General features: G+C 43.4%; 1 protein-coding gene across 1 annotated transcript; it reads right to left on the reverse strand.

Moving 5' to 3' along the window:
• Nucleotides 1-12,134: 12,134 nt before the first annotated feature.
• On the reverse strand, nucleotides 12,135-121,162 carry NEK8 (NIMA related kinase 8). The gene is made up of 15 exons (XM_069761217.1): nucleotides 121,049-121,162; nucleotides 117,067-117,272; nucleotides 114,587-114,819; nucleotides 96,304-96,435; nucleotides 81,454-81,659; nucleotides 75,882-75,961; nucleotides 73,789-73,976; nucleotides 71,295-71,442; nucleotides 70,854-70,930; nucleotides 52,402-52,519; nucleotides 46,882-47,032; nucleotides 20,460-20,623; nucleotides 20,053-20,211; nucleotides 17,140-17,298; nucleotides 12,135-12,764 (listed from the first exon to the last, which is right to left on the reverse strand). Exons 1-15 carry the CDS (start codon nucleotides 121,111-121,113, stop codon nucleotides 12,739-12,741), a joined length of 2,112 nt encoding a protein of 703 aa, XP_069617318.1. The 5' UTR covers nucleotides 121,114-121,162; the 3' UTR covers nucleotides 12,135-12,738.
• Between the last annotated feature and the right edge of the window lie 23,017 nt (nucleotides 121,163-144,179).

Raw genomic sequence — 144,179 nt, forward strand, 5'->3', positions numbered from 1 at the left:
GTTGCTGCGAGGGTCTCACCTCCCTCCCTGCTCCCTCCAGCCCCGGATCCAAGATGGCCACGGATCCGGGTCCTGCAGGGAGGGAGGTGGCTTCACAGAGCCTGCATGTCAGAACAGTGATCTGACAGAGTGCTGTGCAAACTGTCAGATCACTGATCTGTGATGTCCCCCCCTGGCACAAAGTAAAAAAGTTAAAAAAAAAAATTTCAAATGTGTAAAAAAAAAAAAATAAAAAAAAATATTCCAAAATAATGAAAAAAAAAAAAAATATTATTCCCATAAATACATTTCTTTATCTAAATAATAAAAAAAAACAATAAAAGTACACATATTTAGTATCACCGCGTCCGTAACGGCCCGACCTATAAAACTGGCCCACTAGTTAACCCCTTCAGTAAACACCGTAAGAAAAAAAAAAAAACCGAGGCAAAAAACAACGCTTTATTATCATACCGCCGAACAAAAAGTGGAATAACACGCGATCAAAAAGACAGATATAAATAACCATGGTACCGCTGAAAACGTCATCTTGTCCCGCAAAAAACGAGCCGCCATACAGCATCATCAGCAAAAAAAAAAAAAGTTATAGTCCTGAGAATAAAGCGATGCCAAAATAATTATTTTTTCTATAAAATAGTTTTTATCGTATAAAAGCGCCAAAACATAAAAAATTGATATAAATGAGGTGTCGCTGTAATCGTACTGACCCGAAGAATAAAACTGATTTATCAATTTTACCAAAGGCGGAACGGTATAAACGCCTCCCCCAAAAGAAATTCATGAATAGCTGGTTTTTGGTCATTCTGCCTCACAAAAATCGGAATAAAAAGCGATGAAAAAATGTCACGTGCCCGAAAATGTTACCAATAAAAACGTCAACTCGTCCCGCAAAAAACAAGACCTCACATGACTCTGTGGACCAAAATATAGAAAAATTATAGCTCTCAAAATGTGGTAACGTAAAAAATATTTTTTGCAATAAAAAGCGTCTTTGAGTGTGTGACGGCTGCCAATCATAAAAATCCGCTAAGAAACCCGCTATAAAAGTAAATCAAACCCCCCTTCATCACCCCCTTAGTTAGGGAAAACGCAATGTGACGTCTGCAGACCATTCCATCTAAGTCTGCATTCCAAATGGCGCTCCTTCCCTTCCGAGCTCTGCCATGCGCTCAAACGGTGGTTTCCCCCAACATACGGGGTATCAGCGTACTCAGGACAAATTGGACAACAACTTTTGGGGTCGAATTTCTCCTCTTACCCTCGGGAAAATACAAAACTGGGGGCTAAAAAATAATTTTTGTGGGAAAAAATTTTTGTTTTATTTTTACGGCTCTCCATTATAAACTTCTGTGAAGCCCTTGGTGGGTCAAAGCGCTCAGCACACATCTAGATAAGTTCCTAAGGGGGTCTACTTTCCATAATGGTGTCACTTGTGGGGGGTTTCTACTGTTTAGGTACATTAGGGGCTCTGCAAACGCAATGTGACACCTGCAGACCATTCCATCTAAGTCTGCATTCAAATGGCACTCCTTCCCTTCTGAGCCCTCCCATGTGCCCAAACAGTGGTTCCCCCCACATATGGTGTATCATCGCACTCAGAACAAATTGGGCAACAAATTTTGGGGTCCAATTTCTCCTGTTACCCTCAGGAAAATACAAAACTGGGGGCTAAAAAAATAATTTTTGTGGGAAAAAAATTTTGTTTTATGTTTACGGCTCTGCATTATAAACTTCTGTGAAGCACTTGTTGGGTCAAAGTGCTCACCACACCTCTAGATAAGTTCCTTAGGGGGTCTACTTTCCAAAATGGTGTCACTTGTGGGGGGTTTCAATGTTTAGCCACATCAGGGGCTCTCCAAACGAAACATGGCGTCCCATCTCAATTCCAGTCAATTTTGCATTGAAAAGTCAAATGGCACTCCTTCGCTTCCGAGCTCTGCCATGCGCCCAAACAGTGGTTTACCCCCACATGTGGGGTATTGGCATACTCAGGACAAATTGTACAACAATGTTTGGGGTCCATTTTCTCCTGTTACCCTTGGTAAAATAAAACAAATTGGAGCTGAATTAAATTTTTTGTGAAAAAAAGTTAAATGTTCATTTTTATTTAAACATTCAAAAAATTCCTGTGAAGCACCACAAGGGTTAATAAACTTCTTGAATATGGTTTTGAGCACCTTGAGGGGTGTAGTTTTTAGAATGGTGTCACACTTGGGTATTTTCTATCATATAGACCCCTCAAAATGACTTCAAATGAGATGTGGTCCCTAAAATAAAATGGTGTTGTAGAAATGAGAAATTGCTGGTCAACTTTTAACCCTTATAACTCCCTAACAAAAAAAAATTTTGGTTCCAAAATTGTGCTGATGTAAAGTAGACATGTGGGAAATGTTACTTATTAAGTATTTTGTGTGACATATCTCTGTGATTTAATTGCATAAAAATTCAAAGTTGGAAAATTGCGAAATTTTCATAATTTTCGCCAAATTTCCGTTTTTTTCACAAATAAACGCAGGTACTATCAAAGAATTTTTACCATTGTCATGAAGTACAATATGTCACGAGAAAACAATGTCAGAATCACCAGGATCCATTGAAGCGTTCCAGAGTTATAACCTCAAAGGGACAGTGGTCAGAATTGTAAAAATTGGCCCGGTCATTAACGTGCAAACCACCCTTGGGGGTAAAGGGGTTAATAATCGGGCCAGCTCGGCTACTTTGGTTTCGCCGTTTTTCTGCAATTCTGGTTTCCATCCTCGTTTCTCTTCAGGGCAGGTTGAGTCTTCAGACTGTCCTGGTGTGGATACTGTGGTGGATAGGTTGCAGCAGATTTGGACTCATGTAGTGGACAATTTGACATTGTCCCAAGAGAAGGCTCAACGTTTCGCTAACCGCAGGCGCTGTGTGGGTCCCCGACTTCGTGTTGGGGATTTGGTTTGGTTGTCGTCTCGTTATATTCCTATGAAAGTTTCCTCTCCTAAGTTTAAGCCTCGTTTCATTGGTCCGTATAGGATTTCTGAGGTTCTTAATCCTGTGTCTTTTCGCTTGACCCTTCCAGCTTCTTTTTCCATCCATAATGTATTCTATAGGTCATTGTTGCGGAGATACGTGGCACCTGTGGTTCCATCCGTTGATCCTCCTGCCCCGGTTTTGGTTGAGGGGGAGTTGGAGTATATAGTGGAGAAGATTTTGGATTCTCGTATTTCGAGACGGAAACTCCAGTACCTGGTTAAGTGGAAGGGTTATGGTCAGGAAGATAATTCCTGGGTCTTTGCCTCTGATGTTCATGCTGCCGATCTGGTTTGTGTCTTTCATTTGGCTCATCCTGGTCGGCCTGGGGACTCTGGTGAGGGTTCGGCGACCCCTCCTCAAGGGGGGGTACTGTTGTGAATTCTGTGGTCAAGCTCCCTCCTGTGGCCATGAGTGGTACTGCGGCTGGTTCTGTCTATGAGCTTCCTTTGGTGGATGTGAGTGGGGCTGCGGCTTCTGAGTTTCCTTCCTCAGGTGACGAGGTTAAGTCGTTAGGTGCTCCTCTATTTAACTCCACCTAGTTCTTTGTTCCTGGCCTCCAATGTTCCAGTATTGGTCTTGCTCTCTCCTGGATCGTTCTTGTGGCCTGTCTTCACTGCATAAGCTAAGTTCTGCTTGTGTTACTTTTGTTTGCTATTTTTTCTGTCCAGCTTGCTATATTGGTTTTTCTTGCTTGCTGGAAGCTCTGGGACGCAGAGGGAGCACCTCCGTACCGTTAGTCGGTGCGGAGGGTCTTTTTGCGCCCTCTGCGTGGTTGTTTGTAGGTTTTTGTGCTGACCGCAAAGCTATCTTTCCTATCTTCGGTCTATTCAGTAAGTCGGGCCTCACTTTGCTAAAATCTATTTCATCCCTGTTTGTATTTTCATCTTTACTCACAGTCATTATATGTGGGGGGCTGCCTTTTCCTTTGGGGAATTTCTCTGAGGCAAGGTAGGCTTATTTTTCTATCTTCAGGGCTAGCTAGTTTCTCAGGCTGTGCCCGAGGCGCCTAGGTCTGGTCAGGAGCGCTCCACGGCTACCTCTAGTGTTGTGTGATAGGATTAGGGATTGCGGTCAGCAGAGTTCCCACGTCTCAGAGCTCGTCCTATGTTATTAGTAACTATCAGGTCACTTTGTGTGCTCTTAACCACCAGGTCTATTGTGGTTCTGAATCACCAGTTCATAACACACTGCATAAAATCTGAAGCCATATATTCAATTGCAAACAATATTAATCATTCCCCTGGAAATTAATCGACGGATGCCATCATGTACCTGAGGAGGCTGGTGGTCAAAAACCCTCAAGTGACCGCAAAAATAAGATTTGGTGGCAACAGGTACTGAAGATCTCCATGCCCGAACGCTAAGATGTACTGATACAAAAGTACCAATATACTAAAAAAATAGAATTAGAAAAAATAAATAAAATACATTTTGATATTCTGATGGATTGATAAAATGAAATGGGAACTTTTAGGGCCTATGGATTAGGAGTATGTCTGGAGGCACATAAGTTGAAAATAACACCCTACCTACAGTGAAGCATAGTAGTGACTCGGTGATGTTCTGGGGGCTGCTTTGCTTCCTCCACCCCTGGAAACCTGCAGCGTGTGTAATGCAAATTGGATTCAATCAAGTATCTTGAAATTTTAGGAGAAACCGTCACGCCTTCTGTGAGGAAGCTGAAGCTTGGTTGTCATTGGACCTCCCAACAGAACAATAACCACCATGGCTTTGTTTTAGAAGAAGTCTTGGAAGATTCTGGAGTGGCTGTCACAGTCATCTGACTTGAACCCCATAGAAAATATTTGATGGGATTTGGATAAGGCAATTGAAGCATACAAACCCAATAGTATCAGTGACCTGGAGGTCACTGCCCATGATGAATGGGCTAAGATTTCTATAGAAAACTGCCTGAAATTGATGTCTGGCTATGAATCCTATGCAGCTGGTCATAACAGCCAAAGAGTGCTCTACAAAGTACTAAACACACTTGTCCTGAAGGGATTCAAAAACTCGGAGACTGCAGAAGTGGTATTTTGTGATGAAGTTTGAGAAACTACTTGTTAGGTCGGCTTCACACTTGCGAGTTTTACGGACGTAAGAGCGCAGAAACTACGTCCGTAAAACTCGCAAAACAAACGGCACAATTATTCTCTATGCCCCTGCTCCTATCTGCCGTATTAAACTGATCAGTATTATACGGCTTTCTACGGCCGTAGAAAATCGCAGCATGCTGCGTTTGTCACCGTATTGCGCAAATAAAACGTCAATGAAAGTCTATGGAAGCCCCAAAAATACGGATAACACATGGACCAGCAGTGTGACTTGCGAGAAATACGCAGCGGTGTTAGCGAGAAAAGCCGGTAATTCATTGCGGTGTACAGTAAAATCACACTGACAGCTTACAGTAGAATAGGTAGAATAAATGTGTACATATATATATATATATATATATTAATATTTCTCCAGCAAAAGAAAAAAATGAAGTGCACTTACCCGTATATGCTGGTCACAATACTTTATTCGGACATGGTACAAAAAGTGCAGGGAGGGATGTGAAAAAAGCGGACAACGATCGTTTCGTGCCTCAGCACTTCAACGGGTCCAAACGGCTCAGCTCCCTGGCTCGAGATCATAAGAGGCGCCCTCTGCTGGTTGTCCTCATATGAACTCGAACCAGGGAGCTTTCTAGGAAAGTTCCCACGATCTAGGAACAGCCAGCAGAGGGCGCCTCACCGCAAATGCAGGTAAGTATAGGTCAATGACCTACTTTACCTACATTCTACGGGGTTTTGCAGGCATGAGCAACGTTGCATTAGCAAAGCTCGTGGCTGCAAAATATTTTAACCCCTTCAGATGGATTTACATCGTTGGACTTTACAGATCTGAGGAAGGTAAGGATATTGTTGGTTTATTATGTTTTTTTTTTGTTACAGAACGAGGGTCTTCAGTCATTGGATTGGGCGTTCAATAAAATATTACAACAACCTTTGTTTTTATTTCATTAAAAGAATTTTTAATAATGTGTTTGTGTATTTTTTTAACCCTTTACTAGTATTGGATTAATAATGGATAGGTGTCATAATTGACGCCTCTCCATTATTAATTTGGCTTAATGTCACCTTACAATAGCAAGGTGGCATTAACCCTTCATTACCCCATATCCCATCGCTACCCGGGAATGGGAAGAGAGTGGCCAAGTGCCAGAATAGTCGCATCTTCCAGATGTGCCTTTTCTGGGGTGGCTGGGGGCAGATGTTTTTAGCCAGGGGGGGGGGCAATAACCGTGGACCCTCTCTAGGCTATTAATATCTGCCCTCAGTCACTGGCTTTACTACTCTGGCGGAGAAAATTGTGCGGGAGCCCACGCCAATTTTTTCCGCCATTTAACCCCTTAATTTACTAGCTAGAACGGCCAAATTTTGCATAGACACACTACTAACATTAGTAGTGTGGAATATGCAAAAAAAATGGGGATATGAGATGGTTTACTGTATGTAAACCAGGTCTCATATCATGTCGGGTTTTAGGAAGGAGAAAGCAAAAGCCGGTAATTGAATTACCGGCTTTCTGCTACATCGCGCTGGATGAAATATTTATATATATATACATATATGTGTCTACTGATATATATATATATATATATATACATACATACAGTAGATATGTTTTTTTTTTTTTTTTACACATGGAACCCTTGTATAGCCGTATGTCGGTTTTGCAAGCCTGCGAGATAAACACGCAGTACGGATGACATACGGATTACATACGGAGGATGCCATGTGCAAAATACGCTGAAACACCCTGCCTACGGAGGAGCTACGGACCACTATTTTCAGGACTTTTCAGCGTATTACGGCCGTAATATACGGACCATATTTTCATACGCTGAATGTGAAGCCGGCCTTAGAGTAGTTATTGTTGAACGAGTTGTTTGGTGTATTGCAAAGAGTAGAAAGTTTGCAAATTTTACTAATAAATCTTATTTGTCATTGGGGTTGAATAATTTTGATTGCAAGTTTAGACCTAATACATAATATCATAAAAATATTTGGAGTGACCATGGTAATAACATGTGTCACTATGTTATATCTGTCATGGCCACTCCTTCCGCTCATACTTACCCACTGCGGCACGCTCCTCCTGCAGGCGCGCGTCCTCTCCTTCATTCTTCTCCGCTCCCTGGTTCTCAATGGGTGCACGTGCGCACCGCCCACTCCAGCACTTCCTCTTTCTGATTTACAGGCGCTCTGTATCTCCTCTCTGTGATCCTGGAGGACCGTGACCCGGAAGTCCTCCAGCACTCCATGTATATAAGGTGATTCCTTCCTCTGCTCCTTGCCTGTCATTAGTGTTTCTGTGACTCAGGTCCACCTTTGTCTTTGCACTGCCTGTTGTGAGTCCCCACTCTGTCCAGCCAGTTCAGCTTCTCTGTCTCTCCCAGGCTTCCTTGTCTCCTCGTCCAGTCCAGTCCTCCCAGTGTCCTCTCCGTACTCTGTTAATCTGGTGTCTCTGTCCTGTCCTGCTTCCTTTGTGTCTTCCCTTTCGCAGTGCTCCTTTGGTCTCGCCTGTACCCAGCTCTTACCTAACTGTACTTCATCTTTCCCCGCTCTGTCCGTCCTACGCCTAGCTTTTCTATTTTGTACCTCCTACTACCTGTCTCCGGGTTCCAGCTTCTGCGGCAATAGTCTACCTTGGGTCTGCCCCTAACGCTCCCTGTACAGGGTGTGGCCTACCTGGTCAGTTCACCCTTGGCAGTTTCGTTGTCGTGGATCTGCAGGTCCACCCCAGGTATTCCAAAAGATCTCACAATAGGACTGTACTCGGATGACATTTGAGTGCAGTCTGATTGTCACAATATCATCTGCAGCGAACACTTTAACCCATCATTCTAGATCTCTTACCACGCTCCACACAGCGTTTAGGATAGGATGCCATGAATTACATGTATGTGTTGAATATTCTATGTATATTATGAAGTGGACACAAATATCAGGGATATGTAGTCATCACATCAGGAAGACATTTGTTGTGAATTCTGTGGCAGAGCTCCCTCCTGTGGTCACAAGTGGTACTTCGGCTGATTCTCTCTGGGAGCTTCCGTTTGTGGAGGAAACTGGTACTGCTGCTTCTGAGTTTCCTCCCTCAGGTGATCTGGTGAGGTCGTTAGGTGCTTCTCTACTTAACCCCACCTAATGCTTTGATTCATGCTTCCTGTCAATGTTCCACTGTTGGACTTGGGTTTCTCTGGATCATTCCTGTGGCCTGCTGCTCTGCATAGCTAAGTGCTTCTTTGCTATTTGTTGCTATTTTTTCTGTCCAGCTTGTCTATTTGTTTTGCTGGAAGCTCTGGGACGCAAGGGGTGTACCTCCGTGCCGTTAGTTCGGTACGGAGGGTCTTTTTGCCCCTTTGCGTGGTTTTCTTTAGGGTTTTGTGTAGACCGCAAAGTTATCTTTCCTATCCTCGTTCTGTCTAGAATATCGGGCCTCACTTTGCTGAATCTATTTCATCCCTAAGTTTGTCTTTTCATCTTACTCACAGTCATTATATGTGGGGGGCTGCCTTTTCCTTTGGGGTATTTCTCTGAGGCAAGGTAGCCTTATTTTTTCTATCTTCAGGCTAGTTAGTTTCTCAGGCTGTGCCGAGTTGCATAGGTAGCGTTAGGCGCAATCCACGGCTGCCTCTAGTTGTGTTTGGAGAGGATCAGGGATTGCGGTCTGCAGAGTTCCCACGTCTCAGAGCTCGTTCTATTATTTTGGGTTATTGTCAGATCACTGTATGTGCTCTGACCTCCATGTCCATTGTGATACTGAATTGCCTCTCATAACAGACATTTTCTAACTGAATCTACTCATTGAAAGTTCAATTGTGGTTCCCCCTACAAGAGATAGAGGGTTAACCCTCTGTTAGTATCGTACCCACCCTTCCCCAGAGGGCAGATCCTTCAACTAAACATTGCGTTCATCTGCCAAAATTCACTGACCTACTTTTTTTCTATTATTTGCTTCTTTCATCTTGGGATTATAAAACAATTCAATTTTATAATTAAATTATAATTTTATTTATGCTGCGTGATGACCTTTTCTAAAATAAAAGCCTTTTCTATATTTCTCCATAGTTCCTCTGGGCTGCGTCTTAGAATGCTGGCACTGCGACTTCCCTCTCCCTCCGTCCTCTGCTGTCTCTGATGGGAGTTCGGATCAGGCATCATCCAGAGAAATGTCATGTGCATTTATACTGAGGAAACTAGTGAGGAGGCAGCTTATATAACCTTGGGCATGGAGAAGGAGCAAAAACTGCAAAGCCTGTATACTGTTAAATAGTAAGGATTGACGGTGAAGGACCAATCATTATTTATATCCATCCTCTACCCAGCAAGCAGAATCGTTCTGGTTACATGCCAAGGACATTTGCTAGCCAGAAGAATATTTTTTAAACCATGCTAGGACAACGGACCACAGTGCCGGCAACCATGTTATGATGTTTTGGTGGATGTACAGTACAGACCAAAAGTTTGGACACACCTTCTCATTTAAAGATTTTTCTGTATTTTCATGACTATGAAAATTGTAAATTCACACTGAAGGCATCAAAACTATGAATTATCACATGTGGAATTATATACTTAACAAAAAAGTGTGAAACAACTGAAATTATGTCTTCTATATTCTAGGTTCTTCAAAGTAGCCACCTTTTGCTTTGATGACTGCTTTGCACACTCTTGGCATTCTCTTGATAAGGGGTCCAGCATTGGACAGTATTCAGGTCAGTACAACTACCCCTTAGGGCTCATTCAGACATCAGGTTTTTTTCACTTACACAAAAAAAAATAGTCTGATCGTCAGTGTTTGATCCGTTTTTACAAACTATGATTTTCATGTATGGAAAAATACATACATATATTGTAAAGATTCTCCTTTTCATTGTCATCCGTGTGCTGTCAGTGATTTTCACAGACCCATAGACTTGTATGCGTAATTTCCATCCATGACACTAATAAAAAACAGTTACCGTATGTCTGTTGTTTTTTTTCCGGACACATAGTCCACAAAGAAGCAAGGCTACGTGAACAGCCCTATAAACTATAATGGGTATGTATTCTATTCTTGAAAAACACTGATCGAACAGGGACATGAAAAACATACGTCTGAAAGAGGCCTAAAGGTATCTATACAAACTGACAGCCCCAAAAATCATTGAAAAAAGTCAACAAGCCTTTTTTTGTCAAACTTTCACCTAAAAGTTTAATTCAGTTCCTATAATGTTTTCCTGCATCAGATGGCTGCACAATGCTCGAACTAAAGAGAACACTTTCCAGAAAGAAAATTGCAAGAGCAAATGTTCTATTCAGATCTTGAATAAGCAAGAAATGTTGTAAGATTTCTGCTCTGAAGCCGGCGTCATTCAGAATGCAGGTCCTGGACTCTAGCACTGGATCAGTACAAGATACCAAATATTTGCAAAACTATTTTTTTTTATGTACATTTATTTTTATATGTAAGGTTAGACGTAAAGAGCTTACCCAGCAATACAAAAAATGAATGAAAACAGCAAATGCTGGAAAACGATGAAAATCAATAATACTCACATAATGCCCCCTTCCCCATCCAGTTCAGAAACTGTGGCAGTTCTCCAGGCCTTTGTTTACAAATAGCCAACATGTGACTGCTGCAGCCAATCATTGGTCTCAGTGCTCACATGCCATACTACTGGCTTAAGGATATCAACACCCTTTATCAAGGTGTGCAGAATTATTAGGCAACTTGATTTCTTTAGGCAAAATGGGCCAAAAAATTGTATTTATCGGACTTTGAAAAGTCAAACATTGTTATAAGTCTTACAAAGGGATGCAGCATTCTTGAAAATCATCTCCCTCCGTCTCTTTCCTCCAGCGTCATAGGACTCGTCTGCAGCGTCAGCTTGTGATCACTCTGACGCTGCAGTGCAGATGAGTCGTATAACGCTGGAGGAAACAGGTGGAGGGAGATGGGGACAGTCGCAGAGACTAACTGCACATGTGCCAGATTCCCGGCCCTGCAGTGTGAATACATCAGCACACACTGCGGGCGGGATCACTAGATCAGCTGATGGGACTTGCAGAGCAGCGCGCACGGCGCATGCCAGAAATATGAGAGCACAGCGCAGGCGCCGGGTACGTGAATACAAACAGAAGAGGCGGCGCACTGAGGGGACAATTGACGGCTGGGAGGTGGTTGAGTCCAGGGGAAAAACGTGCAGAATACAGGTATGGCGCGCAATTTGTAAAACTTAATATTTCAGCATTATTAGGGAGCACAAACATAAGAGCCACCTTCACAGAATGCAGCCTTAGTGCTGCTAAAGGTGGCTCTTTTACTTAAAAAAACGCCTGGGGGGGGTTACAGGTTCCCTTAAAGGCTTTAGAATTATTAACCTTATAGATTTACTGAGAGTGCTGTAGTTATTCAATAATAAAATTAATCATGAGAAATGCAAATTGCCTAAAAATTGCGCACAGTGTAATGTGTATGGCGGCCTTTACTCTCCCCCCTTATTTAGGTACCACAAAAGAGCTGTTATCAAGCCCTTCACCCTCTGCGCCATGTGTCCTTGTTTACATAACAAAGGTAACAAGTGAAATGCAGAAAAATGGGAACATCTGCCTCTTCTGTGCTGCTGTGGCCAACGTGAAGCTGATATTTTTCTTTCTAGTTCCCATCTGGTTTTGACTTCATCCCATCATTGATCTTCCCTGATATTTTGTCCCAACTCTGATCACCTTCCTTACGACGTTGTATATTCTGACCTGAATTACTGTTTTATTGCCATATCCCTGGCCGGCTTCTTCAGCAACGCATGGCCACCAGTGACTTCTGCAGGGGTCAAATTCTGCAATGTGCATTACATAACCTATAGGGAGGTGCATATTGCACAATGCAGAGATCTCAGCTGCAATGTACAGAGCTTCCCACTCATTTTATGCCACTTCAGTGCCCCTCCGCGTCGTGGCCTGACACCGGCTCCCCCTAAATTGTACATTGCATATACAGTTGTGCTCAAAAGTTTACATACCCTGGCAGAATTTTTGCTTTCTTGGCCTTTTTTCAAAGAATATGAATGATAACACCAAAACTTTCTCCACTCATGGTTAGTGGTTGGGTGAAGCCATTTATTGTCAAACTACTGTGCTTTCTCTTTTTAAATCACAATGACAACCCAAAACATCCAAATGACCCTGATCAGAAGTTCACATACCCTGATGATTTTGGCCTGATAACATGCACAGAAGTTGACACAAATGGGTTTGAATGGCTCCTAAAGGTAACATCCTCACCTGTGACCTCTTTCAGTGTAATCAGTGTGTGCATAACAGCTGAGTGAGTTTCTGGGATCCAGGCAGACTCTTCCATACAACCAGAGGGTAGGGTCTTTCATAAAATCATATCCACTTTGCATTAACTGTTAATGATAGAGGAGTTTCTGTGCAAAAAATGCCATAAAAAACGCACTGTTTAGTTTACGTGAGAACACGGCTTTATAGTTGGTTGAACCTCTTTTCAAAGTGCACGACGCAACCAGGCTCCTAACCGCTGGTTATTATATGGCAGTCTTGAGAATTTTCAGTATCTTGGCCTGCCTGTTTGTTGCAGCCATAGATTTTGGTTGCATCGTTGTGTAACAAATAATTGGGATATACAGAATTTCACTCGTGGACAAATGATCTGATCTCTCTTGTCGTTCTTCTCTCACACAGAAACATCTTCAATGCCGGCTGTAGGAATAATGGAAACAAGCTGTTACTTGATGAGGACACGAGGAGGAGATATTTCCCACTGTGGCTTTAAGTCGTGGGACACTGATATCACTAACAAGTAGACTGAGAGGTTCATGATTCCGTGCATCGACCGCTTGTCTCTGGGAGAGATAAACCACCGCTGATTCTATACAAGACGGATTATTATTTAATGTGTCGCCCCCAAAACAAAGCAAAAAAGGAAGTAATAGGAATAGAGCTCTTCACTGGATGTATTAGTACCTGAATGCATCAAATTATGTATTCACTTCAGAATTTATCCTTAAAAAACTTAAAATATGTCCTCAAAATTAGCGCCTACGATTTGAGATGCAGAAATGACTGCTAAGGCCCATCTTATAAGGGTAGAGCCGCTAAATAAGTCTGCCTGTCCAGGCTTCTATAATACGTTCGGGTCACTGGTATAGTGTGACCATTTCCTACTCAGCTTGAGAAAATCTGGAGTTTATGTATAATAAATTCAATAATCCTCCCTTAAAATAAAAAAAATAAAAAAATCAATATGCAGTAGTCAATATGCAAGCATTTTTTCTTTGTACTGAATATTTTCCTTAAAAATATGCTAAATATTACCGACAAAAGATGTCACTGCTTAAATATGACTGTCACTCTGACTGTCAGTGGTGGTGCGGTACTTTTTAGATTCCAATACGATCCCATTCACTTTCATGATGCGGTGATCTTTGGCTGAGTGACTTGGGCCCTTTCACACATTATTTCTGTCCACTTTCACTAGTCCCGTCGAGCTTACATCCAAACCCCCGGTAAAACAGGATTCGGACGTATGTGCCAACGGTGCCATAGACAATAATGGTGCTGACAGGGTCAACGTGTGCTGTGTTGTGCATCATTTTCGAGTGTATACGCCTACTGGAGGCGGACACATAGACATAGTAGACTGCATCTGGGTGTCTGCCTCCAGTAGGCGTATACACCCAAAAATGATGTGCGGCAAAGCGCACGTTGGCTCTATCGGCACCATTGTAACCTATGGCCCTGTCAGTGCATACATCCGAACCCCGGATTGCGGGAGGGAGACAGAACCAACAAAAGTGTACAAAAACACCGTGGGAAAGGGTCCTTATCTCATGGCCAAAGTCGTCATGTAGCCTCAGCCTTACACTGTCATAATGAATGCTTCTCTCCCACCACCACCGCAGCCCCTGTGGGCTTGTACGCACCTGGGTGTCTATACAGGTTAATAGTTACATAGGTTGCAAGAAGACCTAGGTCCATCACGTTCTCCACCAGTTACACATTATTTATCACTGGATTATTTATATACTACAATGCCATTTGTTGTAAAGAAATCATCCAGCCCGTTTATTAATGCTGTTATAGGCTATGTGCACACGTCAGGATTTCTGACAGAATTTTTCCTGACAAAAACCTGACATTTCTGCCAGAAATCCGCATGCATTTTTTTTCCGCATTTTTTTGCGCGTTTTTGATGCGTTTTTTTTCTTGCATTTTCCCAAATGCATAGAATAGCGGGGAAAACGCGAAAAAAACGCAAAATTAATGAACATGCTGCTTTTATTTACCGCGATGCGTTTTTTTCACGAAAAAAACGCATCATGTGCAGAAAAATTGCAGAATGCATTCTAAATAATAGGATGCATATGTCTGCAGTTTCTAATGCGGTTTTATCGCATTTTTATTGTGAAAAAATTTTGAAAAAACCTGAACGTGTGCACATACCCATAGGGTCTTCCATTACTACATCTTGTTGCAGTTGGGCATTCCACAGCATGGCTGCTCTATCTGTAAAGAATCCTTTTCTATTTAGCTGCTGGAATCAGCTTTCCTCCACGCGTAATGAATGTTCCCTGTCCTTTGCAGGGTCCTTGGAAGGAATAAGTCATGTACCAGTCGTTTGTATTGATCACACACGAAATCTCTTCTGAGGCATCTTTTTTTCTAAGCTAGACAAGCCCAACCCTTCCAAACTCTCATTATTACATGGATGGAAGGCCTCTTCTATAATCTAGCTGCTCAGCTTTGGACTGACTCTGACCTCCAAACAAACTTTTTAATGTGGATTCCAAAAGTGGATCCCATATTCTAGATGTGGCCTTACAAGCGATTTATAGACTGCCATTAACACATTGGTGTCAGAGGATTTTATTTATATTTTAGTACACTAAAATATAAAGATTATAGTATTGAGGGGCAATCTAAAAACCATGTATAAGTATATAAGGGGACAATACAAATATCTCTCCGAGGATCTGTTTATACCAAGGAAGGTGACGGTCACAAGGGGGCATTCTCTGCGTCTGGGGGAGAGAAGGTTTTTCCAGCAACATGGACGAGGATTCTTTACTGTTAGGGCAGTGAGAATCTGGAATTGCTTGCCTGAGGAGGTGGTGATGGCGAACTCAGTCAAGAGGTTCTAGAGAGGCCTGGATGTCTTCCTGGAGCGTTACAATATTGTATCTTACAGTTATTAGGTTCTTTAGAAGGACGTAGATCTGGGGATTTATTCTGACAGAATATAGGCTGAACTGGATGGACCAATGTCTTTTTTCGGCCTTGCTAACTATTTTACTATGTTACTACACCCTAAAATCTTGCTTGCTTTAAAGCTGCTGACGGACCCTGAATTCTGCTGCTCATCTGCTTCTCCTACTCCTTAGTATATTTCTATTTAATGTATATGCAGCAATAGGATTACTAGCACGGAGGTGCATTACTCTACATTGATCAACATTAAACCTCATCTTACATGTGATTGTACATGCAGACATCTTTTCCAGATTGTTTCGTAATATTGTACTGTCATGCTCAGCTTTTATTATCTTACATAGTTGGGTGTCATCAGCAAAGACTGACACTTTACTCTCAATCCCATCCACAAATTCATTAATAACAAGATTAAAAAGACTTGGGCCTAATACAGATCCTTGTGGTTCCCACTGCTCCCAGTACAGATCCTTGTGGTTCCCACTGCTCCCAGTACAGATCATTGTGCTCCCCACTGTTCCCAGTATAGATCCTTGTGGTTCCCACTGCTCCCAGTACAGATCCTTGTGCTTCCCACTGCTCCCAGTACAGATCCTTGTGCTCCCCACTGTTCCCAGTACAGATTCTTGTGGTTCCCACTGCTCCCAGTACAGATCCTTGTGCTTCCCACTGCTCCCAGTACAGATCCTTGTGCTTTCCACTACTCCCTATACAGATCCTTGTGCTTCCCACTGTTCCCAGTACAGATCTTGGTGTTTTCCATGGCACCCAGTACAGATCCTTGTGGTGTCCATTGCTCCAAGTACAGATCCTTGTAGTCCCCACTGCTCCCAGCAAAGATCATTGTGGTCCCCACTGTTCCCAGTACAGATCCTTGTGGTCCCCACTGCTCCCAGTACAGATCCTTGTGGTCTCCACTGCTTGCAGTACAGATCCTTGTGGTCTCCACTGCTCCCAGTACAGATCCTTGTGGTGTCCATTGCTCCAAGTACAGATCCTTGTAGTCCCCACTGCTCCCAGTACAGATCCTTGTGCTTCACACTGCTCCCAATACAGATCCTTGTGGTCCCCACTGCTCCCAGTACAGATCCTTGTGGTCCCCACTGCTCCCTGTACAGATCCTTGTGGTTCCCATTGCTGAATTTATCCTATTTAGAGAATATACCAAGAAAACAAGAAAAAACTCCTTTAATAGGAATTATTAACATGATTGAGACCAGAAGGTCTATGAGCCTTATACCTCGATTGGTGACTGTAGATATTGTATGATCTACCTTGGATGTCTGTACTGAAGGCCAACAAACTAAAAAAAGAACTCAATTAGCTGCTCACAAATAATTAACCATAGAAACGTGTCAATAGAATAGGATGAAAAACAGACGGTCAGGAGGGGGCAGCGATGGGAATGTTTAGTCTTGGACATATGTGCTAAATTGGCATGGCTTGTGAGAATCAATGCACCTTTCAAGACTCAAACAGGGACTATAAATCACAGCCTGAGAGGACCTTGTGTAAGGAACGAGGACTGATGTCTCACACAATCTAAAATACCCCGAGGTACACGCTCCTACCAGAGGCTCCAGAGTGCTCGAATAGTTGAAATGTCAGTGGAAAAGCCCTCCATTCTTCACATAGTTTTTAACATCCTTGCTTGGACTTTTGCCAGCACTTCTATTCACAGCCGGCTTCCTACTCAGAGAATGGCACCGGATTATGACTACAGGATTTGAGGCGGAATCCATATGTAATGGTTTTCATGGCTCCTTGCAATCAGCGTCACTGACAGGAAGCCTGGCACAGCAGAACGTCCCTGCTGGACTGAGCTCGTGCATACTGATACCAGCTTAGGCACTTATGGCATACTTACGTTTTACAGCTAAGAGCGTGTTACCATGGCAACAGGCCACAGATGTCACAGTGTAGGGGTGACTCTCTTCAAGTTGGACCATTTTGGGGACCCCAATTCCCTCATCCCTGCGTCCTAATCGTCCTCTGGCTCCTTTCCCCCAGGTGAGGACTTGACCATCTGCAAAGAAAACATCTGCTTGTGTTATTCAGGGATTACGGTACGGCTTAGTTTCCTTCTTTCCCGGACGTCTCGCAGCTGAAAACAACAAGCTCTCCTATATATACATATATATTATACATGTATGCAGTATACTTCTTTGTAGAGGGCATTATTTCTGTACATATTTATTATACACCCAGTGCCTGTCCTTAAAGGGGGATTCCGGTGTCACCTATCCACAGGTCAGGTAATAACTTGGGAATTCGGACTGCTGGGACCCTCATCAGGACAGGGCACTTTTATCCCCACTAGGATGGAGCGGTAGTGCCCATGTGCTCCTCTAGTCACGCTCTATGAGACTGGAGAACCCATTGTACTCCACGTGGGGCACAAGCTATAACGGGAATAAAAGTGCCCCGTACTGACGAATGGTGGAGGTCCCAATGGTCAGACACCCAAAGATAGGGTCAGGGCCGTGTCTACCATTGTGTAGCATCCCTGCTTCTTTTTACACCAGTCTGTATATGTCTGGGAAATATGGAGATCATTGGTCCCACCACTTGGTCCTGCACCAAGCTCAAGAAAGATGCAGGTCCTATCAATGGTATTACACTCTTGATATTTCTTGTGTTTCCCTTTTCCAGCTTGGCTAAACATAATTATAAAACAGTTTATATAGTAATTTCATTAGACTGTCCTCTATAAAGTCAGGGAGAAAACTTTTCTGATGATGACAATTTAGTAACAATCCTAGGTGTTAGCTTCTCTCCGATTTAGATAAGATATGAACTAATGCGACATATCCTTCCAATTTGTTCCTTAGCCCCTGGCTTTGTTGGAAAGTATCCTTCCAATTTGTTCCCTCACTAACTTGCATCGGGCTGTAATGCCGTTCCATGTGTGTAACAGAGAAGAGGACAATGCTACACCAGCACGTCTTCTCTTCTTTCTCAAAATAAATGTGGGTCCCAGAGGTCAGAGCCCAATGATCATTAAATGAGGTCAGATTCTATTGATATGTATTTGCTTCATGAGAAAAAAATAGCAATAAATAGGTGAAAACTCTTTAGAATTTTGTTTACAACTCCCTATAAAAAAGTGATCAGAATATATTCCATATATTCCAGACTCCACCATGATTTACTGATGGGAGGACGATCCACAAGCAAGTCGTATGTTATTCTGGTGAGTAATACGAGTGTGTTGGTACACAGCAGTGAACGTCATCGGCTACTACATGAAATGCGAATGCATCTGAAGTTGAATAATTGTCTTTATTTACAGAGGTGAGCAATACAGAAAATCGAAACACTACTGTGTATTGACGTCTCCACAGGATTGAAAAGTTATTTCTTATAAAATCTTTTTAATGTTATTGTAAAATTTGTGATACCAAAAATACAAAAGTAGGATATGTTCACACACTGCGTTTATGCCACATTTTTCACTTGCATATTTTTAGACATTTCAAATCAGCAACACAACAATTCTTTCAGCATTTTGCAGTGTTTTTTACTCATTCAAATGGATGGGGAAAAAATGCATTAAAAACACATGCAAAAACATGGCAAACAACGTGTATTTGGGGTAGCGTTTCTCCTGCCCACACTTCATTATTTACAGGAGATTTTTCTTCTGCAAATACTGAATGTGTGCACATACCCTAACAGCAACTTAGTCCTCATCAGGACACTTTTGTGTCACGGTCCTCGGCTTTGAACAATACCTACTTATTACTTTCTACTGACAAAATGCCATTGGGACCTCAAACAATTAAATGTAATTTGTAGGAAAACATGATAGTAAGTGTTCAATTTCACTGCAGTGCCCCCACAGGGTAAAATAAGCATCACACAATGTCCATTTAAATGTATAGGATCAAATGAAAAAAAAGGTCTTCCACGTTTACCCTGAAGCCAAGCCACGTCCACTATTGGGCTGCTGCTCTTACTTCTGCTCATGTGAGGTTCACCCGAGGGAAGTGAGCCCTGCTGATTGTTATGCTACGTGAGCCCCGTAGCCAATGTCATTCGAGCCATGCTCCGTAAAGGGAGTATATGGTGTTTCTTTAAACAAAAGTGACTACTTTAGGCCCCTTTCACACATCATTTTTTTGCCGTTAATCACAATCCGTTGACTCGACGGATCCGTCGCAGATTGTGAAAAACTGATGCGACGGATTTGTTTTTTCGACAGATCCGACTAGCGGATCTGGCTAGTTGCATCCTAAATAAATCGGAGCATGCTCAGTTAAAAAAGCAGAATCCGTCGCCGGATTCAGTCATTTGACGGATCCGGCGCCCATTAGATTACATTCGAGCAAGCGACGGACGACGATGTACACAAAAAACTTTACTTTGTTCATTGTCTCCTGACAAACAATTTTCGACGGATCCGGGGAACGATGGATGAAACGAGAGGCCATCCGTCGCTAATACAAGTCTATGAGAAAAAAAACGGATCCGGCGGCATCAGTGGCCGGATTCGTTTTATTCAAAATTCGACGGATTGCGACTGATAGCAAAAAACTGATGTGTGAAAGGGGCCTTAGTGTACCAGTTAGTGGGCATGACCTGCAAACCCAAAAACAGGAACTCCGGGAGGAGATTTTTAAATAAAAGCTAAACCACGTAATGTACTCTGCTAGGTGATGGAAAATAACCAAGTATAACAGGAGAAAAGCTGTGGGGATAACCGTATCATGGACATGTAGGTCTATGCAGGAAAATTCCTATAGTAAGGTTAATTGAGTTAATAAACTAATAAGTTCACCTGTACATACAGCTACAGTGAAGGCATCGCCGCATGCCACCATTGTGACCTTTATTTCCTGTGGCGCACTCACAAGATAGGGCACTCTGCTATACCGGTAGGAGCTAGTGCCCAGCTGTCCATGCTGATTGCTACCAAAGGTGTAACAGAGACCCAAAGCTGAAAGACAGAAAAAGAAGAGCCGCTAAATAAGAGGGATTTTCACAAATTCCCCCCACATCTCACATGTCTCTGTGTGTTTGCTTATACAATAGTAAGTCAACACTAATGTTAGCTTTGGAAAAACTTTCCTTGCATTCACCAAAGAAGAAGTGTTGGTCATTTGAGTGAGTATACACACTAAATCCCCCTGTAAACATGCGTCGCTCTCACTTTCCTACACACTCAGTAATATAAATGTTACGTACCAGTTACTACCGCAGAGTGGGAAGTGCCCACATCAGCATACACGATGGCTTCTTGTTTCAGAGGTGCTGACTGTACAGCAGTGAAGGTGTAGGCCTCGTCCACTTGACCCTCTGGAGGGGGTTCATCGCTAGATACGATTTGATCTAAGCCCAGCTTGTTAAACCTGGCAAAACCAAGCAATCCATGTCAACAGTTTGTAGAAAGCCATCAATCACAGCGTCCAACTTGTCATTTGTCTCTAGGCACTTCATCCTGCCTCTGTTTGATAGCAGATCTCCTCCAAACCTGACTGTCTGTGATTATCAATTTGTGACACTTCCAGGAGATTTGAAGGGTCGTCAACATATATAGAGTGACAAATGCTGAGTCGGTTCCAAATTAGAAGTCAAAGGGGGTCAATGAGGTGAAATGCTTAGTTAGATTCATTTAGGGGGTTAAATCTGGGAAATAGGTAGTTTAAATAGGAAAATTAGAAAATAAAGGCTTGTCAAAGAGAGAAATTATAATCCATAGTCATCTCCGAGGAGGAAACATATCACTCTCACACTGAACACATGGGATTAATTATAACTGGGGAAGTGAAAGAGCTGACATTTAAACCTCCATTGATGTAGGTAACCACTGCAGTGACCAAGTAATTACATAATAGATCTGATCTGAGAGTCAGACACTAAACCTGGGATTCATGTATTCAGTGGTGGAGAAGTACACTTTCAAGGCAAACACTTCCTCTATTCAAAGGGCTTGTATGTGACAGTTTGAAGCCAGTGGTCAGTGATGAATATTGGGGTTTGCGCATCAATTCCGATATTTATGGGAGATATATTTTTGGCGTCAGCAAAGGGATGAACATAACGCATTCGTAAACATCACTGTAAGGTCATTCTAACTCCTTCAACTTAATATTGGTCAGATGGATGATGCTATCCATGCCATGTTTCATCTGTATAGGAAGGTAAAATTGCGATAGGAAACATGACGATAATATTTACTACCTGGGACCTCCAGGGGCAAAGATATCCTGAAAGTTAGGGATCTAATAAAATTCTAATAGACTTAGCACATCCCACAACCAGTCGCCATATACCCAAGCGGCCATATACCCAAGCGGGGTATGTGGGTGTAACCTTGATCTAATAGAAAGCAGAATTTGGATTTTTGGATTTTGTCAGTCATGGAAGGTACAAGTGTCTGTGGGTTCTGTCCCTTTTCCTAAGGAGTACCTCCCTCCACTAAGCTCTGAGTCATTTCTGTGATAAAAATTTAGTTATTATAGACTGTATATATATCGTATTGTTTTGTTCCCATTTTGTAATATCTTTTGTGTATTTTTTTTTTTATAAACAACGCCTACCTTTCCGGATTCAATATATATAATATCTAATAGCTCTGTTCCTCTTGCTCTGTAAGCCACACATCTAAAGCCATACCCTACCTGTAACTGGTGTCCAATCAGCATGTAAAAATGATTGGTCGTGGTAGGTAGTAGCCCTTTTTGTTATTGTGGAGTTGTCAGTGACTGTACTGGGGTGTGTATATATAATAGAAAAAATGGAACAGCACAAATCCTATACTTATCTTCGGGTGCAAAGCCCAGACAACCCGTCCACCGGTTGTTACCAGTCCATACGTATTCAAAAAAGAGGGCAGCACTCCATATTCTGTGAGATAACGTGTAGGTGTTTATTCAAGCCCACATCTCCTTGCAACGTTTCGGCTCCAAATGAGCCTTTCTCAAGCAATGTGTAACCCTCAATACAGCATATATAGGGACACAACCCTAACATCCTCTAAATACAACCAATCAATGAACCCCATAAATATCAGGTAATTAGAATACATTATAATGTGAATTAGTGCCAGCTGTGTACAATTAAAACTGCATAAATCATTTCCATCATACATTAACCGTCTATATAATCGTACAGCCTACCTTTGGAGCGACATAACGATAATGGAGGACACTTCATGTAGTCGGCGTGCAAGACCGGCTACTGCGCATGTCAGACCACTTCCGTACGCATCATAGTCACATGATCGGCTGGAGGCCAATGAGACCCGCTCATCCCCATAAACGTCACGCACAGGTGCACTAGCGTCCAGAGATGGAACCAGAACTCCTTAGCGTTACACGCATGCGCAATACCGAAAAAACTCTCCATCTTGGGAACGCTAAAGATCTCCCCAGTGTCACTATAAATACAGCATCCATACAAATGCACCTAAAGATGCCTTTCTGACGGTGGCACATCCTGGTCCTACATATACCATTTATTGTGGCATGTTTTCTAATGAGCTCCTAAAATCGATACATAATTAATTTATCAGATTATAATAATAACTCCACTATTACTTCTTCATATATAAAATAACCAGGTATGACTCAGTTTAAATCACCTTAGGGGACTTTTAGCAAAATTCCCCTTTTCTTTTGCCATATGGACATATATACATTATGCCTAATCCCGCTTTGATCCACCAGATAAGGACTTAATTCAGACTCTCATCTAGCAATCATACAGTGTCTAGAGGGTGCGCCTCACCCCTCCAGGTAGGGCGCCACCACTCATGACCCCTGTACAGCAGTAGCACATTAGTCCTGGCATTATAAACCAACGTGGTATATTTTTACTGTAGTCCACCAATAAATATATTGCAACTAGCCCTTCCTGACCACAATAAAGAAAAAATACTAAAAAAAGGGGATGTGTTTAAATTCTTTATTAATTGGCCTCCAACCCATCCACATGAGTGATGCAAAAACTTGATATGTTTAGACACACCATACATAATTTTAAACACCAATAATCAAATAACTTCCAAAAAGTCCACAGAAAAAGTTAATTTATTCCTCCAACATCGTATGTCACTCCAGATAGGATCCTCAATAACATTTAACAGCAGAAGTACCTGGACAGAAACACAGAATAAAATTAGGAACATACTTATAACAAAAAGCACTCCCAAATATAACAAAAAACAAAAAAACAAACAAACAACAGAGTTATTAACTATAAAGTTTCGATGAGGAAGCACTTCAAATTACTGCATGCAATTTAAAATCTGCATTAAGGCCCATGGGCCTAAGTGTATTCAATTTATAAATCCACCTAAATTCTCTTTTCCTGAGGACCAGCTCCCTGTCACCCTCCCTCCTATCCACAGGTATTCTGTCTATTATTTTAAATTTTAAATCCTTCTCCGAATAATTACTCTCTACGAAATGCTTGGGAACTGGGAGATCAGTCCTCCTTTTTCTAATGGAATATCGATGCTGGTTCATTCTTACTTTAAACTCACACGTCGTCTCCCCGACGTACCACAGATTACACGGACACATCAGGAGATATACAACATAATCCGAGTTGCATGTCAAATAATGTTTGATATCATATATCTTCTCTGTTTTAGGATGTTCAAATGTTGCTCCCTTGATCATATAGGTGCAGTTCACACAACCCAAACAGGGGAAACAACCGGTTTTCCCTGAACCTGTTAAGAATGATTGTCTACTTCTTTTTGTTGGGCCCACATCAGACTTGACCAGATAATCCTTAATATTTTTATTCCTTCTGTAAGTATATAAGGGCGGTAATTGCAATTCCTTAATACCCGGCAAACATTTACCCAGCATACCCGAATGTTTGCTAATCACATTGGCCACTTCCCTACTTTCCTCGCCATATGTGGTAACAAACGGAACTCTTCTTAATCTTGTCTCACGTATGCTCTTTGTCTCTTTGCATATAAGTTCCACCCTATTCTCCTGTAGTACCTTATTTTTAGTTAGATCTAGTAAATTCCTGGGATATCCTCTGTCTAAGAATTTTTTAACTAATAAATCTACCACTGTACCTATATCCTCTTCCTCCTTCACTATTCGTCTAACCCTGAGTAGTTGGCTCAGTGGGATGGATTTCACCATAGACCGCGGATGTTGGCTATCGTACAGTAGCAGATTATTTCTATCTGTGTTTTTTACACACACACATATACACTGCTCAAAAAAATAAAGGGAACACTTAAACAACAGAATATAACTCCAAGTAAATCAAACTGCTGTGAAATCAAACTGTCCACTTAGGAAGCAACACTGTTTGACAATCAATTTCACATGCTCTTGTGCAAAAGGAATAGACAACAGATGGAAATTATTGGCAATTATCAAGACACACTCAATAAAGGAGTGGTTCTGCAGGTGGGGATCACAGACCACATCTCAGTACCAATGCTTTCTGGCTGATGTTTTGGTCACTTTTCGATGTTGGTTGTGCTTTCACACTCATGGTAACATGAGACGGACACTACAACCACACAAGTGGCTCAGGTATTGCAGCTTATCCAGGATGGCACATCAATGCGAGCTGTGGCAAGAAGGTTTGCTGTGTCTGTCAGCGTAGTGTCCAGAGGCTGGGGGCGCTACCAGGAGGCAGGCCAGTACGCCAGGAGACGTGGAGGAGGCCGTAGGAGGGCAACAACCCAGCAGCAGGACCGCTACTTCAGCCTTTGAACAAGGAGGAACAGGAGGAGCACTGCCAGAGCTCTGCAAAATGACCTCCAGCAGGCCACAAATGTGCATGTGTCTGCACAAATGGTTAGAAACCGACTCCATGAGGATGGTCTGAGTGCCCGATGTCCACAGATGGGAGTTGTGCTCGCAGCCCAACACCGTGCAGGATGCTTGGCATTTGCCACAGAACACCAGGATTTGCAAATTCGCCACTGGCACCCTGTGCTCTTCACAGATAAAAAGCAGGTTCACACTGAGCACATGTGACAGACGTGACAGAGTCTGGAGACACTGTGGAGAGCGATCTGCTGCCTACAACATCGTTCAGCATGACAGGTTTGGCAGTGGGTCAGTAATGGTGTGGGGTGGTATTTCTTTGGAGGACCGCACAACCCTCCATGTGCTTGCCAGAGGTAGCCTGACTGCCTTTAGGTACCGAGATCAGATCATCAGAACCCTTGTGAGACCATATGCTGGTGCAGTTCGCCCTGGGTTCTTCCTAATGCAGGACAATGCCAGACCTCATGTGGCTGGAGTGTGTCAGCACTTCCTGCAAGATGAAGGCATTGAAGCTACGGACTGGCCCGCCTGTTCCCCAGACCTGAATCCGATTAAACACATCTGGGACATCATGTCTCGCACCATCCACCAATGTCACTTTGCACCACAGACTGTCCAGGAGTTGGCGGATGCTTTAGTCCATGTCTGTAAGGAGATCCCTCAGGAGACCATCCGCTGCCTCATCAGGAGCATGCCCAGGCATTGTAGGGAGATCATACAGGCACGTGGAGGCCACACACACTACTGAGCATCATTTCCTTGTCTTGAGGCATTTCCACTGAAGTTGGATCAGCCTGTAACTTCATTTTCCACTTTGAGTTTGAGCATCATTCCAACTCCAGACCTCCGTGGGATATTAGTCGTGATTTACGTTAGGTTTTATTGTTCTCAACACATTCCACTATGTAATGAATAAAGATTTACAACTGGAATATTTCATTCAGCGATATCCAGTATGTGTGATTTTAGTGTTCCCTTTATTTTTTCGAGCAGTATATATATATATATATATATATATATATATATATATATATATACACTAGCTGAAGAACCCACCTCACTTCTCTTATTTTCCCATCACATCTTTCATTTTCCCCCTCACACCTCTCATTTTGTCCCTCACTCCTCTCATTCCCCCCTAACACTTGTCATTTCGACCTCACATCTGTCATTTTCCGATCATTCCACTATTTTCCCTCACTCCTCTCATTTTCACCTCACACCTCTCATTTTCACCTCAGTATATACATGTTTGTCATCTCCCTTATATATAGTATACACCTGTATGTCATCTCCTATATATAGTATATACCTGTATGTCATCTCCTCCTGTATATAGTATATACCTGTGTGTCATCTCCCCTGTATATAGTATATACCTGTATGTCATCTTCTATATATAGCATATACCTGTATGTCATCTCCTCCTGTATATAGTATATACCTGTATGTCATCTCCTCCTATATATACAGTGGGGCAAAAAAGTATTTAGTCAGTCAGCAATAGTGCAAGTTCCACCACTTAAAAAGATGAGAGGCGTCTGTAATTTACATCATAGGTAGACCTCAACTATGGGAGACAAACTGAGAAAAAAAAATCCAGAAAATCACATTGTCTGTTTTTTTAACATTTTATTTGCATATTATGGTGGAAAATAAGTATTTGGTCAGAAACAAAATTTCATCTCAATACTTTGTAATATATCCTTTGGTGGCAATGACAGAGGTCAAACGTTTTCTGTAAGTCTTCACAAGGTTGCCACACACTGTTGTTGGTATGTTGGCCCATTCCTCCATGCAGATCTCCTCTAGAGCAGTGATGTTTTTGGCTTTTCGCTTGGCAACACGGACTTTCAACTCCCTCCAAAGGTTTTCTGTAGGGTTGAGATCTGGAGACTGGCTAGGCCACTCCAGGACCTTGAAATGCTTCTTAGGAAGCCACTCCTTCGTTGCCCTGGCGGTGTGCTTTGGATCATTGTCATGTTGAAAGACCCAGCCACATTTCATCTTCAATGCCCTTGCTGATGGAAGGAGGTTTGCACTCAAAATCTCACGATGCATGGCCCCATTCATTCTTTCATGTACCCGGATCAGTCGTCCTGGCCCCTTTGCAGAGAAACAGCCCCAAAGCATGATGTTTCCACCACCATGCTTTACAGTAGGTATGGTGTTTGATGGATGCAACTCAGTATTCTTTTTCCTCCAAACACGACAAGTTGTGTTTCTACCAAACAGTTCCAGTTTGGTTTCATCAGACCATAGGACATTCTCCCAAAACTCCTCTGGATCATCCAAATGCTCTCTAGCAAACTTCAGACGGGCCCGGACATGTACTGGCATAAGCAGTGGGACACGTCTGGCACTGCAGGATCTGAGTCCATGGTGGCGTAGTGTGTTACTTATGGTAGGCCTTGTTACATTGGTCCCAGCTCTCTGCAGTTCATTCACTAGGTCCCCCCGCGTGGTTCTGGGATTTTTGCTCACCGTTCTTGTGATCATTCTGACCCCACGGGGTGGGATTTTGCGTGGAGCCCCAGATCGAGGGAGATTATCAGTGGTCTTGTATGTCTTCCATTTTCTAATTATTGCTCCCACTGTTGATTTCTTCACTCCAAGCTGGTTGGCTATTGCAGATTCAGTCTTCCCAGCCTGGTGCAGGGCTACAATTTTGTTTCTGGAGTCCTTTGACAGCTCTTTGGTCTTCACCATAGTGGCGTTTGGAGTCAGACTGTTTGAGGGTGTGCACAGGTGTCTTTTTATACTGATAACAAGTTTAAACAGGTGCCATTACTACAGGTAATGAGTGGAGGAAAGAGGAGACTCTTAAAGAAGAAGTTACAGGTCTGTGAGAGCCAGAAATCTTGATTGTTTGTTTCTGACCAAATACTTATTTTCCACCATAATATGCAAATAAAATGTTAAAAAAACAGACAATGTGATTTTCTGGATTTTTTTTTCTCAGTTTGTCTCCCATAGTTGAGGTCTACCTATGATGTAAATTACAGACGCCTCTCATCTTTTTAAGTGGTGGAACTTGCACTATTGCTGACTGACTAAATACTTTTTTGCCCCACTGTAGTATATACCTGTATGTCATCTCCTCCTGTATATATTGTATATACCTGTGTGTCATCTCCCCTGTAAATAGTATATACCTGTATGTCATCTTCTATATATAGCATATACCTGTATGTCATCTCCTCCTGTATATAGTATATACCTGTAGGTCATCTGCTCCTGTATATAGTATATACCTGTGTGTCATCTCCTCCTGTATATAGTATATACCTGTATGTCATCTCCTCCTGTATATAGTATGTACCTGTATGTCATCTCCTCCTCTATATAGTATATACCTGTGTGTCATCTCTCCTGTATATAGTATATATCTGTGTGTCATCTCCCCTGTATATAGCATATACCTGTGTGTCATCTCCTCCTGTATTAGACCTCGTTCACACGTTATTTGCTCAGTATTTTTACCTCAGTATTTGTAAGCTAAATTGGCAGCCTGATAAATCCCCAGCCAACAGGAAGCCCTCCCCCTCGCAGTATATATTAGCTCACAAATACACATAATAGACAGGTCATGTGACTGACAGCTGCCGTATTTCCTATATGGTACATTTGTTGCTCTTGTAGTTTGTCTGCTTATTAATCAGATTTTTATTTTTGAAGGATAATACCAGACTTGTGTGTGTTTTAGGGCGAGTTTCGTTTGTCAAGTTGTGTGTGTTGAGTTGCGTGTGGCGACATGCATGTAGATACTTTTGTGAGATGAGTTTTGTGTGGCGACATGCGTGTAGCAACTTTTTGTGTCGAGTTGCATGTGACAGGTTAGTGTAGCAAGTTGTGTGCAGCAAGTTTTGCGCATGGCGAGTTTTGCATGTGGTGAGTTTTATGTGTGGTGCCTTTTGAGTATGTGCAAGTTTTGTGTAAGGCAACTATTGCATGTGTTGCAACTTTTGTGCATGTGGCAATTTTTCCGCGTGTGAAAGTTTTGCGTGTGGCGAGTTTTCCATGAGGTGAGTTTTGCACTTGTGGCGAGTTTTGCATGAGCCTAGTTTTTGCATGTGGCGAGTTTTGCGCGTGGCGAGTTTTGAGCGGTGACTTTTGTGTTTCGACTTTTATGTGGCGAGGTTGGTGTATGTGTGGTGAAATGTGTGCTGAGGGTAATATGTGTTCAAGCACGTGGTAGTGTGTGGCGCATTTTGTGTGTGTGTTCATATCCCCGTGTGTGGTGAGTATCCCATGTCGGGGCCCCACCTTAACAACTGTACGGTATATACTCTTTGGCGCCATCGCTCTCATTCTTTAAGTCCCCCTTGTTCACATCTGGCAGCTGTCAATTTGCCTCCAACACTTTTCCTTTCACTTTTTCCCCATTATGTAGATAGGGGCAAAATTGTTTGGTGAATTGGAAAGCGCGGGGTTAAAGTTTCACCTCACAACATAGCCTATGATGCTCTCAAGGTCCAGTCGTGTGACTGTGCAAAATTTTGTGGCTGTAGCTGCGACGGTGCAGATGCCAATCCCGGACATACATACATACATACACACACACACACATTCAGCTTTATATATTAGATATATACATATACATACACACACACACATAGTACAGACCAAAAGTTTGGACACACCTTCTCATTTAAAGATTTTTCTGTATTTTTATGACTATGTAAATTGCACATTCACACTGAAGGCATCAAAACTATGAATTAACACATGTGGAAATATATACTTAACAAAAAAAGTGTGAAACAACTGAAATTATGTCTTATATTCTAGGTTCTTCAAAGTAGGCACCTTTTGCTTTGATGACTGCTTTGCACACTCTTGGCATTCTCTTGATGAGCTTCAAGAGGTAGTCATCGGGAATGGTTTTCAATTCACAGGTGTGCCCTGTCAGGTTTAATAAGTGGGATTTCTTGCCTTATAAATGGGGTTGGGACCATCAGTTGTGTTGAGCAGAAGTCTGATGGATACACAGCTGATAGTCCTACTGAATAGACTGTTAGAATTTGTATTATGGCAAGAAAAAAGCAGCTAAGTAAAGAAAAATGAGTGGCCATTATTACTTTAAGAAATGAAGGCCAGTCAGTCCGAAAAATTGAGAAAACTTTGAAAGTGTCCCCAAGTGCAGTGGCAAAAACCATCAAGCGCTACAAAGAAACTGGTTCACATGAGGACCACCCTAGGAAAGCAAGACCAAGGGTCACCTCTGCTTCTGAGGATAAGTTTATCCGAGTCACCAGCCTCAGAAATCACAGGTTAACAGCAACTCAAATTAGAGACCAGGTCAAAACCACACAGAGTTCTAGCAGTAGACACATCTCTACAACAACTGTTAAGAGGAGACTTTGTGCAGCAGGCCTTCATGGTAAAATAGCTGCTAGGAAACCACTGCTACTTAACAAAAAAGTGTGAAACAACTGAAAATATGTCTTATATTCTAGGTTCTTCAAAGTAGCCACCTTTTGCTTTGATGACTGCTTTGCACACTTTTGGCATTCTCTTGATGAGCTTCAAGAGGTAGTCACCGGAAATGGTCTTCCAACAATCTTGAAGGAGTTCCCAGAGATGCTTAGCACTTGTTGGCCCTTTTGCCTTCACTCTGCGGTCCAGCTCACCCCAAACCATCTCGATTGGGTTCAGGTCTGGTGACTGTGGAGGCCAGGTCATCTGGCGTAGCACACCATCACTCTCCTTCTTGGTCAAATAGCCCTTACACAGCCTGGAGGTATGTTTGGGGTCATTGTCCTGTTGAAAAATAAATGATGGTCCAACGAAACGCAAACTGGATGGAATAGCATGCCGCTGCAAGATGCTGTGGTAGCCATGCTGGTTCAGTATGCCTTCAATTTTGACTAAATCCCCAACAGTGTCACCAGCAAAGCACCCCCACACCATCACACCTCCTCCTCCATGCTTCACGGTGGGAACCAGGCATGTGGAGTCCATCCGTTCACCTTTTCTGCGTTGCACAAAGATATGGTGGTTGGAACCAAAGATCTCAAATTTGGACTCATCAGACCGAAGCACAGATTTCTACTGGTCTAATGTCGATTCCTTGTGTTCTTTAGCCCAAACAAGTCTCTTCTGCTTGTTGCCTGTTCTTAGCAGTGGTTTCCTAGCAGCTATTTTACCATGAAGGCCTGCTGCACAAAGTCTCCTCTTAACAGTTGTTGTAGAGATGTGTCTTCTGCTAGACCTCTGTGTGGCATTGACCTGGTCTCTAATCTGAGCTGCTGTTAACCTGTGATTTCTGAGGCTGGTGACTCGGATAAACTTATCCTCAGAAGCAGAGGTGACTCTTGGGCTCCCTTTCCTGGGGCGGACCTCATGTGAGCCAGTTTCTTTGTAGCGCTTGATGGTTTTTGCAACTGCACTTTGGGACACTTTCAAAGTTTTCCCAATTTTTTGGACTGATTGACCTTCATTTCTTAAAGTAATGATGGCCACTCGTTTTTCTTTACTTAGCTGCTTTTGTCTTGCCATAATACAAATTCTAACAGTCCATTCAGTAGGACTATCAGCTGTGTATCCACCAGACTTCTGCTCAACACAAATGATGGTCCCAACCCCATTTATAAGGCAAGAAATCCCACTTATTAAGCCTGACAGGGCACACCTGTGAAGTGAAAACCATTCCCAGTGACTACCTCTTGAAGCTCATCAAGAGAATGCCAAGAGTGTGCAAAGCAGTCATCAAAGCAAAAGGTGCCTACTTTGAAGAACCTAGACTATAAGACATATTTTCAGTTGTTTCACACATTTTTGTTAAGTATATATTTCCACATGTGTTAATTCATAGTTTTGATGCCTTCAGTGTGAATGTACAATTTTCATAGTCATGAAAATACCAAAAAATCTTTAAATGAGGTGTGTCCACCTCACCTTGTTAAGTATATAATTCCACATGTGTTAATTCATAGTTTTGATGCCTTCAGTGTGAATGTACAATTTTCATAGTCATGAAAATACCAAAAAATCTTTAAATGAGGTGTGTCCAAACTTTTGGTCTGTACTGTGTATATATATATATATATATATATATATATATATATATATATATGGGGCGTGGCCTGAACGTCCATGTGAGCGGACAGGTGATAGAGCGCTCCCGCTGCTAACGCTGACATTATCCTTATAAGCCGCAGCTGAGCGGCGATTCAAGGCGCTTACCGGCTGCAGGAGAGTCCCGGGAGTGCGGCGGTGTATAGAGGCGGCCCCGAGGTCAATGAGTATGACCAGGAGAAGGCAAAGAGATGCAGGAGCCGGCGAGGCTGGGATCAGCCAAGATGGCGCCGACGACAGAGAGAAGGCGGAGAAGGACAACGCGGCATGCCAGAAGAGAATGGTGGCGGCGGCAAAGCTCCAGCAGTTTGCTAGAGTGGAGGCCGCAGGGAACTCAGGAAAAGCAGAGGAGGACGCCGGAGCAGACACAGACGGAGAGGAGGAAAGCCCAACAGAGGAGCAGGAGGTACAACAGGGGAGCAGGGATGGTGACATGGCGGTGGTAGTAGGGGGATCTGAAGATAAGGAGTCAGGAGCAGAGCCCACCCTTAGAGATGTCTTTGCATTGGTATCATCATGCAAGCAATCCCTGACCCAGCAGATACAGGAGGTCAAGGGGGATACAGCCCAGATAAATGCAGCCCTGCAGAAGATTGACAAACGTGTGGGGGCTGTGGAGGAAAGAGTGAGCACGGCAGAAGACCATATAGTGCAGCTGCAGAAAGCAGAGAGGAAGTTTACTCAAGCAATATCGGAGCTGGCTGCAAAAAATGAGGATCTGGAGAATAGGTCCAGAAGAAATAACATTCGTATAGTGGGTGTCCCTGAAAAAACTGAGGGGAGGAATCCCACGGAGTATATTGAAAGCTGGCTCCTTGAGACTTTTGGTGATGCAGCACTGACAAAAGTATTTGCGGTAGAAAGAGCCCACAGGGTCCCACCGAAACCACCTGTCCCTGGAGCAAGTCCCCGTACCATGCTTGCCAAAATCCTAAACTACAGAGATAGAGACACTATCCTGAGGAAGGCTAGAGACATGACGGATCTGACAATTGGAGGTCAAAGAGTTGCTATTTACCCTGACTATTCCGCCCTGGTACAGAAACAGCGGATGATGTTCACGGGTATCAAGAGACGGCTGAGAGAACTGGGAGTGCAATACTCCATGATGTTTCCGGCACGACTGAGAGTGGTAGCGTTGGATAAGATTCATTTTTTCCAGACGCCGGAGGACGCTACCCAGTGGATAGATCTTAACGCTAAAAAGCTTAAAGGGAAAGGAGATTGAAAATGTGGGGTGGGTTAGTCGGGAGGTATTTTAATTCTTGCAAAAAGGAGAAAAAGAGTTTGACTGACAGTACATTGATAATTGAAATGTGCAGGTTGGAGGGTGGAGCTGGGTATTATTCAGGGAATGCACTGGGAGTGCTGATACGGCGGAGAAGTACGAGGGAGGAAGGGTGTGCAGAGTATTAAAAGTTTATTTAGTTTCTTGTAGTTGTAATGTAATACAGGTTGAATTATATTGTTCTTCCAAGACTTGCGCCGAATTCTGTTATAAATGGTAGCGGGAGGCGGAAGGAGAAGGTTGTGTTAACAAGAGTGTTCGCAATGGGTGATGGTGCCCCACTCTTGAAAAGAGGCAGAGTGTATAGTATTGGGGGGTGTGGGGGAGGGGGGGTGGGGGAAGGGTGGGGAGGGAAGTTAGACAGCTCAGAACCGGGAGTAACGACATAATTAAAGATGATGAGTCATATAATAGGGGACCGCTTTAAGATATTAAGTTGGAATGTGAGAGGTCTGGCGGATAAGTCAAGAAGAGCTGCGAGCTTGCAGTATGCGAAGGATCAACGGGCCTCTATGATATGCTTGTTAGAGACGCACTTGATACAGGAGAAAGTGGATGTACTGAATAGACGATGGATACAGAAGGGGTATCACTCTACCTTTTCGACGTACTCAAGAGGGGTGTCAGTATTGGTGCCGATGGGAGTGCAGTATGAAGAGGTGAAAGTATGCGTGGATGCTGAGGGTCAGTATGTGGTGATACAATGTATATTGTATGGAGTGAGATTGTGTGTTGCGGCAATGTATATTCCACCTCCATATTCAAGTAAGAAGATCAGGGAGGTGTTGGAGAAGGTGGAACGATGGGAACCACTACCACTCTTAATTATTGGGGATTTGAACAATATCTGTGACGACTTTTGGGATAAAAATAAGAACACCCAGAACAGGTCGGAGGGGCACACTACAACATTTGGTACCTATGTGCGTGAAATAGGCATGATTGATTTATGGAGAGTTAGACATGTTGGGGAGAGAGGGTACTCGTGCTACTCGCCGGCTCATGCTACGCTATCCAGAATTGATATGGAGCTGGGTAACCGCCTGTTGGATACAATGGTGGGAGAGGTGCGTTATCTGTCGAGGGCCCTTTCGGATCACAGTCCAATTGAGGTGGAGGTTAGGTTGTTGGGGACACGGACCGCAAGTGGGAGAGAATGGAAGATCCATCCTAACTGGTTACGGAGTGTTGACTTAGACGGTATAGGGAAGGAGGTGACGGAATTCTTTGCTTTAAATGATGGGAGTGCAGATGCTTTAACTGTTTGGGATGCAATGAAAGCGTACCTTAAAGCGTAAGAGGAGGACAAGGGAGGCGGAGAGGGTGGCGATGGAGGAGCTGAAAGCCGCAGAGGATGAGATGGTAGTGCTGGGGACTTCCGAAGCAGAGAAAAAGTTGAGAACAGCGCAAAATTGTATGGAAAAGATTCTGCTGGGAAAAGCTGAAAGGAAGCGGGAGTTTCAGAGGGTGACTTATTTTCAGGAGGGAGAAACAGTGGGTCACATGCTATCGGTGGTAGTCGCGGCTCAGCGTAGTACGTCGTATGTGCACTCGTTGGTTTCAGATGGGGGGAGCAGGGTATCTGAAACACCTGAAATTATAAAGGTCTTTGCGGACTTCTACGCGGACTTATATTCCTCCAGGGTCAATGAGTCAGTCGGAGATACGGAGAATTTCCTTGAGAGTCTGGGTCTTCCGAAATTGAGTGAGGAGGATAGGGTGAGCCTAGATGCCCCTATCACCGAGGAGGAACTGAGTCGGGCGCTGAAGTCTATGGCCAACGGGAAGGCACCTGGGGTTGATGGGTTACCAGCTGAAATCTATAAAAGTTTGGAGGAAGTGCTGATTCCTAGATTAAAGTTAGTACTGGAGGAGGCTGGACGCCAAGGGTATCTCCCAGCATCTATGAGGGAGGCCACTATAGTGGTTATTCCGAAGGAGGATAAGGATCTGGGGAAGCCTGAGTCATATCGGCCAATCTCTCTGTTAACCATCGATGTCAAGCTCTTGGCCAAGGTGTTAGCTTCCCGTCTGTCCAGTGTCATTACTAATCTTGTACATCCGGATCAGTCTGGTTTTATTGCTGACAGATCTACAGCGGTTAATCTGCGGAGGTTGCATATGAACCTGCAGCTGAAGTCTGACAACTGTGGCCGAAGGGTTATTGCGTCCTTGGATGCCCATAAGGCGTTTGACAGTGTGGAGTGGGGATATCTTTGGCGGGTGTTGAAGTGTTTGGGTATTGGTCCGCAATTTGTGGCGTGGACTCAACTGTTATATTCACTACCAACAGCTAGAATTAGAGTGAATGGGGAACTCTCTCAGCCTATAAAGTTGGCCAGAGGTACGAGGCAGGGTTGCCCACTGTCGCCCCTTCTGTTTGCCTTAGCTGTGGAGCCACTGGCCGCCAAGATCCGACAGTCGGATGAGGTCCCTGGGTTCAGATATGGGAGTGTTGAGGAGAAGATCGCGCTATATGCAGATGACATCTTACTGTTCCTGGCGGACCCGGATGAAGCTTTGAATGGGGCTATCGAGATCATTGGAAAATTTGGAGACTTGTCGGGATTGAGGATAAATTGGGATAAATCGGTCCTCTTTGAGGTGGATGGGGTGGAGGAGAGCAGAAGTGAGCCATTGGGAGAGGGGCGGCTTAAGGTGGCATCCCTTTTCAAATACCTGGGAATATGGATCTCGATGCCAGTTACAGAGTTTTTGTATAGGAATTTGACACCTCTCATGGGCGCCCTTAAAGCAAAAGTGGATGCGTGGAATAAATTGCACCTATCGGTGGTGGGTAGGGTTAATCTCATTAAAATGGTTCTGATGCCCAAATTACTTTACGTCTTACATAATGCGCCAGTTTGGATTCCACGTGGGAAATTCCGGCAGAATAGTTCTCTTTTTAGAAGTCTGATATGGGGGAGGCGGTACCCACGTATTCGCCTGGAGACGCTTCAGCGACCCAAGGAAGATGGAGGATTGGCTTTACCCAATCCGGAGTTATATTTTCTTGCAGCCCAGAGCCAGCATTTGAAGGGCTGGGCGCGGGAGGCGTCTGCCAGTGCGGTACAGCACTTGATGGAGAGGGTGACGGACCGACGACCGGTGGTGCAGTGTCTGGAGGATGGCTCCTTGAAAGTATTGGGGAAATTATACCCAACTATGTTTTTGATACATAAATTATGGACCAGACTGCGACAGATTCGGGGGGTTACGGGGCTGACTAAATTTACACCGATATGGCTTAATAATAATTTGGTTGAGTTTGCGGCCCTTGGAGTGCTGGCGGAGTGGCAGGCCAAAGGAATCCACTTGGTGGCTCAGATAGTTCAACAACGAGGATTAAAGTCCTTTTCGCAGCTGCAAGGGGAGTTTGGATTGAGACCGACTGGGGAGTATCAATATGCTCAGATGAAACATGCTTTTAAAGCTCAAAACAAGGGCGGTGGTATTGAGATCCAGGAGGACATAGTTCTGGAATACGTATGTGGGGAAGGATCCACAAGGGGAGTCATTACCACCCTTTATAAGGACCTTCTACATGCATATTTGCTAGACTTCCCCCTAAAAGCGAGAGCGAAATGGGAAAGAGATTTAGGCCCAATGGAGGATGAAACCTGGGAGTCGGTGTTGGAGTGGGTTCCACGAGTGTCACTGAGCGAGCCGTATAGACTATCGCAGCTGTACATCTTGCACAGAGTCTATAAATCACCGGAAGTGTTGTGCAGAGCGGGGTTGCGGGCTGACTCTGAATGCCCGAGATGTAGGACTGAGAATGCAGGAATATATCACATGATGTGGACATGTCCAAGACTGGTTGCTTTCTGGTTGGTGGTAATGAGCCGTGTGGAAGGGGCGTATAAATGCAGAGTGCCGAGAGATCCGATGGTGTGCCTACTGGGATATGTGGAGGAAATTAGAGTGGATAACATCTGGAAGATAGCAATAGCTAGGCTATTATATATGGCAAGGAAGGTAATAGCAAGGAACTGGATCAAGGAGGAACCGCCTACAAGGGGGGAATTTCTGAAATATGTTAAACATGGTCTCAATTTGGAAAAGGGGGTCTACAAAAGACGTGGGAAAATAGAAACGTTTGACAAAATGTGGTCTCCGTGGCTCGAGCTAGGATGAGTAGTTATGGGAAATGGGAGGATGAGGGCCTCTGAAAGGAAGAGAGTGCCAAAGGAACAAGCGGACATAAGTGAGTCAAATGGCTCAAAGAACCATCAATACTGGTAACAAAAGTATAAATGGCTATGAGCTGTCAGGGGAGGGGGAGGTTTGGGTTTTGTTGGGGATTTGGAAAATGTAAAAATTTTGTAAAATAATGGAAAAATGCATAAATTGTATTGTTCATATTCGACTTTAATAAAAACCTATTTTATAAAAAAAAAAATAAAAAAAATAAAAATAAAAAAATATATATATATATATATATATATATATATATATATATATATTAATATACACACACATACATATACACATATATATATATTTATATACACATATATATATATATATACACAGTACAGACCAAAAGTTTGGACACACCTCATTTAAAGATTTTTTGGTATTTTCAGGACTATGAAAATTGTACATTCACACTTTTTGGTCTGTACTGTATGTATATATATATATATATATATATATATATATATATATATATATATATATATATATATATATATATATATATTTTTTTTTTTTTTATATATATATATACAGTACAGACCAAAAGTTTGGACACACCTTCTCATTTAAAGATTTTTCTGTATTTTCATGACCATGAAAATTGTAAATTCACACTGAAGGCATCAAAACTATGAATTAACACATGTGGAATTATATACTTAACAAAAAAGTGTGAAACAACTGAAAATATGTCTTATATTCTAGGTTCTTCAAAGTAGCCACTTGATGACTGCTTTGCACACTCTTGGCATTCTCTTGATGAGCTTCAAGAGGTAGTCACCGGGAATGGTCTTCCAACAATCTTGAAGGAGTTCCCAGAGATGCTTAGCACTTGTTGCCCCTTTTGCCTTCACTCTGCGGTCCAGCTTACCCCAAACCATCTCGATTGGGTTCAGGTCTGGTGACTGTGGAGGCCAGGTTATCTGGTGTAGCACCCCAGCACTCTCCTTCTTGATCAAATAGCCCTTACACAGCCTGGAGGTGTTTTGGGGTCATTGTCCTATTGAAAAATAAATGATGGTCCAACTAACCGCAAACCGGATGGAATAGCATGCCGCTGCAAGCTGCCCTGTTAGCCATGCTGGTTCAGTATGCCTTCAATTTTGAATAAATCCCCAACAGTGTCACCAGAAAAACACCCTCACACCTCCTCCTCCATGCTTCACGGTGGGAACCAGGCATGTAGAGTCCATCCGTTCACCTTTTCTGCATTGCACAAATACACGGTGGTTGGAACCAAAGATCTCAAATTTGGACTCATCAGACCAAAGCACAGATTTTCACTGGTCTAATGTACAATCCTTGTGTTGTTTAGCCCAAACAAGTCTCTTATGCTTGTTGCCTGTCCTTAGCAGTGGTTTCCTAGCAGCTATTTTACCATGAAGGCCTGCTGCACAAAGTCTCCTCTTAACAGTTGTTGTAGAGATGTGTCTGCTGCTAGAACTCTGTGTGGCACTGACCTGGTCTCTAATCTGAGCTGCTGTTAACCTGCGATTTCTGATGCTGGTGACTCGGATAAACGTATCCTCAGAAGCAGAGGTGACTCTTGGTCTTACTTTCCTGGGGCGGTCCTCATGTGAGCCAGTTTCTTTGTAGCGCTTGATTGTTTTTGCAACTGCACTTCGGGACACTTTCAAAGTTTTCCCAATTTTTCGGACTGACTGACCTTCATTTCTTAAAGTAATGATGGCCACTTGTTTTTCTTTACTTAGCTGCTTTTTTCTTGCCATAATACGAATTCTAACAGTCTATTCAGTAGGACTATCAGCTGTGTATCCACCAGACTTCTGTTCAACACAACTGATGGTCCCAACCCCATTTAAAAGGCAAGAAATCCCACTTACTAAACCTGACAGGGCACACCTGTGAAGTGAAAACCATTCCCGGTGACTATCTCTTGAAGCTCATCAAGAGAATGCCAAGAGTGTGCAGAGCAGTCATCAAAGCAAAAGGTGGCTACTTTGAAGAACCTAGAATATAAGACATATTTTCAGTTGTTTCACACTTTTTTGTTAAGTATATAATTCCACATGTGGTAATTCATAGTTTTGATGCCTTCAGTGTGAAAGCATTAAGCTACTTACTGGTAGCGGCATTTTTCGGAGGCCCATGACAGCACACGAGAGAGAGGGGATCCGCCCTTAAGGAACAGGAAACCTACAGATACAAAAGCGCGGCACCTCTCCCCATGCATCAGTTGTATTTCAGAGCCTGAGAGGACTGCCGCGGTTAGTGGTACACAAATATACATTATATACATTATATACATTTGAAACAAAATAACCCATTATTGTAATAAGACACCATACGTGAGATTTACATATTACGCTATATACATATCAGGAAGTGCTACCCCCACGTGAATAGGGAGGGAACTAAGGGTTGTGTCATGGGCCTCCGAAAAATGCCGCTACCAGTAAGTAGCTTAATGCTTTATTCGGACTCCCATGACAGCACACGAGAGATTTACAGAGATGTAAGCTACCTTAGGGAGGGACTATAGATTGTAGCACCCTTAACCCAAAGGAAAGATCAGAGGAGGACCCAAAATCCAACCGATAGTGTTTAAAGAAAGTGGAAGGGGATGACCATGTGGCCGCCTTACATATCTGCTCCACTGACACTCCAGATCTTTCTGCCCAGGATGACGCCATGGCCCGGGTGGAATGTGCCTTTAGGTTCTGCGGAGCTGGCCCCCCACCTGCTGTATAAGCTAGAGAGATAGTTTCCCTAATCCATTTAGTCAGTAAATATTTCGATACTCTAAACCCTTTCCTTGGACCTTGGAAGGAAAGAAGCAGTGCTCCATCTTTCTTCCAATTATCAGTAGCTGAAATATACTGAAGAAGAGATCTCCTGACGTCTAACGTATGAAGCTCCTGCTCTTTAGGATTAGAGGGATTAGGAATAAAGGACGGCAAAACTATCTCCTGTGATCTATGGAACCGTGTCGCCACCTTTGGCAGATATGCTGGGTCTGGTCTAAGGACTACTCTGTCTGACAAGATTTCAGTGTATGGAGGAGCTCTGGAAAGTGCCTGTATATCCCCTATCCTGCGAGCTGAGGTTATGGCGATCAGGAAGGCTGTCTTAAGTGTCAACATTTTGATCGAGGCCTCCTGCAGAGGTTCAAAGGGGGGTTTAGTTAGAGAGGACAGAACTAAATTTAAATCCCATGGAACTGTTCTGTCTTTATGCAGTGGTGTAGATCTACTAACTGCCTTCATAAACCTCGCTATCCAGTAGTTATTCGCTATATTACAGGAAAATAGGGCACCTAAAGCTGAGACCTGTACCCTAAGGGTACTAGGAGAGAGTTTTAACTCGAACCCCTTCTGTAGGAACTCTAGGATTTGTTGTACTGGCACCCCGTCTTGGACATTAAACTTTGAACAAGACAAGAACTTTCTCCAAGTCCTAGAGTAGATTCTCGTAGTTATTTGCTTTCTACTCTTTAGGAGCGTCTCCACCAAGTTTGGAGAGAAGCCTTTCCCCACTAATAGTGACCGTTCAAACTCCATGCCGTCAAATGGAGCCCCGCCACTTGTGGATGGGAGATCGGTCCCTGAGAAAGCAAGTCCGGGATCTCTGGCAGTACCCAGGGAACCGCTACAGACATTGTCTTGAGCCAGGCAAACCAGGTTCTTCTGGGCCAAAAGGGGGCGATAAGGATGACTTTCGCTCGATCCTCCCTGATTTTCCTCACCACTAGAGGTATCAGGTTCAGTGGTGGGAAAGCATAGGCCAGTGGAAAATCCCATTTTATGAGAAACGCATCTACCGCCAGGGGATTCTCCCTGGGATTTAGGGAGCAAAAAAGTTTTACTTTTCTGTTGTTTCTGGTGGCGAATAGATCCACCACTGGTTGACCCCATCTGCGGACGACGAGATTGAAAATGTCCTCGTTGAGAGACCACTCTCCCTGTTTTAACACATTTCGGCTGAGGAAATCTGCTGCCACATTTTCTTTTCCCTTGATGTGAAGAGCTGTCAAAGATAGAAAATTGAGCTCTGCCACCTGGAACAACCGATCCGTGATCTGCATTAAAGTTTCGGAACGAGTTCCCCCTTGCCGGTTTATGTAAGCGACCGCCACTCTGTTGTCCGACAGAATTCTGACGTGCTGGCCCTGCAGATATACGAGGAATTTTTTAACAGCCAGTTCAACCGCCAACAACTCTCTTTGATTTGATGAAAATGTTGTGAAGGGTTCGCACTGTCCCTGGACCACCATGTCCCCCATATAGGCTCCCCACCCTGAAGAGCTGGCATCCGTGGTTATCACGTGGGTGACATCTACCATCCAGGGAACCCCTGCTGATAAATTTTGTTTATCTAGCCACCATCTAAGGGAATTCAATGTTATCGGCCTCAATGTCAATTTCCCATTCAATGCGCCTCCTAAGGCTCTGTCATGGAACAGGACTTCTTTTTGTAGGGACCTGGTGTGGAACTGAGCCCACTTAACTGCTGGGATGCAAGATGTGAGTGACCCAAGTAGAGACATTGCTTGTCTAAGTGTCATGGAAGGTGTATTGATTGCTCTTAATACAAAACTCTGAATTTGGTCCATTTTCTCCATAGGGAGGAGACACTGCTGTGTCACTGAATTCAACATTAACCCCAGGAATTTTTGAACATTTAGGGGCTGTAATTTTGATTTTTCAAAGTTTATGATCCAACCCAACCGTTCTAGTTTGGTTTTAGCAATCTCCCATTGTGACAGACAATGATCTACCGAGTTACCTACAATGAGGAAATCGTCTAAGTAGGGGACTATAAGGATATTTGACTCTCTTAAATGCGCCATGACTTCCGCAATTATTTTAGTAAACACCCTAGGTGCCGAGGTGATCCCAAAGGGGAGTGCTCTGAATTGAAAATGTTGAATCCTACCCCCCATTAGTATCGCTACCCTCAGGTACCGTTGGAAATCAGCATGAATGGGTACATGATAGTAGGCATCTTTCAAATCCACTACTACCATGAAACAGTTGTTGAAAAGCATCTTTATTGCCGAATTGATGGACTCCATTTTGAAAGTGTGTTTCTCCAAAAACTTATTGAGACCCTTAAGATTTATAATGGTCCTGTAAGATTTATCAGGCTTCTGGATTAGAAACAGGGGAGAGTAAAACCCTTTCCCTGCCTGAGAATATGGCACTTCTACCAAAACATTTTTGGAACAAAGAGTCCTCACTTCCTCTTCTAGGGCGAATTGTTCAGTGGGAGATGAGTGCCAGGGTGTTAAACTAAATTTGTCCTGTGGAATATGAACAAATTCCAGCTTGAGACCATGGGAAACAGTGTCTTTTATCCAAACGCTGTTTGTGATTTTCGACCACTCTGCCGAGAAACGCAATAGTCTCCCTCCCACTGGAATTGCCAGTCATTGGTCTTGTTTTTTATTTTCCGTCTGGTTACGGCGAAACATGAGACCTGTACCTCGCTTTCGCCTATCCTCCCATCTGGGACGATCTCTCCCTGGTGAAAAGGCTCGCTTTCCCCCCCGGTTGAACCTTCTTTTGTTGAAGGGACGACGGTATGGATTGAACAGGTTGGGAAACTTTTTCTTATCATCTCCTGCTTTCTCCAGGAGTTCATCCAGGGTAGGCCCAAATAAATACTCGCCTTTACAAGGGATAGCGCAGAGCTTCGCTTTTGCCTGCATATCCCCCGGCCAGCATTTCAGCCATAGGGCTCTCCTTGCAGCATTAGAAAGTCCTGCTGCTCTAGCTGCCAACTTTACGGAGTCAATTGAGGCGTCTGATAAAAAAGCCGCCCCCTCCTGGATTACAGGTAATGCTGAGAGAATGGAATCTCTAGAGGCCCCTTGTTTTAATTGGGTCTCCAACTGGTCCAGCCAGACCATCATTGACCTTGCCGTGCAGGTTGAAGCTACCGCAGGTCTTAAGGAGCCAGCTGCCATCTCCCAGGTTCCCTTCAGGAAGGTATCCACTTTCCTATCCAGGGGGTCTTTAAGTGTTCCCATATCCTCAAATGGGAGAGAAGATCGTTTAGCTACCTTGGCAATTGCTGCATCCAGCTTTGGTGCTTTCTCCCAGTTACTTACTGCTGGGTCATCAAAAGGGTATCGACGTTTTTGCGCAGGTGGTAAGGAGCCTTTTCTCTCCGGTTTTCTCCACTCCCTATTAATAAGATCTTGTATTTTCTCATTTAAAGGAAACACTCTGCGCCTCTTTTGCACCAATCCACTGAACATCATTTGTTCTTTGGATAGTTGAGGCTTGGGTTCCGATATTCCCATTGTGCCTCTGACCGCCTTTACCAATTTGTCTATCCTTTCTAGGGGTAGGCAAAACCGAGCAGCGTCTTCTTCCGAAGAGGAGGATGATGCTGCTGAATTGTCTGATTCTTCGGACTTGTCCTTTTCCATAGACGAATCAGATTCAGTTTTCTGCCTAGAACCTCCTGACTGTGAAAGGTTTTTAAAGGACTCTTTAACCTCCATTCTAATCATCTCCTTGAGACTGGCCGTAATAGAGGAGGATTCTTCGGCTACCTACGGGGATAAGTAAGGTAGACTAGAGTGTAAGATCTACATGCTATACCCCCTCCCCTCCTTCCAGAACCTCACCGTCTGCTGGATACAGGGGTCACATAGTTTTTTAGGGTGTGAGTCAGGCAAGGGAACCCCGCAGATGGCACATTCCCTATGCTTCGCCTTACTGACGTTTTTCCTTCCCTACATAAAAACACATGAGGGGAGACTAGTCACTAAGTGAACTTTCTCGAAGATCACTTACCAGTGGCTGCTCACACCCAGAAATACCGAAGCACGAGGGGGATCCTTTTTGGCTGACCCTCCAGACCCCTGTCTGGAGGAGCTTCTGCGGCCCGAACCATCGCTCCTCTTTTCATGTTCCTTCTCCTTGGGTTTCTGGGATGCTTGTTCCAGCAGCACAACCTGCTGATCCTGATCTGAATCCATTTTCAGTAAATTGGAGCCAGAACCCGGGAACATGCTGCTGGAGCCGCCTTATAAAGCCCCTCCTTCGGTCAGCGCATCCTGCCCAGCTTGCTTGTTTAATTTTCCCGCCCTCCCGCAGCTGTGGGGAATCAATCGTCACTCCGGAGGGATTGCGGCATGATCTCCGGTGGGCGCCGCCATCTTGGAGCCCCCGCGCATGCGCAGGAGCTCACCGATCCGGAAGACGTCGCCGGCTCCGCCCCCCGACGTCACCACAGCTTTCAGCGCTTCCTGTCAGCGCTGCAGCCCTCGTGGAACGCCGAGGCCGGCCAGCTACGATCCGATCGGCGCCCCCTAGATGCCGCCGCGCCCCCCCCTGTCCAGAGAGACCCACAGCCCACGGGAAGGGCGACTTACCAGACGCTGGCCCCGGAGACCGGACACCCCCTGGCGACCGCTCCTCGCTGCCTAGTCACCGCCGTGCCGCCCTGCCAGGGCCACCGTGACTACATCAGGTACCCGCACCGGCCGAAGTGGGAGACCCCCTCGCCACCAGAATCGGTCCGGCCGGCCTGGACTCCTGTAGATTCTATAGGCATCCAGTCCCTTCAGGAACAGGAAACCAACTGATGCATGGGGAGAGGTGCCGCCCTTTTGTATCTGTAGGTTTCCTGTTCCTTAAGGGCGGATCCCCTCTCTCTCGTGTGCTGTCATGGGAGTCCGAATAAATTACAATTTTCATAGTCATGAAAATACAGAAAAATCTTTAAATGAGAAGGTGTGTCCAAAATTTTGGTCTGTACTGTATATATATATATATATATATATATATATATATAAATACACACACGGTATATATATTACATGAGCTCGAATCAGAGGTGTATATACCAGTCGCTCGCTGTGAGTTCTCCTATAACAGGACTAGTAGTGGAAGCAGTCGCGGCCTCGTCCATCATTCATCAGTCAATTGCGTAATTGCCCCGACGATTGGAGGCAGCAAAGCTGTATCTCCCTGACAAACTGGTGATCCCTCCGATGTTACCCGTGATAAGTTTGTTAAGGCTAAGATGGCGTTGGAAGACGGTGTTGGGGCTATAAAAAATATTGGGTTTCTGGTGGCACAACAGAGAATAGTGTTTAGACGGAAAAGAAAGGGAGGAGGTAAGCTAGTAAAGGTGAGCAAAAAGGGCACAGTTTGGGGTGTACAAAATAAGCAGTCAGGTACAGAGATTTCAGATTGGTTTTTGATTGTCCCACACACGACTTCCCATAGGTAAAAGTACTGTAAATGAGGGGGGTCAGGTTATGGTTGTTGTCAAAAGAGATAACCATGGCACTTCACCCAAGTTTTGGGTTAAGAAGGGAGTTAGAGCACTGTTGTGAGGCAGGGGCAGCTGTCAGTGGGTAAGGCTGACTGTGCGGTTCAGTCCTGGCCGACAGCCGGGTGCAGGCAGGGTCTGGCTTACATTGGGTGCAGGAGAGGCAGGGACAGAATTAACTTTGGGGGAAGTACTGTATCTTAATTTATGCTGCAATTTTAAATGCTATAAAGATGTGATGCAAGTGTTGGGCTAAAGATAAGTAAAAGTAGTGTTATTGTAGTGGGGGGTGAAACGGGCATAGCATATTCACCCCTTATAAATTCTAATGTAAATGTTTCTTTTAAGACAATGGGCACAGGACTAAGCTTTGGTATCATATATCAGGACTAAGATTGTTGGTTCATATATCATTCATGATGCTCTTATTAGTGACCTTGCCATCCTGTCCATCACCATCATTTGGGAATAAACACAATCCACATTAACCCTCGATCTCTGATCTGCTTCTGATATTCTATCTTGTCCAACAGATTTTGGAAAAAAATCTCAGAAGTAATAACAGTTCGTGTTTGGGTCACATTGCGTTAGCAGCAGCCCGTTCAGCACATACGCTAACGGGCTGCTGCTAGCGCAAGTGCCTGCGCTACATCACGCTAGCGCAGATGGAGCTTCTGCTAGCTCCATCTGCGCTAACAGTGACGGACCCGAAAACGCTGCAGCCAGCGTCTCGGGTCCGTCACTCAAATGACGGCACATCGTTAGCGCACGCCCAATGTGGGCGTGCGCTAGCGATGCGTTCACCATTACTAGCAATGGTGGCGTTAACGGACTACGTTACACCGCGTTATGCAGCGGTGTAACGTAGTCCGTTCAACGGACACCCGAAACGCAATGTGACCCCAGTAATGGGGGCAATCATCAGCTGACAGAGCAGAATTTATTGGCCTACAGCCATCTTTCGTTACAGATAGTACATTGTCAAAATCATTATTTTCAAATTGGGTATTTTTTCCTAGGATTCACTAACCTGTTACTGCCACAGGCCAGGATCTGGTTGCCCACGGTCAGAATCATAGAACTATCAATGCCACATACGACCTTTTGTGGTTCATATTCTTGTGGGATGACTACCTGCTGAGGAGAATTGTGAGATTCCTGGTTCCCAAGACCAAGCCGTCCTGTCGTAAGAAAAGTAAGAAATTTACTGCAAAAGATAAAATATCAACTTATTCTCTAATTATTACATATTTCCCAGTGCTGAATACACAAAGTATTCTCATGAGTCCCTGTTCCTTTGTCTAAAATTAACCCATGTTAATATGTCTAAGGCCAAGTTCATACGACTGCGCTGAAGGAGCATTCTGGACACACAGATTATTAAAGCATTGTAAACCCTATCAGAATTAAGAAACTTCATACCTTACTTGCTCTTAAAATTCTGCGGTGTTCCTGACCGGTCACATGCGGTGATGTGACCCCCAGCTCCTCATTTCCTTCTACAGTCCATTTATAGCACTACTGTGTGGTGTGCGCTGGATGGTGATGCCATGGGGGGAGTGATCGATGATCCTCATACTCTGTGGTGTGCGCTGGATGGTGATGCCATGGGGGGAGTGATCGTGATCCTCATACTCTGTGGTGTGCGCTGGATGGTGATGCCATGGGGGGAGTGATCGTGATCCTCATACTCTGTGGTGTGCGCTGGATGGTGATGCCATGGGGGGAGTGATCGGTGATCCTCATACTCTGTGGTGTGCGCTGGATGGTGATGCCATGGGGGGAGTGATCGGTGATCCTCATACTCTGTGGTGTGCGCTGGATGGTGATGCCATGGGGGGAGTGATCGGTGATCCTCATACTCTGTGGTGTGCGCTGGATGGTGATGCCATGGGGGGAGTGATCGGTGATCCTCATACTCTGTGGTGTGCGCTGGATGGTGATGCCATGGGGGGAGTGATCGTTCGTGATCCTCAGCAAGTTTACAGTGACTGGGGAGGTGCACAGGGCATATTGCAGACTCCACACAGAACAAGTAATCTTACCAGCATGTGACTTTAGCCACAGAGAATAGAGTTGGAGATTTCAGAGTGCCTGATCACATCAGAATAAATGACTATATTATAGGATTCACTAGTAGAATACCCGCGGCTTCGCTTGTGGAAAATAGGTTAAATTGTTGGTTATGGTAGCTAAAGTAAAATTTTCAGTGTCACCCTGAAATTGACATTTTCAGAGAGCTACAGTAAATTTTTTTCCCCATTTCTATTCAAGCCGCGAGTCACGTTGTTCACTTGTCTCGGCTCTTTGACGCAATTTTGTTTCTTAGCTTTTGGATGAACTTGCCCAATAGATGGTCTTTTTTGGGCGGCATTTTAAAAAACTGTCCTTAGTATTATGACCCTTTAGTATTCAGCTGACACTGATAAGAGATGTAATAGGATGAATAGTAAATACAGAGCAGCCATCACACTGTATTACTATGACCTGAAGGAGCTCACATCTCAGTAATGAAAACCGCCTCACAGGCAGACTTATCTAGTTGCCCATAGCAACCAATCAGAGCTCAGCTTTCACTTTACCTCAGCAGCTTCAGTGATAAAAAAAAAAAACATGTATAGTAAGCAATAATGACAATCTTACTATGAGGCATTTTCCACCTGACCAATATTGCTGCTCAGTAATGTTCGTCCGTGTGCATAGGGTGCATCCATCTGAGTGTGTTTGCATGCGTGTGTGGTCCTTGCATGCGTGTGTGTGTGTGTGCTGTGCATGTGGTATTTATGGGGTGTTTGTGTTGTGTGTGTCTAGAGTGGTCTTGTGTTTGTGTGGTGTTGTGCTTGTGGGTTGGTGTATGTGTGCTTTCTGTGTGATGTTTGTATGGTGTTTGTGAAATGTTTGTGTGTTGCGTGTGGTGGTGTGGCCCCTTTGGCATCAACTCTTTGGCGCCGTCGCTATAATCCGTCCCTGTCAGTCACAACTGTTGTTTTCCCCTCAGCACTTTTACTTTCACCTTCACATTTCTCCATTATACGTATAGGGCCTAATTTCGGGGGCCCCTATCTCATGACAGGGGGACGCTACCGAGATGTAACATGCGCGGTATTCTGCTCCTGTGGGTGGAGAGGGGGCATGCCAAATTTAACCCAAATCGGGCGAGAACTGTGGATATGTATAGAGCGGGCTACTACAGATTTCACATTTCCCCATTATATGTATAGGGCCTAACTTCGGGGGCCCCAATCTGATGACGGGGGGATTCTAGCGAGATGTAACATGCGCAGTATTCTGCTCATGTGGGTGGAGAGGGGGCGTGACAAATTTCACCCAAATCGGGAGAGAACTTTGGATTTGTATAGAGCAGACTTCTACAGATTTTGAGTTTTATATATATATATATAGATTGGTCCCCTATAGTATAGTAAGCCTGTATACGCCAGTGTCAGCAGATGTAACAATACTGACCACAGGAGAGTGTAAGAATAGAACATACTTGGTAAAGTGGGAGAAATGTTAGGGAGGAGAAACTGTGTGCAGGAATTTATCCATCTTGAGACTGTATAGGAGTCTCAGCATGGTACTTTGTAGTGGAGTAGGTGGACATGGAGTGTGGGAGATGTGGAACAGTTACAATTCTGCGTCTTGGGAAATGTGATCTGGAGGCACAAAGGGAGAGCTTGCAGGAAGTTCAGGACGTAAATAATAACAAACCATGAGGTTTCCACAGGGGGCTGAAGGAGAGCTAAAACTAAATAAAGATAACAGGGGGCCGGAGTACTCATTATAGGGACAGCCTTTTATTTCTGTAAAACCCTTTAATCATCAGCCTACATCCAAAAAAAATCGAGGTGTGCAATTCTTTGCATAGTGTGAGTGTGACATTGAGTGTCATTTAGTACAATTCAATCCATTCAACACTCCTCCACAGAACGGAGTCAGTGCCATTTGGAGAACTGTTCACTGGACCAATGGATCCCACTAGTGTGAGTGCGTGATTAACTAGCACAGCACATGGACCAAAAATGTGATCATCTGAACCTGGCTTAAAAAAAAGAAAGGTCTTGCTGCATTCTGCCAGATAAAAAAGGCAATAAGTTACTGCATCTTAACATCATTTTGAAGTAATCCAAAAATTTGGAGGTAATCAGATGACTAAAATGCTGAAAGCTGCTTAAAGGATTTGAGGAGTTGATCTTGTGGGACACAGCGAGTTATCCTCTTGAATGGCCGTGTAAGAAAAGGGCTGAATGGTACAGAGAAAATACTCTAAAGTGGGGAGGCAAGTGTATAGTAGAAAGCCACAAAGCGAATGTCAGGTAAGTGCAGAATATCCCGTCACAATCAGCAGTAAAATGTAATTAAAAAGAAACTATATAAATAAAATAAATCCATCCATATGGTTAATGTGAGCCATTGCATAATTATTCTGTGTTGCCTCAAGATACTGCAAAATGTCAATTGTATTTATGTGATGCATTGTACCATAAATCCTAGAGAAAAGATGCCATGAAGTCATGTCACTTTTTTTGTTCACTACAAAAAGCAATCTGCTTGAGACAATAAATGGCATCCTTAGGTCATTAATATCAGGTTGGGGGTCCGACTCCCACCGATCAGCTGTTATTAGCTCTGCCAGTGGATGGATGTACACAGTGTACAGAGTGGAGCACCACAGCAGTCCTAAGGATATGTCATCAATACAAAAGTTGTGGACGGCCCCACTAAGAGGAATAGGACTAAAAACATATAAAAAGGGCAAAATCAATATATTGTATATTTATCCCCCATAACAACCAGGACATACTGTATAAAAATCATAACCCTGACATGAACAGACAATATTCACCATTATGAAAGAAGCGATACACAGTGCTTATAGGGTACATAGTGCGCCATCCATCAGCTGATAGCTGGAGGTATTAAAGGGAATCTGTCACCCCAAAATTCACCTATAAGATAAGGCCACCGCCATCAGGGGCTTATCTACAGCATTCTGTAATGCTGTAGATAAGCCCCCGATGTAACCTGCAAGATAAGAAAAACAGGTTATATTATACTCACCCAGGGGAGGCCCCGGTGCGCCGGTGCGGTTCGGTCTGATGGGCGTTGCGGTCTGGGGCCTCCCATCTTCATATGAGGACGTCCTCTTCTTTTCTTCCTGACGTGGCTCATGCACAGGCGTACTTTGCTCTGCCCTGTTTAGGGCAGAGCAAAGTACTGCAGTGCACAGGCGCCGGGAAAGGTCAGAGAGACCAAGTGTCTGCGCACTGCATTATTTTACGGTGCCCTGAACAGGGCAAATCAGTACACCTGTGCAGGAGCCGCAGCACGAAGAAAAGAAGATGACGTCATCGGATGAAGATGGGAGGCGCCAGACCCGGACTGCAACGCCCATCAGACCTGACCGCACCGGGGCCACCCCTGGGCGAGTATAATATAACCTGTTTTTCTCATCTTCCAGGATACATCGGGAGCTTATCTACAGCATTCTAGAATGCTGTAGATAAGCCCCTGATGCCGGTGGCCTTAGCTTATAGGCAAATTTTGGGGTGACAGATTCCCTTTAACACCCCAGCTGTTACCAATGGACGAAGTCATGTCTGGCCGTACTTGTAGGATTACAGCAAAGCAATGGTCGTCCACGTAGAAAGACTAGGTCCATCAGTGAGAGATGCTCTTTCTGAGCAAGTCTCCATTGCGGCACATAGTACCACGTAACAAATCAGAGATAATAGCATGGATTTGGTGCATTTATGTAAAATGGGTTGGATGGATTTTTTATTACTAGAATACTAATGCTATGCCCTCACACACTCTCTTCTCTGGATAACACTCTTTTGGGTTACCAGATGAGGCATGCAAAAGGTCATTTTTTTCAGTCCACAGCCTACAGTCAGGTGGCAACCTCCGCAGTTAGAAAGGGCCTACTAGGGCGACTAGGGATAGGAGATTACAAGTATCTGGCTACCTTCCTCTTTCTCTATGTATATAGATTTAAGTCTGTCCCCCCTTACCTGCTTCCTTTCTCATTGGTGTGTTTTGCATCCAATTAATACAATTTTAGGTATTTGGAGTTTTTTTTTTAAATGTATATCTTATAGGTTTACCATTTTAGTGGGGTTGTAGTTTGTTATATTTTGTCCCTCCTTGACATTTACTTTTGGGTTTTGATTTAGATAGTAACTTCTAGAATTATTAAGTTTGAGATAACAATGAAAAAAAATACTGCTACCAAAGGAGCAATAGATAAAACTGCACCAGAAACCGATTTTGGATTCCCAAATTTTTGCAAAATTAAAATGTATCACATTGCAAGGGCTCATCTGTTATGAGAAAAATGTGCTAATAAGTTGTAATGTAAGTGCCTTTTGGTGCCTTGTAAACCAAACCAAGAAGATCTCGCTCTGCCTGTACAAAGGTTACAGCTTGTGCACAGCGCACAGTGGTGTGCACAGGAGTAAGTACAGGACCTGTATGTAATCACAGCGACAGACAGTCAAATAAGCTATTTACACGATTTACGGTATGTGGGAGAGGTCACAAGACTTACCATTGTCCCCGCGGCCCCAGGAAAACACTTCTTTCTCATTCGAAACAGCAAGAACATGTGAAGCCCCGCAGGACACGTGAACTATCTCATAACCCAGGAGAGCTTCTACTATCTTGGGCTGTGGGAGAAAACATAGGAAATCGAACGTGAGGATCTTATCAAAAAGCTAATGTATATATTTCATCATTAGAGCCACTGATTATCATCCTATCATAAAACCATATCAATAGTTTCCTCAGTCCCCCGAATGTTTCCCCATTGAATCCAGTATATTAACTTTTACATTTATTATTTACATAGATGCCTCACTGGTCACTATACGGGCCTAACAAACGTATCTGCAAAATATTGCTAATATGAGTCAAGTGATCGTGATATTGGAGTGCTAATGGACGATGATGGCATTGTCACTATTGACTACAACATTTAAAAGGGATATCCGGGACGTAAAAAAAAGGGCATGTATTTGCTAACAGAGGCAACTACCTGCCTGTTATACCTGGCGCCGGTCATTGACCGCTCCTGACAGAGATTCAGTTACTCCCTGTAACCAGAGCAGCAGTTTCTCTTCCTATTCACAGGGCGGGACTACTGGTGTCATGCTGATTGGCAGAAGGCTTTCCAATTAGGCAGTGCAGACCCAGCTGTCAATCAGCATGACACCATTAGTCCCGCCCATTCAACAGGAAGACAAACTGTCACACTGTTAAAGTGACGTCAGTGGAAGTCTGTGACCGCTCTGTGCCAGCAGAGAAAGGCGCAGGGCACAAGAGGCAGAATGGTAGCAATTACCTTTTGTTGATGCTGCTTAGGCACATTTTGTTTTATTTTTTAAAGTCCCGGCTATCTCCTTTAATGTGTTAGACGGCCAGGATTCAAGGTTTCTCAGAATGCAGCCATTGACACAGAAGCTTGCCTACTGTAGGAAAGTAGGAGGTAAGGTCCTGAATGGTACATATGTGTCGGTAATATCAGCTGCACTAGTAACACTAGGTTACTGAGAGGGCTTAAGGTGACTGGACTTTGGATCTGGATTTTTTAAGTAACCAAAAGAACCTGGAAGGGAAAGGTCAGTCCCATGATCCAGTCTGGGGTTTACAGGTCTATTAACAGCAGCTGGGTTAGCTCAGCAGTGTGGAGTGTGTTGAGACTGGAGAAAGACAAAGCTGCAGGTTAGTCTGCTCTGCATAGAGAAGTGTGCTGGAGCCAAACAGAGAGATGTTTATTTGGTGAACGCATTGAATACAGGTGGAAGCTGCTGCTGGTAATACTGAGGTTGGGGAGGCCGCTACATTTATACTGTGTAATCTGCCTGAAGAGAAGGAATATTTATGTTACCCATTGATACTGAAGAAAGGCTGTTTTTGTTTAGGAGCTGTAAGGTTTATGATGGACAATAAAGTACATGCTGTTTTGATATAAAACCGTGTGCCAAGTGTATCCATGCGGCTACCTGAGAGGTTTAATACCTACACCCCTGTACATCAGATTTTGGGTAACAGACAAGTAGGACACAAAACTCCAAATGCCGAAGGGGATTTTAAGTTCTCTCAAAATACAATCTAAAAGAGATATAGGACCACCGAGGACCACATAAGTCAGTATAATAGCAAGACTTCAACTATGATGGCCACTTGGTAAAATCCAGAGTTTTGATATGAAAGCTTACTTGCTTACACAAAGTATTGTTCAGTAACGGGGGAGCTCAGCTATGTACGGGAGCTTCAGCAGTCAATATAAATCCAACAAGTGCAAGGATAGAGCGGCACTCAGCGACTGTAAAAACAATCTTCTTTATTGTAATCCATTAACAAAAAGTGATGAACAGGCTGCGGGAGAAAGCGGTGTGCGCACTGGTGATAGTCAATTTGGGTAAACCCCTTTACAGGCCCGTTGAAGCATCTAGCCATGTGAATCAGCCATCGCCTAATGTGCACACTGCTTCTCACACAGTCTGTTCATCACTTGATTATAATGGATTACAATAAAGATTGGTTTTACAGTTGGTGTGCGCTCTATCCTAATACATGTTGGACTCTAGAAGTCAATATCCAATAGTTTAATATGGTTTGAAACAAGACTGTGGATAAATGCCAAGTCACAAAATCATCTACCGACAGCTTGTTTCGGGATATTTGCCCCTCATCAGTGTAGAGCAGGATCTGGCTGGCTAAGTATGAAACACTTAGGTAACGAAGGGGAAAACTAGTGCACCCCAAAAAGACTGGATGAGCAGGCTGTCTGTATATGAGTTACTGGCTTAGTATTTATCACTGGTCATGTTGGAAGCTCATTAAAGAATCAAACCTTGATTTTTTTGAGTTCCCACCTGTAAGAAGCAGTGTTTTGCAAGATAATTCATTTTGTTGTAAGAGGGCTAATTTGCATAATTTTTCCCCATGTATCATTGTTTATAAGACCATTGTTTATAAGACCTCATACTTAGCTAGTCTCTTTAAAGGGAACCTGTCCAACGATTCATGCTACCCAAACCAAGGGCAGCAAAAATCAAAGCCTGGCTTAATGATTGCAGCCACGTATTATTCTCTGAAACATTTTGGAGTTTCAAAGAATACATACTTTGAAGATCCTTAGCACTTTAGTTGATTGATAGATCTCTCTCATGTGTTGGGAGAGACCTGTGAATCAACTAGAACAATGCGGGGAGAAGCCATGCGTAGGCTGCACTGGACTAGTCTCGGCTATCCTTATGGTGGCCGCCCGGCTCTTCAAACTGTTTTCTCTGAAATGACAGAGCGTTCAGAGAAAAACAAACCTGGCTGCAATCAAGCATCCAGGCTCTTATTCATGCTGCCATTGGTTTGGGCAGCATGAATTGACTGACAGATTCCTTTTAAAGACAACCATTTTTCCCCCCATGTTTCCTCAATGGAGTCATATTCAATCAGTCAGACTCTGCTCTACACTGATGAGCGGCAAACACACCGAAACAGTATGTCTGTAGATGAGATTCTGGTTTGGAATTTATTGCTGCAAGACATGTTAAAGGGTCAGACACTGCCTTATAGGATAGCTACCTCTCCTAGGTGGTACGTTCACCACTATTCTCTGTATTGCCTAGTTAAATAAAATTAGCTGACTGTTAGGCTAGGTTCCCATTGCGTTAATGGGACCGCACTAACGGACAGCGTTGCACGGCGAAATTAATGCCGTGCAACGCGTCCGTTAGCGCGCCCATTAACAGCAATGGGGACGCGCATCACTAGCGCGTGCCATTTTCGGCACACGCTAGCGATGTGCCGATGTTTTGTGGCTCGCCGCAGACGCTGCTTGCAGCGTCCGAGGCGCGCCCGCGGTCCGTTCCCCGCTCTCGCAGATCAGAGATCTGCGAGAGCGGGGACGTTTAACGCGACCCCTTTACAACACATTGCGTTAGCGCAATCCGCTAGCGCTAGGCGCTAAACGGATTGCACTAACGCAATCTGAACCTAGCCTTAACCATAACTTGTGACCGAGGTCAAAGTGTGAGGCCATCACCAGACCTCGGCTTTTATAGTCCAATGTGCAGCAGAAAGTTACAACTGCAACATGATTAGTTGTGTCAAGAAACAATTCACATGCAAAATATATTAATACAAAGGTCATCATATTGTCCATAACTAGTATAATGTCAAGACACAAGCTTACCATGAGATACCAAGAGCAAATTGTGAAGCTTTAAGGAAAAAAATAGAAAAAGAAGACAACCTAAGCATGTAAGCAGATAAAGGGTGTCAAGTTTGGAGAAAGGTCTAAAATAGTTTAAACAAATTATAAGATAATTAAAAATAATTAAAATTAGCATTTATTTTTGTTGCTTATGTATCGCTCATATAAAATTGTTCAGCTAGCCAAAAATTTTCTGATCTGGAAATGTCATGCACCGAAAACAACCATTTTTTATAGTATGTGCACTAATTAAAATAATACCGCAGTAAAAGCATATGCAAAGACATGATTTTATCATTTATGTATAAAATGAATCCACATCTTATAAGGCCGGGGTCACACTCAAGGTATAAAAATACGGTGGGAAAATATTCAGAAAAATTCCCATGCTGGAGTTCATATGAGGTTATGCCAGCAGGGGGCGCAGCACCGCAAGTCTAGGTAGCTACGTTCCCCTGCTTCCCATTCATTTCCCAGTTTTTACAGGCAGGGGCAGCTGCATTAGCAGGCTTCTGCTTGTACAATTACCCCTTCTGATGGATTTACATCGTGGGACTTGACTGTAACGCCGGAGAGGTATGGGATATTGTTGTTTTTTTATTTTAACTTTGTTTCAGGTGACAAGGGTCTTCAATTGGATTGAGCGTTTAATAAACTATTACAACACCCTGTGTCTTTATTTCATTAAAATATTTTTTTCCTAAAGTGTGTGTTTTATTAACCATTTACTACTATTGGATTAATAATGGATAGGTATCTTATTGACGCCTCTCCATTATTAACCTGTCTTAATGTCACCTTACAATAGCAAGGTGACATTTACCCTTTATTACCCCATATCCCACCTGTACATGGGAGTGGGAAGAGAGAGGCCAAGTGCCAGAATAGGCGCATCTTACAGTTGTGCCTTTTCTGGGGTGGCTGGGGGCAGATATTTTTAGCCGGTGGGGGGGGGGCAATAACCATGGTCCCTCTCTAGGCTATTAATATCTGCCCTCAGTCACTGGCTTTCCCACTCTGGTGGAGAAAATTGCGTGGGAGCCCACGCCAGTTTTTTCCGCGATTTAACCCTTTATTTTAACAGCTAGAGTCCACAAATTTTGCACACATACACTTCTAACATTAGTAGTGAGGAATATGTAAAAAAAATAAGGGATATTAAATGGTTTACTGTATGTAAACCATGTCTCATATCCTGTCGGGTTTGGGAAGGAGAAAGCAAAAGCCGGCAATTGAATTACCGGCTTTTCTGCTATCTAGCACTGTATGAAATACAAAAATATATATATATGTGTGTGTGTGTGTGTGTGTGTGTGTGTGTGTGTCTCACTGACATATATATATAGATATATACAGTTGTGGCCAAAAGTATTGACACCCCTGCAATTCTGTCAGATAATACTCAGTTTCTTCCTGAAAATTATTGCAAACACAAATTCTTTGTTATTACTATGTTCATTTAATTTGTCTTAAATGAAAAAACACAAAAAGAATTGTCCTAAAGCCAAATTGGATATAATTTAACACCAAAAATAAAAAGGGGGTGGACAAAAGTATTGGCACTGTTCGAAAAATCATGTGATGCTTCTCTAATTTGTGTAATTAGCAGCACCTGTAATTTACCTGTGGCACCTAACAGGTGTTGGCAATAACTAAATCACACTTGCAGCCAGTTGACATGGATTAAAGTTGACTCAACCTCTGTCCTGTGTCCTTGTGTGCACCACATTGAGCATGGAGAAAAGAAAGAAGACCAAAGAACTGTCTGAGAACTTGAGAAACCAAATTGTGAGGAAGCATGAGCAATCTCAAGGCTACAAGTCCATCTCCAAAGACCTGAATGTTCCTGTGTCTACCGTGCGCAGTGTCATCAAGAAGTTTAAAGCCCATGGCACTGTGGCTAACCTCCCTAGATGTGGACAGAAAAGAAAAATTGACAAGAGATTTCAACGCAAGATTGTGCGGATGTTGGATAAAGAACCTTGACTAACATCCAAACAAGTTCACGCTGCCCTGCAGTCCAAGGGTACAACAGTGTCAACCCGTACTATCCGTCGGCTTCTGAATGAAAAGGGAAGACCCCACTTCTTACCCCGAGACATAAAAAAGCCAGACTGGAGTTTGCCAAAACTTACCTGAAAAAGCCTAAAACGTTTTGGAAGAATGTTCTCTGGTCAGATGAGACAAAAGTAGAGCTTTTTGGGCAAAGGCATCAACATAGAGTTTACAGGAGAAAAAAAGAGGCATTCAAAGAAAAGAACACGGTCCCTACAGTCAAACATGGCGGAGGTTCCCTGATGTTTTGGGGTTGCTTTGCTGCCTCTGGCACTGGACTGCTTGACCGTGTGCATGGCTTATGAAGTCTGAAGACTACCAACAAATTTTGCAGCATAATGTAGGGCCCAGTGTGAGAAAGCTGGGTCTCCCTCAGAGGTCATGGGTCTTCCAGCAGGACAATGACCCAAAACACACTTCAAAAAGCACTAGAAAATGGTTTGAGAGAAAGCACTGGAGACTTCTAAGGTGGCCAGCAATGAGTCCAGACCTGAATCCCATAGAACACCAGTGGAGAGAGATAAAAATGGCAGTTTGGAGAAGGCACCCTTCAAATATCAGGGACCTGGAGCAGTTTGCCAAAGAAGAATGGTCTAAAATTCCAGCAGAGCATTGTAAGAAACTCATTGATGGTTACCAGAAGCGGTTGGTCGCAGTTATTTTGGCTAAAGGTTGTGCAACCAAGTATTAGGCTGAGGGTGCCAATACTTTTGTCTGGCCCATTTTTGGAGTTGTGTGTGAAATGATCAATATTTTGCTTTTTGCTTCATTCGCTTTTGTGTTTTTTCATTTAAGACAAATTAAATGAAGATAATAATACCAAAGAATTTGTGATTGGAATCATTTTCAGGAAGAAACTGAGTATTATCTGACAGAATTGCAGGGGTGTCAATACTTTTGGCCACAACTGTATATATTGTGATGCAGCCGTAGGACCATACACAGTGAAACGGCAGTGACCAAAGCAAGTTCAAACAAAACGTTATTTTATTCTGTTACTTCACACAGTCAATATAGTATACGGCTTCTTCATACAGTCCATTAATAATGCATGGCTATACGATGCAGTCAATACACAGGCCGAACTTCCCTCTGTCCAGTTTCCCTGGGTGACCGCACGCCGGTAACAAGTCTCTGTACTCACTCAGCGCACTGCACTCTTTATCCTCAGGAGTGCAGCCGGGTACACATAACACAGCCCAAGACGCAGGGTGTCAGTCTCTCTGGTTCCTTTAGCCTCTGTGCTGCTCCACACAGAGAGAGCTCTGCAGACAACTGCCCTGTCTGCTTCCAAGAACACACTGACACACCTCCCCCACTACTACAGGGCTTTTTAATCAGTCACTGCCTCACTATTCTAATTACAGCCACATCTGTGTCTGTAGTATGCCCTCATGGCCTCACTACGCTTCCATGCACATTCTGGAGAGCACATACAGCGCCCCCTAGCTGTAACAGGGGTCACTGCCTCACTATATATATATATAGTATATATATATATAGTCTCATTCTCAAAATTTTTGTCCATGACTGTGTATGTGTATGTATATATATATATATATATATATATATATATATATATATATATATATATATATATATATATACACATACGTACACAGTCATGGACAAAAATTTTGAGAATGAGACAAATATTAATTTTTCCAAAGTCTACTGCTTCATTTTTTCTAATGGCAATTTGCATATACTCCTGAATGTCAGAGTGATCAGCTTAACAGCAATTACTGTACTTGCAAAGTCAATATTTGCCCAGAAAATGAACTTTAACCCCCAAAACACATTTCAACATCATTGAAGTCCTGCCTTAAAAGGAGCAGCTAACATCGTTTTAGTGATTGATCCATTAACACAGGTGTGGGTGTTGATGAGGACAGGGCTGGCGATCAATCAGTCATGATTAAGTAAGAATGACATCACTGGACACTTTAAAAGAAGGCTGGTGCTTGGTATCATTGTTTCTCTTCAGTTAACCATGGTTATCTCTAAAGAAACACGTGCAGCCATCATTGCACTGCACAAAAATGGCCTAACAGGGAAGAGTATCACAGCTACAAAGATTGCAACTCAGTCAACAATCTATCGCATCATCAAGAACTTCAAGGAGAGAGCTTCCATTGTTGTCAAAAAGGCTCCAGGGCGCCCAAGAAAGACCAGCAAGCGCCAGGACCGTATCTTAAAACTGTTTCAGCTGCTGGATCGGACTACCAGCAGTGCCAAGCTTGCTCAGGAATGGCAGCAGGCTGGTGTGAGTGCTTCTGCACGCACTGTGAGGCGCAGACTCTTTGAGCAAGACCTGGTTTCAAGGAGGGCAGCAAAGAAGCCACTTCTCTCCAGAAAAAACATCAGGGACCGACTGATATTCTGCAAAAGGTACAGGGAGTGGACTGCTGAGGACTGGGGCAAAGTCATTTTCTCTGATGAATCCCCTTTTCGATTGTTTGGGACATCTGGAAAACAGCTTATTCGGAGAAGAAGAGGTGAGCGCTCCCACCAGTCTTGTCTCATGCCAACTGTAAAGCATCCTGAAACCATTCATGTGTGGGGTTGCTTCTCAGCCAAGGGAATCGGCTCCCTCACAGTCTTGCCTAAAAACACAGCCATGAATAAAGAATGGTACCAGAATGTCCTCCAAGAGCAACTTCTCCCAACCGTCCGAGAGCAGTTTGGCGCCCAACAATGCCTTTTCCAGCATGATGGAGCACCTTGCCATAAAGCAAAGGTGATAACTAAATGGCTCATGGAACAAAACAGAGATTTTGGGTCCATGGCCTGGAAACTCCCCAGATCTTAATCCCATTGAGAACTTGTGGTCAATCATCAAGAGACGGGTGCACAAACAAAAACCAACAAATTCTGGCAAAATGCAAGCATTGATTATGCAAGAATGGACTGCTATCAGTCAGGATTTGGTCCAGAAGTTGATTGAGAGCATGCCAGGGAGAATTGCAGAGGTCTTGAAGAAGAAGGGTCAACACTGTAAATATTGACTTGCTGCATTAACTCATTCTAACTGTCAATATAACCTATTGGTACTCATAATATGATTGCAATTATATTTCTGTATGTGATACAAACATCAGACAAACACTAATAAAAACCAGAGGGCAGCAGATCATGTGAAAATATAATTTTGGTGTCATTCTCAAAAATTTTGGCCATGACTAATATATATATATATATATATATATATATATATATATATATATATATATATATATATATATATATATATATATATATATATATATACACCTATATATATATACCTATACTGTGTAGACATTAATTTTATTTGTTCTATTCAAACATGTCAGTGTGATTTTACTGTACACTGTGCTGAATTGCCGGCTTTTCTATAGAACACCGCTCCGTATTTCTCGCAAGCCACACTGATGGACCGTGTGTAATCTGATTTTTTTCTCACCTCCATAGACTTTCATTGGCGATTCTCGGCCGAGATACGCTGACAATCGCAGCATGCTGCGATTTCACTCGGATCCTGAATACGGCCGAGAAAACAACGGATAATAGGAGCTGCCCCATAGATTAACATTGAGCCGAGTGCTATGCGATTTTTTTATCGCATTGCACTCGGCCGTATTACGGTCTAGTGTGACTCCGGCCTAAGACAAACATTACTGACACTTTTGTATAGCAATGTTTCTAGAAGACCAAAAGTAATCGGAGACTGGATAATAAAGAACGATCACGTAGCAGATCCTATTGGATAGGCTAAAGTTCTTAAGCCAAGTATCCTTAGCTACCAGATTGTCAAACATGTCTTAGCTGTTAAGTAATAATGTGCTGACAAAAGCTGCAGTAGTAATCCTTGTACCGCATTAGAGTCTATGACAACTTTGATATGCAAAAAAATTATTTTACATGTTAGTTGTTATTTTTAGTAAGTAAAATTGCACTAAGTGTCCGGCTGCACATCATTTCTTAAATCATTTTCAGACCACTGATAAGAAGTTTGTAGGCTGATCTAAATTTCAGATTTTTCTCATGTAGGATTGTCTCTCCCTGTAATACAGGCTGGATGTGAGCTGTATGTGCATCCAGGATGCTGCAGTCTTCACTTGCTATCATGTTTCAGCACAGTTCCAGAACTGCAATTATTTCCTCTCCATATGCTTATCTTGTCTATAGCTTAAAGGGAATCTGTGACCAGAAAAAAAAGCTATTAACATGCAGATATGGGGTTAATTTGCAGATCAGTAGCGTTATAATGCTGGCCGGTGCCTGCACATAGCTGAATGCTAAGAGGAAATTAACTTTATTCTCCCCGTTCCCGTTTCAGTCACGTGGGCCATGCTGGCGTGGATTCAGTCACCGCTCTGAGTATAAAGAGTGGCAGCTGTAGCCTCACCCCCCCCGACACTAACTGACAGCCGGCCCAATGCAGAGGGAGCGTCATTCAGGGCTGGGGGCGCAGTTTCAGTCACTGCTCTGAGAATACAGAGTGGCAGCTGTAATCGCGCCCCCGGCCCCGACTGACACTGCCTCTGCATTGGTGCTGGCTGTCAGTCAGAACTGGGGGCGGGATTTCTGCCATGGGGTGTCACTGGCACTAGTTCAGTCACCACTGAGTATACAGAGCAGCTGTAACTGTGTTCCCGGCCTTCACTGACACTCCGTCTGCAATGGGCCGGCTGTCAGTTAGTGTCAGGGGGGTGAGTGGGCCGGCTGTCAGTCAGTGACAGGGGGGTGGGGTTACAGCTCCGCTCTTTATACTCAGAGCGGTGACTGAATCCACTCCAGCGTCGCCCCCGTGACTGAAACAGGAACGATGCTGGGGAGAATAAAGTTCATTTCCTCTTAGCATTTGGCTACGTGAAGGCGCCAAACAGCATTATAATGCTATTGACCTCCAATAGCGTTTTTTTCTAGTGACAGGTTCCCTTTAAGCTATAGACAAGCACATGGAGAGGAAATAATTGCAGTTCTGGAGCTGTAACCAGACACAACACAACTGTATCCCTAACACAACCGTAACCACCACACCCGAAACACCAACGCAACCCTAACCCTAGCCCCAACCCTAATCCTAGCCCTAACCCTAATCCTAACCCTAGCCCCAACCCTAATCCTAACCCTAACTCTAGCCCCAACCCTAACCCCAACTCTAGCCCCAACCCTAACCCCAACCCTAACACTAGATCTAACCCCAACCCTAATGGAAAAATGTAAACAAATACATTTTTTTTTATTATTTTTACCTAACTAAGGGGGTGACAAAAGGGGGTTTGATTTACAATTTTTTTTTTAACCACTGTGATAGGGTCTGTCACAGTGATCAAAATGAACCAATAGGAAAAATCTCCTATTGTTGCCGGGTGTCGGGCAGCAGATCTCGGCAGGCGCACTGCACATGTGCCCGCCATTTTCTTCCCGGAAGAAGACGCTGAAGGCTGGGGGACAGAGCCGGAGGGTCCGAGGACACCGGAGGTACGGGGAGGAGCTCGGGAACCCCATTTCTCTTTCTTTTGGTATGCTAGATCATAGAGAGAAATAAATGGGAGATCAGACTTTTTTTTTTTTTTGCGCTCGCTGTTATTCGGCAAATAACGGTGATCGCAACTCCGGGGATGGTATAAACCGACCCGAATCATGTTCTCCGGGGTATCAGCTGCCCGGAGATTTTCCGACGCTGGGGAGCGCTATACCCTTGTTTCTCAGCGCCGTTAAAAAGCGACGCTGAGGAATAAGTACCCTTAACTGCCACCATTAAAAGGCGTATCGGCGATCGTTAAGGGGTTAAAGAGAAATGAATATTCACTGCTCCCCACGCCCATAGTCCTGCCCACCTTTATGCACTCAAGCCAGCACAGAGAGGTGGGAGAGACTATAGATGTGGAGAGCAGTGAATATTCACTCTTTTTAGTAGCGGGCACACGTGATCGCCCAGCAGTTGCAGGAAGCAGGCACCTGAGGCTAACAGGTTGCCCGCTATTAAAAATAAATTAATATTCACTGCTCTACATGCCCATAGTCCCGGGTGTTGGGAGCAGTGAGTATTCTGGCATCTGCCCTCGGCTTGTAAGCAGCGCATGACGTCACTGCCATGCGCTGCTTACAAGCATAAAGCAGCTGCTGGCATCAGAACAGGACGCTGTGAGGGAGCGCAGGGAAGGTAAATAGAATGGTTTATGGGTTTAATTGATGTTTTTTCTGATGGGGCTTTGCATAGCAACATAGTGATGAGGGAGAAATGCATACCAGGATGGGGATGAGGGGGCCATGCATACCAGGATAGTGATGAGGCGACTATGCATACAAGGATAGGGATGAGGGGGCCTTGCATACCAGGATAGTGATGAGGCGACTATGCATACAAGGATAGGGATGAGGGGGCCATGCATACCAGGATAGTGATGAGGCGACTATGCATACAAGGATAGGGATGAGAAGCCATGCATACTAGAATGAGATGAGGAGGCTATGCATACAAGGATAGGGATGAGGGGGTCATGCATACCAGGATAGTGCTGAGGAGGCTATGCATACAAGGATAGGAATGAGAAGTCATGCATACCAGAATGAGATGAGGGGACCATGTACACCAGAATGGGGATACCGGGACCATGTATACCATGATGGGGATGAGGGGGTCATGTATACCTGTATTGGGTACATATATATTTTTTCTATTTTCTCCCTCTAAAATCTAGGTGCATCTTATGGTCCGGTGCGGTTTATAGTCCGAAAAATACGGTAGGTGGAAAACCAAAAGATGGCCAACCCTTTACCCATAGCAGTGCCCTAACAAGAACTACTAACTGGCCCGGGCTCAAGACATGCTACAGTCCAGTGTAGTAGTCATACTGACTTGTAAGTGCCTTTGTTTTTGCTGATTACACTGTGAAAGAAGCATTGGGCCGTAAAATTAATATCTGACAGATGAAATGGTGACAAGTCTCTTTGTTGTGGATTTAGATGCATTTTAATAGACTTTTATTGACCACAAAGATACAGTCAGTGAAATGGACGTTTGATGCCAATGCAACTTTACATTTGCCTTGCAGATTAACACTCCTCCATTCCTGTCTTACCCGTCTCACATCCATTTAGTAAAAACATCTTCGGAAACAGTGTAATCTTCTGACTTGCTATATCCTAGCCATATTTATACCAAACTAATGGCATCTCTGTCGGACAGGTTGTTTGAGAAAGAGTGTCTCATACATTTTCAATTCAAATTTCCTCTATAAATCAAATCTCAGAATGTCACAACAGGGATTTTTCGGATTCTCCATCGGACGGTCAGACCAAGTAATACTGTCCTGCTAGTGAGTAAAAGAAGATAAAATAGTGGAAATGACTTATGGTCTACAGGCCGCCGTCGGACCCTACAACAGCTGATCGGCGAGGGTCCCAGGTTTCAATTCCTAAACCCATTTCATATTGGTGACTTATCCACTGGATGGGTCATCAATATCTTGAGACCAGACAACCCATTTAATTTAGCATGACAGGTTTATCAATTTCCTTAGACTGCCACTTTAAACCTAATGTATTAATTGAGATTTCAGGTTTGCACCAATGTAGCTTTCATAATCTACATAGACTCACCTGGTTTACTTACCAAGTTTGTCTCCATGTGATCACTTAGTTTCTATTTTCATTAATACGTGTTGTATTTATGAACGTCATTCTTTGCATTCATATTGTCAGTATTCATTCAGCTAGCTGAAATCTTGTGTTTTTTTTTAAATTCATACACTGGCAATTTTGCTCATATTCATGGATATACTATTCAACTTTAATATATCTACTTATACATACGGTATATTTATACATGTATACTTTTTATATTTTTTTCAGCTAGCTGATGGTTACTATATATATTTTTATAAATGATGTGCCCCAGGTTGTTGGGCTGTTTAGTCATGTTGCACTTGCACTTTATTTGAAATCAACTTGATTATTCTCCCTGGTCTACTACCATATCCATTCTTTCATAGACTTTTATTGGTGCAACCATCCATTGTACTTCATACCCACCCTTTTTGCTTTCCTTGTTTGGATCTATTTTTATTCCATGTCTTTGATGGTTTTTCACTAAAGATTTATTTATTCTCTGTCTGGCATATTTTTTTCCCTCCCTTTTTCTCTATAACAATGCTTTAGTACAGTATACTTTGCTGTTTGTTTGCTTTATATGTACTCTGAAGCCAAACCAAACCCCTACAGCAGCTCAATAGGCCACTCTTAAGATACTGATGACCTATCCCTATGAAAGGTCATCAATATAAAGATCTGGAACCCCACTGATGAGCTGTTCACAGTGAACAGAGCCGGACAGAGCTGCTCTGTTCACAGTGTAGTGGCTGACTTCAGGTGCTGAGGATAGGCGCTGAGCTGCACTACATGGGAACGGGCACTACACCTTAGATGGAGCTGTGCAGTTCTGGCAGTTCAATGTGCAAATTAATGGTGCTATATAAGTAAAATTAATATTATATTCTACTTTGCACTGTTGTACTATTGAAATATTTGATTAATGTTTGTCATACCATTAGTACAAACTACTGTACAGTCACAGCAAAAAGGTTTAGGACTGACACAAATTTTATTTTCACAAACTTTGCCGCTTCAGTGTTTTTGGTATTTTTCTGTTATTTCTATTATAAGCATTTAATACGTTTTTAAATTTTTATCGACAAATACATCAAGTTTATTTAAAGATATACAGTTTTGTCTCTTATTTTCCAAGACGTTTGCAACTCACCTGCCTAGCTTGCTGGATATCATATTCTGTGCCAAATCTTGACTTCCTGACTGATGACCACCCATTTTTGTGTAATCAGTACTTGGAGCTTACAACAATTTATGTGTTAGTTTGTCCATCTTTTTGAGGATTGGCCACAGGGTCTCACCGGAATGGAGATCTGAGGAATTTCTTAGCCATGGACTCAAAATGTTAATGTTTTGCTCACTGAGCCACTTAGAAATCACTTTTGCCTTGAGTGGTGCTCCACCTTGCTGGTAAAAGCCTTGTTAAATTACCAAATTCCTTCTGGATCATTGGAAGAAGTTGCTCTTGGAGGATGTTTAGACACAATATTTATTTATGACAGTGGTCTTATGTACAGTTGAAACCAGAAGTTTACATACACTATATAAAAATACACATCTGCATGTTTTTCTCAATATCTGACATTAACTCAGAATAAACCTTTCCCGTTTTAGGTCAATTAGGAATACCATAATTATTAAAATTTGCCAAATGCCAGAATAAAGAGAGAGAGAATGTTTTACAAACATTTGTTTGTACAAACAATTATAAGCAAGTACAAACAAGATGGGAATGTCCAGCCATCGTACAGCTCAGGGAGGATGCGGGTTCTGTGTCCCAGAGATGGACGTGCTTTGGTCCGACGTGTGCATATCAACCCATGGATAAAAGCAAAAGACCTTGTGAAGATGATGGCGGAAGATGATAAGATTATGTCAATATCCACAGTGAAACAAGTACTGTATCAAAACATGGGCTGAAAGGCCACTCTGCCAGGAAGAAGCCATTACTCACAAAGAAACATAAAAATGCACAATTTTAGCAAAGTACTGCAGTGCGCAGGCACCGGGCCTCTCTGACCTTTCCCCTCAACAGGGCAGACAAAGTACGTCTGTGCCGGAGCCGCGGCCTGAAGACAAGAAGGGGACGTCATCGTAAGAAGATGGGAGGCCCCGGACCGGACTGCGACACCCATCGGACCAAAACAGAACCGGGACCGCCCCTGAGTGAGTATAATCTAAAGGCCCCGTCACACTTAGCGACGCTAAAGTGATCCCGACAACGATACGACCTGTCAGGGATCGTTGCTGCGTCGCTATGTGGTCGCTGGTGAGATGTCAAACAGTGAGATCTTCCCAACGACGCAGCAGCGATGCGGTGACCTGTAGCGACCTGTACAACGATGTCGTTGGTCGTTGTGACCCTGTCACATGGCAGCTATTATGACGATTCAGACCTCGATGAGGGACGTCCTGTGTGACGTTGTAGTCACACAGGCGTGCATTTGCGTTGCCTTTTCCGCGCCCATTCAGTTCCGATTGGTGGTCGCTACTGCGTTCTGATTGGTGGCGGCCTTGCCTTATGAGGCGACACAATAGCCCTTCGGTGGGAACGCATTTGAGACCCCAAACGATACCTACTGTGCACAAAAGGTGTCAGAAGAACCGTTGAAGAATAGATAAATCGAAGAGGAGTCGTAGGCCGGAGAACTCTACAACGATCTGCAAACCACCACGCGGTCAGGAACAAAGGATGGAAGCGCTACTATGTCGCCTTCTGTTGAAGGCATGACCGCCAATCAGAACGCAGTAGCGACCACCAATCGGAGCGGAGGGGTGCGGAAAAGGCAATGCAAATGCACGCCTATGTGTCGGTGTCTGAGTCGTCAACGAGGTCGTTGGTAAGGTGTGAAACACAGTGATGTTTGCTACCCAGCGGGACCTCAACGATCAAAAAAAGGTCCAGGCCATTCCGACATGACCAGCGATCTCACAGCAGGGGCCTGGTCGCTGCTACGTGTCAAACATAGAATAGCGAGATCGCTACTGAGGTCGCTGTTACGTCACAAAACTTGTGACTCAGCAGCGATCTCGCTAGCGACCTCGCTTAGTGTGAAGGTACCTTAACTTCTTTTTCTTATCTTTCAGGATACATCGGGGGCTTATCTACGGCATTACAGAATGCTGTAGATAAGACCCTGATGCCGGTGGGCTTAGCTCACCTTCGATTTTGGGGGTGACATGTTCCCTTTAAGCTAATTTTCACAGCAAGGAACGAATTTGCAATTGATCTGATCACTCTTCATAACAATCTAAAGTTAAGGCCACCAAGATGAACTGAAAAAGAAAACTTTGTAAACATGAAAATGTCAAAGCTTTTGGCCACTACTGTGCTTATAAATCAATGACAAAGCAAATGTTCTTGTTTCTTATGTGTTTAATCTAATGAAATTATTCAATAGAGTCTATATAAATAAAACTCACTGAACAAAATCACAAAAGTTCTAGTAATTCCTTCAGTTTCATAGCTTGTGATTAGACATGAGAGAATCAATTTGCGGTACTCAGGTCCAGATTCTAGGTCAGTGGTACCTGGTGGCTGGATGGAAGGCCCACAAATCTCTTGCCTTCCGGCATCCCAGCACGGCTTTTCATTAGCCTTCTATTGCACAGATGAAGTTGCGACAGCCCTGACAAATGAAATGCCACGCCGGAAAGTGAGAGGTTCGCAGGCCTCCCCTCTAGCCGCCAATTACCAATTACCTGGATGGGAATCTCGTGAATCGATCTGCTCATCTCTTCTTGCGACCCTATGAGATTAGGGATTTGTTATTAACATGCAGTAGCCAACATGTGTACAACCATTTACAATCTGCAGTTTCAATTATAAATGTTGAAGTTTTTTTATTATTTATCTTATGAACTGCAGCCAGAAAATCCATTGGCAAGCTTAGTAATATATTGCCTGTAAATGTAGCAATATGTAACTGTGCCGTTATCATTCGCCTAAACAAGCTGTCATTGTGAATGAGCTCCAAGAGAAGCATTTTTTATTAATTAGTTGTTTCTAGTTTGCAAATGTTCCTGTCCTTGTTTTGCAATCTGTAGCATATGCCGTTATTTAAGCAATATGGTGCTTGCCAAGCAAGTAGGCAGAAATACGGCATTTAGACTTTGTACCTCAACGAGAGAATAGGGCTCAGTCGGATGTATATGGGATAATGCTAGAGTTGGTGAGAATCGATTTGTAGGACCCATACCATGGGCCACACCCGTCACTCTGTCCCAGATGAAGGGGAGCCCTGGGAATTGCATCTTACCTGATGGCATCTGGGTCTCTTCTTTTGATTAGCTGGTTTGGCTTGACATCATTGTTGCAGCATGTGACACATGTGACATCACGCCAGGCCAGCTAACCAAAAGAAGAGCTACCTTCACCTAAGAGGTGGTTATCAGTGCTCCCACCCAGTGGCTACAGATTACCGACATGGCCGATGGTCCAGGTCCTGCAAATCGATTTTCATCAACTCTAGTTTTTACCTCGGTAATAAGGTACCATGTGAGGGAACGTCATAGAAGTAAATGGAGTTGCTGTTACTTAGGTCACTAAAATCCACTTATCCAGCTTTCATTCTCTTAACCAAGCAGTCCTGCTTATACTCCCCGGCTTCTCTATAAGGGTGGTCCAGCTTTCTTTATTCAGCACTGAAAAACTGATCGAGAAAGGGTGCAGTATGATTCAGCACACAGAGACAGGGCAGCAGTACTATCTGTGCCAAGAAAAGTGTGACGGTGACAGCACCTGTTATTGAACTTCACTGAACATATATGTAGTAAATTGTGGTTATGGTTGCTTATGTGCAACTGCCTGGGAGAAAAAGATGCTGGACAAACATAAAACTGCAAAATAAAAGGGAGCTTGGGGAAAAGATAGCTGGCAGGGGACTTGTGGGCAAATTTATTAAAACTGATGCCAAGGTAAAGTGGAGTAGTTGACCACTGGGTTGCCACTTGGCTTTGGTTCCTTCAGCTTTACTTTGCACCAGTATTGATAAAATTCCCTCCTTGTGTTCTCTGTAGCACAAATCACTGTCTTTTGTTTTAAAGTGGATGCTGGAAAGAGATCACCATTAAGTGACCTTTCATGTCTTTAGCTAAATCAACAGTATAATAAAGTTAATAAACCTTACCTGAGTGACATCGTTAAAATTGGCATGTCCTAAGCAACCATTGCTCCCGCTGCCAAATGTCATGATGATACCCCTGTCTGGAAAAAAAGATGAAAGCCTGAATGAAAACAATCATTTACATTTTATTTTCTCATTTCTATTCTGAAAAATGAATGACAAACTCAGAATTTGGCCGAATTCAGATATTCACACTCAGACCATGATATACGGTCCTCGATTTCCGTACTGAATGGGAGTCTCCTGACCCAAACTCAACATTCTCATAGGCATATATTATTCTGAAGAGTTCGGGTCAGAAGACTTGCGGTCAGTCCTGAAGTCATGGTCCAGATTTGTGTTATATGGACATCTGAATTCTGCCTAATATCTATGAAGACTATTAGAAATGATGCATCTTGGAGGAAGCAAAAGCGACATATCACATATATTTTTCTATCACACCTGTCAAACAGGCAGTAAACAGGTCGCCACAGGACACATGCTTTATGGTGACTCCAGACTGGCCCTCCAGGAAGCGTGAAATGAACTGAGGCTGTGCATGCTCCGTAGAGCCGGGGAGGGAAGGCGCTCCAGCACCTATTGGAGGGGCCTAAAAGGATCATGAAGAAAGATCGGTTGATGAATGAAATGTAAGTTCTAAAGACATAAAGGACATATGATGGTATAGAGGCTAAAACCAATTAGCAGGATTATTTAGTCTTCTGCACAGTCAATTGTTTGTGGATAGGCTGGATTATAAAGGTATTAAAATAACTGCTCTGTAATTGCTGCTGGAGGGGTCTCAAGGTCTATGTTTCTATGATGAATCTCACAACATTCATATGACGGCAATAGTTATATAATGTACATTATTACAACAATCTGCTAAGTGCAGCACTCGTTATCACTTCTGTGCGGCCTCAGTCACTGTGTAATCTCCTATTAGTAATATGAAACATAGATAAAAGAAGAGATCACCCTGGAATTAATTTGTAGACAGTCCAGTACAGCTAATTGGGTCGATTCCTACTTTTTCTATAATTCTTCATTATATCGATTCAGTAAGTTTGCAAATTATCTTGACAGAGCACAATTCATATGAAAATGTTTGCACAGAGCCGATAATCTCATATTAGTTCCCATCTCATTTTTAGCTATGTCGAAGTATACATTGTGTAAAAAGATTACCATGCTCCTGGCACAGTGGTCACATCGGTAGTCTGTGACCCCCAGATCAAAGTCCTGCGAACCTCTTACTACTTACCGGCATCCCGGGTGCTTCTTCTGAATAGTATGCCCTGTAATGTCATTATGTACTGGTGTGACGCATGCATGGCCTACTAATCAGATGAGACGCCAGAGATGGCAGCCGGGAATAAGAGGTTTGCAGGCCTCTGGTCTGGTGACCACAGACCACTGATGTACCAAGATCGAGATCCTGTAAATTACTTTTCTCAAGTTTATTTGGGATTATTTCCAGCCCATATGCGCCACACACCCAGCATATGACTAACTATAGTCCTTTTGGAATAGGTTTGGTGCATATGTAACATACCGTATATACTCAAGTATAAGCCGAGATTTTCAGCCCATTTTTTTAGGCTGAAAGTGTCCCTCTCGGCTTATACTCGAGTCATTGTCGGCGGGGGAGAGCCGGAAGACAGAGCGGCGTGCAGAGGTGGAAAGGGGAAGGTGAATATCGCAAGTGCCAGGGACCTGAGCGAAGAGAGGTGAGTATGTGATTTTTTTATTTTAATCTCAGCATATGGGGCATAATCTATGGAGCATCTTATGGGGCATAATCTATGAAGCATCTTATGGGGCATAATCTATGGAGCATCTTACGGGGCATAATCTATTGGGCATCTAATGGGGCATAATCTATGGAGCATCTTATGGGGCCATAATCATCCTTTATACAGCATTGTATGGGGCAAATGTTTCTATGGAGCATCTTATGGGGCCATTATTAACCTTTGTGCAGCATTATATGGGGCATATTTTAATATGGAGCATCTTATGGGGCCCATCATGAACTGTATGGAGCATTATATGGGGCTCCTGATTCAATATGGATATTCAAAAACATTTAACCTACTGATGTCTCAATCAATTTTACTTTTATTGGTATCTATTTTTATTTTTGAAATTTACCAGTAGCTGCTGCATTTTCCACCCTAGGCTTATACTCGAGTCATTAAGTTTTCCCTGTTTTTTGTGGCAAAATTAGGGGTTTCGGCTTATACTCGAGTAAATACGGTAATTGTTTTTCTAATGTATGGGAAAGCATGGTCTACTACACTTTACTATGCAGAGGGGCACAGGCTTTGCTTTTAGAAAGGAAGTCACTAGTTGATGTGCGCGGTAGACTACATCCGAGACTGTTTGGTTGTAAACTTTAGGGAACGCTCCTGAGGTATACCTCCAATGTATGCCCCAACACAGCCACCAAAAGGGTGCCAAATCGCAGTGTTAAAGCACCCTTACCAGAAATGATGGCTCTCTCGCATACCTCCTATACCTCCATGAAACCACAATTAAACTACAAACAGAGCCTTACTACCTTTCATCTGCCCTCTATATATCCATGCAACCAAATATGAACCATGAGCAGAGCCTTACTCTCTCCTACCTGCCCCTATACCTCCAAATATGAACCATGAGCAGATTCGTTCTCTGTCCTATACCTCCAAATATGAACCATGAGCAGATTCGTTCTCCCTCCCATCTGCCCCTATACCTCCAAATATGAACCAGAACCTTTCTCACTGCTATCTGCTCCTAGACCTCCAAATATGAACCATGAGCAGAGTCTTTCTCTCTCCTATATGCCCATCTGAATTACATCCCTTCTTTTACCGTTCTCCATAACTATGTATGCTCCACATGCTTTGTTATTACTACATGAAGGACATGTCTCTTGCATGTACCGTGGGTCAGAGTTCATGATGCTCACCTCCCACATGATAATCCTTCCCGATTTGGTGACTCCGGCTTTCTGTGTTCTGCCCGCTGACACCTGGACCACCTCTGTATTCAGCATTGGCAGGCGGAGGGGAGTGGTGATCCCACTACCCCAAGTGTAGACAGAGGATAGAGGGGGAGGAATACCTGGCTTTGCAGGAGAATACCCCACACGGCCACCTGATCAGAAGAAATCAACACACACATGACATTTGACTTCCGAATATCCTGTTCCAGCACAAGTCCTGGCAAAACCCGGTAATAATGGGAAATAATGGAATGTGCTGCCTTTGGCTCAATAATAGGCACCTGTCATGTTTTTTTCTTTCATGTTAAATTAATGAGCGGCCAATCTATATCAACGTTTCATTAGTCCACAAAGACAAGATATAGGATGTTTGCAGTAGCTTCCAGGAAATATTACATAAATTCAGAATCAGAAGAACACCACAAAGAAACAAGCAGCGGCTGGTACAAGACTGAATTATGGGCACCCAGATGGTCGTATTCTACTGCTGAGACCGCATATAACATGTATAAATCACCACCTGTAGTGCAGAGAACCATCCTCCACCTCAGAGAAATTGCATGTAGACGTCATGTACAATATTAATTTTTACAATAATTATTATTTCTCAGCAAATTTACAACTTGTCATTCTGGCAAAACTTCATATGCAAATACCTTTAGTGTGACCTTCTGGAAGTAGCAATCCTAAAAGTCAATATCAATCCTTTAACAAGCCTTGCCATATGAACTAGGACAAACGTCAACCCAATAATCTGAATTTGCACATGTTTCAGGATGTTGCCCCTCCTCCGTGCAAAGTATGAGATCTGATTTGGCTGTTTGAGAGACCTCTGACTGAGGCATGTGTCTGAAAATTGACATTGTGGTTTGGATTTTAACCTAAGTCATGTGATAAGGCTCATTAAAGGGTCAATATTGACTTTTAGTTGCTACTTCAAAGCGGTGGCATTAGAGTTCAAGTTCTTTTTCAATTTGAAAAGGCAATTTACATATTTAATTTCCTAGAGGAGCCTTGAACGACCTTTAAACCTTCTTATCCTAGCATGCCACTCTACACAAGGAGAAACGTTACCCTTTAGACCACAGTCAGAGGCCTCTCACCTAGCCAAATCAGTTCTCATACTTTGCACTGATGAGAGAAACACCCCAAAACACGTGTCTGAAAGTTATGATTCTGGTTTTGCTTTTATCCTAAGTCATATGGCAAGGCCCGTTAAAGAGTTGATATTGACTTTTACGATTGCTTCTTCAAGAGTTCAAGTCCTCTTTCTCTCTGAAGAAAAAAAATGCATACTTAATTTCCAAGAGTAGCACTGCATGGCCTATAGGTCTTGTTAAAAACACTTTAGAAATGACCCTCCTACTATATACAAAAAACTTTAATTAATCAATATTGTTTGAAAAGGGGGGCTTGTAAGCAGAGGTAGGTAAATAGGATAGGGATGTTGACCCTAATAAAGGTCCGATGGTTTCCCTACCTTGCTGCAATTCCTTAGTTTTTGGGGTTTTGTTTTTACGATATACTTTGTATGCTAAAAATGATATGCCAATATAATTCTCCAAAGTCAATACGATTACAGCAATGCCAAACTTGTATGTATATTTTTTTTACTACATGGTGAAAACAAATTTTGGGGAAAAAAAAAATTCTATGATGGTAGTGTAACTCAGTAAGTATCTGCTGGGAAAGATGCAGGTTCAGCTCCTGAGTCTGCATCAATGATAGGGACCAGACATAAAATGTATATAGTAGAACATGTGTCAGGAAGAAGTTAAACTAGTCATATGCTGGTTCATGTGATTGGTAGATGACAAATAGTAGTCTTTCTTAGGATCTACACCACATAATGCCAACATAGAAATACTATCTCCTTTATTACCTTATGGGAAGAATCCTCAACGCTCAATCTGTTCTGTCTACCAAGAATCTGTAGAACAGTAGAGCTGTCCGCATGACATTTTACACCAGATAAAAAATCCATCTACACATCATTATTATGAAGTAACACTTGTAACAAATGAAATAGAATAGAGATCAAGCTTGGAAATCCTCACCACGGGATCTGGCGCTGGGGATCCGGCCAGCTGGCCGTCCACGAGTTACCGCAGGCATTGATGCCAGAGGCTTCTCCACTCTACAGAGAAAAAAGGTTCATTCATTCAGATTAAAGACGTTATAAAGAGAAACCTCTTCAGACTCCGTAATGAATAGTTATTCAGCTCTACAGAAATTGAACGTCCGGGCTTTAGTTTGGTAGCACCGGCCACTGAGGAAGGTCCACACTCCTCACCTACGTATAAATAAAATGTGAACATTGACACACAATGCCAGCACAATTCCATTACCAAAAAGGGAGCAAGACGTGTGTCGCTCTGCAACAAGATTAATGGGATATTCCTATATGGGTAAGTGATGGCATATGGCTAGGAGAATCCAACCTCTAGGACCCCCACACCCCAACAACTGTGAGAATAAAGAGGCTGTACAAGACAAACCAAAGCTATGCAGGTCTATGTGAGCCGGCTGCGGTTCTTGTACAAAGAGTTATCCAGGGCAAGAAAAAAAAATATGAAGAGGAGTCGCCAAGCTATTGCAGCCCCTTCATCCTCAGGTTTGGTGGGGTCCTAGAGGTCAGACCCTAAGTGATCATTACATTACGGCATATCCTAGTGCTACGCAATGACTTACTAAGATGAAAGCAACTCTTCTATAAACCCAACTGGGTGCAGGGAAGGGACCTTCTGACGCTCAGTGAGCACCAGCAACGTATCCCATTAATTAGAATAAGACCTGTACATACACCAGATTGGGGAGGTGTGCATGACTGCACAGCCCGTCAAGTATAGAATTCATTTCATAATCATTATTGATGGCTGACATCTAAAACGGTCACTGTCAGTAGGTTCATGAGTTATCTTTTTTGTTCATTTGATAGTAGTTCCTATTGGGGGGGTACCTGTCTCCCCAGTTGAATGGAGTGACTGCGCCCATGTACTGGGCTATCTCCTGCAGACCCATAGAGAATGATTAAGCAGCGCACGATCATGCGCACAGCTCCTCCATTCAGAGGACAGGCGTTCCACTTTTCGGTGATCATGGAGGTGTCAGGGGTTGGAACAAACTGATCTGCTTAAATTATGTGATTTTCTGATTTTTTCCTTTAAAACATCTATTATGCAGAGTGGGTACTACAGTTAGAATGACAATCTCTTCACGGTGCTGCAGACTATAATATCACTATATAGAAGAAAAAGGACCATAATGGGCACATTTTGTAACCTCACAATCCGTGAATGTGGGATGATGGTGGGTGACATATTTGTGGAGTAAAAGCAATATAGTTGTGACTGTGTTAGGTAGGTGGTACAGGTGGGGTAAGAAGCACTGTCATGAATTCGGCTGGCACAGTTTACAGAACATAATGTCAGCTATTAGATTGCAGAGTCACGTAATGAATGCAGCGTGAATAAGTAAAAGTCATTTCACATGAATCATAGAAAAGTAAGGTTATGTAACCAGGTGCAGGATTTCTTACCGGCAATTATCATCACAGCACGTCCTAATAGCCGTGACATATAAAGACGGGAAACACCAGCTACACATCCCACTCCCCACACCAATACACACTAAACTGTGGGAGGATGCAATCAGTCATAGCCAGATGACAACTAGTGTTACTTCTATGGACGCAGAACTATTGAATGTATTCCATCAAAAGAAAAACATTGAACACGGTTATTCTCCGATGAGGTCCTGCAGCAGTCACGACTGCAGGCTTTTGCCTCTGACCACATTTTAATGGAGTGCGTAAAGAGATCGCATAAGAAAAACCATGCCCTGCTATGCTGGGGGCAGACGGCCATAGATTCTCTCATCCAAGAGAATCAGATGCTTATGCAAATGACACTGTGGTCAGAGTGTGATCAGAGTGGTCAGAGCATGGTCAGAGCGTGGTCAGAGCGTGGTCAGAGCGCGTTCAAAGCGCGGTTAGATTCTCTCAGGTGAAGAGAAGATGGAGGAAAAAAGTGTCCATCTTCTGCATTCACTGCGCAAATCGAACTGCACTCAGATTTCATCTAAGAGTGGTCCGATTTTTCCTACAGGCTCATTGACTTGCATGGCCGAATGCGATCTGAATAATCTGAATATCAGATGAAACTCTGGCATGCAGTGATTTTTTTTTCCTCCGATATGTGCACAGCCCCATACACTAACATTCGTTTGATATTTTGTAGAATCACACTTGGATAGATAATATGATCATCTGTATGAGCCTATAGTCAGAGCAGAAAAGTACGTGTCAGATTTTGTCAGAACCAGCCAACAATAATTTATATGGAGCATTTCTTTAGAGCCCTTTATGATAAATGCCAGGATTAAGAATGACAGGACATTAACAGGATTAAAAAGAAGGGAGGAGGTGTTGCATTGTATGCTAGGAAAATGCATATCTCTACAGAGATCCAAGCTTCAGAGACTGGTAGCTCTGTAGAAACTGTTTGGGTAAGAATTCAAGGAGAGAAGAACAGAAAGGACATTATTGTAGGTGTTTATTATAGGCCACTTTGACAGAGTGAAGATATGGCTGAACTCTTTTTACATCAGATGTCTCAAAAAAGTACAACATAGTTATGATGGGAGATTTTTACTATTCAGATATTTGTTTGGAATCTCTCTCAGGCAAAAGTAATGGGTCCAGAAAATTGTTATCTTCTCTTGCTGACAACTTTATCTTTCAAAAGGTAGAAGAGGTAACAAGGGGATCTGCAATCTTGGACCTAATTCTTACCAACAGGGAGGATATGGTTGAGGAAGTAAAGGTAGCTGGGAATTTAGGAGGCAGCGATCATGCCATCTTCAAATTTTGGATTACAAGAGGGGAAAGACCAGCGAGGACTCAGGCATTAAGGTTTGACTTCAAAAAGGCAGATTTTAATGGACTCAGAAAGAGGGTAAGAAAGGTCCAATAGCTGAATCTTCTAAATGACAGAAATGTTCAAGAAAGATGGAGATTTTGCTAAATGAAATTCTCACCGCACAATTGGTAACAATCCCGAAAAGAAGGAAGAATTGGAAGAATTTAAAAATATCAGGGTGAACGCAGAACGTAATCACTTGCTAAAAAGGAAAAAAAAGGAAAAAAGAAATGTATATCAAATGGAAATATGGGGGATATCTAAAGAAGAATATAATGCTGTTTGCAGGACATGCAGGGCAAGAGTTAGAAGAGCTAGAGCCAGTAATGAAGTAAGGCTTGCAAGGGAGACCAAAAGCAGCTAAAAGGATTTGGGGTGTATGTCAAAAGCAAAAGAAAAGTCAAAGATGCTATAGGATTTTTACAGGATGAAAAGGGTGATGAGGTCAAAAATGATGCTGAGAAGGAAGAACTTTTAAATTCCTATTTTGAATCTGTGTTCTCTAAGAAAGCAAATGTAACGTCAACTGATCTTCATGGTACCATCGAAGGAATAAAAGAATCCACTCTATCCATAAACAGAGAGATGATGAGGGTGAAGAGCTAACAGGATGGTAAGCGAACTGCAAAGTAAGTCCTATGAGGAACGGTTTGAAGATATGGGAATGTTTAGCTTGCAAAAAATGAAGGATAAGAGGAGACTTAAAAGCTGTTTACAAATATCTGAAGAGATGTCACAGTGTAGAGGGAATATCATTATTCTCATTTGCACAGAGAAACACGAGAAGCAATGGAGTGAAACTGAACGGGAGAAGATACAGATTAGATATTAGAAAAAACTTTTTGACAGTGAGGGTGATCAATGAGTGGAACAGGCTGCCACGAGAGATGGCGAGTTCTCCTTCAATGGAAGTCTTCAAACAAAGGCTGGGCAGACATCTGTACGAGATGGTTTATTGAATCCTGCATTGAGCAGGGGGTTGGTGGAAAAGATGACCCAGGAGGTCCCTTCCAACTCTAACTTTCCTTGATTCTATCGCATAGGGGACATACCGTCATATCCCCAACCTTTGCTTCTAGGCACAAAAACAACCACTGCCAGATGAAACTGGCAACGAATCACTCCCCTTTTTTAAGTGGAAATGGCCAAAAACGATCTAAAGTCCAGGTCATAAATAGATAAACGCACTGCAGAGAAAAAAAGTTCCACTTACAATTACATGTTCAGAATACCAGTTTACAGTAGGATGCAGACAGGATATATGGTGCAGTAGGATGGTATATGGTGGAGGCAGCACAAGGACCACTAATAAGCTGTTGCCAGTGTGGTGCACTACACGTAACAGTGTGACTGATATCCCTATACAAGCTTTATCTGTGTGCATATATAATACTGAACATTCATCCTCACCCCCATGGATGACAGGAGTGAATGTTCATCAGTATTCTGTACCTGTGTGACCTTTATGTCTACATCTTGCGGTACACTGGTATTTCAACCATGCCTTTGATAAGGATGGCATTTTTCTGTTATTTGTTGTGGATTTGCTACTTTTTTTCAGTGAATTATCTTAATTTTCATAAGTAGTTCAGGCGCAACTTTCAACTTTATCTGTGTCCTCTGGAGATGGATGAAAGTGAATGCTGCGGCAGTGTTTGCATGCCACCGGCTTTGTTAGTAATTCCCATTACTTTGGGGAGCACTTTAAGGAGCAGCTGGCACAGTGTTGGCACTGTTACTATAGGGAGCCCTCTGTGACAACAACTTAGCAGAATACGGGTACTTCTGTTACTAACATTTCTGAAGTAACACTAGACATTTGGCATCACTATTGATGGGGTAAATATATATATATAAATCACACCAATATGTTTTCACTAAGGAATATGGGGGCACAGTATTAGGATTACACGGAGAATCCAGCCATTTTTTTGGGATGCAAAAACTATTATAAATGCAGATTAAACAGGACATTTATAGTACTAGAAAAAATATATTTGAGCATTTACTACGCGTTTCGGACTATACATACAGTAGTCCTAACTCATGGATGATTTAGTGTTAGGGTTAACAGCAGGATGAAAGTACAAGGACACCAGTTTGAGGAGTTTGTGTTAAAAAGTTGGGAGGATTTTGGACAAAATAAGAAACTTAAGATGTCAGGGCAACAAACTTTGCAGAGACGAATCGTGGCTGTAGAAAGAGACATGGTGGTCTGGGCCTAATGGAGAAGATAAAGAAAGAGAACGACTCTAATTACAGAAATTACTAACTGATTTGCTAAATGTAAATGGTGTGTATTTAGCCTTAGTCTGATCAGTGATGTATTCGCCAGTATCTTCTGTACAAAGTCATATCCAAAGACATGTATGAGGCAGATTTATCAAAACTGTCTAAAAGAAAGTCTGTTTTGTTGCTTGTGGCAACCAATCACCTCACAGCTCTCATTTTACCAGACCTGATTAATAAATGAAAGCTGAGCTGTGATTGGTTACTATGGGCAAGAAAGACAGATGTTCTTTTAGACAGTTTTGATAAATGAGGCCTTCACAAGACCCGTCGCCATTACTCCACATCATTCTGTGAGAATTCGGTACTTCCGATTTACAACTGTAGACGTTCACCTCAATTTTAGCCTACAGAAATGTTTCTACACCTTAGCTGTAGTATTACAAGAAATGCCAATCCACTTGCATTTTACGGTACTAACCTCATTTTGACGCTGCCAATGTCACTGTACAGGTTGAGAAGCGCGGGTATACAGATCCGGTGAGCCATGATCTCATTCAGCTGCGGTCGCTTGGAAGGGTCCAAGTTGAGCATGCTAAGTATGAGCTGTCGAAGTTCTGGACTATATCGGTCGGATATTGGGGCGAATGTCCCACTCATGATCTTCAGCACTAAAGCAGGTAAATTCTGTACGATGCATTAGAATATATATTAGGGAATATTTACAAAGAAAACAGCCGAGGTGAATCCAGAAACTAGTTCAGCCCCAATGCATCACATAGTTACTTAAAAGGGATTGTCCACAACTTTGATATGTCAATATCAAATTAGTGAGGATCCAACACCGGCACCTTCCATCAATCAGCTCCTATTAAAAAATAGGAACAGATCTTCAGGACACGGTGGTAGCGGCCACTATAGAGTGTTGACAATCCGGTGGTGTCCCGCTCTGTTCACACTTGGCATCAGGCTGTTTCTATTTGGTGGAGGTGACGGGTGTCGGACGCTCACCAATCTGATAACCTTCCTCATTTAGTCCAATCTTTATCTGACATTTCCATTACTTTGTAGTACATTGTGGCATAACCAGTCACTAAATAGCCATCGGCAACATAATAGGTAAGTCAACGGTATAAAAGGAAGCGAAGGATATCAATTATTATTCTTTCAGCTTCTTTGTAAGACTACTAGTGGCCTACACCACTATACCAGCTGTTTAGTAACAGGAGATAAATCCAAAGGGTAATACTGTGGATCACCATGCTGTAACAGAGATCCCGCATCACCAATCATTACCATACAATTCCCATTTTACACAGTGTTTATGGAAATATGAAGCGATCCCAAGTAAAGATAAAAATTAACTTGTAGTCAATAATGTATAAAACCAATTAAAAAGCTAAATTACTGTCAAAGGACACCAAACACATGGATACACCAATAATGCACTGAAGTTAATAATACAAGGGATATTCTACATTAACAATCATAATGCAGACACAATAATACTGCTATGCCTATATGATGTAATTTATGAGGCCCCACAGTTCTATGCTATAAATGCAATAATACAAAATACTATATGATCAATGTATATGCACCCTTATACATGTAAATGAAAAACTGGTACTTGAAATGTAATGGCAGGGATACCGCTAAATAAAATGCTTATCAAGGTCCACCAAAGTGACATTCAGCCATGTGATATAGTAAAGCGGTAGATATAATATCCTCATATCCAAGTGCAGGGCTAATACAGATTATAGTATCATCGTTTCCCACAGCCAAACCGCCAATAGTCCCATCAATTCATTATAAATGTAAACATTACCTGTACCGGAGGTGCTCTGTGTATGTTCGGCGTCCACTCACCCCGACGTACGTTTCGCCGCCAGCTTCTTCCGGGGGGGGGGGGGGGGGGGTGTCAGGGTGAGAGGCAGCCGGATATTTATATAACGTGCTACCAATCAGCGCTTAGTAAGACAAACTTCTAACAGGACCACCTACCTATAATTTATAATACATTTGTCTTGCTATAAGGCAGAGGAACATTTGTGTCCTATCATACAGCAATGATCAGGTGCCAATGCCAATTGACATTTTAGCTGGTTACCAAAACATATTCAAGATACAGCTATATAATCAATATGGGTTTAACACGTAGACTTTCAGCTTAAGGGTATGCTCACAGTAGCGTAGATTTTCTCATGTCAGAAAATGAGGCTAATTATGCTAACGACACTTGGCTCAAAACTCTATTAGAGATTGATCCGAGGGTCATCTGAGTGTGATCTGATTCTAGCAGCATGCTGTGATTACTTTCTCTTGCCAAATAAGCATTAGAAAATAATCACAAATATGCACTGCCCCATAGTATAACATTGGGCTAAGTGGTATCTGATAAAACTTCGGATATCACTAGGCCATGTTATACGCCAGAGTGAGCATACCCTTAATTCGAGGGTATTCACATCCTAGCTGGATTAAGGGTTTATGAATTACAGATCTTTAATATGTAGCTGCCTCTTTTTAAAGGGATCAAAATAAAAGACAATTATCTCAAAACCTCTTTAACGTGATGCATGGGTTATTCCCTCGTGAATACACCATTAATTAACTATGTAAAAGGTCTGGGGCCAATTCCAGGTATAGCATTTGCATTTGGAAGCTGTTGCTGTGAACCTACAACATGCGATCAAAGAAGCTCTCTATGGAAGAAAAACGGACCATCATTAGGCTGAAAAAAAAAAAAAACAATCCATCAGAATGATAGCAGAAATGGAGTGGCCAAATCAACAGTTTGGTACATTCTGCAAAATAAAAAAACCCGCAATGGTGAGCTTGGGAACTCAAAAAGGCCTGGACATCTACAAAGACAGTGGTGGATGATCACAGAATTCTTTCCAGGGTGAAGAAAAACCCTTTCCTAACATCCACCAAAGTGAATAACACGCTACAGAAAATAGGTGTTTCAGTTTCTAAGTCTACCATAAAGAGAAGACTTCATAAGAGCAAATACAGAGGGTTCACCGCACGGTGCACACCATTAATCAGCCTTAAAAATAGATTAGACTTTGCCAAAAAACATCTTTAAAATATCTAAAGAAGCCAGCCCAGTTCCGGATAAGCATTCTTTGGATGGATGAAACTAAGAACAACCGGTACCAGAATGATGGGAAGAAGAAAGTATGGAGAAAGATTAGAACGGCTCATGATCTAAAGTGGCATTGGGTTACTAGTCTTTATTGATGATGTGACTGGAGGCAGAAGCAGACGGATGAATTCTGAAGTGTACAGGGAAGATATTTTCTGTTCAGATTCAACCAAATGCAACAATGTTGATTGGATGGCGCTTCACCGTACAGATGGACAATGACCCAGAACATACTGTGAAAGCATCCCAGGAAGGTATCTGGAGATTAGGTAATAGAGACACTTCTCAACATTAAAATTGCAACACCAAGAAGGAAAAGTCATGAAGTTTTGGAAATCACAGGATGGACTGACATCCATCTTGTGTTAATGATATGCAAAAGATGAAAAAAATGGAATCAAAATTTTCTAAATATCTTGATTTATTCAGCATCGAGTATGAGTGACACATGTAGAAATACATGCACTACACACCTTGGCTGCTATCATTGAGGTTATGAATGGTTGTCAGAGAAATGTTCTGCCATGGTGAATGCACTTGGGCAGCAAATCATTAAGATCTGTTGCTGGCAGCTTTCTTTGCAATTGCTGAGCATTAACGTCCCAGATGTACATGATGTGAGACAAGTCTGGAGACATTACATCCATTGTAGGATGTTTAGGCTACGTAGGCTGCTCACAGTAGCACGAGCAACATGTGGACTGGCTTTGTCATGTGGAAAAACAATTCCTGGGACTCGGAGAAATGGCCATATCACTAGTTCCTCAATTTATCCGTCATGGATTGCAAGTGAAACTGAACGTCTCATAATTTAATCTAAGGTGTCAAAAAGGTCTACACAAACCATCAGTAGGCGCTTGCATGACACTGGGCTATGAACTAGAGACTATCTAAAGGTACTCCTTTGATCTCACTCCATCGCTCTCAAAAACTATCATGGTACAAAGCAAGATGGCAATGGAGGTATCTCCTGCTTTTAAGGGAGTCATGCTTTTATCTTGGATGCAATGAGAACCGGAGACTGGTCTGGTGACCAAATGGACAATGCCATGAAGAGGCCTAAACAAGAGAATGTTATATTTGTCTTACTCCCAGGATCATTGCATAAGATTGCAAAATGTGCCGTAGCCGGACCCTTTAGTCTTCATTCAACGTACACTAACAGCTCAGCAGTACATTGTTTTGGATTCAGTAGTACGACCATTTCTCCAAAGTGTCCCAGTAGTCAGAAATAACGTCAGACCACATGTTGCTCGTGCCACTGAGCAGCCTATGTGGCCTATATGTGTTCCCATGGCCTACAGAGTCCCTAGACTTGTCTCCCATTGAGAACATCTGGGAAATTATTGGTAAACAATTACAAAGGAAGGTGCCGGCAGTGGATCTTGATGATTTGTGTGCCTAACTGCACTGAGCGTGGCAGAACATTCCTCAAATAGATAGTAAACTGATTGATAGCAGCCGAGGCGCGTGTGTGTATTTGAACATTTTGTTTTCATAGTTTCATCATTTGCATATCATTAATATGTCTAGCTATTCTGAGATTTCCATAATTCAGTACTTTTCCTTCTTGGTGATGCAATTTCAATGTTGAGGAGCGTATATAGATGAGACAGATTACGATGGCCAGCTCCTATGTTAACAATAGGATTTTAAACTAAATTCTGTAGGTAAATGAAAGCTAGTAAAGGAATTAGCACAGGGGAGAAGAGGAGGAGTAGTGAGGGGAGATGTGAATAGATCGGGCAGCAGAGTTAAAGACAGATTGGAGGGGTGCAAGAGCATTAGATGGATTGCCAACTAAGGGGATTTTGCAGTAGTCAAAACATGAGATGAGGCCATGGGAACTGGGAGAAAGGGTGCAATTGGGAATTGTTTTGAGTTAGAGGAGGCAAGGATTGGTAAAGGTTTTGACATGTGGTTTGAAAGACAAAGCAGAGTCAAAGGTTACATTCAGGCAGTGAACTTGTGAGTCGGGAAAGCATGACGTCATTTATTGTGATAGATGGATTAGGTAGAGGGTTTGAGTAACATGCTGGAAAGAAAATGAATTTTGTATTGTCCACATTGAGCTTTAGAAAGCACAATGAGAAGAAGGCAGATGTGCAGTGAAGTAAATTTTGATGAATGACCTGACAATAATCCTACAAAATCCTTGCGCAAGTGTGCCTAGAAGTCTTGATGCCGTTTTGAAGGCAAAGGGCAGTCACACTAAATAATGTTATTTAGATTGGTGTTTTGTTCATTCACTTTGCATGCTGTTAATTCATAAAAATAAACTATTAACACTTATATTTTTGAAAGCGTTCTTACTTTGCAGTATTTTTTCCCATAACTACCCAAAAACTTCTCCACAGTACTGTATGTATGTATATATAGATTCCCGGAACCGCATGCCCAACTTAAACTCTCCTCTCATCAAACGCACCAACTATAATCCGACCTCCTTCATCCCCACTCTTTTAAAATTGTACTACTCAAAATCACAATTGACCTGCTAACTGCCAAAGCTGCTAGACAATATTTATACAGTCATGGCCAAAAGTGTTGGTACCCTTGAAATTATTCCAAAAAAGTATTTCCAGAAAATTATTACAATTACTTATGTTTTATTATATACATATTTATTTCCTTTGTGTGCATTGGAACACAAAAAACAGAGAAAAATGAAAATTGGACATAATTTCACGCAAAACCCCCAAAATGGGCCAGACAAAATTGTTGGCACTGTCAACTTAATATTTGGTTGCCCACCCTTTGGAACAAATAACTGCAATCAATCGTTTGCAGCAACCATCAACAAGCTTCTTACACCTCTCAACTGGAATTTTAGACCACTTTTCTTTTGCTAACTGCTCCCAGTTTCTCATATTTGAAGGCGCCTTCTCCCAACAGCAATTTTAAGCTCTCTCCACAGGCATTCAATGGGATGTAGATTCGGACTCATTACTGGCCAATTCAGAACTCTCCAGCGCTTAGTATCCATCCATTTCTGGGTGCTCCTTGAAATATGTTTGGGGTCATTGTCCTGCTGGAAGACCCATGACCTAGGATGCAAACCAAGCTTTCTAACACTGGGCACTACACTGGGACCCAAAATCTTTTGACAATCATAAGATTTCATGATGCCTTGCACACAGTCAAGGTACCCAATGTAAGAGGCAGAAAAGCAACTCCAAAACATCTTGGAACCTCCACCATATTTGACTGTAGTACTGGTTTTCGGTAAACAGTAAAATGATGTACTTTACCAAAAAGATCTACCTCGGTCTCACCTCTCTACAAGACTCTTTCCTAGAAGGAGTTTGGCTTACTCACGTATATTTTGACAAACTGCAGTCTAGCTATTCCATCATTCATTATGAATTGAACTATATATTATTGATTCTATTATAAATTAAGAACTGTTTTTTATTTGCAATGGCTCTTTATTTGTTGTATTTATACATTCATACTTTTGCACTCTGCACTTTTTTGACTATTATATTCATAGATAAGGATATCATGAACCAAGCACTTTATGATCAATTACAAGGTCTATAGGATGTTCTACTTCATTAATTATTTTGTCTTGGTTTCTGGCTCATTCCATATTATAAATTTACATCATAACATTTGCATTATATTCCTCCACCTTGGATTAATTTACCTTGTCTCTACTGTCGTTTGTGGTTTTAGTTAATGTGTGTTATCCACTTTACTTTTGGGAAAGATTATTTTAATATTTTATTACCTGTGCTCGATTGTAAGTATTATTGTAGTACGTTCTCAAAGCTAGAAATCAATTGTTTAAAAACGTTTGCCAGTCAGAAAATATATCCTGTATTGGCTACTTCTCTTCCTTATGACCCGATAGGCTGTAATAAGGTGTGCTGTGTTGCTGTGGGTCTTAAGGTACCTTCACACATAACGATATTGTTAACGATATCGTTGCTATTTGTGACGTAGCAACGATATCGTTAATGAAATCGTTATGTGTGACAGCGACCAACGATCAGGCCCCTGCTGGGAGATCGTTGGTCGCTGAGGAAAGTCCAGAACTTTATTTCGTCGCTGGACTCCCTGGAGACATCGCTGGATCGGCGTGTGTGACACTGATCCAGCGATGTCTTCACTGGTAACCAGGGTAAACATCGGGTTACTAAGCGCAGGGCCGCGCTTAGTAACCCGATGTTTACCCTGGTTACCATGCTAAAAGTAAAAAAAAACAAACACTACATACTTACCTACCGCTGTCTGTCCTCCAGCGCTGGGCTCTGCACTCCTCCTGTACTGGCTGTGAGCCGGAAAGCAGAGCGGTGACGTCACCGCTCTGCTTTCCGGCTCCCAGCCAGTACAGGAGGAGAGCAGAGAAGCAGAGCGCAGCGCTGGAAGACAGACAGCGGTAGGTAAGTATCTAGTGTTTGTTTTTTTTTTACTTTTAGCATGGTAACCAGGGTAAACATCGGGTTACTAAGCGCGGCCCTGCGCTTAGTTACCCGATGTTTACCCTGGTTACCGGCATCGTTGGTCGCTGGAGAGCGGTCTGTGTGACAGCTCTCCAGCGACCAAACAGCGACGCTGCAGCGATCCGGATCGTTGTCGGTATCGCTGCAGCGTCGCTTAATGTGAAGGGGCCTTTACTCAAATGGGGCCAAGCATGTAATCCACATTACAAGGTTGACTAGTCCTAATGAAATTGCTGTTTGGTAGTATTTAGAATTATGAGCATGGCCACCTATAGAGTACAATGGCTGTCATAATAGAGAGAAGCAGGATGTCAAGTAGCAACCACAGGTAAAGCTGAAGGGTAAAATTTGCTTGTAAGAATGGCTTAGGAAGACAACAAGGTGGACTTTGCTGATGGGCTCTTAAGATCTCCTCCCAGATGAGCACACCTGAGTGGATTTGCCGGAGATCTCTAAAAAAGGGGTCAGCAGCTGAAAATGAGTTAAAATAATAAATTGAGCTTTACATATGTATTTTATCACCTGCTCTTCCAATGCTATTGCTCTGTCTGCCCTGCTAGTCCTTCAGTGATGCTGTCACATCTATTGTCCATGTCATCCTTGAAACCAATCACTCACCAAAGTGGTCAAGTTGGGATGTGCATCACGTAGCGGTGAGATTACTGATGCAGTAGTTAGCACGTGAATGATGGAAGTGAAGTCACTGATGTCAGAGAATTGAACAGGTACGTAATATTTTATTATTTTAAAATCTTGGAAATGTAGTGCAATCTATGGGCAGCAGGTTATGAAGCAGGAGGAGCTGGGCAGATTGTTATATACCAGGGGTGGGCAATTCATTTTCCCAAGGGGCCACACGAGAGACCATGACTGTGATGGAGGCTGAACCAAAAACCTGAAATTAATTCTGCTCAATATTAATATATTATTACTATGCCACATGGGTGTTTGTCTACATTAACAAGAAACCATCATACAAGTCTTGTAGATGTTTTTGGTTTCAAGTCAGAAAGAAAAAACAAAAAATATAGTGGTAAAAAGGTCACATAGACCTAGGCCAGGAATTGTGTTTCTAAATATGCCTAGTCGTTTCTTTCTCCATTTAATACTAAAGGGGATTAAATAAAAACTTGTGAAGTAGAAAAGTTTCTCCACTGCATCCAATGTGGCTTTTTTTTTTAAATTTTTTTTTAATTCTCCAAAATCATAACAAAAAGTGAGCCGGATTCCTGTAAATCGCCGGTACATTTAGTGTAACATTACAAAATGACGGTGCAAACCAAGCACAACACCTTGTGTGATACATAGCTCTAGTAAAAATCATTCACTTTGTATCCAAATATGTTGATGCATTCGCCAGAAATAATTTTTTCTTCAAAGATGCTAATGAGGTGTTTGGTGCACCCTTGGCGTAGCCGAGCAGTTCAGTGAACCTTCATTGTTAATTATTTTGCATCTGTCAATGCCTCCTCTTTGACCAAAAGGTATTGCTTTACAGAAGTCAGAAAAGGGTAGAGATGTTTACCTAAGACTAAACTCCAAGGCCACGCCCAAGATACACCCAACCCCTCATTAGCATACTTGAATAAAAATAACAATTTCCTGCAAATGCAGCAAAGTATATGGAGACTAATGAAATGATTTATATCTGAGCTTTGTTCCTCACAAGGTGTTGGGCATGGTTTGAACATTTTGTGCTGACAGACTGCCTTCAAAAGGGGGTGTCCACTACTCTGACAACCCCTTCTAAATTCCTTTGTTCTCCCCCCCAGTAAAATAATAACACCTCTGGTGCCAGCACTGTTCCAATGGTGTTGGCACTGGCTCTCCTGGGTCTTGGGTGACATTATGTCACACAATCCCTGCAGACAATCGGCGCAGCGCTGGCTTCCCTCTGGCCTCTCCTACAGACACAATTCTTGCCCTTAGGGCTCATACCCATTTGCGAGAAATACAGACAAGTGCAATCCGATAAAAAAAATCGTATTGCACTCTGACCAATGTTATTCTATGGGCTACATCTCATCTGCAATTTTTTTCCCAGCTGAAATCGAACTGACAAAAAAAATTGCAGCATGCTGCGAATCTCGGATGAGGCTCACCAACGCAAGTCAATGGGTGCGAGAAGAGAAAAAAAAATTATATATATAAATATTATATCTATCTATCTATCTATCTATATCTATATATATATATATATATATATATATATATATATATATATATCGCACAGCACTCACACCATGCTGTCTGATTTTTGAACACCAGTGTCCTTTGAAAAGCTGTCAATTCATGCGCTATGTACAGTAAAATCACACTGACCGGTTATAATAGAAAAGATAGAATAGATATATACACATAGAATATATATATATATATATATATATATATATATATATATATATATATATATATATATATATACACACACACACAGTACGGACCACAAGTTTGGAAACACTTTCTCATTCAAAGATTTTTCTGTATTTTCATGACTATGAAAATTGTACATTCACATAGAAGGCATCAAAACTATGAATTAACACATGTGGAATTATATGCATAACAAAAAAGTGTGAAACAACTGAAATTATGTCTTATATTCTAGGTTCTTCACAGTAGCCACCTTTTGCTTTGATGACTGCTTTGCACACTCTTGGCATTCTCTTAATGAGCTTCAAGAGGTAGTCACCGGAAATGGTTTTCACTTCACAGGTGTGCCCTGCCAGGTTTAATAAGTGGGATTTCTTGCCTTATAAATGGGGTTGGGACCATCAGTTGTGTTGTGCAGAAGTCTGATGGATGCACAGCTGATAGTCCTACTGAATAGACTGTTAGAATTTGTATTATGGCAAAAGCAGCTAAGTAAGGAAAAACGAGTGGCCAGCATTACTTTAAGAAATGAAGGTCCGAAAAATTGGGAAAACTTTGAAAGTGTCCCCAAGTGCAGTTGCAAAAACCATCAAGCGCTACAAAGAAACTGTCTCACATGAGGACCGCCCAAGGAAAGGAAGACCAAGAGTCACCTCTGCTTCTGAGGATAAGTTTATCCGAGTCACCAGTCTCAGAAATCGTAGGCTAACAGCAGCTCAGATTAGAGACCAGGTCAATGCCACACAGAGTTCTAGCAGCAGACACATCTCTACAACAACTGTTAAGAGGAGACTTTGTGCAGCAGGCCTTCATGGTAAAATAGCTGCTAGGAAACCACTGCTAAGGACAGGCAACAAGCAGAAGAGACTTGCTTGGGCTAAAGAACACAAGGAATGGACATTAGACCAGTGGAAATCTGTGCTTTGGTCTGATGAGTCCAAATTTGAGATCTTTGGTTCCAACGACCGTGTCTTTGTGCAATGCAGAAAAGGTGAACGGATGGACTCTACATGCCTGGTTCCCACCGTGAAGCATGGAGGAGGAGGTGTGATAGTGTGGGGGTGCTTTACTGGTGACACTGTTGGGGATTTATTCAAAATTGAAGGCATACTGAACCAGCATGGCCACCACAGCATCTTGCAGCGGCATGCTATTCCATCCGGTTTGCGTTTAGTTGCACCATCAATTATTTTTCAACAGGACAGTGACCCCAAACACACCTCCAGGCTGTGTAAGGGCTATTTGTCCAAGAAGGAGAATGATGAGGTGCTACGCCAGATGACCTGGCCTCCATAATCATCAGACCTGAACCCAATTGAGATGGTTTGGGGTGAGCTGGACCGCAGAGTGAAGGCAAAAGGGCCAACAAGTGCTAAGCATCTCTGGGAACTCCTTCAAGATTGTTGGAAAACCATTCCCTGTGACTACCCCTTGAAGCCCATCAAGAGAATGCCAAGAGTGTGCAAAGCCGTAATCAAAGCAAAAGGTGGCTACGTTGAATAACCTAGAATATAAGACATATTTTTAGTTGTTTCACACTTTTTTGTTAAGTATATTAAATTTTTTAATTTGATAATTAAGATGCTCTCTGTTTATGATGTGCATTCTCCCCTCCTTTGAGTAGAGACTGAGAACACAATGGCACCTTGAAACCTCACCACCATAATAATCCCATCCCTAATCCATCTCTTCAACCTATCACTATATATATATATCTATATATATATATATATATATATATATATATATATATATATGTGTGTGTGTGTTTTGAAGAATATTTTGTTTTAAAAAGATGTGTAAATGACAGAGAACTGCTGTATGTAAAAGCTCATGTCAAAGTCGCATTGCATACGGATTGCATATGCATGTCATACGGATGTTGCGCTTAAAAATCGCATGACACTCACACGGCACTCGTTTTTTTTGGTCCTGATATCGGAACGTTTTTTTTTCTCGCATATGGGTATGAGCCCTTACTCTGGATGTCTTGACTTGTCTGAAAGAGGGGAGAATGAAGCGGTCACTTATTGGCCACAGAGATCATATAATGTCAGGAGAGCCAGCGCCACCACCAACTGAGCCTGAGGTGAGTATAGATGTCATTATTTTGCTGGGGGAAACAAAGGAATTCAGAAGGGATTGTCAGAGTAGTGGAAAAACCCTTTAATATCAGGAAAACACCCTAATAATACTTACCGTATATTAGAAGTTAAGTCTTTTTTCAGACATTATTATACTGGCATCTTCAGTAGTTAGTTTAGGTTCACACTGCTGTTTTGAGTCCATTTTTCAAAGAATGCAACCAGACAAACCCCAATGACTTTTATTGGGCCCATTTGGTTTTTATTTGATGTCCATCATTTTAACAGGACTTGTGTCTGAGCTTCCTAACAGGAGTGTGAATAGGCAAATATAAACCCAACCTTAAAGAGATTTCCAAGTATAAAAATTAATAGCATATCCCAAGGGAATGCCATAATCTACTGATTGGAGGGGTGTGACCAGAAAGACCCAACCTATTCCTAGAAAGATTGGGGCTAGTGTGGCATTTTCTTTTCATACTGCTGCTCCAATGAACTACATTACAGTTTGAAGATAGGACACAACTATGAGATCGGTGGGCCCCCCTCGCTGACCTGATAATTAAGATGCTCTCTGTTTATGATGTGCATTCTCCCCTCCTTTGAGTAGAGACTGAGAACACAATGGCACCTTGAAACCTCACCACCATACTAATCCCATCCCTAATCCATCTCTTCAACCTATCACTAACTTCTGGTACCTTCCCCTCTGCTTTCAAACATGTCACAATCACACCTATCCTCAAAAAGCCATCCCTTGACCCAAGCGCTATGTCCAGCTATCACCCCATATCTTTGCTCCCATTTGCTTCCAAATTCCTTGAGCAGCAGGTCCATGCTGAACTTTCCTCTCACTTTGTATATAACTCTCTTCGACAACCTAGTCTGGTTTCCATCCCCACCATTCCACTGAGACTGCCCTGACCAAAATTACTAACGACCTACTCCTCCTCTATACTCCTCCTTCTAGACCTGTCCTCTGCCCTCGACACAGTTGACCACTGCCTCCTACTACCGATCCTCTCTTCCTTTGGTTTCAAAGACCTTGCCCTATCTTGGATCTCCTCATACCTTACCAACCGCACATTTAGCGTTTCCTACTTCCATACTACCTCTTCATTTTGCCCCCTCTCTGTTGGTGTCCCTTAAGACTCTGTCCTAGGACCCTTACTCTTCTCAATCTATACACTCGGCCTGGGACAACTCATAAGGTCCTATGGCTTCCAGTACCATCAATATGCTGATGACACTCAGATCTACCTCTCTGGCCCAGATGTCTCTCTGCTCTCCAGAATCGCAGAGTGTGTATCAGCCATATCCTCCTTCTTCTCCTCTCGCTTCCTCATGCTTAATGTGGAGAAATCTGAACTAATTATCTTTCCTCCATCTCACATATCTTCCCTACCTGATCTATCTATCAAAATAAATAAAATTACACTTTCCCCTGTCTCCAAAATCTGCTGCCTTGGCGTAACCCTTGACTCTGCCCTGTCCTTTAAACCGCAAATCCAAGCTCTCGCCACCTCCAGCTCAAAAATATTTCCAGAATCCGTCCTTTCCTCAACCTTCACTCTAACAAAATGCTTGTGTATGCCCTAATCATCTCCCAGCTCAAATGCTGCAACATCCTCCTCTGTGACCTACCTTCAAACACTCTCGCACCCCTCCAGTCCGTCCTGAATTCTGCTGCCCGACTAATTAATCTCCCTCCTCGCTACACTCCTGCTTCACCTCTTTGCAAATCCCTTCACTGGCTCCAAATTTACCAGTGTATCCAGTTTAAACTACTAACACTGACCTACAAAGCCATCCATAACCTTTCTCCTCCTTATATTTCCAAACTAATCTCTCAATATCTTCCCTCACGTAATCTCCGGTCCTCCCAAGACCTCCTCTCCTCCACGCTTATTCGCTCCTCACCCAATCACCTCCAAAACTTCTCCCGAATATCCCCCATCCTCTGGAATTCAGTGCCCCAACACGTCCAGTTATCCTCCACATTTGGATCCTTCAAAAGAAACTTGAAAACCCACCTCTTCAAGAAAGCTTACAACCTGTAAAGGTACCGTCACACTAGACGATATCGCTAGCGATCCGTGACGTTGCAGCGTCCTCGCTAGCGATATCGTCCAGTGTGACAGGCAGCAGCGATCAGGCCCCTGCTGTGCTGTCGCTGGTCGGGGAAGAAAGTCCAGAACTTTATTTGGTCGCTGGACTCCCCGCAGACATCGCTGAATCGGCGTGTGTGACACCGATTCAGCGATGTCTTCACTGGTAACCAGGGTAAACATCGGGTAACTAAGCGCAGGGCCGCGCTTAGTAACCCGATGTTTACCCTGGTTACCATCCTAAAAGTAAAAAAAAACAAACAGTACATACTTACCTACAGCCGTCTGTCCTCCAGCGCTGTGCTCTGCACTCCTCCTGTACTGGCTGTGAGCACAGCGGCCGGAAAGCAGAGCGGTGACGTCACCGCTCTGCTTTCCGGCTGACCGACGCTCACAGCCAGTACAGGAGGAGAGCAGAGCACAGCGCTGGAGGACAGACGGCTGTAGGTAAGTATGTACTGTTTGTTTTTTTTACTTTTAGGATGGTAACCAGGGTAAACATCGGGTTACTAAGCGCGGCCCTGCGCTTAGTTACCCGATGTTTACCCTGGTTACCGGCATCGTTGGTCGCTGGAGAGAGGTCTGTGTGACAGCTCTCCAGCGACCAAACAGCGACGCTGCAGCGATCCGGATCGTTGTCGGTATCGCTGCAGCGTCGCTAAGTGTGACGGTACCTTAATAACCACACGGCCACCTCAACACCATCGGAGCTACTGCAACCCCTGACCTACTGTCTCCTTCCCCATAATTCTGTAGAATGTTAAGCCCACAAGGGCAGGGTCCTCGCCCCTCTGTATCAGTCTGTCATTGTTAGTTTACTGTAAGTGATATTTGTATTTTGATGTAACCCCTTTTCATGTACAGCACCATGGAATTAATGGTGCTGTATAAATTAATAATAATAATAATAATAATAATAAAATAATAATAGCTGATCTTCGGGAGTGTCAAGAGGTGAATTCCACAATTCTAATATTAATGGTCCCAGATAAATCCTTAGATCTCTTAATCTTATTCTGGAGAATATCCATACTGAGATCTACCTAGCTAAAGTTATAAGCACTTGCTTAAATAGTCATTTACTAATAAAATGGTTACTTACTGAAGCTGTAATCTGGATCTAAAGATTTGAGGGATAAATTCAAGGGTTAAGATGATTCTTACCGCTTCTTCAAATGCCCTCTTAAGGCTGGCAAGTTCATAGAGGACACAGCCAAGAGCCCAAATGTCACTTTTCTGGTTATAGGGTTTTCCCTCACACAGTTCTGGGGAGATATAACAGGGGGTTCCCACAACCTGGGAAATACAAAAGAGAAAAAGGATTAGCTCTCTGTACAAATAGCAGGTAGACATGAATCCTCGCCATGACCACAGGACACGAATCAATGGATCCTATGTGTAGTCTTCAATAATAGATGGTTACATACAGTTGTGGCCAAAAGTATTGACACCCCTGCAATTCTGTCAGATAATACTCAGTTTCTTCCTGAAAATGATTGCAATCACAAATTCTTTGGTATTATCTTCATTTAATTTGTCTTAAATGAAAAAGCACAAAAGAGAATGAAGCAAAAAGCAAAACATTGATCATTTCACACACAACTCCAAAAATGGGCCAGACAAAAGTATTGGCACCCTCAGCCTAATACTTGGTTGCACAACCTTTAGCCAAAATAACTGCGACCAACCGCTTCTGTAACCATCAATGAGTTTCATACAATGCTCTGCTGGAATTTTAGACCATTCTTCTTTGGCAAACTGCTCCAGGTCCCTGATATTTGAAGGGTGCCTTCTCCAAACTGCCATTTTTAGATCTCTCCACAGGTTTTCTATGGGATTCAGGTCTAGACTCATTGCTGGCCACCTTAGAAGTCTCCAGTGCTTTCCCTCAAACCATTTTCTAGTGCTTTTTGAAGTGTGTTTTGGGTCATTGTCCTGCTGGAAGACCCATGACCTCTGAGGGAGACTCAGCTTTCTCACACTGGGCCCTACATTATGCTGCAAAATTTGTTGGTAGTCTTCAGACTTCATAATGCCATGCACACGGTCAAGCAGTCCAGTGCCAGAGGCAGCAAAGCAACCCCAAAACATCAGGGAACCTCCGCCATGTTTGACTGTAGGGACCGTGTTCTTTTCTTTGAATGCCTCTTTTTTTCTCCTGTAAACGCTACGTTGATGCCTTTGTCCCAAAAGCTCTACTTTTGTCTCATCTGACCAGAGAACATTCTTCCAAAATGTTTCAGGTTTTTTCGGGTAAGTTTTGGCAAACTCCAGCCTGGCTTTTTTATGTCTCCGGGTAAGGAGTGGGGTCTTCCTGGGTCTCCTACCATACAGTCCCTTTTCATTCAGACGCCGACGGATAGTACGGGTTGACACTATTGTACCCTCGGACTGCAGGGCAGCTTGAACTTGTTTGGCTGTTAGTCGAGGTTCTTTATCCAACATCCGCACAATCTTGCGTTGAAATCACGCAATATGTAAATTTTTCTTTTGCGTCCACATCTAGGGAGGTTAGCCACAGTGCCATGAGCTTTAAACTTCTTGATGACACTGCGCACGGTAGACACAGGAAAATTCAAGTCTTTGAAGATGGACTTGTAGCCTTGAGATTGCTCATGCTTCCTCACAATTTGGTTTCTCAAGTCCTCAGACAGTTGGTCTTCTTTCTTTTCTCCATGCTCAATGTGGTACATACAAGGACACAGGACAGCGGTTGAGTCATCTTTAATCCATGTCAACTGGCTGCAAGTGTGATTTAGTTATTGCCAACACCTGTTAGGTGCCACAGGTAAGTTACAGGTGCTGTTAATTACACAAATTAGAGAAGCTTCACATGATTTTTCGAACAGTGCCAATACTTTTGTCCACCCCCTTTTTATGCTTGGTGTGGAATTATATCCAATTTGGCTTTAGGACAATTCTTTTTGTGTTTTTTCATTTAAAACAAATTAAATGAAGATAATAACAAAGAATTTGTGTTTGCAATCATTTTCAGGAAGAAACTGAGTATTATCTGGCAGAATTGCAGGGGTGTCAATACTATTGGCCACAACTGTAACTGCAGGACAGAATTTTATTGCTAACCGAAATAAAGTAATTACAGAGGTGGAAAAGTAATAAGGACTGACTAGGACCAGATTGTGAACAGGCACAATTACGCTGGGTTCACATGTGTGACATTCAAGGTCTAGGTGCGGACCGCCATGTCCTGACAAGCTGAATGTCACCTGATCAGAACTCATCAGCCTCGTATAAGCCTATCAGGATTCTGAGTTTGGATCAAGAGATCAGTGACCAGTCCGAACATTGCAACCCGTTCTTGGACCATGAAAGTTGGATATGTCTGGTCTTTTGCTGAGGATGAGGATATTAAGACTTTTTGTAGTAGGATTTTTCTATTTTAAAGGGATTTTCCACCTACGCAAATAAAATCATCTCTGAAATCTATACTTTTGAGAAGTGTTTTTCTTATCCAGACCTGTCAACTTTTTGATTCATTTCTATCTGTAAAATTTCCAAACTTTCAGTTGATATGTACAATGACCAGAATCCTTTTCAGCATCTTTTAAGAGGATTGCCCAGTTTCAAGAAACTTTTGGCCATATTCCAAGCTACTTGGGAAAAAAAAAAAACTAAACTTTATTTACCCTCTCACGGTCCAGTGCTGTGTTTCCACCACTGATCCAGTCTCTGTTGTTTGACTGCAGCCTAAAAGTCAATAATGACCCTTAAAATATCCATGCATATTTAAATTCCAAGAAGAGAACTTAAAAGGGTATCCCAATCTCCAAGATCCTATCTGTTATGTTTGCTAATGACAGGTGTTATGAAGGCAATCCAGAAACACAGTGTGCTTAGCGATCAGAGCGCACACAGTGATCTGACAAATACCCAAAAATACAAGAACGAGCTCTGAGACGTGGAAACTCTGTAGACTGCACACCTGATCCTATCCTAAACACAACTAAAAGCGGCTGTGGATTGCGCCTAACAACTACCTAGGCAACTCGGCACAGCCTAAGAAACTAGCTAGCCTGAAGATAGAAAAATAGGCCTGACTTGCCCCAGAGAAATTCCCCAAAGGAAAAGGCAGCCCCCCACATATAATGACTGTGAGTAAGATGAAAAGACAAAACATAGGGATGAAATAGATTCAGCAAAGTGGGGCCCGATATTCTAGGACAGAGCGAGGACAGTAAAGCGAACTTTGCAGTCTACAAAAAACCCTAAAGCAAAACCACGCAAAGGGGGCAAAAAAAACCCACCGTGCCGAACTAACGGCACGGCGGTACACCCTTTGCGTCTCAGAGCTTCCAGCAAAAAAAAAGACAAGCTGGACAGAAAAAAAGCAACAAAAAAGCAAAAAGCACTTAGCTATACAGAGCAGCAGGTCACAGGAACAATCAGGAGAAGCTCAGATCCAACACTGAAACATTGACAAGGAGCAAGGATAGCAGCATCAGGCGGAGTTAAGTAATGAAGCAGTCAACGAGCTCACCAGAACACCTGAGGGAGGAAGCTCAGAAGCTGCAGTACCACTTGTGACCACAGGAGTGAATTCAGCCACAGAATTCACAACAGTACCCCCCTTGAGGAGGGGTCACCGAACCCTCACCAGAGCCCCCAGGCCGACCAGGATGAGCCGCATGAAAGGCACGAACAAGATCGGAAGCATGAACATCAGAGGCAAAAACCCAGGAATTATCTTCCTGAGCATAACCCTTCCATTTAACCAGATACTGGAGTTTCCGTCTAGAAACACGAGAATCCAAAATCTTCTCCACAATATACTCCAATTCCTCCTCCACCAAAACCGGGGCAGGAGGCTCAACAGATGGAAGGTGCCACGTATCTCCGCAACAACGACCTATGGAATACATTATGTATGGAAAAGGAGTCTGGGAGGGTCAAACGAAAAGACACAGGATTGAGAACCTCAGAAATCCTATACGGACCAATAAAACGAGGTTTAAATTTAGGAGAGGAAACCTTCATAGGAATATGACGAGAAGATAACCAAACCAGATCCTCAACACGAAGTCGGGGACCCACACGGCGTCTGCGATTAGCGAAAAGTTGAGCTTTCTCCTGGGACAAGATCAAATTGTCCACTACCTGAGTCCAGATCTGCTGCAACCTATCCACCACAGAATCCACACCAGGACGGTCCGAAGACTCAACCTGTCCTGAAGAGAAACGAGGATGGAACCCAGAATTGCAAAAAAATGGAGAAACCAAGGTAGCCGAGCTGGCCCGATTATTAAGGGCGAACTCAGCCAACGGCAAAAAGGACACCCAATCATCCTGGTCTGCAGAAACAAAACATCTCAGATATGTTTCCAAGGTCTGATTGGTTCGTTCGGTCTGGCCATTAGTCTGAGGATGGAAAGCCGAGGAAAAGGATAGGTCAATGCCCATCCTACCACAAAAGGCTCGCCAAAACCTTGAAACAAACTGGGAACCTCTGTCAGAAACAATATTCTCAGGAATGCCATGTAACCGAACCACATGCTGAAAGAACAAAGGTACCAAATCAGAGGAGGAAGGCTATTTAGCCAAGGGCACCAGATGGACCATTTTAGAAAAGCGATCACAGACCACCCAAATGACTGACATCTTTTGAGAAACGGGAAGGTCAGAAATGAAATCCATCGAAATATGTGTCCAAGGCCTCTTTGGGACCGGCAAGGGCAAAAGCAACCCACTGGCACGAGAACAGCAGGGCTTAGCCCTAGCACAAATCCCACAGGACTGCACAAAAGTACGTACATCCCGTGACAGAGATGGCCACCAGAAGGATCTAGCCACTAACTCTCTGGTACCAAAGATTCCAGGATGACCAGCCAACACCGAACAATGAAGTTCAGAGATAAGTTTATTAGTCCACCTATCAGGGACGAACAGTTTCTCTGCTGGACAACGATCAGGTTTATTCGCCTGAAATTTTTGCAGCACCCGCCGCAAATCAGGGGAGATGGCAGACACAATGACTCCTTCCTTGAGGATACCCGCTGGCTCAGATAAACCCGGAGAGTCGGGCACAAAACTCCTAGACAGAGCATCCGCCTTCACATTTTTAGAGCCCGGAAGGTACGAAATCACAAAGTCGAAGCGGGCAAAAAAATAACGACCAACGGGCCTGTCTAGGATTCAAGCGCTTGGCAGACTCGAGATAAGTCAAGTTCTTATGATCAGTCAATACCACCACGCGATGCTTAGCTCCTTCAAGCCAATGACGCCACTCCTCGAATGCCCACTTCATGGCCAGCAACTCTCGATTGCCCACATCATAATTACGCTCAGCGGGCGAAAACTTCCTGGAAAAGAAAGCACATGGTTTCATCACTGAGCAATCAGAACCTCTCTGTGACAAAACCGCCCCTGCTCCAATCTCAGAAGCATCAACCTCGACCTGGAACGGAAGAGAAACATCTGGCTGACACAACACAGGGGCAGAACAAAAACGACGCTTCAACTCCTGAAAAGCTTCCACAGCAGCAGAAGACCAATTAACCAAATCAGCACCCTTCTTGGTCAAATCGGTCAATGGTTTGGCAATGCTAGAAAAATTACAGATGAAGCGACGATAAAAATTAGTAAAGCCCAGGAACTTTTGCAGACTTTTCAGAGATGTCGGCTGAATCCAATCCTGGATGGCTTGGACCTTAACTGGATCCATCTCGATAGTAGAAGGGGTAAAGATGAACCCCAAAAATGAAACTTTCTGCACACCGAAGAGACACTTTGATCCCTTCACAAACAAAGAGTTAGCACGCAGGACCTGAAAAACCATTCTGACCTGCTTCACATGAGACTCCCAATCATCTGAGAAGATCAAAATGTCATCCAAGTAAACAATCAGGAATTTATCCAGATACTCACGGAAGATGTCATGCATAAAAGACTGAAACACAGATGGAGCATTGGCAAGTCCGAACGGCATCACTAGATACTCAAAATGACCCTCGGGCGTATTGAATGCAGTTTTCCATTCATCTCCTTGCCTGATTCTCACCAGATTATACGCACCACGAAGATCTATCTTAGTGAACCAACTAGCCCCCTTAATCCGAGCAAACAAGTCAGATAACAATGGCAAGGGATACTGAAATTTAACAGTGATCTTATTAAGGCCATGTTCACACAGTGCGTTTTTTACTGTGGAACCGCAGCGGTATTGCCGCTGCGGTTCCGCAGCAGTTTTCCATGCAGGGTACATAACAATGTAACCCTATGGAAAACAGTCACTGCTGTGCACATGGTCCGTAATTTCGTTTAAAAAGCCGCGTAGAATAGCTGCGGCAAAAAAGAAGGAGCATGTCACTTCTTTTTCCTGAACCGCAGCGGTTCTGCACCCATAGACCTCCATTGTGAGGTCAAAATCGCAGTAAAACCCGCAGATCAAAAATATATCTGCGGGTTTTACTGCGATTTGATGTGCAGAACCGCTGCAGCAGGAAGTGCGGGGGAGCGGGCGGAAGTGCGTGGGCGGAGTGTGGCTGCCCCCCCGTGCTCCGATCCCGCCCCCCCGTGCTCCGATGCCCCTCCCCGTGCTCCGATGCCCCCCCCAGTGCTCCGATGCCCCCCCCGTGCCCTAATCTCCCCCCCTTATACTTACCCGGCGTCCCGGTGTCCGTCCGGCCGTCTTCTCCCTGGGCGCCGCCATCTTGCAAAATGGCGGGCGCATGCGCAGTGCGCCCGCCGAATCTGCCGGCCGGCAGATTCGCTCCAAAGTGCATTTTGATCACTGAGATATAACCTATCTCAGTGATCAAAATAAAAAAATAGTAAATGACACCCCCCCCACTTTGTCACCCCCATTGGTAGGGACAATAAAAAAATTAAGAATTTTTTTTTTTTTTTTCACTAAGGTTAGAATAGGGGTAGGGTTAGGGGTAGGGTTAGGGTTAGGGGTAGGGTTAGGGTTAGGGGTAGGGTTAGGGGTAGGGTTAGGGGTAGGGTTAGGGGTAGGGTTAGGGGTAGGGTTAGGGTATTTTCAGCCATTTTAGCCCTAAAAAGCTTCCTAGGAAACACACAGTCTCTGCATAGAAAACTGCATAAAAAAAGGATAAAAAAACGCATCAAAAAACGCATCAAAAAACGCATCAAAAAAGGACAAAAAAAGGACCAAAAAAAGGACCTGCGTTTTCTGCCAAGAGCTGCAGTTTTTTAAAAAAACTGTCCTGAAAAAAAAAGGATGGAAATCCTGAACGTGTGAACATACCCTAAGAAGGCGGTAATCAATACACGGTCTCAGCGAACCATCCTTCTTGGCTACAAAGAAGAACCCTGCTCCCAGTGGTGATGACGATGGGCGAATATGTCCCTTCTCCAGGGATTCCTTCACATAACTGCGCATAGCGGCGTGTTCGGGCACGGATAAATTAAATAATCGACCTTTAGGGAATTTACTACCAGGAATCAAATTGATAGCACAATCACAATCCCTATGCGGAGGTAGAGCATCGGACTTGGGCTCTTCAAATACATCCTGATAATCAGACAAGAACTCTGGGACCTCAGAAGGGGTGGATGACGAAATCGACAAAAATGGAACATCACCATGTACCCCCTGACAACCCCAGCTGGATACCGACATGGAATTCCAATCCAATACTGGATTATGGGTTTGTAGCCATGGCAACCCCAACACGACCACATCATGCAGATTATGCAACACCAGAAAGCGAATAACTTCCTGATGTGCAGGAGCCATGCACATGGTCAGCTGGGCCCAGTATTGAGGTTTATTCTTGGCCAATGGTGTAGCATCAATTCCTCTCAATGGAATAGGACACCGCAAAGGCTCCAAGAAAAACCCACAACGTTTAGCATAATCCAAATCCATCAGATTCAGGGCAGTGCCCGAATCCACAAACGCCATGACAGAAAACGACGACAAAGAGCATATCAAGGTAATGGACAGAAGGAATTTGGACTGTACAGTACCAATGACGGCAGACCTAGCGGACCGCTTAGTGCGCTTAGGACAATCAGAAATAGCATGAGTGGAATCACCACAGTAGAAACACAGACCATTCAGACGTCTGTATTCCTGCCGTTCAACTCTAGTCATAGTCCTATCGCACTGCATAGGCTCAGGTTTAACCTCAGGCAGTACCGCCAAATGGTGCACAGATTTACGCTCGCGCAAGCGTCGACCGATCTGAATGGCCAAAGACAAAGACTCATTCAAACCAGCAGGCATAGGAAATCCCACCATGACATCCTTAAGAGCCTCAGAGAGACCCTTTCTGAACAAAGCTGCCAGCGCAGATTCATTCCACTGAGGGAGTACTGACCATTTCCTAAATTTCTGACAATATACTTCTATATCATCCTGACCCTGGCACAAAGCCAGCAAATTTTTCTCAGCCTGATCCACTGAATTAGGCTCATCGTACAGCAATCCGAGCGCCAGGAAAAACGCATCGACACTACTCAATGCAGGGTCTCCTGGCGCAAGAGAAAATGCCCAGTCTTGAGGGTCGCCGCGCAAAAAAGAAATAATAATCAAAACCTGTTGAACAGGATTACCAGAAGAACGAGGTTTCAAGGCCAGAAATAGCTTACAATTATTTTTGAAACTTAGAAACTTAGTTCTATCTCCAAAAAACAAATCAGGAATAGGAATTCTTGGTTCTAACATAGATTTCTGATCAATAGTATCTTGAATCTTTTGTACATTTATAACGAGATTATCCATTGAAGAGCACAGACCCTGAATATCCATGTCCACACCTGTGTCCAGAATCACCCAAATGTCTAGGGGAAAAAAAAAAGTGAACACAGAGCAGAAAAAAAAAAAAAAAAAAAAAAAATGATGTCAGAACTTTTTCTTTCCCTCTATTGAGAATCATTAGTTTGGCTCCTTGTACTGTTATGTTTGCTAATGACAGGTGTTATGAAGGCAATCCAGAAACACAGTGTGCTTAGCGATCAGAGCGCACACAGTGATCTGACAAATACCCAAAAATATAAGAACGAGCTCTGAGACGTGGAAACTCTGTAGACTGCACACCTGATCCTATCCTAAACACAACTAAAAGCGGCTGTGGATTGCGCCTAACAACTACCTAGGCAACTCGGCACAGCCTAAGAAACTAGCTAGCCTGAAGATAGAAAAATAGGCCTGACTTGCCCCAGAGAAATTCCCCAAAGGAAAAGGCAGCCCCCCACATATAATGACTGTGAGTAAGATGAAAAGACAAAACGTAGGGATGAAATAGATTCAGCAAAGTGGGGCCCGATATTCTAGGACAGAGCGAGGACAGTAAAGCGAACTTTGCAGTCTACAAAAAACCCTAAAGCAAAACCACGCAAAGGGGGCAAAAAAAACCCACCGTGCCGAACTAACGGCACGGCGGTACACCCTTTGCGTCTCAGAGCTTCCAGCAAAAAAAAAGACAAGCTGGACAGAAAAAAAGCAACAAAAAAGCAAAAAGCACTTAGCTATACAGAGCAGCAGGTCACAGGAACAATCAGGAGAAGCTCAGATCCAACACTGAAACATTGACAAGGAGCAAGGATAGCAGCATCAGGCGGAGTTAAGTAATGAAGCAGTCAACGAGCTCACCAGAACACCTGAGGGAGGAAGCTCAGAAGCTGCAGTACCACTTGTGACCACAGGAGTGAATTCAGCCACAGAATTCACAACACCTATCCCAAGTAGTAGGTGTAATATTAAAGGGAACCTGTCACCTGAATTTGGCGGGACTGGTTTTGGGTCATATGGGCGGAGTTTTTGGGTGTTTGATTCACCCTTTCCTTACCCGCTGGCTGCATGCTGGCTGCAATATTGGATTGAAGTTCATTCTCTGTCCTCCATAGTACACGACTGCACAAAACCATGACCATGACCCAAAACCAGTCCCGCCAAATTCAGGTGACAGAGTCCCTTTAATAATAATAATTTTTTCAGATACCTCCAATTAGAAATGTATAGTTTTTCTGATTCACTTTGTCACTTTCCCCATGCAGTGTATTGCAGTACCTTAGGTATCCATGGTTACGACCACTGATACAGTGACAGTTAGTTACCTAGTGGTCGTAACCATGGATAACTAAGGTTCTGCAATGCCTGCACATGAGGAAAGAGACCTAGAGAATCAGAAAAACTATACTACATTTCTAATTGGAGGAATTTGCTAATATTATTATGATTACCAATATTTCATCCTTCTTCTCCGCTAGATTTCTCAAACTTAACATGGACAAAACAGAATTCATCATCTTTCCCTCATCTCACGCGACCCCCCCAACGAACCTATCCATTACAGTAAATGGCTGCCAACTCTCCCCAGTCCCACAAGCTCGCTGCCTCGGGGTAATCCTTGACGCTGATCTCTCCTTCAATCCACATATCCAAGCCCTTTCCACTTCCTGCCGACTTCAACTCAAAAATATTTCACAAATCCGTTCATTCCTCAACCAAGAATCTGCAAAAACCCTAGTCCATGCTCATCTCTCACCTTGACTACTGCAACCTCCTGCTCTGTGGCCTCCCCTCTAACACTCTCGCACCCCTCCAATCTATTCTAAACTCTGCTGCCCGACTAATCCACCTGTCCCCCCACTATTCCCCGGCCTCTCCCCTCTGTCAATCCCTTCACTGGCTCCCCATTGCCCAGAGACTCCAGTACAAGAGCCTAACCATGATGTACAAAGCCATCCACAACCTGTCTCCTCCATACATCTGTGACCTCGTCTCCCGGTACTTACCTACACGCAACCTCCGATCCTCACAAGATCTCCTTCTCTACTCCCCTCTTATCTCCTCTTCCCACAATCGCACACAAGATTTCTCTCGCGTATCACCCCTACTCTGGGACCCTCTTCCACAACACATCAGACTCTCGCCTACCATCGAAACCTTCAAAAAGAACCTAAAGACCTACCTCTTCTGACAAGCCTACAATCTGCAGTAACCACCGATCAACCAAACCGCTGCATGACCAGCTCTACCCTCGCCTACTGTATTCTCACCCATCCCTTGTAGATTGTGAGCCCTCGCGGGCAGGGTCCTCTTTCCTCCTGTACCAGTTATGACTTGTATTGTTTAAGATTATTGTACTTGTTTTTATTATGTATACCCCTCCTCACATGTAAAGCACCATGGAATAAATGGCGCTATAACAATAAATAATAATAATAAATAATAATTATTATTATTACACCTACTACATATTGGGATAGTATCTTGGAGATGGGATTACCCCTTTAATGGCTGATAAATCTCCTCACACCAGCTTGTCACTCTCCACAAAGTGAAACATTACCCCTCTCCTCGTCAGAGGTCACTCACCTAGCCAAATCAGTTCACCTGCTTTACACTGATGAGGGGCAAACACCTGAAACATACATGTCTGCAAATGGAGTTGCTGGTTTGGCTTCTTATCCTAAGTCATGTGGCAAGTCTTTTGAAAGGTCAATATTGACTTTTAGGATTCCGACTTTCAATAAGTGGCAGTCTTTTCCACTATGAAGAGGCTATTTACTTATCTAGCTGTATCTGAAACTGCAAATTCAGCTTCAACTGTGAAACAAGCTAAAACTACAACCTAAAGGTTATTACGGCGGCACGAGACATCTGATTGTGTATTTATCAGTGGGAAATAGTGGCAGCCTCTGGATGTGTCCTGACGTGAGGAGCAAAGTACGACAAGCTCGACTGAAACTGAGTACTCGGCAGAAAAATATCCAGACTTGCTCTTAACAATCTAGGTCCTTTTATAGAGGCTGATAATTATAATATAATATATACAACATAATTAGAATTGGCACAGCAGGAGTTTCTAAGAACGCTTGCTCCTTATTACTTGCAGGGGTGAACAGAGAAACGTAATGCCTACAGAAGAGAAAAGCCAGTGTATCTTTTTATATTCCTGGAACAATATGTTTTACATTTTTTATATTCAAGGGAGATTAATGGTGCTATATAATAATAAATATGGGGCACATTAGATTTTGGTAATCTATAAAAAGTATTTTTTTTCACCAGTGATACACCAAAGCCAAAAAGTCTTGAAAACACCGAATTAAGCTGGAGTCAATGACCCCTGCTGTATTAGGCCCCTTTCACACATCAGTTTTTTGCCGTCAGTCACAATCTCTTGGCTCGACGGATTAACTCGTGACGGATTCGTTTTTTCGACAGATCCGACTAGCGGATATGGCTAATTGGATCCTAAATAAATCACAGTATGCTCAGTTAAAAAAAACAGAATCCGTTGCTGGATTCCATCATTTGACGGATCCGGCGCCCATAGGCTTCCATTCGAGCAAACGACGGATGGCGATGGATCCTTCACTGTCAGACTTTTCGACGTACACAAAAAACATTACTTTGTCCGTTGTCTCCGGCCGCCGGACAATTTTTGACGTATCTGGCGAATGACGGATGAAACATGAGGCCATCCGTCGCAATCCATCGCTAATACAAGTCTATGAGAAAAAAAACGGATCCGGCGGCATCAGTCGCCGGATTCGATTTTTTCAAAATTCGACAGATTGCGACTGATGGCAAATAACTGATGTGTGAAAGGTGCCTTATTGTGGTGGTGGGTTCTAGATACAATTCTACATGTCTGATTCAGCACCCGTCCCTGCGTCTCGGCTGACTGCAATGTTGCACATCCAGATAGAGATTTTCTTGCCGGGTGTTAGGAGATATAGTCACAACACTTACATGTCACCGTGTTTACCTCTAGAATGACATAATAATGACCTTCTCAGTTTGCACATGACAGTTATACATCCCAGCAGTATTAGGTTTCTTCAGCATTGGGTGAAACCATGAGAAATTTGAGGAATGGACATGTAAGAATTGTACAGAGAAATCACACTGAAAATATGTGGCATGCTAAAAAATAACAAGCTAAAAGGTATAAGAGGCAACTGATGTGAAAGGGGAGGTGCAGCTCAGGTTACCGGTGAAGGAGAGTATACGGTATACAGGAGACAGCACCTACGTCCAGTACGTCAGTCACGGTATAATCGGAGCAGAGCCGGGAAACCTATTCACCGCCACTGTCCACAGGACAAACCACTCTACATAAGATCCTCAACATCTTACAAATTGTGTGCCTCTAGAACTGCAGACCCCAAGACACCGCTCTAATATCAACGTTGCCTGGCAATTACTTATAATAGTCATGGGCCCAGATTCATCAATTTTGCAACTTTTAGCATTTTGGGGGTGGAGATGGGGGTTTCTGTTGATTGTATTGAAATTGGCTGCATTTGTTACAACAAAAATGTTACTCCATTCCCCGACGCATGCCACTGATGAATATGGCGCATTTTATTAAAAGGGATCTGTCAGCAGAATTTCACCCCCAAACTATTTATGTGTGCATGCAGCTTTTTCAAATCCAGCAATACCTGCAAATGTCCGCCGGTCCATTAATCCATTACAGAGAAATCAGTGTTTGAATTGATATGCAAATGGCTACGGTAGATCCGAAGCCTCTGTCACTCCAGCTCTATTCCCTGCCTTTTATTACTTTCCTCTCAGCCTCTGTGCTGTGTTATGTCAGGCAAAGGAGCGGTCAGTCAAGCAGAAGGAGGCAGCACTAGGCGTGGAATAGAGCTGGAGTGACAGAGGTTTCAGATCTACCATAGCCCTTTAGCTTAATTTACATATCAATTCAAACGCAGATTTCTCAGTAGGAGAGGGAAGAGCTGGCCATGTACAGATATTGCTGAACTCGTCTTTGAAAGAGTTACATGCACATATAAATAGTCTGGGAGGTGAAATCCTGCTGACAAATTCCCTTTTAAGGCTACTAGCGTTTGATGCGCCGCACAACGGGTGCAGCGGATGCATTTCTCCGGCGCAGTCGGAAAAAGCGGTCCGTCGGCAGCAAAAAGCGTTACATTCAACGTTTTTTGCTCCCGGCGGTCCGCCACAACACGGCGCAACCGTCGCACGATGGTTGCGACGTGTGTCAATACGTTGCAATGCGTCGGTAATGTTACTCTATGGGGCAAAAACGCATCCTGCAAACAACTTTGCAGGATGCATTTTTTCCCCTAAACAACGCTAGTGTGAAAGTAGCCCTAAGGAATTTGATGAATCTCACGAAACGCCAATCTTAATAAATTGGGGCTATGCTGTCCATTGTTGCAGCCAGCGCTTTTCTTCTTGTCAAATCTGTCAGAATTTGCAACAGCATTTCCAAAGCAAATGTGACAATATGGATGTTTATAGAAATGAAAATTATTAATACAATTATATAGTGGATGCTTTCCTGAAACGGAAAGTACTTGCAAGCAGCATAATACAAAGAATAGCAGGTTTACCCAGAATCCTTTGCAGTAGGCGGAGCTATGCAAATCATCTCTTTCTGATGAGGGCCTAAAGCCCGAAACACGTGTCCACAGGTAGGAATTGGTTGGCTGTGTAAATTTAGAAACTAATCCGCAGCATTGCACGCTTGGCGGTTCCAAGCGCTGTGGATTAGACAGGGGTGGAAAGAGATGATTTGCATAGCTCCGCCTACTGCAAAGGATTCTGGGTAAACCTGCTATTCTTTGTATTATGCTGCTTGCAAGTACTTTCCGTTTCAGGAAAGCATCCACTATGTATTTCCTTTAAGTAGAGGGCTTTTCGGTCTCTTTCGTCCCGCTACATTTAGCCCAACTTGGGTCTCTCCCTAAGGTGGCTAGCATGTATGTAATACAATTATACAAGAGTTAAGACGATGAAAATAACTGTAGGAAATATTCCAAGATAAGGAAGCAATCCTGTCTCACAGTATAAATCCTATGCACCTTCTGGACCAATGCTTCGGGAGTTTCTTCCAGTCCTTGATTATTTTCCTGCAATGATGACTTGCTATTGGGGATGTGATCACTACTGCCAATTACTGACCTCATCGGTGATACAATCATGCATGGCCAGTGATTAGTTACAATGGTCACATGGATGTACTGGATGTAATTGCTACAGGAAATGAAAAAAAAAGAAAAAAGAGTAGGACGGCAGGGTATCAGGACTTCAGTGCAAACTGCAAGATTTTGGATCTTTTAAAATAAAGTTACAAAAAAAAAATCTTTAAAAATATGTTTATAGGGAACCTGTCAGCACAAAAAAAGATATTTACTTGCAACCACAGTGGAAATATGAAGCTAAAACATTGTTTTAAGCCAGCGCAGCACTCAAATTGGAAGGGCAGCTGCAGGGTGAAAATGAAGTTATTTTCTCTCTGCAGCCGCTCTCTTACTGTTATCGAGGAGGTGCAGGGGGCAGTGATCAGTCCGGACACTATACAGTGAGTGTGCTTTAATCACTCACTCTGCTCCTTCACTGACAGTCTGCTCCACAGACAGGCCGCACAGAGCAGGATGTGCGTCAAGGAGCAGGGTGAGTGATTACATCGTACTTACTGTACAGAGTGCAACAAATGCTCACTGCCCCAGCTCCGCCCTGATGACAGGAAGCAAGCGGCTGCAGGGAGAATATAACTTCATTTTCACTCTGCAGCTGCACTTATTAGACGGCAGAACATGCTTAAAACAATATTTAGCTGCAAAATACCACTATGGCTACAGGAAAACTGTGTTTTGTTTTTTGCTGACAGGCTTACTTTAACATAAAAACTTGAGTATAATAAAGGGTCTTTCTCTGATTACACGTTCCTTTTAATGTGCAGAGACTCTGGACTGTGGTGCAGCTGATAGCCGTTCGTGCCTCAGTATTGCGCCGTGTGTGGCCAAAAACACAAAAACAGGATTTAGTGAACTTTAGTGGAAAAATACAACTCTATATTTAGAGCGTGAGCCTACATTGACAACAGACGGGAATTTAAAGCAATGATTTTTCTTCCCCATCTGGGCATGCAGCCCCCATTTTACATTCATTCTATATGTGTAATGTGAGCCTTTATAAAAGTTAGTCCCAACTACATCCTATTCACATCGTCTATATGATGTCTTATTCGCCAACGGTTGATCACAATGGTGATAGCAGTACAGACAGGACATCGGGTTGTGTGTATGGAACGTCTTCATGCATGCCCTGATCGCACACGTGTAGGACATAAGAATGTGCTGAAGATGTGAACAGACAGCAGAATTCACAAACTGGCCTTTTGCACTGAAGTCCTATCCTATGTGACCGCTGCATACTGTGACTGGCTGCAGTGGTCATATGAAATCTTGCAGAGATTAGCAAGGAGCAGGTAGGTGGTGTAATGGCACATGGTGTGTGTCACCTCAGGAGCCTAGGAGGCACTTGCAGGGGTCCCGGAACCGAGCACAGGGAGAGTGAGAGCTAAAGCACGCAGTGTGCATAGGACCTGACACTAAACAGTCACGTGATCGCAGGGGCGGAGCTACCGTGGGTGAGGATGGGAAAGCAGCTGATAGCGTGGAATACGGGGCACACTGTACGGGGTACAGTGCTAGAGGCAGCAAAGCAACCCCAAAACATCAGGGAACCTCCGCCATGTTTGACTGTAGGGACCAAGTTCTTTTCTTTGAATGCCTATTTTTTTCTCCTGTAAGCTCTAAGTTGATACCTTTGCCCAAAAAGCTTTACTTTTGTCTCATCTGACCAGAGAACATTCTTCCAAAACGTTTTAGGCTTTTTCAGGTAAGTTTTGGTAAACTCCAGCCTGGCTTTTTTATGTCTCGGGTAAGAAGTGGGGTCTTCCTGGGTCTCCTACCATACAGTCCCTTTTCATTCAGATGCTGATGGATAGTACGGGTTGACACTGTTGTACCCTCGGACTGCAGGGCAGCTTGAACTTGTTTGGATGTTAGTCGAGGTTCTTTATCCAACATCCGCACAATCTTGCGTTGAAATCTCTTGTCAATTTTTCTTTTCCGTCCACATCTAGGGAGGTTAGCCACAGTGCCATGGGCTTTAGACTTCTTGATGACACTGCGCATGGTAGACACAGGAACATTCAGGTCTTTGGAGATGGCCTTGTAGCCTTGAGATTGCTCATGCTTCCTCACAATTTAGTTTCTCAAGTCCTCAGACAGTTCTTTGATCTTCTTTCTTTTCTCCATGCTCAATGTGGTACACACAAAGACACAGGACAGAGGTTGAGTCAACTTTAATCCATGTCAACTGGCTGCAAGTGTGATTTAGTTATTGCCAACACCTGTTAGGTGCCACAGGTAAGTTACAGGTGCTGTTAATTACACAAATTAGAGAAGCATCACATGATTTTTCAAACAGTGCCAATACTTTTGTCCACCCCTTTTTTATGTTTGGTGTGGAATTATATCCAATTTGGCTTTAGGTCAATTCCTTTTGTGTTTTTTCAATTAAAGGTACCGTCACATTTAGCGACACTGCAGCGATCCAGACAACGATCCCGATCGCTGCAGCGTCGCTGTTTGGTCGCTGGAGAGCTGTCACACAGACAGCTCTCCAGCAACCAACTATGCGAAGTCCCCTGGTAACCAGGGTAAACATCTGGGCCGCACTTAGTAACCCGATGTTTACCCTGGTTACCAGCGAAACGTAAAGAAAAAAAAACACTACATACTTACCTTCCGGTGGCTGTCCCCCGGCGCTGTGCTTCTCTGCACTGACTGTAAGCGCCAGCCGGAAAGCACAGCGGTGACGTCACCGCTTTGATCTGCTTTCCGGCTGGCCAGCGCTCACAGTGCAGAGAAGCACAGCGCCGGGGGACAGACACCGGAATGTAAGTATGTAGTGTTTGTTTTTTTTTACGTTTAGTAACCCGATGTTTACCCTGGTTACCAGTGAAGACATCGCTGAATCGGCGTCACACACGCCGATTCAGCGATGTCTGCCGGAGGTCCAGCGACGAAATAAAGTGCTGGACTTTCTGCTCCGACCAACGATGGCACAGCAGGATCCAGATCGCTGCTGCTTGTCAAACTCAACGATACCGCTATCCAGGACGCTGCAACGTCATGGATCTCTAGCGATATCGTTGAGTGTGAAGGTACCTTAAGACAAATTAAATGAAGATAATAACAACAAAGAATTTGTATTTGCAATCATTTTCAGGAAGAAACTGAGTATTATCTGACAGAATTGCAGGGGTGTCAATACTTTTGGCCACAACTGTAGATCTGTCCAGCATCTGTACACCTGCACTATTCCAATGCAGCTCCATGCAGCTTGGCAGACAGCATAGATCGGGCCAGCGGCACAACCATGCCAAGGATCCGAACTGTTAATCAAAAGAGTGCAACATCCACCATCAAGCAGGAAGCCAGGAGAACAAAGCTTTCCTGAAAATGAAGAATGGACAAACCCTCTTTCAGACAAGGATGTTGAAAAGTGTGGATATTTCTAGAATCCTTTGATTCATATACTTAGTTGAGATCCAGCGTACGTCTGGCTAAACTTTCAGCGCACAAGGACATCTTCCCATGGGCAGGAATCACTTCTACTTTACTAAAAATGTATATTGCATTTTTTCGCTCTTCGATAAATCTTGTGTCTCTGTCTACTCACCGTGTAGGCTTTACTCTTACTGCTGAGAATTTTTGAGATTCCAAAGTCGCCAATCTTTACAATCAACTGGTGTTTGTCTAGTAAGATGTTCTGTGTTTTCAGGTCTCGGTGGAGGATGAGTTTGTTATGCACATGATGCAAGGCTAGGAGAATTTGGACAAAGAAGTGGAGAATAGTATCTTCATCCAGCAGAGAATTACAGCGTTTCTGGATGTAGTCAGCTAATGTGCCACCTACAGGGACGAAGAAAAATTAGAAATACTAAATATTACGATGTAGACAGTGAAATCCAGAACGAATTCACGACCGCACTGTCCTACAAACTGCACAAGCACATAACATGGCATTACTTGTTTAATACCAATAGTAGCGTACTTGCCAAGTGTCAATCACATTCTGTCTTTCTGTTCATTAATTACCATTCAGGACATATCGCCGACATAGATAGCGGTCCTTACACCTTCTATATCAAATGCTCCCAGTCACTACTGCCCAGGAGATCACGTAACATAATTATGGTAACCTATGCTGATAATCTAACACATGAATGAAGCTATCCACATAAGAGAGCTATCCCAACTGAATGTGCCAGAAACATGTATAAAAAAGCATACATCATTACTGGAACATCTCTGGCAGCACTTATCTCGCAGGGGACCGTTGACAACGTTCCTGGGCCACCATCGAGATCCTGCACTGTCTAATATTGCCAGAAATAAACTGTTTATAGACATTAAAACGTTATTAGATGAATCGAGCGCTTGATATGGCATCTGACCAGGGGCGAACATAGCATTGGTGCAACCTCTGCAGCTGCACAGACGTCCAAGAGGTAGGGGCCCATTTATACCTCCAAAGCAGGTGTCATTTTGCATATTTAGGAGCTCTTGGGCTGCAAAGAGCCCATATATTGTTCCTACACAGGGAACCTTTTCTGTCTGTGTATCTAAGAGTGGCTGGGCTCTCTATAGCTCGTCTCTGATGCCAACCCCATGCATGGGGGAAAAAAAGCAATCACCATAACTATGTATGAACAATAGTAAACATGCAAAATACTGTACTATAAAATGCAGAAAGTCTACTATGTGTGTAGTATTATATGCATTATATTGATGGATAGATGAGTGAAAAGGTCATTATAATGCAATGTATAGAAAAGAATAGTTTCATGGGTTTCAATGTCCATAAAAAAAGATCGTTTATGCCGAGCTGTCATTATGAGAACAGATGAAGCCACATTCCTGCAATTATTGCGGCATTTGAATTCCAAAACAATGTCCTTCCCTCTGTCAATAATATGAGTCATTCTGGTTTCTGACCTGGATTTACATAAGCAACTGGTTTCGTTCCTTTAATCAGATGACAAGCAATAACTACGCAAAACAGAGAGCACTATGACACTTTCGGCTTCCAGAAAAGGTCGAGCTCATAAAAAGTTTAAAGGGGCAAATTAAACTGCCTCTCAGCAGAGGCTAAAGGCCCCTATACACGTTACATTAACGTGGGCAGGACCCGCCGATAGCGACAGGTTTGGCTGACAGACTAATGTCTATGCGTCCCCCTCCACCGACTTTCCCCTGACATCATCTATATTCAATTTTGGACCGTCGATCCTTTTGTTCTCCAGGAGATAAGTCGGTAGAGTCGTCTGTAAGTGGCTTTGTCATAGAGAACACAGAGGTGCCCGACAGAGGGAGCGCTCCTGAGTATGGGACAGTCAGGCGAGATAGATACTGACTGAATCTGTGCAACACCTGAGTACTGTCCATTATTTTGCTTTTTTGAAATTGCCTTTTTCTTGCAAGGGAAATGGATGCCATAATGACGCTAAAAACTGAAATACGGAGCAAAAACGGATGAAACTTGGCTCATGCACACTGATAAAGTGGTCTGTTTTTTGTTGTATGCAAAAAAAAAAAGCAAAAAACCACAGACGTCTGAATTAGGCCTGAAGTGGAACCCATGAGGGCAAAGATGCAGAATTTGGTTTCACCCCCCTGAGCCGGGTTTTCCCATTTATTGCACTGCTATTGTTGCTTTATGCAGCAGTGGGGATTTTGGGTTTGCTGATATCCAGGGTAACATCTGTTTCCTTACAACTAGTCAGTAAGGCTTATAATGAACCTCCACATTTAACCATGGTGTTTTTAGGTGGAATATTCAGTGGTAACGTTAATATATTTTTATTTCAGTTGGAGGTCAAAATCCTTCATAGATATAGAAATAAAGGGGTTGTCTAGGGCAGGAGCCGCACTACATATTTTACATTTTTGAGGATTATCTTTAAGTACAGTAGACATAATCTTTGATACATAAGCATACGTATGCATGTACGTATAGTAAGCGCTCTCTTCTTATGTATGGAGATATTGCTGTAGTTTATAACAAGGATTCCATGTGTAAATGACGAATTTAGGAAATCCTACAGTGATTTTCCATCACTCGGGCACGTGGCCACTGCAGCCACCTGTGGTACTGACCTGGAGCGTACTCCATAGCAATCATAAGGGCCTTGTCTTCCAGGAAGTTCTCATAGTATTCAATGATGTTTGGGTGATTTAAGAGCTTTAAAACTTGACATTCGTTTTGTGCTGCAAGGCGCTCATCTTTAGTCATCTGCTCCACGGGGATCTGCTTGATGATCACTAATTTTTGGTCGGCTTTTCTCGAGCACAAGTGCACGATCCTGTTAAAAGACCAGAATACGTCACATACCGATTCTCAATGCTGCAGTAATTCATACTGGTCAACTCTACCTGAATGTCTGGAAAATGGAGAGATTAATAATATCCAAGGAACAATTATAATACTCAAAAGCATCGTTTACATTCTCATTATGAAAATATTACTTCTTAGTGACTTATTCATACTGTTTGCTTGGTGTATTCCCCAATTATTGTCTCCTACTTACCCCCTCCCGATTATCCTTCCCTCTTCCCTTGCATCCCTCCTAATATTAAAAATGTTGTAAAATCTCAATAAAAATAATTTGTCAATAAAGGAGAAATTTCCGAGACTCCTGGAAGAAGGGGCAAATATCTCAGGTGATGCACGTTCTTACAATTAAACTCCCCACTTATGGCTTCTACTCTCTTCATTCCTGGGGGCTTTTGCAGACAATGTCCTGGTGCTGGCATGTTGTCTGCAGTGGTGCAAGAGAATAAGAAGTGTGAAAGCAAATGGAGTATTTGTATGTTTCATCTGGGGTCTGTATAACTTGGAGTCTAGTATAGGATCTGTAAATACAAGGGGCTGTAAAGATGGGGGTCTGATCTGGAGTAAGTACAGTGCTTCTGGTCTGAGGATACAAAAATTGGGAACTTATTTAAAAGGGGATTTGTATCAATGGGAACGTGACCATAAGTCATTTTAAATGGCGGGTGGGGGCTGGTTAAAGGGAACCTGTCACCCCCAAAACCGAAGATGAGCTAAGCCCACCAGCATCAGGGGCTTATCTACAGCATTCTGTAATGCTGTAGATAAGCCCCCGATGTAACCTGAAAGATGAGAAAAAGAGGTTAGATTATACTCACCCAGGGGCGGTCCGGTCCGATGGGTGTCGCAGTCCGGGGCCTCCCATCTTCATAGGATGACATCCTCTTCTTGTCTTCACGCTGCGGCTCTGGCGCAGGCGTACTTTGTCTGCCCTGATCAGGGCAGAGCAAAGTACAGCAGTGCGCAGGCGATGGGCCTCTCTGACCTTTCCCCACGCCTGCGCATTGCAGTACTTTGCTCTGCCCTCAACAGAGCCGCAGCGTGAAGACAAGAAGAGGACGTCATCCTATGAAGATGGGAGGCCCCGGACTGCGACATCCATCGGACCGGACCGCCTGCCCAGGTGAGTATAATCTAACCTCTCTTTCTCATCTTTCAGGTTACATCGGGGGCTTATCTACAGCATTACAGAATGCTGTAGATAAGCCCCTCATGCTGGTGGGCTTAGCTCATCTTCGATTTTGGGGGTGACAGGTTCCCTTTAAAGTGCTATCAGAATATCTTTAGGGTATCTTGGAGTCTATATTTCCGATGTTTGGTCTGAAGTTTCTTTAGAAAAGGACGGGAGGGGGTCTGCATGTCTTTTGGACAGTCTCATGGTCTATGCTCATCTCAGATGTCTAATCTGAGGTTTACAATGAGGGGTCTGGCTTGGGGTATATTTCTATTGCAGGCACCTGATCTGGGGTTCACATTGAATTGTGGCATCTAGTCTGAAGTCCAGATTTTCTTAGGGTGCCTTTATTTATTTTCAAGTTCTGAGAGTATATTTAGGGGATCTAGTCTGTGGTTTCACTGAGCGCTATGGAGACTGAAAGAGAGAAGACAGAAGCGGTGATAACCCTCAGGATTCCTGGCGGTCTCTGATCTTAGGACCTTTCCTGCTTTAAGTCAGTTAACGCAGAACATTTGGGATACAAACCACCGGCCATAGCTACACTATGGGAGGTCGTTAAGGGGAATCTGTCAGCAGGTTCTTGCTATGTAATCTGATAGGAGCATGATGATGGGGCAGAGAACCTGATTCCAGCGATGTGTCGCTTAGTTTTCTTGGTGCAGCAGTTATGACAGTCACAGGCTTTCCTGCTGCGGATCGAGCAGAGCTCAGTTGTTGAACAGTGTATAACCACACAGCCCTAACCACAGCTTTCTGGGTACATTGCATAGTGACAGAGCTGGGGGCGTGGTTGGACTAGCTGGCAGGAGGACAGTTGTCCTGTAGTGATAATCTACTGCTGATAAAACACTGATTGTAGTAAAACAGCAAAGTAAGTGACACATAGAAGCAATCAGGGTCTTTGCTCTGTCCTTATGCTGCTCTCATACTACATAGCAAAAACCCTGCTGACAAATTCCCTTTAAGGAATTCATCATGTTGGCTCATTTTTTCTGACATAAAACACAGATTTAAGCAAAATGGCTTTTTCATCTACATATAGCAGTAAAGATAATCCGCTCATATCTACGCACTAGGGGAATGTACAGAGGAAAAGCTGCAGAAAAGTACGCAGCACTGAACGCACAGCGATAAACACGCTGCTGACAAACAATGATTTTACTGTCCACATAAAAGGCATGGGAGAGAACGTTCCTCCAGCTGATGATCAGCCTGTAATAAGGAGCCAATAGGAGAGGAAACATGAGGGAGAATGATTGCTGCATCAGACTACAGAGGTTTGTCTGTAGATTGTTACCATGGAAACACTTAAGTCTGCGTAGGAGCTGTGGGATATAAAACAATAGGAAATGTCTATTCAAGACAACTGACAAGTTACGTTATTTCTCATTTACAATGCATCAGAACAAATAAAACATAGGTAGACCTAGACAGTAAGGGGTTGTACTTCTTTGGGGATACTTTTTTCTTTTCTTACTTAAACAGAACCTGTCATCAATATATAACTTGTTAAAGTAAAGGTACGGCCATAATGGCGCGGTTATACTGATATAATACATACCTGTAAAGAAGAAATCTGCATCCTGGTTGTTGTTTAATTCACCTTAGAAGTTTTGGTGCAATATCCTCTTCGTGCATCGGTGCGGGACTGTGGGTAGGGTCCCTCCGCATTTGTAGGAGCCTCCATTTTTACATTTCGCACTAGTGCAGCTCTTGTCGCAGGCGGCGCTTGCCCACATTCATGTCTTGGCGTTCTCCAGTAAAATGGAGCTGGCGGCGGTGCATGCTCAGATTAACCGAATGTGCAGATTGAGATCTCGGTTCTCTCAACCCAAGCATGGAGGAGAATTTGAGCATGCGCCAACCTCCGGCACCATTTTGCTGGAGAACGCCAGGACATGAATGTGCGCAAGCACCATCTGCGTCAAAAGTGATAATGGAGGCTCATACGAATGCGGAGACGTAGATTTCTATGGTGAATTAAACAAGAACCAGGCTGCGGACTTCTTCCCCACAGGTGTCCATTACAGCAGTATAACAGCGCCATTATGGCCACACCTTTACAGTAACAGGTTAAATGGTGATGACAGGTTCTCTTTAAATGCAGGTGTTTGGAGCAAAAAGTTATTTTTGAAATTACAACTGTTGCACCGTTTAGCTTTTACAAAGACACACAAAGTCTCCATCACAAGGCGCTCACTGACAGAGGCTCGGTTACCTCATTGTGCACCCAGCAACAGACAGTACCACACAGGCTGTAGGAGGAAAGGGATGCAACATCTTTAATGAAACTAAATTAAAAAAATTAAATTTTTGGGCAGTAAATACAAGAATTTACACAAAACAATGAATTATGACCTAGGACGCAAACCCCCTTTAATTAGGAGTGTAGTGACTGGGGTGCTGGCCCTAGTGACACAATAGTCAGCTGCACCTGAACACTGTGTATGTGGTAATGCAGCACGGGATGGAACGGGTCCGGGACCACGTGACACACGTGCAGGGAGGAGCCGAGCACAATTACTACGACTGAATAGATCAAAACCGCTTTAGCAGCTCAGGAATCTCACCCGAAAGCTCCCCTGCCGACCACCCGGATTTTCTGGTATTTCTCCATCTTGTAGCCCCCCGGCATAAACTTCCCAGAATCTCCATGGTTACACTTCCGGGAAACCGTACGGAAGCCTGCGTGGGACAAACTGAATAACAACACAGGGACTATCCCAGTTGCTGTGAACAGAACGCACAGAGGACGGTGGGCTCATGCGCATGCGCAGTGCATGTCTACGGCCAGAGCGGGATTGTAAGCAATAAAGAGAAGTTAGTGCAAAGGGCAGGATGGCTGAGGGGGGCAAAAAGGTCAGAGGGGTACAACTTGTAAACTGTGATTGCAGGTGATATGAATGCAAGGTGACAGCTTAATGCTGCTCTAGTTCCCAGTTGTGAGAGCTGTCCTGCCCCTTTGCACCCCCCATACAACTCTGCAATACCCTTTTATCACTGGTTTCATGTCCAGTGTGATATATTGATGAAGACATATCCAGTTTTTTCGCTTTTGTAACATTTTGGGGGCCAGCAGATTTATTTTTCAGTATTTTTCCATTAATTTTTTTTAAAGTGTTTAGTGTTTTTTTTTTTTTTTAGTATTGTTATTTTTTATATGTGTTTTTCAAGTGCTATAGAAAAAAAATCAACTCCTGCTGTGAAAAAGCATCATACTCACCAGGATGAGGCTACATTTATGTAAAAAAAAAAAACCGCTGCTGACTCTAAAGACGCCACGCTGGGCCGATTTACTAATCCCGCCTGTGCTCTAGGCTGCAGAAAGTTATAGGGGAAAATTATTACAGGACTATTTTAAGCCTTTTTGTTCCTGATGGTTGCAAGAGTTATTTGCGCCAAATGTATCAAAGTGTCGCACGATGTTTGACCATCCTGGCGCATCTTAAAGGGGTTGTCTCAGAATGCAGTGTCAGGAGCGATGCACTGCTGAAGATTCATAGTTCAGACCAGCGCAATGGGACCAACATGGCGACATCCAGCAACCCGACCTTCGGAGTGGCGCACGCAGGCTGTAAAGAACAGAGCCTAGAACTTGTGCTGCACTCCTTGCCTAGGTGACTGCAGTTGTCTACACTATAAAATGTAAAATACCCTCCGTTCTTGAGAACACAGAGGATTTTTAATTTTACCTATTCTGTCCATTTCTGTCTAGAAATGTTACTTCACCTTTAACTAATCCCTTGCTGGAGTCAACTTGAAAGTCTTTATAGTTTAAGTCATAATTCGTGATGAGCAAACGTGTTCGGATGAGGTGTTATCTGAGCATGCTTGGGTGCTAACTGATTGTCTTCAGCGTTCTTGAATAATATGTTTGAGTCCCCGTGGCTGCATGTCTCATTGTTTGTTGGGCAATCCCCACATGTTTTGCGGCTGTCAAACAGATGTGAGACATGCAGCCTCGGGGACTCAAACATATTATTCGAGCCTGCCCAAGATACTCAGATAGCACCCAAGCATGCTCAGATAACACCTTATCCCACCACGTTCACTCATCACTAGTCATAATTCATAAATCTGTCTTGGAACAAATATCAATACCTGATCATCACCACTTTAAAAAAAATTGCATGTTTTGCACAAAAAGGTGACACTTGTATAAACTCTGATACAGTTTGAGCCAATAATCGACATGAGAGGAGTCGATGGCCGTGTGACCCCAGCCTCAGGATTCTGCTCTGCTAGATCTGTCATCACGTGGCTGCTCATAGGCAGTTTGCATACTTGCAGTCATGTGTAGAGATAGGCGAACCCAAAGACAAATGATCAACCTTCGTACCGGACAGGTACAGTTTGGGCCTGAATGCCGAACACGGACTGTCTGCTGAAGGTCAGGGTAAGTCCATGGTGGCGCGGAGGAGAGAGAAAGGATTTTTTTTTCTTAGCAGTTCAGGAATCCATTATATTCAATAGGATTCAGGTTCTGGTGAAACTTCAGGTACTGTTCTGGTACCTGAACCAAACTTTTAAAAAGATTGGGCCAGGCACCAGACCCCAAACTTCCACTGGTCCACCCATCCCTAGTCATGTGCCAACCACTTTCTCTTTCTGCGACTCTCTCCGTTTTCCGATGTCCATTTGAAAGTAGCAAAGAGAGAAGCTATTAGTATCTGGCTTGTGAAGTTTGCAGATAGCATATAATTGGTCCTGTGATCACTGCTCAACCCAGCAATCAAAGCAGAATCCTAATTGTGTATATTACACACAATTAGGATATGGCATAATTCAATTACAGTCAAAAATTGGCACCAGCCGGTAAAACCTCTTTAAAAAGTTGCATAGGCTTACTATACTTATGCCCTATCCTTGTGGAGGTCGGACACCCACCAGTCAGCTGTTTTCAGCATAGGCGGTGGCCAAGCAGGGCATTTTGTATTTCAATATTCCAGCTTATAAAGTGATGGCATGTAGCTAGAATATGCCGTCACTTAACGGGAACCTGTCATATAAAAAAAAAAAAGCTATTAACCTGCAGATATGGCTTATTCTGCAGGTTAATAATGTTCTGAACTTGCTCGGTGCGGCACTGAGAGCCCCGCTGCCGGGAGAAAATTAACTTTATTCTTCCTGGCAGCGTTCAGTCTGCAATCCCAGCAGCGGGGCCTGCGCAGGTTCAGTCACCGCTCTCTGTATAGAAAGCACCCTCCGCACTGACAGCAAGTTCTAATGCTAGGCTACTGTCAGTCAGTGCCAGGGGAGCGGTTACAGCCATTACTCTCTATACACAGAGCGGTGATAGAACCCGCATCGGCGCCACTCCCATGCCTAAAAAGAAAATGCTACCAGGAAGAATAACGTTCATTTCCTCCCAGCAGTGGGGTCTTCAGAATGCTATTAATCTGCATATTAACCCCACATCCGCAGATTAATAGAATTTTTTCACGTGACAAGTCCCCTTTAAAAACGCACAAAAAATGTACGTAAAAATAAAAAAGGTCAAACAAAATGTACGCAATTAATGGCATCTTTTACAAGTTGAATATTTTTTTTTTTACAAAAAGTGTGCAATGGAAGCCAAAATATGTAACCAAGGCTGTTATGACCTGGTGGTCAGGACAATAATGGACCTGGTGGTTAAGAGCACACGGAATGACCTGATAGTCACTGATAATAAGGACGAGCTCTGGGACGTGGGAATCCCTAAACCTATCAAACACACTAGAAATAGCCGTGGATTGTGCCTAACGCTCCCTATGCAACTCGGCACAGCCTAAGGAACTAGCTAGCCCTGAAGATAGAAAAATAAAGCCTACCTTGCCTCAGAGAAATTCCCCAAAGGAAAAGGCAGCCCCCACATATAATGACTGTGAGTAAAGATGAAAATACAAACACAGAGATGAAATAGATTTAGCAAAGTGAGGCCTGACTTACTGAACAGACCGAGGATAGGAAAGGTTACTTTGCGGTCAGCACAAAAACCTACAAAAAGACCACGCAGAGGGCGCAAAAAGACCCTCCGCACCGACTCACGGTGCGGAGGTGCTCCCTCTGCGTCCCAGAGCTTCCAGCAAGCAAGACAAAAAATTAAATAGCAACCTGGACAGAAAAATAGCAAACCAAAGAAATAGAAGCTGGAACTTAGCTTCTGATGGGAAGACAGGTCACAAGAACGATCCAGGAGTGAACTAGACCAATACTGGAACATTGACAGGTGGCATGGAGCAAAGATCTAAGTGGAGTTAAAGGGACACTGTCACCTGAATTTGGAGGGAACAATCTTCATCCATGGAGGCGGGGTTTTGGGGTTTTTGATTCACCCTTTCCTTACCCGCTGGCTGCATGCTGGCTACAATATTGGATTGAAGTTCATTCTCTGTCCTCCGTAGTACATGCCTGCACAAGGCAATCTTGCCTTGCGCAGGCGTGTACTATGGAGGACAGAGAATGAACTTCAATCCAATATTGCAGCCAGCATGCAGCCAGCGGGTAAGGAAAGGGTGAATCAAACACCCAAAAACCCCGCCTCCATGGCTGAAGATTGTTCCCTCCAAATTCAGGTGACAGTGTCCCTTTAAATAGAGCAGCAGCTAACGAATTAACCTCGTCACCTGTGAAACTCAGAAACACCCACCAAAGGAAGTCCATGGACAGAACCAGCCGAAGTACCATTCATGACCACAGGAGGGAGCCCGACAACAGAATTCACAACACAAGGCCATTTAGGCCATGATCACATAGAGTATTTGGTCAGTATTTTACCTCTGTATTTGGTCAGTATTTTACCTCAGTATTTGTAAGCCAAAACCAGGAGTTGGTGATAAGTACAGAAGTGGTGAGGTGTTTCTGTTATACTTTTCACCGGATTGTTCCTCTCCTGGTTTTGGCTTATAAATACTGATGCAAAAAAAAACACTAAATAGTCAACAATGGATCATGGCCTTATCCTTGTTCACAACTTCCATTTCTCATGGTCACCTTTGATTTCTCGTTGCTCGTACCTTTTCTCAGGGGCATCTTTCTATTTCTGTCTTCTATTCTCGGCCACTTCTTTAGTATTTGGTATTTAAATAACCGAACATTGGCTTATGACGCGAAAATAACCCAACAAAGAACTGGTGTAAGTGTAGAGAAAAGTGTATAATGATGCGCTACATGTAACCTCCAGATTGGGCACGGTGATAGATGGGGCATTTTACACCAGCACTTTCATCAGAGGAGTTTGGCAACTCGGTGCTAATAGGATTTGGGGTTAAGCCAGGCTGTAGGCTCCAGACATGATAGAATAGCCTTCTGAATTACCATGCAGGGGGTAAGCGAGCAAGTCAGGGAGCACAATGCTGAATCTTTATTCATTCTTATACCAATTTTATTACCCGTGAAAGGCTGCACATTGTGACCGTGACATGTGGCTACTTCTTAATTGCCTTGACTAGTTTTTAGTAATTAGCTCTTGCCACCAGGATGCTTTCAGGCATTTACAATATGTCTATACCCTGTTGGGGGAGGAGGACAGCTCTGAGTCCTGTATACTATACAGAAAGTGGCCCTTTGTACAAGTAATAGGCGCTGGTGGCCGCCTGATCCTATACAAGCCAATTAGCCTTCTGGGGACCCTACACTTCAGACAGGAGACGCTGGGCCTGGCTGGTGGGCAGAAACTATGTAGTCATCCTTCATACCAGTATATCATCAAAGCAGTAGCCCAGTAATAATCGCTGCTTTGACCTGACCCCAAATGCTATCTGATGAACCTCCAGAAGACAATGCTCAATGACGATGCTTACCTGGGGTTAATGGTAATTATATTAGTATTACAGAAGGTAAAATCCACATGCCATGAATCATTATCCTTAGATAACCTGGCCGAGATCACAATACTCCACGCAGCTCTGTGTATGCGGTATTGTACATGATTGACTATAACACTAAATATTTGGCTTGGCAGAAACCCGAGTCTGTTATTATAAAAACAGCGCCCAGATTGGGAAGTCTGAGGCCTCCTCATCCACACTGGGCTTCATTCATCATGTACGAGTTCACCAAGATGGGCACAATCCAACATGGTGTTTTTACCAGTTTTTTGGCCTAAACAAACGTTTGAAATGTTGACGCAACTCGACATTGCGCAAAAATATTTGCAACTTTGAGAGTTTTTACGCTAGTCCAGGCCAGCTTTACCAAAGTGGATGAAACTTGAGCAGCATAGAGCGTGACAAATCCGGCCCGATAAATTCATTAAAATCAACACTACTTTTAGGGTATGCTCACAGAGGCCGGCCTATAACTTGGTCGAATGCTATCCGATGTTTCATCAGGTGGCACTCCCTCCAATGGTATACTGTGGACCAGTGCAGACTAGCGTCTATTTTCTTATACCGAGTCGGCATGAGAAAAAATATCTCTGCATGCTGCGATTAGCAGCGAATTCGAAAACACATGAAGCTAGACAAAGGCGTAAAAGCAATGATGAGTCGGCCCTATAATGTACTGCGATTTTATAAAGTGATATACTGTCACGTTAAGATTGTTAGAGGTCTGACCACTCTGACCCCGCATTCAGGCTTTGCTTACACTGGCATATAACATGGTGGAGTGCTTTCAATGTTAGGGTATGTGCACACACTGCGGAAAATGCTGCGGATCCGCAGCAGTTTCCCATGAGTTTACATGACAATGCAAACCTATGGGAAACAAAAAATGCTGTGCACATGCTGCGGAAAAAAACACGTAGAAACGCAGCGGTTTACATTCCGCAGCATGTCACTTTCTGCAGATTCCGCAGCGGTTTTACAGCAAAACAGAAAACCGCAGTTGTAAAACCGCAGTGAAATCCGCAGAAAAACCGCGGTAAATCCACGATAAATCTGCAGCAAAAATGCAGCGTTTTTGCCCCCCAGATTTATCAAATCCGCTGTGCACATAGCCTAATACTATGGGGCAGATCAGATCTACCATTATTTTCTCATGCCGATTCATCATGATAAAATAATCATAGCATGCTACAAGTGGCTCTGAAATTCAGATCATACGCATCCATATAAGTCTATTGGTGTGTGTGAAACATCGGACTGCAATCGGATGTCATCCAATTGCAGTTTGTTGTATGTGCCCAGAGACAATGGAGAAGATGGAGAAATTACCATAAGTTTTCCGTCTTCTCCACACTTGTGCTGCGATTCTCTCCTGTGAGCGAATCGGATCACACTAAGGTGACGCTCGGATCAAACTCTGACAGATTCTACATAGTAATATAGTTATTAAGGTTGAAGGAAGACTTTAAGTCCATCTAGTTCAACCCATACCCTAACCTAACATGCCCTAACATGTTGATCCAGACATGAGAAAATACGCCAGAGTGATCGTACCCTAAGGGCTCATACTCACATGCGAGAAACTCGGGTGAGTCTCGCACGTCAATACCCGACACTGCACCTGGCACTCAGGAGCGAAGTGTGCAGCTGCATGTATTGCTATGCGGTCGCATGCTCCGATCTGAGTGCCGGGTGCAGTGCCAGGGGAACGTAGCATTGTAGACTTTCGGTGCTGCGCCCCCTGCTGGCATAACCTCATATGAACTCTAGCGTGGGAATTTTTCTGAATATTTTCTCACACTAGAGTTCATATGAGGTTATGCCAGCAGGGGGCGCAGCACCGAAAGTCTAGGTAGCTATCTTCCCCTGCATTCCATTCATTCACCAGGTTTTACAGGCAGGGGCAACAGCTGCATTAGCAGGCTCCTGCTCGTAAAATTATTTAACCCCTTCAGATGGATTTACATCATGGTTCTTGACTGAAACGCCGGAGAGGTATGGGATATTGTTGTTTTTTTATTTTAACTTTGTTTCAGGTGACAAGGGTCTTCAATTGGATTGAGCGTATAATACAGATATTACAACACCATGCGTATTTATTTCATTAAAATACTTTTTTCCAAATGTGTGTGTGTGTGTTTTTAACCCTTTATTAATATTGGATTAATAATGGATAGGTGTCTTATTGACACCTCTCCATTATTAACCAGGCTTTATGTCACCTTACAATAGCAAGGTGACATTAACCCTTTATTACCCCATATCCCACCACTACAGGGGAGTGGGAAGAGAGTGGCTAAGTGCCAGAATAGGCGCACCTTACAGATGTGCCTTTTCTGGGGTGGCTTGGGACAGATGTTTTCAGCCAGGGGGGGGGGGCAATAACCATGGGCCCTCTCTAATTTTACACATGTACACTACTAACATTAGTAGTGAGGAATATGTAAAAAAAAAAGAAGGGATATGAAATGGTTTACTGTATGTAAACCATGTTTCATATCCTGTCGGGTTTGGGAAGGAGATAGCAAAAGCCGGCGCTATCTCACTGATATATATATATATATATATATATATATATATATATATATATATATATATATAAAAACAGCACACAAAAAAAGCACGTGCCACGCCGTTCACGCATTAAAGCCCACTTTTTTCTATTTTTTTGTGCTGTTTTCCTTTTTTATTCTTATTATTGGACCATTGGTTTGGAAAGCGTTGCACGACATTTGTGGTAATATTAGATGCTGTTCCAATTTTAATCTCTCTCTCTATATATGTGACTGCATATATATTTTCAGGAGTATTTGAACCCATAGATCTATTCTATGTCCATTTTGCAAGCCGGCGAGAAAATCTCACCATACGGATGACACACGGATAATTTTTGGAGAAAAAATCACATCCTCGCATTGAAGACGGATCAATGTTCAGGAGCTTTTCTGCGTATGACGGCCGTAAAAAACGGACTGTATTTCCCTACGCTAAGGTAACGTTCACACTAGCGTTACGCTAGTTTGCGTCGGGCGACGCAGCGGCGACGCATGCGTCATGCGCCCCTATATTTAACATGGGGGACGCATGCGTTTTTTTTTTTGTTGCGTTGTGCGACGCATGTGTCTTTTTTGCCGCTAGCGTCGGACCAAGAAAACGCAACAAGTTGCATTTTTCTTGCGTCCAAATTTCGGCAAAAACCGACGCATGCGTCGCAAACCGCAGCGTTTTTGCGTGATTTTTGCTGCGTTTTTGCGTGCGTTGTGCGTTGCGTCGCCGACGCAGCGGCGCACAACGCTAGTGTGAACGTAGCCTAAGTGTGACGCTGGCCTAATACTGAGAATAAAATGCGTACAGCTCTAAACCAGTTTTCCCTGCACAGCTGCGCTCTCAGGCACGTGAACTGCAGCTAGCCTCATTACTTTAAATAGGGCCAGGGTGCAATTCTCTGCACAGCCAGGTGGCTGAGACCTCTACTGTACAAGGAAAACACGGGAAGAAACTGCAAGGTTACAATAGTGCTGCAGAACCTTCATTCTCAGGACTGGTGAGGAAGCCAGGCTCCCACCGATTTATAAAGTGATGGCATATCTGAGCGACATACAGGTGCTTCTCGGAAAATTAGAATATCATCAGAAAGTTAATTTATTTCAGTTCTTCAATACAAAAAGTGAAACATTATATGGAGTCATTACAAACAGAGTGATCTATTTCAAGTGTTTATTTCTGCTAATGTTGATGATTATGGCTTACAGCCAATGAAAACTCAAAAGTCCTTATCTCAGTAAATTAGAATAATTAACAAAAAAAAAAACACCTGCAAAGACTTCCTAAGTGGTTTTTAACCCCTTCATGACCCAGCCTATTTTGACCTTAAAGACCTTGCCGTTTTTTGCAATTCTGACCAGTGTCCCTTTATGAGGTAATAACTCAGGAACGCTTCAACGGATCCTAGCGGTTCTGAGATTGTTTTTTCGTGACATATTGGGCTTCATGTTAGTGGTAAATTTAGGTCAATAAATTCTGCGTTTATTTGTGATAAAAACGAAAATTTTGAAAATTTCGCAATTTTCACATTTTGAATTTTTATTCTGTTAAACCAGAGAGTTATGTGACACAAAATAGTTAATAAATAACATTTCCCACATGTATACTTTACATCAGCACAATTTTGGAAACAAAATTTTTTTTTTGCTAGGAAGTTATAAGGGTTAAAATTTGACCAGCGATTTCTCATTTTTACAACGAAATTTACAAAATCATTTTTTTTTAGGGACCACCTCACATTTGAAGTCAGTTTGAGGGGTCTATATGGCTGAAAATACCCAAAAGTGACACCATTCTAAAAAATGCACCCCTCAAGGTACTCAAAACCACATTCAAGAAGTTTATTAACCCTTCAGGTACTTCACAGCAGCAGAAGCAACATGGAAGGAAAAAATGAACATTTAACTTTTTAGTCACAAAAATTATCTTTTAGCAACAATTTTTTTATTTTCCCAATGGTAAAAGGAGAAACTGAACCACGAAAGTTGTTGTCCAATTTGTCCTGAGTACACTGATACCTCATATGTTGGGGTAAACCACTGTTTGGGCGCACGGCAGGGCTTGGAAGGGAAGGAGCGCCATTTGACTTTTTGAATGAAAAATTGGCTCCACTCTTTAGCGGACACCATGTCACGTTTGGAGAGCCCCCGTGTGCCTAAAAATTGGAGCTCCCCCACAAGTGACCCCATTTTGGAAACTAGACGCCCCAAGGAACTTATCTAGATGCCTAGTGAGCACTTTAAACCCCCAGGTGCTTCACAAATTGATCTGTAAAAATGAAAAAGTACTTTTTTTTCACAAAAAAATTCTTTTCGCCTCAATTTTTTCATTTTCACATAGGCAATAGGATAAAATGGATCATAAAATTTGTTGGGCAATTTCTCCCGAGTACGCCGATACCTCATATGTGGGGGTAAACCACTGTTTGGGCACACGGCAGGGCTCGGAAGGGAAGGCGCGCCATTTGACTTTTTGAATGGAAAATTACCTCCAATTGTTAGCGGACACCATGTCGCGTTTGGAGAGCCCCTGTGTGCCTAAACATTGGAGCTCCCCCACAAGTGACCCCATTTTGGAAACTAGACCCCCCAAGGAACTTATCTAGATGCATATTGAGCACTTTAAACCCCCAGGTGCTTCACAGAAGTTTATAACGCAGAGCCATGAAAATAAAAAATAATTTTTCTTTCCTCAAAAATGATTTTTTAGCCTGGAATTTCCTATTTTGCCAAGGGTAATAAGAGAAATTGGACCCCAAATGTTCTTGTCCAGTTTGTCCTGAGTATGCTGATACCCCATATGTGGGGGTAAACCACTGTTTGGGCGCACGGCAGGGCTCGGAAGGGAAGGCACGCCATTTGGCTTTTTAAATGGAAAATTAGCTCCAATCATCAGCGGACACCATGTCACGTTTGGAGAGCCCCTGTATGCCTAAACATTGGAGATCCCCCACAAATGACCCCATTTTGGAAACTAGACCCCCAAAGGAACTAATCTAGATGTGTGGTGAGGACTTTGACCCCCAAGTGCTTCACAGAAGTTTATAACGCAGAGCCATGAAAATAAAAAATAAAAATTATTTTCTCAAAAATGATCTTTTAGCCTGCAATTTTTTATTTTCCCAAGGCTAACAGGAGAAATTTGACCCCAAAATTTGTTGTCCAGTTTCTCCTGAGTACGCTGATACCCCATATGTGGGGGTAAACCACTGTTTGGGCACATGCCGGGGCTCGGAAGTGAAGTAGTGACGTTTTGAAATGCAGACTTTGATGGAATGCTCTGTGGGCGTCACGTTGCTTTTGCAGAGCCCCTGATGTGGCTAAACAGTAGAAACCCCCCACAAGTGACCCCATTTTGGAATCTAGACCCCGAAAGGAACTTATCTAGATGTGTGGTGAGGACTTTGAACCCCCAAGTGCTTCACAGAAGTTTATAACGCAGAGCCGTGAAAATAAAAAATCATTTTTCTTTCCTCAAAAATGATGTTTTAGCAAGCATTTTTTTATTTTCACAAGGGTAACAGGAGAAATTGGACCCCAGTAATTGTTGCGCAGTTTATCCTGAGTATGCTGGTACCCCATATGTGGGGGTAAACCACTGTTTGGCACACGTCGGGGCTCGGAATTGAGGGAGCACCATTTGACTTTTTGAATACAAGATTGGCTGGAATCAATGGTGGCGCCATGTTGCGTTTGGAGACCCCTGATGTGCCTAAACAGTGGAAACCCCTCAATTCTACCTCCAACACTAACCCCCCCACACCCCTAACCCTAATCCCAACTGTAGCCATAACCCTAATCACAACCCTAACCCCAACCCTAACCCTAAGGCTATGTGCCCACGTTGCGGATTCGTGTGAGATTTTTCAGCATCATTTTTGAAAAATCCGCAGGTAAAAGGCACTGCGTTTTACCTGCGGATTTTCCGCGGATTTCCAGTGTTTTTGTGCGGATTTCATCTGCGGATTCCGCACGGTATTTTCCGCACCATGGGCACAGCGGATTTGGTTTTCCATAGGTTTACTTGGTACTGTAAACCTGATGGAACACTGCTGCGAATCAGCAGCGGCCAATCCGCTGCGGATCCGCAGCCAAATCCGCACCGTGTGCACATAGCCTAATTCTAAAGGTATGTGCACACGCTGCGGATCCGCAGCAGTTTCCCATGAGTTTACAGTTCAATGTAAACCTATGGGAAACAAAAATCGCTGTACACATGCTGCAGAAAAACTGCACGGAAACGCAGCGGTTTACATTCCGCAGCATGTCTCTTCTTTCTGCGGATTCCGCAGCGGTTTTACAACTGCTCCAATAGAAAACCGCAGTTGTAAAACCGCAGTGAAATGCGCAGAAAAAACATGGTAAATCCGCCATAAATCCGCAGCGGTTTAGCACTGCGGATTTATCAAATCCGCAGCGGAAAAATCCGCAGAGGACCAGAATACGTGTGCACATACCAAAGCCCTAACCCTAGCCCTAACCCTAGCCCTAACCCTAACCGTACCCCTAACCCTATTCTAACATTAGTGGAAAAAAAAAAATTCTATATTTTTTTTGTCCCTACCCATGGGGGTGACAAAGGGGGGGGTCATTTATCATTTTTTTTATTTTGATCACTGGGATAGATTATATCTCAGTGATCAAAATGCACTTTGAACGAATCTGCCGGCCGGCAGATTCGGCGGGCGCACTGCGCATGCGCCCGCCATTTTGGAAGATGGCGGCGCCCAGGGAGAAGATGGACGGACCCCGGCAGGAACGGTAAGTATGATGGGGTGGGGGGAAGCACGGGGGGGGGGGGGATCGGAGCATGGGGGGGTGGATCGGAACGCGGGAGGGGTGGAACGGAGCACGGGGGGGTGGAACGGAGCACGGGGGGGTGGAACGGAGCACGGGGGGGTGGATCGGAGTGCGGGGGGGGTGATTGGAGCACGGGGGGGTGATTGGAGCACGGGGGTGAGCGGACAAGAGCACGGAGGGGAGCGGGGCAGTGTACCGGACAGATCGGGGGGCTGGGAGGGCGATCGGTGGGGTGGGGTGGGGGCACATTAGTATTTCCAGCCATGGCCGATGATATTGCAGCATCGGCCATGGCTGGATTGTAATATTTCACCCGTTATAATAGGTGAAATATTACAAATCGCTCTGATTGGCAGTTTCACTTTCAACAGCCAATCAGAGCGATCGTAGCCACGGGGGGGTGAAGCCACCCCCCACCCCACCGGGCTAAACTACCACTCCCCCCCCCCCCGGGCTAAACTACCACTCCCCCTGTCCCTGCAGATCGGGTGAAATGGGAGTTAACCCTTTCACCCGATCTGCAGGGACGCGATCTTTCCATGACGCCACATAGGCGTCATGGGTCGGATTGGCACCGACTTTCATGACGCCTACGTGGCGTCATGGGTCGGGAAGGGGTTAAAAAGGCCCCTTAATCTGTTTCAGTAGGCTCTACAATCATGGGGAAGACTGCTGAACTGACAGATGTCCAGAAGGCAGTCATTGACACACTCCACAAGGAGGGTAAGCCACAAAAGGTCAGTTCTAAATAAGCTGGCTGTTCACAGAGTGCTGTATCCGAGTATATGAATGGAAAGTTGAGCGGAAGGAAAGCGTGTGGTAGAAAAAGGTGCACAAGCAACTAGGATAACTGCACTCTTGAAATGATTGTTAAGAAAAGCCCATTCAAAAATTTGGGGGAGATTCACAAGGAGTGGACTGCTGCTGGAGTCATTGCTTCAAGAGTCACCACACACAGACGTATCCAGGACATGGGCTACAAGTGTCACATTCCTTGTGTCAAGCCACTCATGACCAATAGACCACGCCAGAAGCGTCTTACCTGAGCCACGGAGAAAAAGAACGGGACTGTTGCTCAGTGGTCCAAGGTGTTTTCAGGTGAAAGTATATTTTGTAATTCATTTGGAACTCAGGGTCCTAGAGTCTGGAGGAAGAGTGGATAGACCACAATCCAAGCTGCTTGAGGTTTTAGTGTGAAGTTTCCACAATCAGTGATGGTTTGGGGAGCCATGTCATCTACTGGTGTAGGTCCACTGTGTTTTATCAAGACCAAAATCAGCGCAGCCGTCTACCAGGAAATTTTAGAGCACTTCATGATTCCCTCTGCCGACAAGCTTTTTGGAGATGGAAATTTCATTCTCCAGCAGGACTTGGCACCTGTCCACACTGCCAAAAGTACCAATACCTGGTTTACAAACAACAGTATCACTGTGCTTGATTGGCCAGCAAACTCGCCTGACCTTAACCCCATAGAGAATCTATGGGGTATTGCAGAGGCGTAGCTAGGGTTTTGGTTCAAGGGAGGCAAAGCTTCTGAGTGGGTCCCTATCCAGGTAACCTTGATTACAACTTGGTGACGCACCGTAACAGTGGAGGAGAACCTCAGCAGATGACTGCGCTGTTGCTGAAAATAATCTCTATATAAAGACAAATATTGATATTACCGCCATATGGTCAGTGGTAAATACCAGTCCTGCAGAACATATAAGAGATCGCAGCACAGTTATAGATAATGACTTACAGCTGATGTCCTTTCTGATGGAGTTCACTTTTCTGGTCTTTTCCATCTGGCCCAGACCGACACAACTTCTTCCACCCAGGACTCGATTACAACAAAGACAAGTTTTACTTCTCATATTTTCAGCCCCATCACCATCTATTCCCAACCTGCACAAACTCCTCATCCTACTGGTACCCCAATACTGCTGCCATATGTGTCCCTATTACTGCACCTGCTGTGCGGTTCTCTCTGCCCTCTTAATTCTAAAGCAACCCTCTATAATATAGTAATGCCGGGTGCAAGTGCCCTAAAAAACAGTGCCCACATTTTGCCCCCTATAAAGTAATATTGCCCTGTGTGCCCCTTTTGATAGTCAAAGAAACCCGAGTTCCCCTATAACAATAAGTGCCCACTTAACATTGAATGTCCCGAGTCTCCCCCTGTACAGCTCCCCTATACACAGCATGATGCTCTCTTATACATGACATGATGCCTCCTCACTGTAATGTACCCCCACACAGTATACTGACCTTTTAGTAGCCCCAAAACTGCTTGATGGCCCCAACTCTGTGTGATGGCCCCATCACTGTAATCCCCACACTGTATAGCCCACTAGATAGCCTCCATATAGTATAGTGTGCCAGATAGTCCTCAATATAGTATAATGCATTCCCCATAGGCCTGTATAGTATAATGCATTCCCCATAGGCTCTTATAATATAATGCATTCACCATAGGCAGCCAGTATAGTATAATGTACCCTTATAGGCAGCCTGTATAGCATAATGCACCCCCATTGGCAGCCAGTATAGCATATTGCACCCTCTTAGGCAGCCAGTATAGTATAATGCACCCCCATAGGCCTGTATAGTATAATGCATTTACCATAGGCCTGTATAGTATAATACACTACCCATAGGCCTGTATAGTATAATGCACTCCCCATAGGCCTGTAAAGTATAATGCACCCCCATAGGCCTGTAAAGTATAATGCATTCCCCATAGGCCTGTATAGTATAATGCATTTACCATAGGCCTGTATAGTATAATGCACCCCGATATGCAGCCAGTATAGTATAATGCACCCCCATTAGGCAGGCAGTATAATATATTTACCCCCATTAGGCAGCCAGTACCGTATAATGCATGCCCAAAGGCAGCCAGTACAGTATAATGCACCCCCATTAGGCTGGGTTCACACTGCGTTAGTGTAACCCGTTTAACAGACTACTTTACACCGCGGCATAACGCGGTGTAACGTAGTCCATTAACGCCGCCATTACTTTCTATGGTGGACGCATCGCTAGCGCATGCCCACAATGGGCGTGCGCTAGTGATGTGCCGTCATTGAGTGACGGACCCGAAACGTGGGCTGCAGCGTTTCCGGGTCCGTCACTGCTAGCACAGATGGAGCTAGCAGATGCTCCATCTGCGCTAGCGCTGTGCCAACGTCGGCACTTGCATTAGCACAGTCCGTTTAACGTATATGTTGAACAGACTGCACTAACGCAGTGTAAACTTAGGCAGTTAGTACAGTATAATGCAACCCCATTAGGCAGCCAGTACAGTATAATGCACCCCCATTAGGCAGCCTGTCAGTATAATGCACCCCCATAAGGCAGCCAGTATAGTATAATGCCTTCACCATAGTCCTGTATAGTATAATGCACTCCCCATAGGCCTGTATATTATAATGCACTCCCCATAGGCCTGTATGGTATAATGCACTCCCCATAGGCCTGTATAGTATAATGCATTCACCATAGGTCTGTATAGTATAATGCATTCCCCTTAGGCAGCCAGTATAGTATAATGCACCCCCATAGGCAGCCAGTATAGTATAAATCACCCCCATAGGCCTTTAAAGTATAATGCACTCCCCATAGGGCTGTATAGTATAATGCACTCCCCATAGGCCTGTAAAGTATAATGCACTCCCCATAGGCCTGTATAGTATAATGCATTCACCATAGGCCTGTATAGTATAATGCATTCCCCTTAGGCAGCCAGTATAGTATAATGCACCCCCATAGGCAGCCAGTATAGTATAAATCACCCCCATAGGCCTTTAAAGTATAATGCACTCCCCATAGGGCTGGATAGTATAATGCACTCCCCATAGGCCTGTATAGTATAATGCACTTCCCATAGGCCTGTATAGTATAATGAAATATAGAATCACTGCACTCGTACAGGATAAGGTTTGCTTCAAGTGAATAATTTATTGGTGAAAATTTAGGCGACATAAAAAATTAACGTTTCTGCCAATCAGTGGCCTTGATCACAATGTCGCCCTTCGTAAGTTGTTTTCTAGAATTTGAACATTGTAGTATTGTTGAGGTAGATAAATATGAGGGTGTATACATACATTCCACACTGAGGGAAAAAAAACTTTTTGCACTGGGGTCCCAAAGATGCCACGGTAGGAATACAGTGTGCACCGACAGGCAATAAGATTGGTATTTGGTTTTGAAAAAAGAACACGTCCGTGTTTGAATGAAGTTACTGTGCTGGTCGGCGTTAATGATACAGTGGAAATGCTGAGATATATATCCAGGCAAGGAGGATATTATGGCCAAAAGAGGGTTTGGAAACAAGTCCGTTGGTGGCACAGCTGTGCCTGCAGATCAGCGTTGGTGGCTAAATGGGAGATGCTGACACATACGTGTCTGAGCAGAAGGAGCAGTATAATGCACCCCCATGGGCAGCCTGTGTAGTATAATGCACTCCCATAGGCAGCCTGTATAGTATAATGCACCCCCATAGGCCTGTATAGTATAATGCTCCCCCATAGGCTTCAAGTATAGTATAATGCACCCCCATTAGGCAGCCAGTACAGTATAATGCACCGCCATTAGGCAGCCAGTCCAGTATAATGCACCCCCATCAGGCAGCCAGTATAATATAATTCACCCCCATTAGGCAGCCAGTACAGTATAATGCACCCCCATTAGGCAGCCAGTACAGTATAATGCACCCCCATAGGCAACCAGTATAGTATAATGCACCCCCATTAGGCAGACAGTATAATATAATGCACCCCTAAAGGGAGCAAGTACAGTATAATGCACCCCCATTAGGCAGCCATTACAAAATAATGCACCCCAATAGGCAGCCAGTTTAGTATAATGCACCCTCATTAGGCAGCCAATATAATATGCACCTCCATTAGGCAGCCAGTACAGTGTAATGCACCCCCATAGGCAGCCAGTACAGTATAATTCACCCCCATTAGGCAGCCAGTACAGTATAATGCACCCCATTAGGCAACCAGTACAGTATAATGCACCCCCATTGGGCAGCCAGTACAGTATAATGCACCCCCATTAGGCAGCCAGTACACTATAATGCACCCCCATTAGGCAGCCTGTACAGTATAATGCACCCCCATAGGCTGCCTGTATAGGGGTGTCAAACTGCATTCCTCAAGGGCTGCAAACAGGTCATGTTTTCAGGATTTCCTTGTACTGCACAGGTGATAATTTCATCACCTACACAAATAATGAGTTGGTGATTAAATTATCACCTGTGCAGTACAAGGAAATCCTGAAAACATGACCTGTTTGCAGCCCTCGAGGAATGCAGTTTGACACCCCTGGTATAATGCACCCTTATTAGGCAGCCAGTACAGTATAATGCACCCCCATTAGGCAGACAGTATAATGTAATGCACCCCGATAAAAATAAATAAATCCAATACTCACCTCTCTTCCTCTTTGTTGTGCCCGCGCTGCTCTGAGCGCCCATTCATCTCCAGACAGCGGGCGCCGGGTAGTGACGTCATTGCAACCCCCTGTCAGTGTCGGCGTCGGTGACGTCAGACGCTGACAGGGAGATGATGGCAGAGGGAGCATAACGCTCCCTCTCTTATCATTGTGGTCAGCTGTATCAGCATCCATGACTGACCATTGGCTCCAAAAAGTCTGGGGACCAGTGCTTTGATGACAGGAAGTCCTTGGCTTGGAAGGGTACTTTTCTGCCATAACGTAAACAAATCCATATATTGGTGTATAGCTCCCAGAATAGATATCCTGTTGCAATTACCTGGTTGCTGCGGGGGCTCCTACTTCAGTAGAGATCAAGGTGTCAACTCTCTCACTTCCCCAGTTAGTTTTCTCTCTTCCCTAGCTATAATTACTCCCTTATGTTCAATGTGAGGGTCATATGTCCCCTCTCCAAAGATGTCTTATGGATTTTGCTTTTTCTCTATGACATTCCACATGGCCATATAAGGGTTTGTTTTTTAAGGACAAATTGTACTTTTCAATGACACCATTCATTTTATTTGTGATACACCAAATAAGAGCAGGGAAAAAATCCAAGTGCATTGAAATTGCAAGTGCAATTCCAGAATTATTTTTTGAGTATGGTAAAACTGACCTGGCAATATGATTTTCCAGGTCAGTACGATTATGCAGGTACCAAACATGAATAGTTTTTTTTTATGTAAGTGGTAAAAAAAAATTCTGAATTTTTTTGTTAAAATTAACTTTTGTCACAATTTTCCAAGGCACGCAACATTTTACACTTTTGGCTGATGGGGCTGTGTGATGGCTTATTTTTTTGCGCCCTAAGGTGACGTTTTTATTGATTCCAATATGGGGTAGATACAATGTTTTCATGGCCTCTTATTGCATTGTATTGCAGTGTTCCACGCTGCCAAAACCCGTAATTCTGGTGTTTAATTTTTTTTTCTCATTACACGATTTACCAATTTGATTAACTTATTTTATATTTTGTTAGATAAGACTTTTATGGGTGTAGCAATAACAAATATGTGTATTATTTCTTTATTTTTAACTAGCTGACGAGCACGGCGTTGCCCGGGCATAGTAACTAACTGTGGTTAGTTAATACAAATTATGATTATATTGCACTTAAAAACATTTCACATCATATATTCAACACTACAGACTTGCAACACAAATTAACTAAATGATTACCCTAGTATTGATAGTATTTTATTTTCAACTCATTGAAGAGTCTTTTGATAAACAACATTTTCGTTTTTTCCTTCCAGTGCAAAGATGAACAGATTTGTTGCAGTTTCAACTCTTGAACAGGCCACGTAAAGTTGACCATTAGAAAAGCAGGGAGATTGCAAATCGATCCCTACTACTTTCAAGGACTGTCCCTGCACTGGTACACTGAACACAACCGGCAGCATTTTGTTGAAGCAAAAGTTTTTTTAACACAATATTAAACCCTTAACGACTGCCGATACGACTTTTAACAGTGGCAATTAAGGGGCCTTATTACTCCTGCACCTCATGCTCCTTTTTACAAAGCCTCCTCTTGCACCTTACGCTCCTCCTTTATACACAGCAGTTTTCTACAGCTCAGCTTTTCTCCATTATAGTCGCCTCCTCCGGCAGCACCTCACAAGCCTCTTCCATATACTGTCATGTCGGACGCTATTCACACTAGAGCGTCCGACAGACAGCTGTAATTCTTCGTTCGTCCACTATGCGCTCAGTGGCGCCGGCTAGATTTTATCTAGGTTATCCGGGGTTAATCTAGCTGGTACTCGGATTGGAGGCTGGGTCACGCCTACGGCCTTTAAATAGTTCTTCTGAACTTTGGGCGTCGCCGATTATAGCTTGTGTCTTGTACCTGGTGATTTCGGTTCGGAGTGGTGGTCTTGGAGTGGAAATATCATATCTGGTGGTGTATGATCCTTTGTCATTTTGCTCCTTCCTATTTGTGTTTTGTTTTGCCCTGTGTACATTATAGTGTTTTCCTGAGTGTGTTTGCGGCGTGGTGCGTTTTTGGTTTTCCCTGTCTGTGCTTTCTGTAGGGGTTGGTGTGTGGAATTATCACTGGGTGGAGGGTGGAGGTTTCAAATTAGTTCTGAAACAGGAGTGAGGCCGGCGTCACACTTGCGAGTTTTACGGACGTAAGAGCGCAGAAACTACGTCCATAAAACTCGCAAAAAATACGGCACAATTATTCTCTATGCCCCTGCTCCTATCTGCCGTATTAAACTGATCCGTATTATACGGCTTTCTACGGCCGTAGAAAATCGCAGCATGCTGCGTTTGTCACCGTATTGCGCAAATAAAACGTCAATGAAAGTCTATGGAAGCCCCAAAAATACGGATTACACACGGACCAGCAGTGTGACTTGAGAGGAATACGCAGCGCTGTTAGAGAGAAAAGACGATAATTCAATTACCGGCTTTTGCTTTCTCCTTCCTAAACCCGACATGATATGAGACCTGGTGTACATACAGTAAACCATCTCATATCACCATTTTTTTTGCACATTCCACACAACTAATGTCAGTAGTGTGTATATGCAAAATTTGGCCGTTCTAGCTAGTAAAATAAGGGGTTAAATGGCGGAAAAAATTGGCGTGGGCTCCCGCACAATTTTCTCCGCCAGAGTAGTAAAGCCAGTGACTGAGGGCAGATATTAATAGCCTGGAGAGGGTCCATGGTTATTGCTCCCCCCCCCCCCCCGGCTAAAAACACCTGCCCCCAGCCACCCCAGAAAAGGCACATCTGGAAGATGCGCCTATTCTGGCACTTGGCCACTCTCTTCCCATTCCCGTGTAGCGGTGGGATATGGGGTAATGAAGGGTTAATGTCACCTTGCTATTGTAAGGTGACATTAAGCCTAATTAATAATGGAGAGGCGTCAATTATGACACCTATCCATTATTAATCCAATACTAGTAAAGGGTTAAAAAAAAAACACACATTATTAAAAATTAATTTATTGAAAAAAATCACAAAGGCTGTTGTATTAATTTATTCTACTCTCAATCCACTCACTGAAGACCCTCGATCTGTAAATTAAAAAAAAATAATAAACCAACGATATACATACCTTCCGAGGATCTGGCACGTCCAACGATGTAGATCCATCTGAAGGGGTTAAAATATTTTGCAGACACGAGCTCCGCTAATGCAGGATGCTCATTTCTGCAAAACCCCGGCGAATGAAGCTAAATATAGGTCAATGATCTATATTTAGCTTCATTTGCGGTGAGGCGCCCTCTGCTGGCTGTTCCTAGATCGTGGGAACTTTCCTAGAAAGCTCCCTTGCTCGAGATCATAAGAGGGCGCCCTCTGGCGGCCAAATTTTGCATATACGCACTACTGGCATTAGTAGTGTGGAATATGCAAAAAAAGGGGGATATGAGATGGTTTACTGTATGTAAACCATCTCATATCATGTCGGGTTTAGGAAGGAGAAAGCAAAAGCCGGTAATTGAATTACCGGCTTTCTGCTATCTCGCGCTGTATGAAGTAATAATATATATATACATATATGTGTCTCCCTGACATACACACATATAGAGAGAGAGAGAGACAGTATATATGTTTTTTTTTTTTACACATGGATCCCTTGTATAGCTGTATGTCGGTTTTGCAAGCCTGCGATAAAAACACGCATTACGGCTGCCATACGGATTACATCTGGAGGATGCCATGCGCAAAAAACGGTGACACACCCTGCCTATGGAGGAGCTACGGACCACTATTTTCGGGACTTTTCAGCGTATTACGGCCGTAATATACGGACCGTATTTTCATACGCTGTGTGTGACGCCGGCCTTAGGGACAGGCCTGGCGGCCCAGACAAGCACACCATCAGTGTAATCTCTGGGAGAGGGACAGACAGGGTTTCCCTAGTCTGAGGGATATCGCAGGGGCCCGGGTTATTAGCTTTGCCTACCTAGGCTCCCCGTGACCTATACAATTGGAAACACTTGATCACGAGAGAAATTGCACTAATTGCAATAAAGCGTATCGTATACACAGCCTACTTCTTCTGCAGCACCACACTTTTCTCCAGGTCTGGATTTAAGAGGAGGGAGGCCCATTTTTCAAGGTGTTGCAATATGTAATGCAAAAGCACAAAATGAAACAAATGCAAGTTTATTTAAAAAAATCATTTACGCAGAGTTATTCATTAACTGAAAATCCAGAGTGAAGTCCTGCCACGCTCCGCGGTGGAGAATCCTCTTCTCGCGCCAACATCGTGGCTCCGCCTCCTTCCTCAAAGGTAGCTGAACAAACTCATCTGATCTAATCCGAGGGAGTGATCATATAGCTGAATAGGTAGCACCTAGAAGCTTCTGTTGGGATCGGAGATGGCTGTCGCATGCCATAAGCTAAGCATTAGGTACAGGGAGGGTACTAGGGAAGTCTGGCTAGGCAATCCAGATCAGTGAATGCTGACGCAGGTCAGGCGCCATGACTCTGCTGCTCTGCACCAGCCACTGAGTTTCTATTTTGTTAAATGTTCCTTATCATTAGAAACGGTTCACAGCAAAGAGACGTGTATTTTACATGTTATGAGATATTTATCCCTATATTGGTTGGAGGCCCCTGCTTGGTGGGTGGCCCAGGGCACGGGCCTGCTTTTCTCCTTTAGAACTTGTTCACACATTATTTGGCCAGTATTTTTACCTCAGTATTTGTAAGCTAAAACTTGTAGTAAAACAATCAGAGGAAAAGTTTATTAGAAACACATCACCACTTCTGTATTTTTCTCCCACTCGTGGTTTTGGCTTATAAATACTGAGGTAAAATACTGACCAAATACTGAAAGTGTGAATGTGGCTTTACACACAGCCTCCACCTGCAGCACCTCACTCTTCTCTATACACAGCCTCATACTGCAGCAGCACCTCACTTCTGTCATTTTTCCATCACACCTGTCATTTTCCCCCTCACTCCTCTCATTTTCCCCCTCACACCTGCCATTTTGACCTCACACCTGTCATTTTCCGATCACTCCACTATTTTCCCCTTACTCCTCTTATTTTCCACTCACACCTCTTCATTTTCACCTCACAACTCTCATTTTCCCTTC

This window comes from Ranitomeya imitator, chromosome 3 (assembly GCF_032444005.1).
Source record: "Ranitomeya imitator isolate aRanImi1 chromosome 3, aRanImi1.pri, whole genome shotgun sequence".
NCBI classification, from domain to species: Eukaryota; Metazoa; Chordata; class Amphibia; order Anura; family Dendrobatidae; genus Ranitomeya; species Ranitomeya imitator.

Bases quoted from the DNA above. Each gene is read 5' to 3' on its own strand.
- NEK8 (XM_069761217.1), bottom strand. From the start codon at position 121,113: ATGCCGGGGGGCTACAAGATGGAGAAATACCAGAAAATCCGGGTGGTC. The intron at 96,436-114,586 runs GTGAGTAGACAG...TGTATTTCCCAG, and splicing joins GTAAGAGTAAAGCCTACACG to GTTGTGGGAACCCCCTGTTA. The intron at 12,765-17,139 runs GTAAGTATGCCA...TTATTCCTACAG, and splicing joins CACGCTCTTAGCTGTAAAAC to CCGGCATTGAAGATGTTTCT.